Raw genomic sequence first — 138,740 nt, forward strand, 5'->3', positions numbered from 1 at the left:
CACGGGAGGGTAGGACAAAAGATGTCATGCAAGTTCTTTTCCATAAGCACGTATGACTATATTCGGAATACATGCCTACATTACATTGATGAACTGGAGCTAGTTCTGTGTCACCCTATGTTGTGACTGTTACATGATCGGTCGCATCCGGCATAATTCTCCATCACCGATCCAATGCCTACGAGCTTTTCCTATATTATTCTTTGCTTATTTACTTTTCCGCTGCTACTGTTATAATCACTACAAAACCCAAAAATATTACTTTTGCTACCGTTACTTTTGCTATCGTTACTACTACTATCATATTACTTTGCTACTAAATACCTTGCTGCAGATATTAAGTTTCCAGGTGTGGTTGAATTGACAACTCAGCTGCTAATACTTGAGAATATTCTTTGGCTCCCCTTGTGGCGAATCAATAAATTTGGGTTGAATACTCTACCCTCGAAAATTGTTGCGATCCCCTATACTTGTGGGTTATCAAGAAGATTTTCTGGCGCCTTTGCCGGGGAGCATAGCTCTATTATTTGAGTCACTTGGGATTTATATCTGGTTATCATTATGAAGAACTTGAAAGATCAAGGAACCAAGATTTTTCCCTCAACTACGAGGGGAGGTAAGGAACTGCCATCTAGCTCTGCACTTGATTCACTTTCTGTTTTGAGTAAGATTGCGACACCTAAACCTGCTTCTCCTATTAATTCTGATACGTCGCATGTTATTGATGATGCCACTTCTTCTATGCATGATAATTATGATGAAACTACTTTGATGCTTGATACTACTATGCCACTTGGTGACTTTCTTGATGAACAACTTGCTAGGGCTAGAGAGAATGAAATTATTGAAACTGATAATATTGATGAAAGTGATGATGAAGATTCTCCCCCTAGATATGAATTGCCTCTTGTTCCTGAGGGTTATGTTATGGATGAAGAAACTGCTAGAGACTTTCTTCCCTGCAATGATAGAAAAGATCTTAAGAAATTATTAGCCAAGCAGAAAGAATTTTTATTGAATGCTAGAATGAAATATGATCCTGCTTATGCTACTTCACCTATCTTTATTACTGATAAGGATTATGATTTCTCTATTGATCCTGAGTTAATTACTTTGGTTGAATCTGATCCTTTCTATGGCTATGAATCTGAAACTGTTGTGGCATGTCTTACTAAATTAAATGATATAGCTACTCTGTTCACTAATGATGAGAAAACTCGCTACTATTATATCCTTAAATTATTTTCGTTCTCATTAAAGGGTGAGTCCTGGTTGTGTGCGTAGTCCCCATGATATGATTTATTACTTCTCTGCTAAATATTTCCCCGCTTATAAGAAACAAGCTGCTTTAAAGGAAATATATAATTTTGTGCAAATTGAAGAAGAGAGTCTCCCACAAGCTTGGGGAAGGCTTCTCCAATTACTTAATGCTTTGCATGATCATCCTCTCAAGAAAAATGAAATACTTGATATCTTTTATAATGGACTAACCGATACTTCCAGAGATTACCTGGATAGTTGTGCTGGTTGTGTTTTCAGGGAAAGAACTGTTGATCAAGTTGAATTTCTATTGAATAATATGTTGACCAATGAAAATAATTGGACACTTCCTGAACCAACTCCTAAGCCAACTCTGAAGAAAAGGGGTATTCTATTTCTCAGTCCTGAAGATATGCAAGAGGCAAAGAAATCTATGAAAGAAAAAGGTATAAAAGCTGAAGATGTTAAGAATTTACCTCCTGTTGAAGAAATACATGGTCTTAATTCATCACCTATTGAAGAAACACACGGTCTCGATAACCCAACACAGGTAGTAAAGGTAAATTCTCTCTATAGATATGATAAAGCTGAAATCCCTCCTGCTAAGTTTGCTAGCCAATGTTTGGATGAATTTGATAACTTTATGGTTAAGCAAGAAGATTTCAATGCTTATGTTGGTAGATAATTCAAACATAATGCTTATATGATTGAACACTTGAGTGATTATATGGCTAATGTTAAAGGTGAACTTAAACTTATTAGTAAAAATGCTTCTATGGTTACCACTCAAGTAGAAAGTACTTAAAGATGAGAATGATTTGCTCAATGAATTGAATAGTAAAAATAATGACTTTGCTGTTAGAGTTGCAACTAGAGGAGGTAAAATGACTCAGGAACCTTTGTATCATGAGGGCCACCCTAAGAGAATTGAGAAGGATTCTCAGAGAAATAACGTTGATGCACCTTGTCCTTCTAAGAGGAAGAAAAAGAAAAATGATAGGACTTTGCATTCTTCTAGTGAACCTGTTATTGACACACCTGAGAATCCCAATGATATTTCTATTTCTGATGCTGAAACACAAGCTGGTAATGAACATGAACCTAGTTATAATGTTAATGATGATGTTCATGTTGACGCTCAACCTAGCAATGACAATGATGTAGAGATTGAACCTGATGTTGATCTTGATAACTCACAATCAAAGAATCAACGTTATGATAAGAGAGACTTTGTTGCTAGGAAGCACGGTAAAGAAAGAGAACCATGGGTTCAGAAACCCATGCCTTTTCCTCCTAAACCATCCAAGAAAAAGGATGATGAGGATTTTGAGCGCTTTGCTGAAATGATTAGACCTATCTTTTTGCATATGCGTTTAACTGATATGCTTAAAATGAATCCTTATGCTAAGTATATGAAGGATATTGTTACAAATAAGAGAAAGATACCGGAAGCTGAAATTTCCACCATGCTTGCTAATTATACTTTTAAGGGTGGAATACCAAAGAAACTTGGAGATCCAGGAGTAGCAACTATACCATGCTCCATTAAAAGAAGCTATGTTAAAACAGCTTTATGTGATCTTGGAGCCGGTGTTAGTGTTATGCCTCTCTCTTTATATCGTAGACTTGATTTGAATAAGTTGACACCTACTGAAATATCTTTGCAAATGGCTGATAAATCAACTGCTATACCTGTCGGTATTTGTGAGGATGTGCCTGTTGTGGTTGCAAACGTTACTATTTTAACAGACTTTGTTATTCTTGATATTCCCGAGGACGATAGTATGTCTATTATTCTTGGAAGAGCCTTTATGAATACTACAGGGGCTGTTATTGATTGCACCAAAGGCAATGTCACTTTTCATGTTAATGGTAATGAGCATACAGTACACTTTCCGAGGAAACAACCTCAAGTCCACAATATCAATTCTATTGGAAAATTTTCAACAATTACTATTGGAGGTTTTGAATTTCCTCTTCCTACTGTCAAGAAGAAATATGATATTCTTATTGTTGGGGACATGCATATCCCCGTTGAGGTAACCTACTGTTATTCAAAAATTCTCCGGTTTCATGCAATTCAGAATGAGTTTGTTAACAAGACTTGATCAACCTTGTTAGTGGATTCCTTTTGATGAGCATGAGATGGATGAATTTAGAAAACACAACTCTCTGTACCCTCTTTTTACTTTATGTTATTCACATTAAATAAAGCAAAAATAGCATTTTCTGTCTGTTTTCTGAATTATCCATGCAATGAAAAATACCCCGAAAATAAAAGTTCTCTAAATGCCCTGAAATTTAAATATGATTTTTTCTAGAATATTTGAGAATATCTGGCACTGAGAACACAGCAGGGGGAGCAAGCACCTGGCCACGAGGGTCCAGGGCGCGCCCCCTACCTCATGGGCCCATGGTGGCTCCCCTCCACTTATTACAGCTACCACACACTCCTTCTTCTTCCCAAAAAAAACCACCAGCTCAAACCCGAGTTCTAGCTCATCTTACTGGCATTTTCGATCTCCTAGCTCAAAGCTCCATTCACAAAACTGCTTTGTGGGATTGTTCTTGGGTATGTGACTCCTCCAATGGTCCAATTAGTTTTTGTTCTAGTGCTTTATTTATTGCAATTTTTTGCTGCTTAGATGACCCTGTTCTTGAGCTTGCATGTCAGATTTATATGGTCAAAAGTAGTTTTAATGCATGATATTGCCTCTAGGCACTTGTAGGAGTAATTGATATCAATTTTGTTGAGTTTGGTTCACTTTTATTTTAAGTTGCTAAAATTTTTAGAAAAAGATGAAGAGATTTTTGAGGGGCTCATCGAGCCGAAGCTCGAAGGATAAACAAAGTGAAGAGAACAAGAAGCCCAAGTATAATCTCCCTCGCACCGCGAAGGTTCGGCCGTGTGAATGGTCTTGTGATGATTTCTTGAGAGCGGTCGGGATTTATGATGATTTCTATGAATTGGCTGAGAATGCAGGCCTCACCGCCTTCCTCCACGACCAACACGAATAGTATCTTTTACTCACCAATATCTTTGTGCAAAACTTTCATTTCCAGGCTAGGAGCTCACCGCCTACGATGGAATTTTATTTATATGATGAGCATAAGGAGATGTCACTTCATGATTTTTGTCGGGTTTGTTTGATCCCTTTTGAGGGCAGTGTAGAGGAACCACCCCGTGACGATGTGGAAGGGTTTATTGATACAATTGCTGTAGGGGAAACGAGGAAGGTTTCCGATGCAAGAATTACTAGCATACATTTTCCTGTTTTACGTTACTTCGCTATATTTGCTAGTAGATGCTTAATTGGTCGCGGAAACTGTGGCAACCTTAGTGCCCCTGATATTGTTATTTTGTGCCATGCCTTGTTCCATGATGACACATTTAGTATGGGCGCTATTGTTGCAAAGTGGTTAAATCTTAACCGTACTAAGGGCCCCGTCCTTGGAGGCATCTTCGCCCCGCGCCTCCCTGCACACTTTAACATACCTATTATGCATTATGAGAAAGAAGAAAAGTTGTTGCCTCCTGTTTTTCTAGACTATAAGAGTATGGTAGCACATGATTTTATCGTTAAGAATAAGGAAAAGATGCTTAAGTACAAGCTGGTATTTGATAAAAATCACCCTAAGACTATTACTTTGCCTGCTCCTTCCTTGTTTGACTTATCTGCACGCAAGTACCTTGTTCCGCCGGAGGCCATTCACGCCTACCGAAACCCCACACCAGCTACATAGACAGAGCCGGAACCACAATTTGATCCTCACCGGCGGTCTGTTTATCAGTGGAATCCGAAAGAGATCGCCAACCAGTGGCACCAGGGGGATCCTTCTCAGTATGACCCCAACTATTACTTTGGATATTCGCCAGGCCAGCCGTGGCCATAGACTAACTTAGGCCAAAAGCCTAAGCTTGGGGGAGTACGTATCTCTCACCGACATTACATTCCTGTTCACACATTCATGCTATTTGTCGGTGCTCATACTTTTTCATTGTATCATCCATGCTAGTTTACTTCCCTTTTATGCTTTCTCCTTGTGTGTTTGATAAACCTTAAGAAAAAACAAAAAAAATTAGTTGTAGCTTTTAGTTAGTTTACTTTCCATGTCTGTAGTAGTAGTAATTAAAAAGAAAACCCAAAAAGATTTCTCATTCTTCTTTTGCTTGTTGGGAGCTTTCCCGTGTAAATACTTTTATTTCTTTTCTTGTTCTTTGGGGGTCGAGAGGAGAAGACCATAACGAAAATTTTGAGTGGCTCTCATATGCATTATTGATTGATCTAACAAAGAGCCCATATTACCTTGTCTTCTCTCTTGAATTGAATGCTTACAGATTCCAGCTTAGTCCAATGCACATGCACTATTATTATTATCCACACTATTCGGTCGTGCAAGTGAAAGGCAATAATGATGATTATATGATGAACTTATTGAGATGAGAAAAGCTGGTATGAACTCGACCTCTCTTGTTTTTGTAAATATGATTGGTTCATCGTTCCTGATTCATCCTATTATGAAAGAAACATATTTGCAATGACAATTAGAGATTGTAGTTGCTTATGCCATGCTTAGTTATCTAGGAGCTTATAATGGTTTACCTTGCGTGCCAACATGCTATTAAAATGGTTGTGATGTGGTATGATGGGGTGGTATCCTCTTTTGAATGATTCGAGTGGCTTGACTTGGCACATGTTCACGCACGTAGTTGAAACAAAATCAACATAGCCTCTACGACATTTATGTTCATGGTGCATTATATCCTACTCATGCTTGCATTCGGTGTTGATTAATTTTAATGCATGTTCATGATTGTTGTCGCTCTCTAGCTGGTCGCTTCCCAGTCTTTTTCTAGCCTTCACTTGTATAAGTGGGAATACTGCTTGTGCATCCAACTCCATAAACCCCAAAGTTGTTCCATATGAGTCCACCATACCTACCTATATACGGTATCTACCTGCCGTTCTAAGTAAATTTGTATGTGCCAAACTCTAAACCTTCAAATAAACATTCTGTTTTGTATGCTCAAATAGCTCATGTATCAACTAGGGCTGTCTGTATCTTCCATGCTAGGCGGGTTATTCTGAAGAGGAGTGGACTCCGCTCCTCACTCACGAGAAAATGGCCGGTCACCGAGATGCCCAGTCCCATGCTTTATGCAAACCAAATCAAAATAACTGCAAACAAAACTCCCCCGGGACTCTTGTTAGTTGGAGGCACTCGTTGTTTCGAGCAAGCCATGGATTGATGCTTGTTGGTGGAGGGGGGTATAAACTTTACCATTCTGTTTGGGAACCGCCTATAATGTGTGTAGCATGGAAGATATCGAAATCTCTCGGTTGTTATGTTGATAATGAAATTATATCGCTCAAAATATTATTCATATCTATTTCAAAACCGAGCTCTGGCACCTCTACAAATCCCTGCTTCCCTCTGTGAAGGGCCTATATATTTACTTCTATGTTGAGTCATCATCCTCTTATTAAAAAGCACCAGTTGGGGAGCACCGCTGTCATTTGCATCAATTACTGTTAGTTTACATTGAGTATGACTGTGACTGGATCTCTTTTACCATGAATTACAATGTCTAGTCAGTCCTTGATCTTTAAAGGTGCTCTGCATTTATGTTTTGCGGTCTCAGAAATGGCTAGCGAGATACCATCTTGTCATATCATATCATGATTGTTTTGAGAAAGTGCTGTCATCCGAGATTTATTATTATTGCTTGCTAGTTGATTATGCCATTGATATGAGTAAACATGAGACCTAAGTGTTATTGTGAATATGGTTAGTTCATAACCTTTGCTGAAAACTTGAATGCTGGCTTTACATATTTACAACAACAAAAGCAAACAGAGTTTGTAAAAGTTTTTCTTTATCACTTTTAGTTTATCAACTGAATTGCTTGAGGACAAGCAAAGGTTTAAGCTTGGGGGAGTTGATAAGTCTCCGCCGTATCTACTTTTCCAAACACTTTTGCCCTTGTTTAGGACTCTAACTTGCATAATTTGAATGGAACTAACCCGGACTGGCGCTGTTTTCAGCAAAATTGCCATGGTGTTATTTTTGTGCAGAAATAAAAGTTCTCGGAATGACCTGGAAATCAACGGAGAATTATTTTGGAATATATCAAAAATACTGGAAGAAAGATCCACATCAGGGGGCCCACACCCTATCCACGAGGGTGGGGGCGCACCCTACCCCCTAGGCGCGCCCCCTGCCTCGTTGGCCCCCTGATGCTCCACCGACCTCAACCTTGACTCCATATATTCACTTTCGGGGAGAAAAAAAACCAGGAAGAAGGATTCATCATGTTTTACGATACGGAGCCGCCGGCAAGCCCTAAACTCTCTCGGGAGGGCTGATCTGGAGTCCGTTCGGGGCTCCGGAGAGGGGAATCCGTCGCCATCGTCATCATCAACCTTCCTCCATCACCGATTTCATGATGCTCACCGCCGTGCGTGAGTAATTCCATCGTAGGCTTGCTGGACGGTGATGGGTTGGATGAGATTTATCATGTAATCAAGTTAGTTTTGTTAGGGTTTGATCCCTGGTATCCACTATGTTCTGAGATTGATGTTGCTATGACTTTGCTATGCTTAATGCTTGTCACTAGGGCCCAAGTGCGATGATTTCAGATCTGAACCTATTATGTTTTCATCAATATATGAGAGTTCTTGATCCTATCTTGCAAGTCTATAATCACCTATTATGTGTTATGATCCGTTAACCCCGAAGTGACAATAATCGGGATACTTACCGGTGATGACCGTAGTTTGAGGAGTTCATGTATTCACTATGTGTTAATGCTTTGGTCCGGTACTTTATTAAAAGGAGGCCTTAATATCCCTTAGTTTCCAATAGGACCCCGCTGCCACAGGAGAGTAGGACAAAAGATGTCATGCAAGTTCTTTTCCATAAGCACGTATGACTATATTCGGAATGCATGCCTACATTACATTGATGAACTGGAGCTAGTTCTGTGTCATCCTATGTTATGACAGTTACCTGATCGATCGCATCCGGCATAATTCTCCATCACCGATCCAATGCCTACGAGCTTTTCCTATATTGTTCTTCGCTTATTTACTTTTCCGCTGCTACTGTTACAATCACTATAAAACCCAAAAATATTACTTTTGCTACCGTTACTTTTGCTATCGTTACTACTACTATCATATTACTTTGCTACTAAATATCTTGTTGCAGATATTAAGTTTCCAGGTGTGGTTGAATTGACAACTCAGCTGCTAATACTTGACAATATTCTTTGGCTCCCCTTGTGTCGAATCAATAAATCTGGGTTGAATACTCTACCCTCGGAAACTGTTCGATCCCCTATACTTGTGGGTTATCACAGCGGTGTGGAGGCACAATGCTCCTCAAGAAGCCATTAGGGCCACCGTATTCTCCTCACGCCCTCACACAACGCGAGATGTCGTGATTCCACTAGTGGTGCCCTTGAAGACGGCAACCGGACCTTTACAAACAAGGTTGGGGCTCTCTCCACAACTGAATTGGAGGCTCCCAACGAACCACGGAGCTTCGCCACAATGGAATGTGGCTCCGGGGTGACCTCAACCGCTTAGGGTGCTCAAACACCCGAGAGTAACAAGATCCACAAGGGATTAGTGGGTGGAATCAAATTTCTCTTGGTGGAAGTGTAGATCGAGGACTTCTCAACCAATCCCTATAAAATGAACAAGTTTGATTGGCTAGAAAGAGAGATCGGGCGAAAATGAGCTTTGGAGCAACAATGGAGCTTGGGGGAAAAGAGATAGGTCTTCTTGGGGAAGAAGACCCCCTTTTATAGAGGGATAAACAATCCAACCGTTATCTCCACATTAAGCCCGCAGCGAATGGTACTACCGCTGGCCGCAACTGTACTACCGCTGTGACTGCGAGTAGCGGCTGCAGAGGAAGAGGGGACAAGGGAGAGAGGGCGCAGGCGGCACTAGCCGCGGTGGTAGGTGCGTTACTACCGCTTGCGAGCGGTATTACCGCTCCTACTGCCGTTGAACCTGACACGAGACCAGCCCATCTCGAGTCGAGGCGGTACTAGCGCGGAACTGGGGCGGTACTGCCGCCTGATGCGTGGGGCGGTACTACCGCTGGTACAGCGGTACTACCGCCTATAGCAATGAGCAGTACTACCGCTCCAGGCCGCGGTACTACCGCTGGCCCTTCTTCTAAGTCACTTCCACGATAACAAAGGATCCTCCAAGATGAGGAAAGGAGCTGGGGGTGCAAGAGAGATGTGTACGTATTGATTCCACCCTAGCCTTTTCAGATGCGGACCCCCTCTTGATAGTACGGTATCTCCTATGACTCAGGTCCACCAAAAACAAAAGCAAAGGAGAACTACACCATCTTCACTTTAAGCTCCGAGGGGAATAAATAGTCTCGTGACAATGAATGAATATCTGAAGAGCTCAATGCAAACGATTTGTCCGCAAACGCATTATCATCAAACACCAAAACCACTTAAGAGAGAGATATTTCCTAACAAAGGGCCCATGCGGAGACACACAAAAAACATCGTGCGCCTTCTCCGGTCCTCGGCGAGGATGCATTCATGGCGTTGTGTGGCGCTGCTCCGTCGAGCCACCTGATGGTACAAGTCCGGCTATATAAGTCGGACGATGGCAACCCAACCCTAGCTCATCCACATTTGTCCCCTCTTTCCCTCCTCCGCGCCACCACCTTCAATCGGGGCGACGTGAACCAAGAACCATGTTGTGTCATAGGATCACAACCTACAACATGCTCACTGCGGAGCAGTGGTTACAGGCCTGCCTCCAGATTGACCACAACGAGAGAAGGAGGAGGAGCAGGAGGCGCCATGGCGGAGAAGGTAGATAAGAAAGATCCGACACATGCGAGCTTCGGCATGCTCGAGGCACTGGTGGAGTACGAGGTGGCACAAGTGCAGGAAGCGACGAAGCAGCAAGCCATCCTCGACTCCATCCAGTCGGAGGCGGAGGTGGAGGCCAACCGCCGCTTCCTCCGCCAACGAAACAGGGAGATTGATGAGATTTCCGCTGACGTGGAGCCTGGTGAGGAGTCCGAGGTGCGCCCGGCCGCCAATGACCATGAGGCTAGCGGCTGTAGCACGAACTTCATCAACATCTTGAACGAGGTGGACGAGTAGTTTAGTTGTACGTAGATCTTGCTTGTTGCATGGTTTTGTATGAAAATGGCAATCGTGAAATTGCTATTGTGGTTGTTTATGGTGAAATATAGGGTATGATGGGTCACCGTCCACGTACGTTTGACAAATCATATTAGATATGTGTGATCATAGATGCCCTAATTTTGTGGGCAATGCTGTCATATGCCAAGAGTGTAATTCGTTCCAGTCTCGGACGTTTGTGCCAAATTTAATTCCTTCCTAATAATTAATGGAAAACGAAAAGTTTCTGCCCACTTAACAGAAAATAATGAGTTTCTAAATTCACTCTTCCGTTCACCCTTCCAACTCTCTTCATTCACAGGTAAACCAACCCAAACCCTGACAAGAATAACGTGTGTGGTACAACTAGCAAATGCTACCGGAGAAGAGAGAGATAGAAAGGCGCGTGACAGCCATGAGGCACGGTGGTGGCGCCATTCCCCAGACGAAACGTAAAGGAGGCGAGCAGTAGTAGGCGAGTGAGCACTCGTGGTGTAAAGTTGATGCCTTCGGAAGGCAGGCAAACATCCTTGGTAGTACGTACACTAAAAAACACATTTGTCAGCTTAATTGGCGCTGTTGATCCTATCAGCAGCCGTCTGCATTAGGTGATGCATGGCTTCACACGACTTTTCTTCTAAGCCGAGCATCTTTCTGATGACCATATCATTGCTAATGATGCGCCTTTTTCTCATGCTTTTTTCCTCGGGCTATATGGCCTATGGGAAATAGAAGCGTGGCGAGACATTTGACATGGACGCTGCGTAAAAGCTGGCAGGAGCACACAATGTGGGCAGAGAAGATAGGGGCCATTTTGGTTTGGTTTCTGGTCCTTGGACTGTTGAAACCATTGACTATGGAGCGGTACGGGCAATGTAAGTAATGTCTGAAAGCTCACCGCAGCAGTTAAGTTTCGCAGCCCCCCTTTGCCATCTTGCACTGCTGCACCGTTGAAACGGCATGATCGGGTCCACTCACACGGGCCAGGGAAATGAAACATCACGATGAAAAATAACTGAGGGAGTTTAGCCAGCATTCGATTTCTCTTTGAGAATTGTACCTGAGTGAGTGTAATCGTTTCTTGACACAGTCCATTTTCTTTATCAAAGGGGCCATGTCCCTGATTCCTCCTTTGTTCCTTACTCAAAGGGAGAAATGCCCACTTTTATGGACCAATCATCCATGGATTGGAGCAGAATCTTCCTTTTTCCCAACTGACGAGTTCATTTTAGGGCAGCATGCATGCATGCGTAACGACGGGGTCAACCGAGCAATTAGTAGTGGCCCAGGGAATCAAAGAACATTGCATGGATGAAGCAGCAAAAGCGAGGCCAAGAATGCAGAGAGGGACCGGTTTTGCAACTCTGGTTTTATTTCTTTATGTAAATGTTTCTTTATGTAAGGAGATCAATGTCGAATTAAATCCCCCCTACGCACCAGTCCATCGAGTAGCCCCCTCGCGTAACTCACGCGGCCCTCGCGTCGCCCCTGGCGACTCGGGGGCGATCCCATCTATCGCCGCCCGCCTCCCCTCATCTCCCTTCCGTCCCTCGCCGCCGCCGGCAAAGCCCGCGCGGACGCCGGGGAAGGTGGCGGCGGGGATCTCGGCGCCCGGATCGATCTCGTCGGCTTGCAGGCTAGAGTATCGCGTCGGTGGCCTACGGATCCTTGGGCGGCGGCCCTATCGGCGAGGCGGCGTCATCCGGCAGCTGGACGTCTGCAGGCGACGCTGGCCAGCGTGCTCGGCCACGCGGGTGGCGGGTCGCTGGTGGAGTCCGGCCATGGCGTGGTTCTCCATTGCGTCAGATCTGGAGGTTCCCCTTTCTCTTGCTGCCTCTGTCGTCGTCCTGATGGTTTGCTGCTGCAGGCTCCGGTGGTGGTGAGCCCTGGTGGTGTACTTTGGGTCCGGGGAAAACCTTGGCCAGTCTAGCCGGCCCGGCGGCGGCGACGCTCATGGGCGCCGCTTTCCTTCATGAAGGCGCAGCTGAGGGCCCAATCTACCCACCCCGATCCCCGGCCGGGTGAAAACCTTCAATCCTTTTCGGATCTGGCGGCAGCGGCGCTTTTTGCATCGTGACCTTCCTGGAGGTGTCGTCAGGGGCACTGGGGCTCGGTTGGGAGTGCAGTGGATCTACAGGTGGAGGGGATATGACCAGTGGTAGAAGGTGGTATTCGCGAAGGAGGAGCGGCGTTGCATCTGATACGTCGACAATGGCGGGTCTCAGCGGCATGGAGCAGCGGGGTCTCGCTGCTGGGCGTGTATTGATGGACGAGCGCAGGATGGTGGCGTTGTCTAGCGTCGTGGTGGCGTCAACGGCAGCTAGACCGGGCAAGGTAGATGCAACAGTACATCTCTGAAGATGGATTGGTGGCAGGTGGCTGCGGCGGCCTCATACCCGGCAGGCGTCCTGGTTGAGGAGTGCGCCGGACCGGTGGGTGACCCATACCCGGCAGGCGTCCTGGATGGAAACGCAGGTCTTAGATGTTAGGTTTGGCTGCAAGGTCTGTTTGGTATTAGGCCCAGACTATCAGCATCCCTTCATCAAATGAATAGGAGTAGCAACAGATGTTGTCTAGACGGTGGCTTCAGACTTACTGTTATATTTCTTTGTAAGGTCTTTTGAAAATAATTAATAAAATGACTGTATGCATCGCCTAGATGCAGGGACCGGGGGTCTTCTTTCTTTTCTAAAAATAAACTCATGGATGAATATGTACTTCATCCGTAAATTAATATAAGAGCGTTTATAGAATACTAAAGTAGTGATCTAAACGCACTTATGTTAGTTCACGGAGGGAGTATAATGTTGTTGAACTGAGCTCACATGGTCTCAAGCCTGAAGGTGTAGAACTGAACTCACATCAAGCCTTACCACTGAGCACCACACGCATCGTCGGATGCACGCAAAGCCGCCGCAGCAGCAGTCGGTGCGTGCCCCGCATATACACATGCACACCAGGCTTAGTCCTAGAGTAGTGTATTTTAATCAGCTAGCACTGCTGCTGCTGCTGCTAGTCCCAGTATACCAGCTAGCAGCAGCTCCCATGGTGGATGGTGCAGTGCCAGGCCAATGGTGGCCGCCTCTGCCTCTATTTTCAAACTTTCAAAGTGGCTTTATTCACAGGCCACAGACGGCAGTGCCCACCGTGGAAACATAAAGAAAACACACGCAAGTTCAAAGACAGGAGCAGCACAACACAACACAATACTCGTCGGAGCATCATCAGCAACCCAAAATTGACCCGGATATCCCATCCCCATGCCGTCCACAGTAGACGCACGCACGATGGGCCGACCGACGACGCATCGTTCTCATCAGCGGCCGCGACGAAATGCGACCCGGTTTCTCGCGGATTTCCACTCCTTTTCTTCTCCGCCATCGGAGGCCGTGATGCGTCGCTGGTGCGCCCACATGGACATGGTCGCGGTTTACGGCTGGCTGGCCTCTCTCTCGTCTCGCGTCACAAATCACGACGTGTTCGCGCTGCCGGCACAGCGGGAAGGCGAACTGCTCGAGCAGCCTGCCTGTCTGCCTGCCCCGGCGTGGTGGGCTAAACGGGTACTTCTCCGTTTTAAATTACTCGTCGCAGAAATAAATGTATCTAGTCTAAATACATCTATTTCTGCGACGAGTAATTTGAAACGGAGGGAGTAGATTAATGGAGGACGGGACGTGCCAGTGGCCAGTGGGGCGGTCAGTGCTGGAGCCGGACTTATATTACCGGGAACAGGCGAGCGCTCACAGTCACAGTGCCTGCCCGGTTACGCTCCCAAAGCTGCGGCCCTGTGTTTTCCCGTGTTCCCTTCCCGCGAGCACAGTAGCTAGCTATAGCCAGCACCCAGCAGGCAATAGGAGTGCGTGCTTTCAGTCGGCAAATTTGACTATTTTGACCTGTGGACGAAATCAATTCACAAAATGAACTGCCCGTGAAACTATTTCACAGCACTGATCCTTTTGTGTAGCGCCCGCCACGCAGGCGTCACACCCTACGGTGCAGCGCCCAGCTCGGGGGCGTTGCACGCTAGTCCACCGTGGCAGTCCTTGGGCCCGCACCCAGCAGTGCAGCGCCTCAGAGCTAGGCGCCACACATGTAATGTGCAGCGCCTAGCGTTCGGGCGCTGCACTGTGACTTATCCAGCGGCTGGGCCCCCTCCCCCACTCCCCCCACCCCACACACCCCAACCCGAGCTTTGCCCCCTCTCCCACTCTCTCCCCCTCTCAAATCCTCTCCCAAAACTTGCAAATTTGAAGAATTTGTCCGTGGATTTCGAAGTCATACCCTCCCTCAAGGTAATCTTCTCCGATCCCTTGTTTTGATCCAAGTAATGCTAGTTTGGGAAACCCTAGTTTTGTTTGGATCTAGAGATTTGCATGGAGATGTGAGATCTTTGTTTGCCAATTTCCTATGATTAGGCTTTGTTAGTATGTTAGGGTTATTCTTATGGGTGTTCTTATGTTGGTGCTAGGGTTATGGTTAGGGTTATTGTTAGGGTTATGGTTAGGGTTAGGGTTATGGTTAGGGTTAGGGTTGTTGTTTGATATATATGTATTAGGGTTCGTATTCCGTGTTAATCCTTAAATTAGTACTCATGGAAGCAATGTTACGATGTGTTGTTTGAATGCTTATAGGGATGGGAAGAACATGTGTGTTTGTTCATCATGGGGACAAAGACGCCTTCTTGAAAGGCAATATTGAACCGGATCCGGATGAGGTAGATATGTTGTTTGATAGTAGTCCTAGCTATGCGGAGCTCTTGCAACAAGTGAGGAAAGATTTGAGTTGGATGGACCCTAGTGATATCGTTGAGTTGGAGGGAAGGCATAATGTAGGTTTTGGAATGCACATCCGTTGGAAGACAATGCGTATCAACTCAGAGCAACGTTGGGTTGCATACAAGGAAACGGTGGCCGATTCACTTGACAAGGCTCTTGAGTTATTTGCAACGAAGAAGGTTGATTCAAATTTGCATTTGGACTTGAACCGGAAACCCTCCCCTTTGGTTGCTAGTAGCCCCCCACCCTTGAAGCGAGATGAAATTGTTCTTTTGACCCAAGAAGTGAGGCCAATATTGAGCCCGTTTACAAACAACCAAGATGAAGCTTTGTAAGAGGACAATGATGAGTATGCAGACGATGACAATGAAGTTGATCTCCATGACAACAATGTGGGTGATCTTGAAAAATATCATTTGCAAGAGACAATGGACCATTCCATCCCTTTTTCCCGTGCATATGCATCGGATTCGGATGACGAAGGTCCCGATGAACAAGTTGATGAGGAGGGGTTCACGGTGAAGGAGGCCGAAGCTTTCGAGAAGGTATTCGGTCGGGATCACAAGACACCATTGTTCAAGGATGTTAGTCTCGCGGATGAAGCCGTTGTGGATGGTGGCAAATCTATATCTCTTGGGGTTAGGCCAAGCTCTCACCGTGATTTGGGAGACGACAAGAACCGGATTGGTAAAGGGTGTAAGTTCGAAACCTTCTTGGAATTGAAGATGTGGCTCGACAACTACTCGGTTACGCATTATCGTCCACACAAGGTGGTGCATTCGGACGTCAATATGCGCTACACGGTTGCATGTGCATGTGAAGATGAAATATGTCCGTGGATTGTGCGTGCAAGACCATGGAAAGGAGGTCCCGCTTGGCACGTAGTGAGTTGTGTGCCAACTCACATGTGCCGAGGCAAAAGGGTGGATGGCAAGATTGTGTCCCAAGACCACAGACAACTCACGTCTGAGTTCATCGCTTACAGGCTCTCCAACTCAATATCCACACTTCCAACAATGAGCGTCCAACATGTCATTGACCTTGTGAAAGCCATCTTTCATTACAAGGTGAAGTACGGCAAGGCATGGAAGGCGAAGCAAGCCGCATTTAAGATGTTGTATGGTACTTGGGAGGAAGCATACAACCGAATCCCTAGGTTGTTGTTAGCCATGGCCGCCACAAACCCGGGCATGGTTCATGTTGTCGAGCCTCATGGGCACCAAACAACGGTTTATGAAGGAAAGAAAGTCCGAGTATTTGGCCGTGCATTTTGGGCGTTCGAGCAATGCGTGAGGGCTTTCGAACACTGTAGGCCGGTCATCTCCATTGATGGCACGTTCTTGACCGGACAATACAAGGGCACCTTGTTGGTTGCGATAGCAAGTGATGCCAATAACCGGGTGTTGCCATTGGCATTTGCTTTGGTTGAGGCGGAGAACAATGACAACTGGGAGTGGTTTATGCGTCTTTTGAGGACGAAGGTGTTACCCGCTCAAAGGAAAATTTGTGTCATATCGGATCGGCATGCAGGAATTCTTAACGCAGTGGAGATTGACATTCCCGGGCATGCTCCATATCACCATCGATGGTGCATGAGGCACTTTTGTTCGAACTTCTATAGGGCATGTGGCCTTAAGGAGTTGGCCGATGATCTTCAAGATTGTTGTCTTGCTTTCTCCGAGAAGCGGTTCGCCACTTTGTTGAACAAATTGCTCGCACACAAAAAACTTGATCACGGGGGTCAAGACTTTATGAATAGGCACATTCCCCACCGGAATAAGTGGGCACGTGCTTTTGATGAAGATGGCCGAAGATACGGTCAAATGACAAGCAATATGGCCGAATGCTTCAATAGGGTGCTCAAAGGTGCACGTGGATTACCTGTGACGGCAATAGTTCAATACACATTTGACAAGATGAATGCGTACTTTCTAAAGTACTCAATGGAAACTGATGCACAGATAGCGGGTGAGAACCCGCGCAAGTACAAGTACAAGTTCCCACCCAACGTTGATGAATGGTTAGAATTTCAATCACGAAAGGCGAACTCAGAAGAAGCTATATTATATGACAACGAAGAGTGGAAGTATGAAGTGAAAGAGCCAGGAGGAACCACAAACGATGGCCGGCAACATGGAGGTCGGGCTTTCAAGGTGTCGTTAACACAATGTGATTGCTCTTGCGGGAGGCCATTGTTGCTTCATCTCCCATGCTCACATTTGTATACCGCCGGTCGCGTTAGAAATGTGGACATCAATCACCCACGCACCATGAGGGAGTTGGAGTTCTCAATCATGACGGTCAAGAAAACATGGGCTCCCCGCTTTCACCCATACTTTGACCAATCACAATGGTCGAAGTACCATGGAGTTCAACTATGGCCGGATCCGGAGTTGAAGGTTGTTAAACGTGGTAGACGTAAAACAAAGCGTTTTAGAGGCGACATGGACGGATGGGGCCATGGTGGCCGCCGCGAAGCGGGAAACGATCAATTCCAAGAGCCTCGTGAGAGCTCCCGTTGTGGGGAATGCAAAGGTCATGGCCACAACAAAAGAAAATATACGAAACCAAGGAAAAGGTCTAAGAAAAATGATGCAAGCACTAGCCAACAAGGAGCTACACAAGGGAGCCAACCAAGTGGTAGCCAACAAGTGCCAAGCCAACCAAGAGGTAGCCAACAAGTGCGAAGGCAACAACGTGGTAGCCAACAAGTGCCAAGGCAACCAAGTGGGAGCCAACCTAGTGGTAGCCAACAAGTTCCAAGGCAACCAAGTGAGAGCCAACCTAGTGGTAGCCAACAAGTGCCAAGGCAACCAAGTGGGAGCCAACCTAGTGGTAGCCAACAAGTGCCAAGGCAACCAAGTGGGAGCCAACCTAGTGGTAGCCAACAAGTGCCTAGCCAACCAAGTGGTAGCCAACAAGTGCCAAGCCAACCAAGTGTTAGTCAAAGAGGATCTAGGCAACAAAGAGGTCGGCAACTAGGACTTACAAGAGGCCGTGGTGGTGGTAGTCTAGGCCATGGTGGTGGTAGAGCTCGTGGTGGTGGTGTTGGCCGTGGTGATGGTATTGGCCTTGGTGATGGACTTGGCCATGGTGATGGACAAGGGCAAGGTCGTTATAGAGGAATGTTTGGATACCTCGATGGACCATTTCCGTATGTTGCTCACTAACTATAATGTTTCAAATGTTCTTGTTTTCCATATGTTATTTTTTTTCATATGTTCCATTTGTTTGTATTGTCTTTACTAACCATTATGTTTCACTCATTGTAGGTATGGCGGCTTCCCAACCCAACAAACCAACAATGAAGGAGGATGGCGAAGATGAGATGGCGGGATGGTGGGAGAAGGCTGCGAAGAAGCTTAGAGAGGAGGATGCAGCCAAGCTAAAGAAGAAAAAGGATGAGGAGCTTGAGGAGAAGAGGAAGGAAGAAGAGAGAGCGTCAAATGCGATGCGCGCTAGGGAGCAAGCATTGGTGAGGAAATGTGAGGAGGCACAGAAGAAGCGTCAAAAGGATTTTGAAGAAGGAACCATGAAGCTTTGGGCAATTGCAGCTGAAAAAAAAGAGAGGGAGGAAAAGATATTCATGGAGAGGGTGGTTAAGGAGGCCCACCTCATAAGGAAAAGGGAGGAGGAAGAGGAAGAAGAGAAGAAGAAGAAGGAAAAGGGGCCTTGCTCTACGCAATAGAGCTATGTCATGAACTACTATCTCTCCTCTTCGATTTGGTGGTGAACTACTATGTGTCATGAGCTACTATCTCTCCTCTTCGATTTGATTGTGAACTACTATCTCTCCTCTTCGATTTGGTTGTGATCTACTATGTGTCATGAAGTACTATGTATTATGAATTAGTATGTGTCGTGAAGTACTATGTGTCGTGAACTACTATGTGTCACAGTTCTTTGCTTGCTATGTGTCGTGAGCTACTATCTCTCCTCATCAGAATATGTGTGCGTGTGCCAAAAATTTGCTAAGTACAGGTGCAACGCCTAGCTATTGGGCGTTGCACTGCACAGTGTGGCGCCTCAGCACCAGGCGTCACACTGTATAGTGCAGCGCCTAGAGCTGAGGCGTTGCACACATGGACTGAGCTAAACAGAGAGCAAACTTTCTGTTTGTAAGCTACAGCCACTGCAGCGCCTAACACCGAGGCGCCACACTGTACAGTGCAACGCCCAGTAGCTAGGCGTTGCACTGTAGAGTGTGGCGCCTCGGTGCTAGGCGCTGCAGTGGCTGTAGCTTGCAACCAGAATCATTATCAGGTAGAGATGAGGAAGGGAGAGGGGGACTTGGTGCACCCAGAGGGTGCTTGTCATGGTTCAGAGTTCAATGTGGTTGAGCAGGGAGTTGAGGTCACCCTCGAGGATCCAGACCAGTTCAAACATGTCGAGACTGCCAATGTGAATGATCAAGATGAGGGCTTTAATGGTGAAGCTAATGAAGATCAAGTTCAACATTATTAAGACAACAAGTGCAACATAGAGGACCAAGTTCAACATTGCTAAGACGTCAACTCCAAGTTCAACATAACTAAGACATACAAAGAGGATCAAGTTCAACATAGAGCTACCACAAATAAAGGACTATGGCTGGTTCCTAAGAAGAGCTAGTTCCTTGAGCGCTTTTTGGCTGCTCCCCCCCTCTTGCTAGCTAACTTCTTGACCTTCCTAGGAAGAGGAACACGCTCCCGCTCCGGCTCCGGTTCCTCCACGTCATCGACATCGTCATCCAAATAGTCATCCAAAGCCGCCATCCGCGAGGTGCCGACCGTCCTTTTGCCTCTTTCGGTGAAGTCTTCAGGTGTGTACTTGTTGATTCCCTTTCTAGGCTTTAGTATGTATGCAGACCTAACCTGGTACGCCCCCAAGGTCATATCATCATCAGCAACCTATGCATCAACAAAAGATATGGAAAGACCGTGTGTGAGGATATAGTTAGCAATGCATCAACAATTGGATATATATGCTCATGCCATACCTCTTGGGTGACCACACCCACATCCTCATCCTCCAAATGATCACCATGGCTCTGGCCCGAAGCGGGATCTGATGGTGTCACCGACCTAGACCGTTCTGATGATACATACTCGGGGTCACGACAACCAAAAAGGTTTGATAGCCGCCTTAACTTTTGGCCCTGGCGCTGCAACATGTACAAGTGAATGAGACATCGAACGTAGCAACACATGTTAAGTGCTAGTTTGAAGGAGATGTGAACCTTGATGAATGCTCGAAGTGCACCTTCTCCATCGCTTTTGCCAGCCGGGGTTGTTTCAAGAATAGTCTCGGTCTCATCAGCTGCTTTCTTGATCTGGGCACGCTATGAACAGAAATGGCATTAACGTGTTAGGCAAGCGAAGATGTGAATAGTGTGAATGAAAAGCAAAGAGGGCAAATACCACAAAGTTCATCATTGGAGCTGAAGGGATCACTGAGTTGCCTTTCCTGACTAATGCGTTGTACTGGTGTTGGGCTACCTCATCAAAAACAGTGGGTTCTTCCAAAATCTCCTCAGCATACGCCGGCTTGCATACCTCCACACGGGTACTTGCAAGAAACCATGTGAGATAGTTGTTGAACGCTACAGGGCAGTGCTCACGAAGCTGGACTCCTTTTCCAGCCCTAGCTTGCTCCACACTAAGCGCAAACTGTACGACATACTTTCTGTGATGCTTGGCCCAATCCTTAATCTTCCGCTGCCTTTTCCTATCCAACCTGCAAGTTAGAAACATAATATTAGTAGCATCGAAACCGCCGAGAAGCTGCTAAGTACTCAAGGTTAATTATATCTTACGCGTGTAGCAACTTGTCCGTGTCCTCCCACTCCGGCGGATGTGCCTGGAACAAATCAAACTGACGGCGCACTCGATGTGGGAGGTGAAGCTCAACCGCCCAGTTGCATATGAGTGGGCACCGCATACGCCAGAGATCCCTATCCCTAGTGCACATCGGATTCAGCCTGAACTCTAAAGGGTCACCAAAACTATCTCCTGTTCCATACGGCTCCCATATCACCTGCAAAATGGGATAGAATGCAAAATTGATATCGAGTTGCAATAGAAGCATCATAATCACTTATGCCATGTCAATTCACCTGCTCAGGCGTGATCGCGTCAAGCTCACTCTGGTACAACTTGTACATGACCGAGGGATCATCTGTCGTCTCATTTATCACATCCCACTTGTAAGCCCAAGTGGGTAGCCGTAGTAGGTCGCCTTTGTCGTCCCAATCATCGTACTTCACCTTCTTTGAACGTCCAACCGGCAAACGCTCCCAGCTCCATATGGAAAGTGCGAGCAAACAACCACCAATACCTCCAGATGACCTACAACAGGCTTCGTCCAACTGCACATAAAAGAGAACATGGTTCAATTAAGAGCAAGATCGCATTCATAATGTAGCAATGAAGTGAAAAAGAAACAACTTCATACCTGTCTATACAAGTAAGCCAGTGTCGCCGAACCCCAACTCCATTTGCTATCGAAGACGGTCAACGCCTTCAGCCACATCCATGGAGCATTCTTGCCTGTGCCATCAGCAAACATAGTCCTGGATATCACATACCACATGTAGACACGAGCATATATCTTGACCGTGTCCTCATCAGCTTCCGGTGGGCAAGTACCAAAGTGCTCAGTAATCCACGTGAAAGTAGCACCGGCTGCGACTCTTTCCTTCTTCTTGTTTTCTGCTGCTGGTTCCGGAGGCTCCGGAGGAACCATACCGATAAGGGCATGCATCTGCGCGCGCCACCCATCGGAGTCGGTGCTCATACATAGAGGATTCCCATCGATAGGAAGACCGGTGATCATAGCAATATCCTGGAGCGTCACTGTCATCTCCCCAGTCCGTAGATGGAAACTATGTGTCTCCGGCCGCCAATGATCAATAAGTGCGGTGAGTGCTGGAGCATTATTGGGTGGCGTCGACCGTCTGACCATATGAATGAAAGGGAGAAGTCCTGTCTCCCTTACATACGGTGTGTATCGCTCATCATAGCGCATCCACCCAAGGGTGACCCCGTGAGAACGAAGCTTCAAAGGTGCAAGCGCCTACAAACAAACAATTCATAACATTACATATGGGGCATTTGTGTTTGAAATAAATACGAAATTCATAAAATAGGCCACTTTCATTATTACCTGCTGCTCCACCGCCATAGCGTACGACCGGTGTTGTTTGTCCCAGTGATCATCGAGAAGCCAAACCATCCTAACAATTTTGAAAGAAAGCTTTCTTGTCAACACGATTATCTTTTCAATACAAATAAACTAAAGTACGCCTACTAGATGCAAAATACAAAGCATATGTATCCAAACCATTCTTGCCAATACAAATGTAATTTCAATAAACTAAACTAAGCCTACCTCATGCAAGATTCAATACAAATATCTTTTCCATATAAATAAAATGTCAACCTATGTATCCAAACTATATAAATAACATGTCAACCTATGTATCCAAACCACATTCTAGTCTAACAAGGGTTCCCCAAATCTAATACATGCAAGATTCAAACAAAAATTCCCTAAATCTAATACACACAAGATTCAAACAAGGGTTCCTCAAATCTCCGAAATAGTATACATTCTATGGATAGAAAGAAGGGGATCGGAGAAAAGTACCTTCTAGGATGGATTGGTGAAGGAATCCACGGGCCAAATCGTCAGATTTGAAGATTTTTTAAGAGGGGATTGAGAGTGGGAGAGGAGGAAGCCGCCGGCCGCCTGTTCTGTAACTCCTCTGGAACGAATGGGTGGGGTGGGGGGGGGCAGCGGGCGGCTGGCATCTAAGTCACAGTGCAGCGCCTGCGGGCCGGGCGCTGCACATTACGGTGCAGCGCCTGCGGGCCGGGCGCTGCACATTACGGTGCAGCGCCTAGCTCCGAGGCGCTGCACTACTGGGTGCGGGCCCAGGGGCTGCCAAGGTGGACTGAGGTGCAACGCCCCCGAGCTAGGCGCTGCACCGTAGGGTGTGGCGCCTGCGTGGCGGGCGCTACACAAAAGGGTCAGTGCTGTGAAATAGTTTCACGGGCAGTTCATTTTGTGAATTGATTTCGTCCACAGGTCAAAATAGTCAAAATTGCCCTTTCAGTCAGCGGTAGTACGTACTAAAACCTTTTACGTGCAACAGCAAGACCTCCACAGAGACCGTCATTTACCTCCCCCCAGCACGCGTCGGCAGAGACGGAACACGGAATGGAGTACCCCCAAACCACGCATTGATGGTTGATGCCGTCCGGTGGTACTCAGCGGCGTTAACAAGTGCATCGATTCTGGTACGTACTTGCTATACTTTGGGTACGATAATTTGCATCACGAGTGTTGGTCCGTGCGGCGTAGCGATCGCGATCGCAATCACGATCACGCCAACTTACGGCGAGCCTCGTGATCGTGTCGCGTCGGCACGGCGGCACGCGGTGCGCCTCACAGCGCCGCGCGCGCGCGATCGGGGGGACAAAGCCAAGGCCAAGGCCACGCCCAGCACCAACCTCCGCCGGCACGCGGCGCCCTTTTCTTTTGCCCCACGCACACACGCCTCCCTTTGCTTTGAGTTTCGCCTCGCCTCGCCGTGCCGTGTAACCGAGTCCCTGTAAAAATGAAGCACGGTTGATTTACTATCCATTTTACAAAACGACAAAGCTAATTTCCTGCCGGCAGGAAATCTGCAACAGATCCGAATCGTCGGATCCTGATCGTGTGGAAGAAAGGGGCAGGACGGGATTCGAACCCGCGACCTCCTGCAACTGGCCCATCACAGTAACCAACTCACCCGGACTTCGTTGCTGTCAAAAGCGCCCAGGCTATGAATATATTGTGTGGTGGCTCTTTGTTCAAGATTTAAAATGTGAACGACTCTAACTTTGATTGCGAATTTAGTGGGAAGAATCTGAAGACTATGCCATTGACTGTCGTGATTTTCTCTAAATTGGATCTGTCATTTTTTGGGGGGGTGCTAGATCTATTGGCACGTCCTCATTACATTTTTAGTCAAAAAAATCATGCTGAATATGGGATTTGAACTCGCACCTAGCAACTAATGTGAAACACACACTAACCAGCTCAGCTAGACCATTTGTTGCAAAAAAGAATGCACGCCATATTGTTTGACCATTCCATGTTGCTTTTTTTTCTTCTTTTCTGTGAGGAGTTTTTTCAATATACCCCGGTAACTGTTATGTGAATAACATGGTCACTCACACATCGCAAACCCGGTAACTTATATATTCCTGTCCTGATAACTTTGGCGACCGAAGGGGGAGGGGGGAGTTGACGAACTTTTGTGTGAATAGCATGTTAACTCACACATTGCACACCTGATAATTTATGCACCATATCCTGATAACTTTGGCCGGGGCGGGGGGGGGTGTTGATGAAATATCCTCTCGATTGCTTTTGTGTCAATAGCATGGTAACTCACACATTGTAGTCCTGATAGCTGATGTACAAATAACGTAGTAGCTTTTTTGACCCCAAAAAACTAGTGTAAACATACCTTCGATAACTTTTTGTATGAATAGCATGGTAACTCACACATCACATACCTGATAACTAATGCCAGTCATCCCGGTAACTTTGACAACAAGGGGGGGGGGAGTTGATGAAATATCGCCTCGGTAGCTTTTGTGTGAATAGCATGGTAACTCACACATCGTACACCTGATAACTTATGTACCCATGTCCTGATAACTTTGGCGACGAGGGTGGTGGGAGTTGATGAAATATCCCCTCGGTAGCTTTTGTGTGAATAGCATGGTAACTCACACATCGTAGACATGATAACTTATGTACCCAGGTCCTGATAACTTTGGCGATGAGGGTGGGGGGTGGGGCAGTTGATAAAACATCCTCTCGATAACTTTTGTGTGAATAGCATGGTAACTCACACATCGCAGACCTGATAACTTATGTACCTGACCCTGATAAAAAAGTCATAGAGGAGTCCCTCTACACATTCACACGTATAGTACATCATCATTTATGCAGTGATTTTTTTTCAAGAAAATACCTTTCTTTTTGTCATCAGACAATGGTGAAAATGTTGGGGAACGTAGCAGAAATTCAAAATTTTCCTACGTGTCACCAAGATCTATCTATGGAGAGACCAGCAACGAGGGGAAGGAGAGTGCATCTACATACCCTTGTAGATCGCTAAGCGGAAGCGTTCAAGTGAACGGGGTTGATGGAGTCGTACTTGTCGTGATCCAAATCACCGATGATCAAGTGCCGAACGGACGGCACCTCCGCGTTCAACACACGTACAGCCCGGTGACGTCTCCCAAGCCTTGATCCAGGAAGGAGAGAGGGAGAGGTTGAGGAAGACTCCATCCAGCAGCAGCACAACGGCGTGGTGGTGATGGAGGAGCGTGGCAATCCTGCAGGGCTTCACCAAGCACTACGGGATATGAGGAGAAAGAGAGGGAGGGCTGCACCATCAGGCAGAGATCAAAATCACGTGTGTTATGGGCAGCCCCTAGGCCTCATATATATAGGGGAAGGGGAGGAGGCTGCGCCCCCTCTAGGGTTCCCACCCCTAGGGGGGGCGGCAGCCCTAGATGGGGAGCAAGGGGGCGGCCAAGAGGGGGGAGAGGGAGGCGCCCCCTAGGGTGGGCCTTAGGCCCATCTAAGCCTAGGGTTTCCCTTTTTTTCCTCCTAGCTGCCCCTTGGGCCTTGTGGGAGGCGCACCAGCCCACTTAGGGGCTGGTCCCTCACCACCCTTGGCCCATGCAAACCTCCGGGGCAGGTGGCCCCACTTGGTGGACCCCCGGGACCCTCCCGGTGGTCCCGGTACATTACCGATAAACCCCGAAACTCTTCCGGTGACCAAAACAGGACTTCCCATATATAAATCTTTACCTCCGGACCATTCCGGAACTCCTCGTGACGTCCGGGATCTCATCCGGGACTCCGAACAACATTCGGTAACCACATACAAACTTCCTTTATAACCCTAGCGTCATCGAACCTTAAGTGTGTAGACCCTACGGGTTCGGGAGACATGCAGACATGACCGAGACGTTCTCCGGTCAATAACCAACAGCGGGATCTGGATACCCATGTTGGCTCCCACATGTTCCACGATGATCTCATCGGATGAACCACGATGTCAAGGACTTAATCAATCCCGTATTCAATTCCCTTTGTCTAGTGGTACGATACTTGCCCGAGATTCGATCGTCGGTATCCTGATACCTTGTTCAATCTCATTACCGGCAAGTCTCTTTACTCGTTCCGTAACACATCATCCCGTGATCAACTCCGTGATCACATTGTGCACATTATGATGATGTCCTACCGAGTGGGCCCAGAGATACCTCTCCGTTTACACGGAGTGACAAATCCCAGTCTCGATCGGTATGTTACTTGCCCGAGACTCGATCGTCGGTATCCCAATACCTTGTTCAGTCTCGTTACCGGCAAGTCACTTTACTCGTACCGTAATGCATGATCCCGTGATCAACCACTTGGTCACCTTGAGCTCATAATGATGACACATTACCGAGTGGGCCCAGTGATACCTCTCCGTTATATGGAGTGACAAATCCCAGTCTCGATCCGTGTCAACCCAACAGACACTTTCGGAGATACCTGTAGTGCACCTTTATAGTCACCCAGTTACGTTGTGACGTTTGATACACCCAAAGCACTCCTACGGTATCCGGGAGTTGCACAATCTCATGGTCTAAGGAAATGATACTTGACATTAGAAAAGCTTTAGCATACGAACTACATGATCTTGTGCTAGGCTTAGGATTGGGTCTTGTCCATCACATCATTCTCCTAATGATGTGATCCCGTTATCAACGACATCCAATATCCATGGTCAGGAAACCGTAACCATCTATTGATCAACGAGCTAGTTAACTAGAGGCTTACTAGGGACATGGTGTTGTCTATGTATCCACACATGTATCTGAGTTTCCTATCAATACAATTCTAGCATGGATAATAAACGATTATCATGAACAAGGAAATATAATAATAACTAATTTATTATTGCCTCTAGGGCATATTTCCAACAGTCTCCCACTTGCACTAGAGTCAATAATCTAGTTCACATCGCCATGTGATTAACACTCACAGGTCACATCGCCATGCGACTAACACCCAAAGAGTTCTGGGTTTGATCATGTTGCTTGTGAGAGAGGTTTTAGTCAACGGGTCTGAACCTTTCAGATCCGTGTGTGCTTCACAAATCTCTATGTCATCTCCTAGATGCAGCTACCACGGTCTATTTGGAGCTATTCCAAATAACTGTTCTACTATACAAATCCAGTTTACTACTCAGAATAATCTGGATTAGTGTGAAAGTTTGCATCGGCGTAACCCTTTACGACGAACTCTTTTACCACCTCCATAATCAAGAAAATTCTTTAGTCCACTAGTTACTAAGGATAACTTTGACCACTGTCCTGTGATCCGTTCTTGGATCACTCTTGTACCCCTTGACTGACTCATGGCAAGGCACACTTCAGGTGCGGCACACAGCATAGCATACTGTAGAGCCTATGTCTTAAGCATAGGGGACGACCTTCGTCCTTTCTCTCTATTCTGCCGTGGTCGAGCTTTAAGTCTTAACTTCATACCTTACAACTCAGGCAAGAACTCCTTCTTTGACTGATCCATCTTGAACACCTTCAAGATCATGTCAAGGCATGTGCTCATTTGAAAGTACCATTAAGCGTTTTGATCTATCCTTATAGATCTTGATGCTCAATGTTCAAGTAGCTTAATCCAGGCTTTCCATTGAAAAACACTTTCCAAATAACCCTATATGCTTTCCAGAAATTCTACATCATTTCTGATCCATAACATATACTCATCAGAAATTCTATAGTGCTCCCACTCACTTCTTTGGAATTACAAGTTTCTCATAAACTTTGTATAAACCCAAAATCTTTGATCATCTCATCAAAGCATACATTCCAACTCCGAGATGCTTACTCCAGTCCTTAGAAGGATTGCTGGAGCTTTGCATACTTATTAGCATCTTTCAGGATTGACAAAACCTTCCGGTTGTATCACATACAACCTTTCCTCAAGAAAATCGTCGAGGAAACAATGTTTTGACATCCTATCTACAAGATTTCATAAATAATGCAGTAATCGCTAATATAATTCCAACAGACTCTTAGCATCGCTACGAGTAAGGAAGTCTCACCGTAGTCAACTCCTTGAACTTGTCGGAAACTTCTTAACGACAAGTCGAGCTTTCTTAATGGTGACATTTACCATCATTGTCCGTCTTCCTTTTAAAATCCATCTGCACTCAATAGCCTTACGACCATCGAGCCGTTCTGCCAAAGTCTACACTTTGTTTTCATACATGGATCCTCTCTCGGATTTTGTGGCCTCGAGCCATTTATCGGAATCTGGGCCCACCATCGCTTCTCCATAGCTCGTAGGTTCATTGTTGTCTAGCAACATGACTTCCAAGACATGATTACGTACCACTCTGAAGTAGTACGCATCCTTGTCATCCCACGGGGTTTGGTAGTGACTTGATCTGAAGTTTCATGATCACTATCATAAGCTTCCACTTCAATTGGTGTAGGTGCCACAGGAACAACTTCCTGTGCCCTGCCATACACTAGTTGAAGAGATGGTTCAATAACCTCATCAAGTCTTCACCATCCTCCCACTCAATTCTTTCGAGAGAAACTTTTCCTCGAGAAAGGACCCGATTCTAGAAACAATCCCTTATTGCTTTCGAATCTGAGACAGGAGGTATACCCAACTGTTTTGGGTGTCCTATGAAGATGCATTTATCCGCTTTGGGTTCGAGCTTATCAGCCTGAAACTTTTTCACATAAGCGTCGCAGCCCCAAACTTTTAAGAAATGACAGCTTAGGTTTCTCTAAACCATAGTTCATACGGTGTCATCTTATCGGAATTACGTAGTGCCCTATTTAAAGTGAATGTGGTTGTGTCTAATGCCTAACCCATAAACTATCGTGGTAATTCGATAAGAGACATCATGGTATGCATCATATCCTATAGGGTGCAGTTATGATGTTCGGACACACCATCACACTATGGTGTTCCAGGCCGTATTAGTTGTGAAACAATATCTTAATTCTGTGCCAAACTCGTAATTCAGATATTCATCTCTATGATCATATCATAGATATTTTATCCTCTTGTCACGACGATCTTTCAACTTCAACCTGAAATTACTTGAACCTTTCAATAATTCAGACTCGTGATTTATCAAGTAAATATACTCAACATCTACTCAAATCATCTGTGAAGTAAGAACATAACGATATCCACTACACGCCTCAGCACTCATTGGACTGCACACATCAAAATGTATTACTTCCAACAAGTTGCTTTCTAGTTCCATTTTACTGGAAAACGAGGCTTTCAGTCATCTTGCCCGTGTGGTATGATTTGCATGTCTCAAGTGATTCAAAATCAAGTGAGTCCAAACGGTCCATTTGCATGGAGTTTCTTCATGCATATACACCAATAGACATGGTTCGCATGTCTCAAACCTTTCAAAAACGAGTGAGCCCAAAGATCCATCAACATGGAGCTTCTTCATGCGTTTTATACCAATATGACTTACGTGGCAGTGCCACAAGTAGGTGGTACCATCATTACTATCTTATATCTTTTGGCATGAACAAGTGTATCACTACGATCGAGATTCAATAAACCATTCATTTTAGGTGCAAGACCATTGAAGGTATTATTCAAATAAACAGAGTAACCATTATTCTCCTTAAATGAATAACCGTATTGCGATAGACATAATCCAATCATGTCTATGCTCAACGCAAACACCAATCTCTGATGGTAGAGGGATCATGCGATATTTGATCAACCTTGGAAATACTTCCAACACATATCGTCATCTCACCTTTAGCTAGTCTCCGTTTATTCCGTAGCTTTTATTTCGAGTTACTAACACTTAGCAACCGAACCGGTATCTAATACCCTGGTGCTACTAGGAGTACTAGTAAAGTACACATTAACATAATGTATATCCAATATACTTCTATCGACAGCCTTCTCATCTACCAAGTATCTAGGGTAATTCTGCTCCAGTGGCTGTTCCCCTTATTACAGAAGCACTTAGTCTCGGGTTTGGGTTCAACCTTGGGTTTCTTCACTAGAGCAGCAGCTGAATTGCCGTTTCATGAAGTATCCCTTCTTGCCCTTGCCCTTCTTGAAACTAGTGGTTTCACCAACCATCAACAATTGATGCTCCTTCTTGATTTCTACTTTTGTGGTGTCAAACATCACGAATATCTCAAGGATCATCATATATGTCCCTGATATATTATAGTTCATCACGAAGCTCTAGCAGCTTGGTGGTAATGACTTCGGAGAAACATCACTATCTCATCTGGAAGATCAACTCCCATTCGATTCAAATGATTGTTGTACTCAGACAATCTGAGCATAAGCTCAACAATTGAGCTTTTCTCCCTTAGTTTGTAGGCTAAGATAATCGTCGGAGGTCTTATACCTCTTGACGTGGGCACGAGCCTGAAATCCCAATTTCAGCCCTCGAAACATCTCATATGTTTCGCGACGTTTCAAAACCGTCTTCGATGCCTCAACTCTAAACCATTTAACTGAACTATCACGTAGTTATCAAAACGTGTATGTCAGATGTTCGCAACATCCACAGACGACGTTCGAGGTTCAGCACACTGAGCGGTGCATTAAGGACATAAGCCTTCTATGAAGCAATGAGGACAATCCTCAGTTTACGGACCTAGTCCGCATAATAGCTACTATCAACTTTCAACTAATTTTTCTCTAGGAACATATCTAAACAGTAGAACTAAAGCGCGAGCTACGACATAATTTGCGAAGACCTTTTGACTATGTTCAGGATAATTAAGTTTATCTTATGAACTCCCACTCAGATAGACATCCCTCTAGTCATCTAAGTGATTACATGATCCGAGTCAACTAGGCCGTGTCCGATCATCACGTGAGACGGACTAGCCAACGTCGGTGAACATCTTCATGTTGATCGTATCTACCATACGACTCATGCTCGACCTTTCGGTCTTCTGTGTTCCGAGGCCATGTCTGTACATGCTAGGCTCGTCAAGTCAACCTAAGTGTTTGCATGTGTTTCGAGGCCATGTCTGTACATGCTAGGCTCGTCAACACCCGTTGTATTCGAACGTAAGAATCTATACACCCGATCATCACGTGGTGCTTCGAAACTACGAACTGTCGCAACGGTGCACAGTTAGGGGGAACACTTTCTTGAAATTTTAATGAGAGATCATCTTATTTACTACCGTCGTTCTAAGCAAATAAGATGTATAAACATGATAAACATCACATGCAATCAAATAATAGTGACATGATATGGCCAATATCATATAGCTCCTTTGATCTCCATATTGGGGCTCCATGATCATCATCGTCACAGGCATGACACCATGATCTCCATCATCATGATCTCCATCATCGTGTCTCCATGAAGTTGTCACGTCATATATTACTTCTACTACTACAGCTAACGGTTAGCAATAAAGTAAAGTAATTACATGACGTTTATGTTGACACGCAGGTCATAAATAAATTAAGACAACTCCTATGGCTCCTGCCGGTTGTCATACTCATCGACATGCAAGTCGTGATTCCTATTACAAGAACATGATCAATCTCATACATCACATATATCATTCATCACATCCTTTTGGCCATATCACATCACATAGCATACCCTGCAAAAACAAGTTAGACGTCCTCTAATTGTTGTTTGCATGTTTTACGTGGCTGCTATGGGTTTCTAGCAAGAACGTTTCTTACCTACGCAAAACCACAACGTGATATGCCAATTGCTATTTACCCTTCATAAGGACCCTTTTCATCGAATCCGATCCGACTAAAGTGGGAGAGACAGACACCCGCCAGCCACCTAATGCAACTAGTGCATGTCAGTCGGTGGAACCGGTCTCACGTAAGAGTACGTGTAAGGTTGGTCCGGGCCGCTTCATCCCACGATGCCGCCGAATCAAGATAAGACTAGTAACGGCAAGCATATTGAACAAAATCAACGCCCACAACTACTTTGTGTTCTACTCGTGCATAGAAACTACGCATAGACCTAGCTCATGATGCCACTATTGGGGAACGTAGCAGAAATTCAAAATTTTCCTACGTGTCACCAAGATCTATCTATGGAGAGACCAGCAACGAGGGGAAGGAGAGTGCATCTACATACCCTTGTAGATCGCTAAGCGGAAGCGTTCAAGTGAACGGGGTTGATGGAGTCGTACTTGTCGTGATCCAAATCACCGATGATCAAGTGCCGAACGGACGGCACCTCCGCGTTCAACACACGTACAGCCCGGTGACGTCTCCCAAGCCTTGATCCAGGAAGGAGAGAGGGAGAGGTTGAGGAAGACTCCATCCAGCAGCAGCACAACGGCGTGGTGGTGATGGAGGAGCGTGGCAATCCTGCAGGGCTTCACCAAGCACTACGGGATATGAGGAGAAAGAGAGGGAGGGCTGCACCATCAGGCAGAGATCAAAATCACGTGTGTTATGGGCAGCCCCTAGGCCTCATATATATAGGGGAAGGGGAGGAGGCTGCGCCCCCTCTAGGGTTCCCACCCCTAGGGGGGGCGGCAGCCCTAGATGGGGAGCAAGGGGGCGGCCAAGAGGGGGGAGAGGGAGGCGCCCCCTAGGGTGGGCCTTAGGCCCATCTAAGCCTAGGGTTTCCCTTTTTTTCCTCCTAGCTGCCCCTTGGGCCTTGTGGGAGGCGCACCAGCCCACTTAGGGGCTGGTCCCTCACCACCCTTGGCCCATGCAAACCTCCGGGGCAGGTGGCCCCACTTGGTGGACCCCCGGGACCCTCCCGGTGGTCCCGGTACATTACCGATAAACCCCGAAACTCTTCCGGTGACCAAAACAGGACTTCCCATATATAAATCTTTACCTCCGGACCATTCCGGAACTCCTCGTGACGTCCGGGATCTCATCCGGGACTCCGAACAACATTCGGTAACCACATACAAACTTCCTTTATAACCCTAGCGTCATCGAACCTTAAGTGTGTAGACCCTACGGGTTCGGGAGACATGCAGACATGACCGAGACGTTCTCCGGTCAATAACCAACAGCGGGATCTGGATACCCATGTTGGCTCCCACATGTTCCACGATGATCTCATCGGATGAACCATGATGTCAAGGACTTAATCAATCCCGTATTCAATTCCCTTTGTCTAGTGGTACGATACTTGCCCGAGATTCGATCGTCGGTATCCTGATACCTTGTTCAATCTCGTTACCGGCAAGTCTCTTTACTCATTCCGTAACACATCATCCCGTGATCAACTCCTTGATCACATTGTGCACATTATGATGATGTCCTACCGAGTGGGCCCAGAGATACCTCTCCGTTTACACGGAGTGACAAATCCCAGTCTCGATTCGTGCCAACCCAACAGACACTTTCGGAGATACCTGTAGTGCACCTTTATAGTCACCCAGTTACGTTATGACGTTTGATACACCCAAAGCACTCCTACGGTATCCGGGAGTTGCACAATCTCATGGTCTAAGGAAATGATACTTGACATTAGAAAAGCTTTAGCATACGAACTACATGATCTTGTGCTAGGCTTAGGATTGGGTCTTGTCCATCACATCATTCTCCTAATGATGTGATCCCGTTATCAACGACATCCAATGTCCATGGTCAGGAAACCGTAACCATCTATTGATCAACGAGCTAGTTAACTAGAGGCTTACTAGGGACATGGTGTTGTCTATGTATCCACACATGTATCTGAGTTTCCTATCAATACAATTCTAGCATGGATAATAAACGATTATCATGAACAAGGAAATATAATAATAACTAATTTATTATTGCCTCTAGGGCATATTTCCAACAGAAAAGAGTTTTAAAAGACTTTTGTTTTCAAGTATTGAACAACAGCCCGGGTTGGTGTAATGGTTGTTGGTCATGGTATTAGGCGTGCCCTAGGTATTTGATGCAGGTTTGAATCCCATGTAGCGTACTTTTTTCTCAATTCGCCTTTTTTTATTAGTGCCAATTGGGGGGTGAACGGGAGAAGCGGGAGCCATCGAGGGGAGTTGTGCGGAACGGGAGAAGTGGGAGCCATCGAGGGGAGTCGTGCAGATCTGTCGCTAACGACCAGTCGACTGGTCATTAGCACAATCCTTTACAAAATGCAAAGTTTTATTAACATCCAGTGACTTGGTGAAATTAACAAGTGGCAATCTGACAGAACATTGTCTTGGTATTTTAGTGCCTCAAAACATAGTGATGCACATATTTCGTGGCTATGAAAACAACATAGGCTTAAAGTACACATAAATTTTTCCAACTTACATAATTAGATCATGTTCATATAATGTGAGGATTAGTTACGATGGATCTTACAAAATGCAACTTTCTGCAACCAAAGTTCATTACATTAATGTTGGTCACTAAGATGCAGGAAATGAACATGTTAACGATGATTAACATAACAAGCATAGGCATGGCATGAAAGTACACATTATGTAGTGCAAAACTCATGTAGGGTGAAAATGCATAAGAGTTATAGGTCAATGCCTATCATCATGCCAAGTTTATGAGTTTCCATCGAGCAAATTCATCCTAAAGGCATCTCCAACGGTAACCCGCAAAAAACCTTCCGCATCCGTCCGCGGGCAGGAGGATCAGTCCGCGGACACGGATGCGGGAGACAACCATCCAACGTTAGCCGCGCACTATCCGCCTGTAAATTCAAATTAAAATCTACGTTGATCTACAAAACGCACTGGATCACACCCGCACCGGATCGCATTCCACATCACAACCAAAATGAGGCAAATATGCTTAGATTTTTACATGTCTGAATCCAAAAGAACATCAGTCCGACAGTCCATGCTTTCCTGCCGTGCCGTACCGACCATCCCAACAAGATGCTTCCCGGTCAAGAGGTGTCGTCGCTTCTGCGTAGGCAGCCTCCGCGTCCGCGTCCACCTCCGCCTATGTCGCGTCCTCATCTTGCATCGCCGCCAAATGATCTTTCTGCCGCTCCAGCATCTGATAGCGGACGATTACACGATAATTTTAGTGTCGGCATCCAAAGAGTCGATATTCAAGGTCAATATCTTGGCGTCCTCCGCATTTGCAGCGATCTTCACCCTCTTTTCCTCGAGCGCCACATTCCTCTCCTCAATCATGGTCCTCCTCTCTTTGAGCTTTATCTTCTTCTCCGTCGCATCCATCAACTGCTTGAACCTCTCCACCTTCTGCTCCTCCTTGATGTCCGAGTGCCTCACGCATGCCTCTTGCTTCTTTGCCAAGATCTCCTCGAACCTCTCCGTCAGCTTGGCTGGCGCACCTTCTTGCTATGCCCTCTCCTCCTCCCACTTCTTGCCCCACATATTTCTCCTAACCTTCTTCGGCGGTTCTTGGGCTGGGTCTGTAGGGTCACTGGTTTCATCCTCGTTGGCTTGGGCGACGGTCTTGGCAATGAAAAGGTTTCACTTCGGCTGCTCATTTAACTTCAACCAACAATGCATGACGGTGAAGGACTTCTTCTCTAACTTCTTGTACACCACACAAGCACAAGTAGTCTGTAAAAGTGAAACAATGTCATTTCGTCTAGTGAGCAACAAAACGATACATATCCAGCTAATGATCAACAAAAGCATAGCATATCCGGCTAGCGATCAACAAAACTAGAGTATATCTGGCTAGTGATCAGCAAACTAGAGCATATCCAGTACTGATCAACAAAACTAGAGCATATCTGGCTATTGATTAACAAAACTAGAGCATATACGGCTACTGATCAATTTACTTGCTCGGTGATTTGTGCAACGCTAGACCACCGTGCGATGAGATGCTTCAAGTGCCCACAATACTTGGAGACGGCCTCTTGGATGGGGTACCATCGATAGTTGAGGGACTTCCACTCACGGTTGCAGATTAACTCGTCGGAGTAGGGCGTGAAATGCTTGTGCCCATGGAACCATATGTGAATGTTTCTCCAAAAGGTTGTGCCCTTTTGCTCCATGCCATGGACGGGGTCGAGGCTAGTGGCCAACCATGTGTCGTACAGCAGCTCGTCCTCCCCCATGTTGAAGCTTTGTCCTCTACCCTTTTTCTCCGGATTGTCGACTATATCATCCAGATCATCGTCGTCGCCATCCTCCTTCTCCTCCCCCCTCCACCCCCTCTTCGGGTGCTGCTATCCGGCGGCCCAATGTTGTTGTTGTTGTTGTTGTTGTTGTGTGCCATCGCCCGTCTGGATGTAGGACAGTTTCGTGGCCGTTTGGGTGTAGGACTGCTGCTGCTGGTAGTTGCCAGACTCGGTTGGATCCGAGTCTTCCACTTGCCTGTCCTCGTAGCCTCCTCCTCCTTTCTCGCACCCGTCGTGGATGATCTCGAGCATCTCCCTGTCTGCATCGTACGCCGGCTCCCCCGCTCTCAGCATTGCAGCAAACACCGTGCGAGTACCCATCTGCTCTCCGCCCGTCGTCCTCGCCCGGACGAGTGACGACAAGGAATACTCTAAGAAGAGCGGCGGCGCGTTAACATCGACGATGTAAGGAACCATACCGGTGGGGATTGCGAGCTGCTTGGCGGCGTAGTAGTACGAAAATTTGTAAGGCTCCGGCCACGACGCCGTCAGTACCGTGGGTGCGCTCGTTTGGTGGCGTCCGTCACGGCCTCGTCTATTGGGCACTACACAAAAGAGTTAGCTGGATGAATTTGTTTGGCCTATGATTTAGTTTGTGAAATTTTTGCGACTCGAGGTCAGTTTTGTCCATTTTCGCCCTGGCTACGCTCCCAAAGCTGCGGCCCCGTGTTTTCGCTGGTTTCCCTTCCCGCGAGCACAGTAGCTAGCTAGCCAATAGGAGTGTGCTCTTTCAGTTCAACGGCAATCTTTTGCGTGCAACACCTCCATAGAGACTAGTACTCCGGTAGTAGTAGTAGGATTATTTACCCCGAGCATGCGTCGGCAGAGACCGAATGGAGTCCGTATGTACTCCCTTCGGTCTTTTTTATTTCGCATATAAGATTTGATTAAAGTCAAGACTCGTAAAGTTTGACCAACTTTATAGAAAAGAGTATCAACATTCACAATCTAAAATCAATATCAATAGATGCGTTATGACTTAAAGTTTCATATTGTATAAATTTAACATGGCAGATGTTGATATTTTTTCATATAAATACGGTCAAACTTTGTGAAATTTGACTTTAGAAAATTCTAATATGTAGAGTAAGAAGGAGCGGAGGGAGTACCCCAAACCGTGCATTGATGCACTCCGGTAGTGCAATATAGCAGGAGTACGTACTTAGCGTACTCGGGTACGATAAATTGCATCACGATAAAGTCAATAAAGTTTTCTTGTGTTCAAAAAAAAAATTGCATCACGAGTGTTGGTCCGTGTGGCGCAGCGATCGCAATCACAATCACAATCACGCCAACTTACGGCGAGACGCGATGGCGAGCCTCGTGATCGTGTCGCGTCGGCACGGCGGCACGCTGTACGCCTCACAGCGCCGCGCGCGAGCGCGATCGATCGGCTCCCTTTCCCTCGCCGGCCGCGTCGGCAGCTCCGCCCCCGTTCGGCTCCCGCTGCCGCCGGCGACCACAACAGCATCATCGCCGACGTAACCAAACCACCAAAGTACGTGCTTGATACACTACCAATAATTTGAGTACTGACCGGCCGTGGGCTCCTTGTCATCCTGCTAAATCTTTGGCTGCATTCATGCGCATCCCTTGATACAGTACTAGTCCGGCGATCATGCTAACCCAGGCACTCCGCCCGGCTCTGGCACGAAATGGCCACCAAGTTCAAACATGACATGACATGGCACCGGAAGACACGCAAGCATTTACTAGTATACGGGTCAAAACGGGCAGTAGCAGTCTAATCTCCAGCCTGGTGCTTCTTGACCGGTAATCAATACGGTGATCGTCCGTCGTGCAAGCATCCAAGGCATGCATGGCGGCATGGCCTCAAACCTCTTCACCCTCCTTTTCCTCTGACAAATCCCGCAGCGATGCTGATGGAAGTGATGAGACGAGAGCCTCCTGCCTGGCCGCAAGCAACGAACGGCACATGGACAGAGTGAAAGCCAAACGCTACGAGCCGGGCCGCTTTTAACTTACATGTCGCGAAATCTTGACCACGTAGTACGTAAAACTGAAACTCCGTATGTGTACGTACGCACGGCACGGCCGGCCTTATTAAAGCACGGCGTGTGAAGGTAGTACTCGAGAGAGAGTACCAATAGTGCCGTGGGAGGAGAGTGGCTAGTGACTAGCTAGTGAGTAGAGAGAATACCAGAGTGATGCGGCTACAGAAGCATGTGATGTGAAGGCCTTTGCTCTCAGTTTCGGATGACTTATCGTGTCATTACAACAGGATCGATCGATCGATCAGAGATGAGATGGCTACGGCCAAACTGCACCTGTAAATTAAGAATCGTAGCCAATCAGCAACGTCGTTGTACCTGAGATCGCACGCCGTACCCACGTGAATGTGATCCGTTCTCCCTTCTAGCTAAAATAAGTGTCGTGGTTTTGAGCTAGTAAAACCGATGAGGTGACATTGAATGTTTTATCGGAGGGAGTATTGGTTTTACTGCGTGGTCCTTTTTTTGGTTTTGAGACAATGCTTTTCTTCTTCTTCTTTCATGTTGCGGCATAGCCAATGAGGTGACACTGAATGTTTTGTCCAGACCGATGGAAAGCAAAAGCAGACCTACTCATAATACTCTACAATGCTTAGCATATGTCCAGACAACAATACAAAACTGTGCAACTAGTTAATCAAGAAACCCTACGCACGTAGCCTGCTGCCAACAAAATACCAACACGCGATCAAGAACCTAAAATAAAGAGCACTACTCCTATAGGTGGAGCTATCTTACAATATCACAAGTTCACAACACAAGCTTAAAGCTACACGCACCTGGATAATGTAGTAAAACTTGTGCGCCTGTGAAGTGCATCATGGCGTTATCCTGGCAGCCAAAGAAATGAACGGGTGTTGGTTTCGTTGGTGCTGGGGACCGCTGGCATGGCATCGATCCCTGTCCACGACAAAGGATGATTTTGTTGCCAAATCGAGATGCTTGGACGGAAACCCGCCATCGTGCATATGAAGCGCAAATCCGTCAGCTTCAATAACGCCATCAATATCTTCTCTAACAAACAATGGAAAAGACACCATAATGTACGATATCTTATAATGCAATAACATGTTGATGGATTCCCGGGCAATCGTGCGCCAATAATCTGCGCGCCCCGTCGCAGCTTTCGGCCTTTGGAGCGCGTTGAAACTGAACCGCGTGCAGAGACGTCCGGATGGATGAGAGGCCTGGTGGAATGCACGCGTCGGCTTCAAATGCAAGGCACCGGCGGCGGCATGTGTGCGTCATCAACACGATTATTTCTCCATCGCCGGGCATCATGACGTGCAAGATCATGCATGTTTTTCTTTTCTTCTCCGCAGTGGCGGTGCATGATCTGTTTGCATCCAGTTCCATCCTATCTCCGCCGTGCTTTAATTAGGCGTTTCCTGCTGAACAATTTCCCGCTCTTTCGGTCGATCAACTTGTGCTCTATGCATCATCAGAATCGCGCCTCCTTTTCGGGAAAACTCGGACCGAAGAGGATAACCGGACATCTCTGAATTTGGTCGGAGAAAAACAAAAACACTGGCCCTTCAGGCAAAGTTTAACACAAATGAACCCATTGTCAGATTTTTTTTTCCCACAAAATGGCCCTTCCCGCATGACGCCCGCATCCGGGGCGCCATGCTAGATTATATAACGCCCTAGTCAAGGGCGTCATGCAACGGCGCTGACCTGCCACGTTGGCTATGGCTTGGCCCATCTGTGGGCGCATGATGCCCCAGACGGGGGCGCTATGCCGGGCACCATGACGCCCTAGGCCGGGGTGCCATGCCCCTTCTATGGAAAAATCCCCCAGGCCGACGCGAGTCACTACGAACCCGAGCTAGAGGACTCTTTCTTTGTTCGTGCTCTGTCTCCCCCAGCTCGTCGCCCCTCCCTTCTCCCCTCCAAATCCGTGGTGAAAAACAACATATTGAAGGGGAAAGCTGGTGGATCTTCTCCCCCTCCCAATCCTCAAGGCACCCCCCCCCCCCCCCAAGTTTCTCCTCTTTTTATTGGTTTTTTTTTTTGCATTGACACCATGCGTAGAAAACCCGTTCGTCCTCTTTTTCAAAATTTCTTGATATTTGTACTTGTCTTAGAAATGTATGGGTAGGGATTTGTATGGTATGATTAGGATTTGGTACTTATAGTAGTTTTTTTTAGTTTTTATGTATGGGTTATTCTTTGTAGCAAATTTGACATAGGGAATACTAAGGTTGTTTGCAAATGTGTGTATGCATGTTCACATGTATGGATGATTTGGCTTAGGTATATATTTGCATTTTAATGTATCCATTTGTTGTATGGGTATAGATATTTGCACATGTGTGTATATTTGTATTTTCACTACATCGGATATTTACAAATGACAAGGAGGCTTAAAATATGCATTGTTATTTTGTAGGATGGCTTCTCTTATCCATCCATCTTACGATCTATTTCATCATGGATGGTACATGGCAGAAGAAAGAAGGGTTTTCTATCAGCTTCACTTATCCGATGTGGTTCATGACAAGATGCAATATGACGAACGATATGACAAGATGCAATATGACGAACGATATGACAAGATGCAATATGCTGAACGATACACAGAGTATATCCGGAAGACTAGGTCTCTCCCACTTATATCACTCGTGACTCGTTCGATGCCGAAGATGAACCCCGGTGCGATCACGACCCTCGTTGATCGATGGCGCCCTGAGACACATACTTTCCACTTCTTTGCTGGAGAGATGATGGTGACTTTGCAGGATGTTACAATGATCACTGGACATCCCATCAAAGGAGAGTCTATTTGTTTGAGCACAGATTCCGAGGAATGGCGTGAGACTATGGTGGGACTCATCAGGAGGGAGCCGGGGGTGCAAGGGAAGTTCATCGGTGCAAGTTATCATTGGATTGTGATGTCTACTACACAACCTTCTTCTTGCAGACGTTGTTGGGCCTCCAAGTGTAGAGGTTTGTAGGACAGTAACAAATTCCCCTCAAGTGGATGACCTAATGTTTATCAATCCGTAGGAGGCATAGGATGAAGATGGTCTTTCTCAAGCAACCCTGCAACCAAATAACAAAGAGTCTCTTGTGTCCCCAGCACACCCAATACAATGGTAAATTGTATGGGTGCACTAGTTCGGCGAAGAGATGGTGATGCAAGTGGTATATGGATGTTAGATAATGGTTTTTGTAATCTGAAAATATAAAAATAGCAAGGTAACAAGTGGTAAAAGTGAGCTTAAACGGTATTGCAATGCGTTGAAACAAGGCCTGGGGTTCATACTTTCACTAGTGCAAGTTCTCTCAACAATAATAACATAATTGGATCGCATAACTATCCCTCAACATGCAACAAAGAGTCACTCCAAAGTCACTAATAGCGGAGAACAAACAAAGAGATTATGGTAGGGTACGAAACCACCTCAAAGTTATTTTTTCCAATCAATCCGTTGGGCTATTTCTATAAGTGTCACAAACAGCCCTAGAGTTCGTACTAGTATAACACCTTAAGACACAAATCAACCAAAACCCTAATGTCACCTAGATACTCCAATGCCATCTCAAGTATCCGTGGGTATGATTATACGATATGCATCACACAATCTTAGATTCATCTATTCAATCAACACATAGAACCTCAAAGAGCGCCCCAAAGTTTCTACCGGAGAGTCAAGACGAAAACGTGTGCCAACCCCTATGCATAGGTTCATGGGCGAAACCCCGCAAGTTGATCACCAAAACATACATCAAGTGAATCATGTGATATCCCATTGTCACCACAGATATGCACGGCAAGACATACATCAAGTGTTCTCAAATCTTTAAAGACTCAATCCGATAAGATAACTTCAAAGGGGAAACTCAATCCATTACAAGAGAGTAGAGGGGGAGAAGAAACATAAGATCCAACTATAATAGCAAAGCTCGCGATACATTAAGATCGTGCCAAATTAAGAACACAAGAGAGAGAGAGATCAAACACATAGCTACTGGTACATACCTTCAGCCCCGAGGGAGAACTACTCTCTCCTCGTCATGCAGAGCACCGGGATGATGAAGATGGCCACCGGAGAGGGATTGCCCCCTCCGGCAGGGTGCCGGAACTGGTCTAGATTTGTTTTCGGTGGCTACGGAGGCTTCTGGCGGCGGAACCCCCGATCTATTGTGTTCCCCGATCGTTTTAGGGTATATGGAGATATATAGGAGGAAGATGTACGTCAGGGGAGCCACGAGGGGCCCATGAGGGTGGAGGGCGCGCCCGGGGGGTGGGCGCGCCCCCCTACCTCGTGGCTTCCTCGAAGCTTCCTTGATGTGGACTCCAAGTCTTCCGGTTGCTTTCTTTCCAAAAATAAGTTCCGTGAAGTTTCAGGTCAATTGGACTCCGTTTGATTTTCCTTTTCTGCGATACTCCAAAACAAGGAAAAAACAGAAACTGGCACTGGGCTCTAGGTTAATAGGTTAGTCCCAAAAATAATATAAAAGTGTATAATAAAGCCCATGAACATCCAAAGTTGATAATATAATAGCATGTAACAATTAAAAATTATAGATACGTTGGAGACGTTTCAGATTGCTCCGAACTTTAGGGACTATCTGGATGATGATGATGATGAAAGGGTGCAACAGTATTGCAGGGCATACTTGTGGTATGTAGTCAGCTGGAGTCTTTTCTCTAATGGCACGGGCGTGAACGCTTCCTTTATGTGGTTAAAGTTATTTGTTGGGTGGGAACATGGACCGAGTTGGGGTACCACGGTACTGGTTTATTTGTATTGGCAGTTAACTAGTTTTGCATAGTATTTAGAGTGTAGATATTTTATCTAGTTTGTACTAACATATGTTATATTTGTGTAGTTGGACGAGGCTTGCTGTAGGGGCATGGATCCAAAGAACACCGCCAAGGCAAACGAAGCCGATATGGGGCTTTTTTTTTAATCAGGAGTTGGGATCGCTTGCCAATTGGCGGACAAGGTTGAAGGTTTTGTTGGCAATTCAAATATCATGTATTTGCACTATTGCAACGAGCTCGACATCATGACCCCGGAGCAGGTTTCACTGGGTTGGAGATTACTGGATTGCTGGTACTTGTTTCTGCAACTGGTTACCTTTCCTCAGCGGTTTTTGGAACTAATGACTGCAACACATTGTTCATAGCTGATAATTGTTTTTCTAGCTGTAACGCTGCCTGTTCTACAACTTCAATCTGGTTACACATAACAATCTGTTTGGAACTTATAGATGATACCTCCTGTTGCAAGTTAGATACGTCACAATGGAGAGCTGCTGAGTCCTGTTGCAGTGTACCAAATACGTCCTTCATGGACAAAACCTCTTGCCCGTCCGCGTCATCTATTGTCTTCCTGCGCGCCTCATCGCCTTGATCTGAGGAGGAGGGAGGAAATTTTACCACCAGAGTACCAGCAACCACTCGTGCCTCTCAGATCCAGCCGCCGCCACGATGCACGCCGCCCGAGCCGCACAAACCAGCGATGAACGTGAAAAATTACCATCAGAGAAATGCTCTCCGGTAAACACTTCGCCCCACTGGTCCGCAGGCGAATGAATCGCCACCGCCAGCGCCACCACGGACTCGAACGCCGCCACCAACGCCGCCCCAAAGCAGATCGCCGCCGTCGGCGCTTCCGATCACGCAGCTACACACACAGGGTGAGAATTGGGTGGGATTGATCTATCAGGGTGAGCCCAATGCTAGCAGCACGGGTCGCTCAATCTCCAGCCTAGTGGTTCTTGGCCGGTAATCAATACGGTGATCGTCCACCGCGCAAGCATCCAAGGCATGCCGCATGCATGCTAGTGGCATGGGCTGGAGCAACTTTCACCCTGTTTTTCCTACAAATCCCACACTGATACTGATACTGATGAGACGAGAGTCTCCTACCGCAAGCAAAGCCACATGCAAAAGTTAAAGCCTAGCGCAAAATCTTGGCAACGTAGTACGTAACTGCAACTCCGTATGCGTACGTACGCACGCACGGCCGGCGTTAAGCACGGCGTGTGAAGGTACCAACAGTGCCGTGGCGGTGACTAGTGATAAAAATGAGAGAAATCAGAGTGATGCGGCTACAGAAGCATGTGATGTGAAGGTGGCCATGTCCCTGCTTTCAGATGACTTACCGTGTCATTGCAAACAGGATCGATCGGATCGATTGATCAGGGATGAGATGGCTACGGCCAAAGTGCACCTGTAAATTATAAGAGTGGTCACCAATCAGCGCCGTGTGTCTACCCGAGATCACATGCCGTACCCACGTGAATGTGTTCAGTTCTTGTTTTGAGCCAACGCTTTTCTTCTTCTTGCATGTCGCGGCATGACCAATGACGTGACACTGAATGTTGAGATTTTTTATCTAATCTGATGGAAAGAAAAAGCAGACCTACTCATAATACTCTAGAATGCTTAGCATATGTGCCTAAAAAAAGAATGCTAGTTTTTTCAAAAAGAAACCTAGTAGCCTGCACCTAGTAGCCTGCCGCCAACAGAAACCCAACACGCGATCAAGATCTATAGGTGGAGCAATCATCATATAACAACAATATCACAGGCTTAGAGCTGCACGCAGGTGGATAATGTAGTAAACTTGTGCAGCAGTGAGCTGCATGATGGCGTTATCATGGCAGCCAAAGAACGGGTGTGTGTTGGTTTCGTTGGTGCTGGGGACCACCGGCACCGATCCCTGTCCACGACAAAGCATGATTTTTGTTGCCAAATCAAGATACGTGCTTGGATAGAAACCCGCCATCGTGCAGATGAAGCACAAACCCGTCAGTTTCAGTAACGGCATGGACATCTTCCCGCACAAACAAAGGAAAAGATACCATCTTGTAGTAGTACGATACCTTGCGCTGATCATAATGGATTCCCGGGCAATCGCGCGCCAATAATCTGCCCGCGCCATCGCAGCTTTCGGCCTTTAGAGCGTAGTAATCGTTGGGATGAGAGGCCTAGTGGAACGCACATGTCGACTTCAAATACAAGGCTCCGGGAACGGCGTATCGGTGACGTCCATGCGTGCCTTATCAACACGATTATTTCCCGATCGCCGGGCAAACGATGGAGGCGAATCGGCCTAGCGTGGGCATCGTGACGTGTAAGATCATGGACGGTTTTTCTTCCCTTCTTGTCGACAGCGGCGGTGCATGATCGGTTTGCATCGAGTTCCATCCTATCTCCGCCGTGCTTTGGGCGTTTCATTCATGCTAAAGAAGAAGAAGAAGAAGAAGAAGAAGAAGAAGAAGAAGAGAAGCGCTCCCTTTTCGGTCGTCAACTTGTGCTCTGTGCATGCATCATCAGAATCGCGGCTCCTTTACGGAAAAACTCTGACCGAAGAGGATAGCCGCACATCTCTGAATCTGGTCGAGTGTAAGCGAGCGCGCGCACGCGAGTGTTGGGTGGAGGAGCGAGGAGCACCAGCTGCCGGATGCCTCTGCCCGCCGCTGCCGGCGGCGTTGCGTGCACGCGGGCCTGTCTCCGGTCCGGTGCCATCCGCCCCCACCCCACCCCACCGGCACCGCAGGAATCAGCGGCAGCGGCGCGTGGAGGTCAATTTGCTGATGCTGCAACAGCACGCGCTCCCCTCCCCGTGCATGCATTCACCATCGACCAGCCCACCCATCTACTCCATGGCCTATCTCACCCTGGCACCGCAGCGTCTCCTGATCAATGCGATGCGCAACACGACGGTGATGCCCTGCTGCTGCGGTGCTACTTCTCTTCCTGCACCAACGATGGTTGCAGTGCAGGGATCATTTAACACGAACAAATGGGATGTTGTCACAGCAGGCCTCTCCTCTGCCCTCTCAGAAGAGACGCAAGCACGCAGCGCGCACGTACGATGTGATCTTATAACGATACCCTTTGAATTGAAACGACGCCGTCGGTGGAGTATCAGGGAAGCATCTTCGGACGAGCCAACGCAAGTTACTGCGAGCGTAGCTACGGCCTACGGGCCAGTACTCTACCAAGAGCGGTTGCCTCTCTCAGTGGGTTTATTTACGTGACTAGTCGCAAGTCGTAAGTAGATACATTCATTTTCACGACAAGTAATTCCGGACAGAGGGAGTGGAGCTCGAGTCCTTGCTTCTATTGCACTGTCGACGCGCACAAATGCAGGGACAGTGCAATAGAAGAGTGATTGGTGCGAGTTCTTCCTTACTGTACCCCGCGATCGTCTTCGCCTCGTTGAACACGGCGCACGCAGCTTGTCGTGCAGATGCCCGGCCGTCCCTCGGAGCAGGATTCATGGCGTTCCTTACTGTACCCCGTCCTCTTGTCTCGCAGCATACGGTACAAACAGCTAGCCATACAGAAGTTTCTCTCTATGATAAGTTTGTTTTTCTACACAGCCATGTGAAGATTTTTTATTTTTTTTGAGAATCATGTGAAGATTTGGTTTTCTGAGGAAAACAGCCAAGCGAAGCCCAGTTACCCGGCCCGTCAAAGGATGGCCCGCGCTCCTGCGAAGCTGGGCTGCAAGCTGCCGGGGAAAAGGAAGGCCCATAGTCTCACGCATCTCCGGCCCACGGCGCTTTCTTTCCATCATTGCCCCGGCCGGCTTCGCCCCAAGGGGCGCCGTCTTTCTCCGAAACCCTTCCCAAAACCCGAGGCACGCCGGCGGCCGCCGTCCGTCCACCTCCGGCACCATGGCCCGGCGGCTGCTCCACCTCCGGCCCCGCCTCCAGGCGGTCGCCCCCCGCCTCGTCCCTTCGCGGCCGTACATGTCCGACATGCGCCGCTCGGTCTTCCTCGACCGCCTCCTCCGCTCCATCCGCTCCGAGATCTCCTCCTGCAGCCCCGAGCCCGCGCCGCCGCTGCCGCCCTCCGCCGCGCCGTTCGCCGTCGACGACCGTCCCGGCGAGCAGTGGGTGCGCCTGCGCCGCGCGTTCGGGGAGCAGGGGGAGGAGGAGGAGGTCAGGGTGGATGCCTCGATGGTCGACGGCGCCGTGGCGCCCACCCGCTCCGGCGTGGTCGCCGAGGACGGCGGGCCACAGGACAGGATGCACATCAGCGTCCACGTCGAGGTCACCAAGCCCGCGCGGCCTGACTTTGCGCTCAAGTTCGAGTGCTCTGCCTGGCCCGAGGAGATGGACGTGGAGAGGGTCTTCCCCGTCCGCCTCAGCGGGCCAGCGCCGGAGCAGCAATACATGGGCCGACAGTTCAGGTGACCCTGACTCAACCTCGTGCTAGATTTTTAACGAAAATATATTGCATTGCGTAGTCATATTGACACTACTATTTACAGTCGTATTTAGAGTGCTTGAGTTGTTAAAATCAAAAAATTATTCATGTTCTTGCAATGCTACTTTTGTATGGTTAGCAGTGCACCAATGATTTATAAAGAAACTCGACCAGGATTTCTGGCTCCCGGACCTCTTGTGCATAATTGTAGTTTGTTGTCCTGCCAAACAATGAACAATCACAATTGTGAAGGGGTAATATAACAACTTTTTGTTTACCAGGCTTAATTCTTTTTGCACAGGCCAGCGAAATGAACAATTTTGCACACACACAATCCAATGCACATAGCATCAAACATTTACATATGTTATTTTGTCAAAGAATTTTTAAGTGCAAAAACATATACAAGCATGCTCCCTGTTTACCCACACTAGTGGTGACTATCGGACTGGAAAAGTAATCATGTGATAGATGAAATGCTCGGGCTTGGCGGGTATGGATGGAACTTTCCTCCAATTTCAGTTCTGTGTTAAGGGAAATCAGATCAAATTTGTTTCTGGATGAATAATGCATGTCGCTTGCACGAGTTGAATTGCTCCAAAACCCCTGAAGAAAGACAATGCTGGCTCCTTACATTCAACCAAGAGAGCAGTATGCATTTCTGGTTCAAGAAAGTGGTGTAATCTAGCACTAGTTGTAATGTAGCAGTTGCAAATTTCTGATACATTAGCAGCTGAATGACAATGCTGGCTCCTCATCATTCATTTTGATACAAATTATTATTGCAAAAGGATCTTATATTCCTCGTTTGCTACTGGTGCTATTTTGGTTAAAACCCAGGACTGTTTCTTTGAATTTCCACATACAGTATAGCATTTAACATTACGATCTCTTTTGAGTTGCGCTTCCTTCTTGGCATTATGGGATGTTAATATGCTTTTTGCCTTGCTGGTCATTCCAATTAGCAGGGAGTTAGATGAGGAGATGCAAACTGCAGTGCGTGATTACCTGGAGCAGAGAGGGGTGAATGATGAGCTAGCAGCATACCTGCACACTTACATGGAAAACAAGGAGCAGACAGAGCTTGTAGGGTGGCTGAAAAACATCGAGTGTTATCTCAAGAAGTAGACGCCATTTTCTAGGCACTTTTCAGTTAGATGGGTAGTTGGTGTTTTACGAAGGTTACACAAACGGATTGGGATGTTGTGACAGCAAGTCCTTACTCTTTCAGATGCAACGTGCACAATGTGATCCAGGGAAGATCATCTTTGAAACACTGGATGTCAACAGAATTTCCAGGTATTGAATGTGTTGTGTTATCACGGGTGCATATATTCGGACGAACCAAGTTACTGCGAGCCTAGCCACCAGTACTTATTTGCGTGAGCAAGTAAGTACATTGCACGGCTGCGGCTAATAAGGGGTACTTATATTGCACTGTCGACACGCACAATATGTAGGGACTGTCAAGCAGGATTGATGGAGTTCCTTACACAGTATGTACTGCACAATCCTGTTGTCTCGTAGAATACGGTATACACAGCTTTGCCATATAGATGCAGGAACCGTCCCTGGAAGCAGGATTGATGGAGTTCCTTACAGTACCAATCCTGTTGTCTCCCAGGATAGGGTACAAACAGCTAGCCATACAGAGATCTAGCATTAAAATCCATGCCTTCAGCCCTTTCAGCGTATGATTTTTCCGTTTTCAGAGGTTTAGGTAACACAAGCAACTGATGGGTTCATAGCAAAAGCAGTGCACACAACTTGAATTTCATCTTGGTACAGTATAGTTATAGTTGTATACACCACACACTAAGTTAGCAAGTTCAAAAGGATCGTTCTGCATAAACCGATCATCAGGATTTCTCAGCTTCATCTACTTCCATTGACCCATTTTGTGCCAAAAATTGGCTATCCAGCATAATGGCATGCCAAGATTTGACGACTCCAAAGACTGCCAAGTTTCGAGAGACTGGCAAAGTAAGTTGGGTGCCAACCAGTTGATAGCCAGTCTTTTGCCTTGCCTGCATATTGGACAAGGCAAGCACTTAAACTGACCTTTTCAGGTAAGTCGAGGACGCCATCTTGGACTTTCTTGTATATTCTTTCAGCCGTCGGAATGAATGCCTACATGACATAATGATGTAAAATTAATCTAAAGGAGGTGTGATTTATAGGGGATCAAAATTACCTCATCAACATTTTGTGTGGTTTTTGCAGAGGCCTCTCTATAAACACGAGATCGTGCCTCTCGGCGAACTCTCGCCCTTCCTCATAGCTGACCGCGCGCATGTGAGACAGATCGCATTTGTTTCCGATCAGCGCCAACGTTACGCCGGCTCTCGATAGCTCTCTTGCTCGTTCAAGCAATACAGCAATATGATCAAAAGTCTCCCTCCTGAAGTAGAGAAGGTAAGTGATGAAGTGTAAGAACGATCGATGGACGAAGTTAGCACCATAGGCAGATATATTGAAAACCAATTCAGGTACCTTGTGATGTCATAAACCAGAATGATACAAGCAGCGGTGCCATAGAATTGTTTAGTAATAGGTACGAATGCTTCGTGGCCAGCCTGCAAAGTCAAGATATATACAACAATATGAGATGGATATTATGCTGCTTAAGAACGTCATAAGCATTATGTTTGAATTAAATAGTGTCACAACTAGTCTTTACAATTCGAATAAACAATATATTTACTGTGTTGTAGTGTAAATTTCTAAGTAATACTACCTCTGTCTCAAAATATAAGATGTTTTTTTAGTAATTGAACTGCAAAAACGTCATATATTTTGATACGGAGGGAGTACAAATTAAGAGGAGGGATCAACTGTGACACTAGGACAGCAGCAATCTTCTTCCTCGCAGATTTTTTTTTCTTCCTCCCAGATCATGACACCTAGTGGCAAGCAACAGAAGCCAGACAACATAGGAAGTTAGGGTAAATAGCCTGCACGCACCGTGTCCCATATGTCAAGCTGTATGCGCTTGTCGTCCACGTTGATGGCGCGGCTGCCGAACTCAACGCCGATGGTGAGATCGTGCACCTCTACGAACTTCCTGGACGTGAACTGCCGCTCCAGGCACGTCTTCCCTGTTGGAAATATGAGCAAATTACTACGAGATTTAATCCGAATAAATAAAAAATAGATCATGACAGCAATAGTAGAGATTAAACTAATCATGCGAACTAGTATAGTAGATGAACAAATCATATCTAGGGCACATACTAGAAACGTGAATTCTACCACGATCTCGAACAGGAAGGATAAAATCACATACGGTGCAGCGGGAGCAGCAACGCCGGCGTTGACGTTGTCGCCCATGTCGTCAAGGATGAGCTTGCCAAGGTCGGGGAAGAAGTCGTCGTTCGCGAAGTCGTCGCTGCCAGCAGTCGCGCGAGTGCGCTCCCCAAAAACCTGATCGCCCCTCTCCCGTACAGGATCACGAGAGGCGGGGTTCTGGAGGCCTGCTGTCCCTTCTTCCGGTGCACGCCGAAAGAAGGGATGGAGAAGACTTGCTTGGCGGCGCAATCCCGCAACCCGTGGCGCGTCGTGACGAGGCGTGGCGAGGCGAGTGAGGAGGAGGAGCGCGCGTGTAGGTCTCCTCCTCTCATGCTAATACAAGTGGTAGAAGAGCTCACCTTATAAAGAGGTGCAACTCTCTCTCAACTTCCGGGGTGGGACTAAACTTTAGTCTCACTCACTGAACTCACATGTGTGCATGAATGGACCAAGAGAATTTCAGAATTTTAGTTGGGCTTTGGGCCAAAGGCCTACTAGCAAAATTCCAACAATTCCCCCACAAAGTCTCATTGGCACATCTCATCATTTAGTTCTAAAACATTGTTTATATACCGGTGCTTAATGGAGACTGTGAAGTTGAACTTCCATTTAGAGATTTATACTACACTAAATCATAACTTAAATAGTGGACTATACCTTGAACTACAAGTTTTCTGCGAGACTAGTTTCACACAAATTCTTGACCGATACTGGGCTGTCGCAAGGCTTCCCCGCGGGTGGAGCGTATACGTCATACTACAGGGCCTTTTCATGAATTTATTAGAGAACACCCAATTCTCACGGACTGCGACGTTAACAGTCAAATTCATATAAGTGTGTTCCTCAGAAGATGTTCTGCAGGACAACATCTCTGCTTACCCGAATAAGCCACTTGGAACACATTAAGATAAGTATCAACCTGCCATGCAGATCAGGAGAGTATTGCATCTTCATGGAGTGAGATAGGTAATATAGGGATACTCTCCTCCCAGCTGACCAACAACTTGTCTCCCACTTCTACTTCATGGGATCTCCGATCACATAGTGGGTTACCACTATGGACAACTCACGCGGTGGGTCTCAGACCCATCTCCATCGATGCATTATCTATCACATTACGTGATAGACCCTTTGTGAAGGGAACTGCCAAATTTTTCGACGTTTGGATATAATCCAACGTAATAACTCCGGAGTTCCTCAATTTTCTGACAGATTTCAGTCTTCTCTTCATATGCCTTGAGGACTTCATATTGTCCTTCGAACTGATTATTTTGACGATCACAGTTTGATTATCACAGTTCATCAGGATAGGGGGTATTGATTTGTAACACCCTTGATGCAACTATAGCTCCCACATGTCGAGGCACGACTTAGAGACATAATCGCATTGAAGGCATATGTCGCAAGTTAGGCAATCTTCACAACATCCCATGTAACATGAATAATAAGGGGAGAACATAGTTGGCTTACACTCGCCACGTCACGTCAGAGTACATAAATAACATACATCATCCAAACACTCATGGCCCGACTACGGCGCCAAAATAGAAGATAACCCAACATGCGACACGGTCCCAATCACCCCAACTGGGCACCACTACTGATCGTCGGCAAAAGAAACATAGTATCGCTGAGAGTCTTCGTCGAACTCCGACTTGAGCTCGTACTCGTCACCTGGAGCGGAATCACCTGGACCTGCATCTGGATTTATAGTAATCTGTGAGCCACAGGGACTCAGCAATCTCGCACCCTCGCGATCAAGACTATTTAAGCTTATAGGAAGGATAGGCAAATATATATGTGGAGCTGCAGCAAGCGACTAGCATATGTGGTGGCTAACTTATACGCAGAAGAGAGCGAGAAGAGGAGGCAAAGCACGAGCGAGAAGCTAGAGAACAACCTGCGCAAGCATTACTCCAACACCGTGTCCACTTCCCGGACTCCGCCGAGAAGAGGCCATCACGGTAACACACTCGGTTGATTCATTTTAATTAATTAAGGTTCAAGTTATCTACAACCGGACATTAACAAATTCCCATCTGTCCATAACCGCGGGCACGGCTTTCGAAAGTTCAATCCTTGCAGGGGAGTCCCAACTTAGCCCATGACAAGCTCTCACGGTCAACGAAGGAATAGACCTCCTCCCAAGACGTTCCGATCAGACTCGGTATCTCGGTAACTCAAGACACTTCGACAGGTTAAAACAAGACCAGCAACACCGCCCGAATGTGCTGACAAATCCCGATAGGATCTGCACATATCTCTTTCTCAGGGCACACTCAGATTGTCTTAGGTACGGGTAGGCCAGCCCAGAGTTGCCCCTGGTGGCCACCGGCAGCTGACAGGTGGACCAACAGTTAGAGGAGCACTGGCCCCGGGGGGGGGGGGGAATAAGATGACCCTTGAGTCTGCAGAACCCAAGGGAAAGAAAAGGCTAGGTGGCAAATGGTAAAACCAAGGTTGGGCATTGCTGGAAAAGCTTTAATCAAGGCGAAATATCAAGGGGTTCCCATTATAACCCAACCGCGTAAGGAACGCAAAATCCGGGAACATGACACCGATATGACGGAAACTAGGGCGGCAAGAATGGAACAAAACACTAGGCGAGAGGCGGAGCCTTCCACCCTTTACCAAGTATATAGAGGCATTAAGATAACATAGCAATATAATGATATCCCAACAAGTAAATAAATGTTTCAACAAGGAACGACCTCCAATCTTCACCTGCAACTAGCAACGCTATAAGAGGGGCTGAGCAAAGCGGTAACATAGCCAATCAACGGTTTGCTAGGACAAGGTGGGTTAGAGGTTTGACATGGCAATTGGGAGGCTGACAAGCAAAATGTAGGCATCGTAGCATTGGCATAGCAAAGAGCGAGCAAACTAGCATAGCAAAGATAGTAGTGATTTCAAGGGTATGATCATCTTGCCTGCACAGTTGTCAGAGTTGACTGGATCCTCACAAGCAAACTCAACGGGTTCCTCGGTAGCGAACTCGTCTCCTGGCTCTACCCAAACAAGACAAACAAGAAACAAGGATACAATCAACCACGTGCAAGGATCAAACGACATGATGCAATGATGATATGCTATGCGGGAGGCGATGCGGGATGCAAAAAAGCAAGATATGACAGGAAATACATGAAGCTGGCCTCAACTTGGAATTCCAAGGGTTCCACTGGAAAGATGAGATGAAATCGCTTGAAAACGATATAAAGATCATCGGAATCGGAGTTACGGTTTGGAAATGGCAAGCGATTCAAAATTGACACCGGTCTGCGATTTACAGCAAGTAGGCATCTAAATGCAATGAGATGAACATGCTACAGCCACCAAACACGACACAAGATGCTTAACAAAAGACTAGCACTGAGCCACAGCAAATTCATCCATTATGAGGTTCAAACAAGCATGGCAAAAACGCAAATACAAAACAGATTCCAGACTTAGTGAAATTAACACTTGTCTGAAATTTCAGATCACGAAGCTCTCTTCGGAGCAGCAAAACAACATGATATATGACCTGATTAAGACAAAGAAGAACATGGCATGGAGCTACTCAACAAGCTTAACAAAAGACCCAAAGTGACCTGGGGCGAAAAGGGTTCACAAAATATACTAACAAGCACACGAACATTGCTAAAACACAATCAGTTTTTAGACTGTGAAAACTGAGACATGCTGAAATATAACTCACGAAGGCATGTAAACGAGCTCGATGCACTCACCACGGTGCAAGGCATGGCAAGACACGCATACATACATTAAGAAGGCACAAAATATAAGGTAGACATGGCAAGAACAATGGCATAGCATGCACGGATCAACTACAATAACATCGGCAAAATCGCAAACTAGTTGACGATCTGCTGAGATTCACCATGAAGCAAAAGTAGAGATCAATTGACTCAAGATAGGGTGCTCCAAAATTGCAAGTAAAGACATGGATGGATAGAGCATAATATGGTTAACAAAACTCCTTTACTGATCATCCTCGAAAGAGGCACGGATCACTAGGAAACAAGCTGAACATATGGCATCATGAACTAAATAATCCCAGACTTAGTGAAAACAACTAAGTCTCTGAAAACAGATTTCCCGGGTGCCTCACTTTGCAAGCTTGCACAAGTCACCACACACATCCTAAAAATGCATGGGTTGCACCTCTGGAAAGAAGACAAAATCCTTAACAAAACATATGAATGACTCACAGGCATATCATGCACACAATAATCATGGCAAAAATGACAAAAGTCTAAGATGAACTAGCAGATCTGACAATTAACTCACGAAGTCCTCTTCTAACAGAATTTTGGGCATCAAGATAAACTCAAATGAAAATGATGCAATGGAATGAAATTATGTACTCGTCTAGACGAACATTTTGATATACTATATGTCCAAAACGGAGCTACGGGTGCAAAGTTATAGCAGGTCAAAGATCGCATAAAAATTAGGGGGAGAGGGGAAAAGTCAACCCTTAGGGTTTCTCATATCCAGATCTGAATCGTGCACGCTTTATGAGGAACGCCGGAACACTGTTCACCACCGGAGCATGGAAGTCGAGGTTCGCCGGCCGGAGATGGGGGAAGTCGCCGGCGAGGGAGAGGATGGCCGGGGCGGCGCGGTGCCCGGGCGGCAGCGGCGAGGCGGCGGAGAGGCGGGGCGGCGGCGGCCGGAGTTGTCGGCGGCGAGGTCGCCCGCGGTGGCGCGGTAGTGACCCGTGGCGGCGCCGGCCACCGGCGCTGGAGAGGGCGGCGACGGACGAGGTAGGAGGCGGCGGGCGGATCGGGCCGCGCGGGGGCCCGACTTGGGCTCCGCGGGCCGGCGGCTGTTGGCGGCGGAGGGCGACACGTGGTGGCGCTGGATTGGTCGGTGGCGGCGGCGCGAGTTGTCCGGCCGGGTCGGACACGTCCGGCCGGCGCGAGGGAATTTTTAGGGTTTCGTGGGGGAGGAGAGATCCGAAAAACGGGGGGCTATTTATAGGCATAAGTGGAGTTAGGAGAGTCCAAATGAGGTGCGGTTTTCGGCCACGCGATCGTGATCGAACGCTCTAGGACATGGAGCAGAGTTTGCTGGGTTTTGGGCCAAATTGGAGGGGTGTTGGGCTGCAACACACACGAGGCCTTTTTGGTCCCTCGGTTAACCGTTGGAGTATCAAACGAAGTCCAAATGACACGAAACTTGACAGGCGGTCTACCGGTAGTAAACCAAGGCCGGTTGGCAAGTCTCGGTCTAATCCGGAAAAGTTTAATCCCCACACACGAAAGAAAGCTAGAAGTGGCCACCGGAGGAGAACGAAGCGCCGGAATGCAAAACGGACAACGGGGAAAATGCTCGAATGCATGAGATGAACACGTATGCAAATGCAATGCACATGATGACATGATATGAGATGCATGACAAAGAAAACAACACACGGAGACAAAGACCCGAACCCAAGGAAATAAATATAACTTGACGCCGGAAACGGCAAGAGTTGGAGTACAAATTGGGAAAGTTACATCCGGAGTGTTACAACACTCCACCACTACGAAAAGATCTCGTCCTGAGATCTAGGACTGAAAGAACTCCGGGTACTCAGAACGGAGGTGATCCTCGCGTTCCCAGGTAGCTTCACGGTCGGAATGGTGTGACCACTTGACTTTGAGAAATTTGATTGACTTGTTGCGAGTCTTGCGTTCAGTCTCTTCAAGAATAGCAACTGGGTGCTCACGATAAGAGAGATCTTCTTGGAGCTCAATGTCCTCGAAGTTGACTGTGCAGTCAGGAGTCTTGAAGCACTTTCGAAGCTGAGAGACATGGAACACGTCATGAACATTTGCAAAGTTTGAAGGAAGCTCGAGTTGATAGGCAAGGTCGCCTCTCTTGCTGACAATCTTGAAAGGTCCCACGTATCTAGGGGCAAGCTTCCCTTTGATACCGAAGCGGCGAGTACCTTTCATAGGAGAGACGCGGAGGTAAACATGATCTCCGATCTCGAAAGCCAAATCACGGTGCTTACTATCATAGTAGCTCTTCTGGCGGGATTGGGCTGCTTTGAGGTTATCGCGAATGACTTTGCACATTTCTTCTGCTTCTGTGATTAAGTCATTACCCAAAAGCTGATGTTCACCGGTTTCAGACCAGTTGAGAGGGGTACGGCACTTCCTGCCATACAGAATTTCAAAAGGGGCCTTGCCCGAACTTGCTTGAAAACTATTGTTGTAGGAGAATTCAGCATAAGGAAGACAATCCTCCCACTTCATGCCGAAGGAGATCACACAAGCCCTGAGCATATGTTCAAGAATTTGGTTGACACGCTCGACTTGACCGCTTGTTTGAGGATGGAAAGCAGTGCTGAAGCGGATGTTAGTGCACATGGCCTTCTGAAAAGAATCCCAAAACTTCGAGGTAAAGATGCTGCCATGGTCTGAAGATATCACTTGAGGAATACCGTGCAGAGAGACAATGCGAGAGGTATAGAGTTCCGCCAATAAGCTGCAGTGATCGACTCTTTGATAGGCAGAAAGTGAGCCACTTTGGTGAGTTTGTCGATGACAACGAATATAGCATCATTGCCACGCTTGGACTTTGGAAACCCAGTCACAAAGTCCATTTCAATGTGGTCAAACTTCCATTCTGAAATGGCAAGAGGTTGGAGGAGACCTGCTGGCCTTTGGTGTTCTGCCTTCACTCTTCTGCAGACATCACATTTATTCACGAATTGAGCGATCTCGCGCTTCATTCGAGTCCACCAATAAGCTTGCTTAAGGTCCTGATACATCTTCGTGCTCCCAGGGTGGATGGAGAGGAGAGAATTGTGAGCCTCGTTCATGATCACTTTACGAAGTTCACCTTTGGGTACAACAATTCAATCCTCGAAGAAGAGAGTGTCCTTGTCATCAAGGCGGTAGCACTTGTACTTGAACTGACTCTTGGCAATCCCAATCTTCACCTTTTTCACCATAGCATCAAGAAGCTGGGCTTGGCGAATCTGGTCCTCTAAGGTAGGAGAGACTTGAAGGTTGGCAAGGAAACCTTGAGGAACAACTTGCAGATTAAGTTTGCGGAAAGCTTCACAAAGCTCGGGTTGATAAGGCTTGAGAATCAGACTGTTGCAGTAGGCCTTTCTGCTCAAAGCGTCAGCAATCACATTGGCCTTGCCTAGAGTATACTCGATACTCGGATTATACTCTTGAATCATTTCGACCCATCGAGTTTGCCCGAGGTTGAGATTAGGCTGAGTGAAGATGTACTTGAGACTCTTGTGATCAGTGAAAATGTCCACTTTTCTTCCCAATAGAAGATGTCTCCAAGTCAAAAGAGCATGCACAACTGCCGCCAACTCGAGATCATGAGTGGGGTAGTTCTTCTCATTAGGCTTCAACTGGCGAGATGTATAAGCAACAACTTTCTTCTCTTGCATCAATACTGCGCCAAGACCTTGGAGAGAGGCATCACAAAAGACCTCGTACGGTTTGGATTCATCAGGTGGAGTCAGAACTGGAGCAGTGATCAATTTCTCTTTCAAAGTGTTGAAAGCAATATCACACTCCGGAGACCAAACGTACTTGACGTGCTTCTGAAGAAGATTAGAGAGAGGCTTCGCGATCTTAGAAAAGTTTTTAACGAATCTTCGGCAATAGCTTGCGAGACCGAGAAAACTGCGGAGTTGCTTCACATTCTGAGGAGGTTCCCAATTCACAATTGCAGACACCTTCTCAGGATTCACGGCAATGCCCTTGGCAGAGATGATATGACCAAGATAAAGAACCTCATCGAGCCAAAATTCACACTTGGAGAACTTGGCGTAGAACTGATGTTCTCTGAACTTATCAAGAACCAAACGCAAGTGCTTGGCATGATCTTCCTTGTTCTTCGAGAAAACCAGAATGTCGTCGAGATAGACCAAAACGAAGTCATTGGTGTAGGCATTAAAGGTGAAGTTCATCATGCGAGAGAACGTCGGAGGAGCGTTGGCAAGGCCAAAAGACATGACAGTGTATTCATATGAACCAAAGCTTGTTCTGAATGCTGTCTTGGGAATATCTTCTTCACAAATGCGAATCTGGTGATAACCCATACGGAGATCAAGCTTGGAGAATACTTGAGCACCTTTGAGTTGTTCGAACAGCTCATTGATGTTGGGAAGTGGGTATTTGTTCTTGATGGTCTTCTTGTTCACTGGACGGTAATCAACACAAAGTCGGTCCGTTCCATCCTTCTTCTTCACAAAAAGAACACCAGAACCCCACGGAGAGGAACTAGGCCGGATAAGACCCATTCTTTCTTGCTCATCGAGTTGCTTCTTCAGCTCCTTCAACTCTTCAGGTTCGAGCTTGTAAGGACGCTTGCACACAGGTTCCGTGCCAGGCTCAAGTTCAATAACGAATTCCACTGGCCGGTGTGGAGGCATTCCTGGGAGCTCTTCTGGAAAGACGTCTTGATATTCGCAAACGACTGGAATTTGAGAGATGGCATCCAATTCACCCTTCTCATTGAGAGAAAACAGGCGAATGGTATTATCCCAAGCGGCAAAGACAATTACATCCTCAGACGAATGAGTCAATTGAATCTGCCTGGCTGCACAATCAAGCTGAGCCTTGTGCTTAGAAAGCCAATCCATCCTGAGAATAAGATCAATATCCGAGTCACCGAGAACCGTTGGAGAAGATAGAAACTTGTAGTCACCCAAAATGATAGAAACATCCGGAACTATGGAGTTAGCATGCATGCGCTTACCGGGAGAGACAACTGCTAAAGGACTAGGCAAAATTTGCAAAGGCAAACCATGCTTAGATGAAAACGGTCTCGAGATGAAACAATGCGATGCACCCGTGTCAAAAAAAACTTTTGCAGGAATATCATTAACAGGAAGGTTACCCATGATCACATCTGACGAGTCCTCTGCCTGAGCTGCATTCATCAAATTGACCTTGGCATGCTTGGGGTTATGCTTGACCACAGCTGTACTTGCCGATCTGACAGGAGGAGGAGGAGGAGGAAGACGCCTCTGGTTGAGACACTTGTTGGCATAGTGACCCTTCTGTTGGCACTTGTTGCACGTGACCTCTGAAAGCGGACGGTGATACGGAGCACTCGATCTTGGAGCTTGAGACGAATTCTTGTTCTGAAAGCCAGGGTTGGGTGGGTGGGAAGAACCACTGCCACCTTTGCTCTTCTGCTGATACGGCTGACGGAACGGAGGAGGAAGCCAAAACTTCTGCTGCTTGGCCACTTGAGTAGAGGAAGGAGTAACATCTCTGACTCGGTTCCTGGAAGCATCACACCTCAACTGAGCAGCCTCTTGCTTCAGTGCCATGTTGTAGAACTCATCGTATCTCAAGGGCTCGAAGAGGACAAGAGCGAGCTGAATATCTTCTCTGAGACCACCCATGAACTGATATATCATGCTCTTCTCATCAGGCACGTCCTGCTTGGCAAAGCGGGCAAGCTTCTGAAACAATTTGTTGTAGTCATAGACAGACAAAGAGCCTTGCTTCAGATTGTGGAATTCCTCACGCTTGCTTTCAACCACGCTCTGCGGAATATGATGAGCTCAGAAATCTCGACGGAAATCATCCCAAGTGATAACACGTCCACCTCTGGAATCTTTGTACTGCTGGAACCATTCTGCAGCTTGATCTTTGAGTTGGAAGGAAGCAAACTTGACAAAGTCCTCAAGCCTGACGTTACTGCACTCGAAATGCTTACACAGATCCACAAGCCAATCGTCAGCATCGGTTGCCTCAACACAATTGCTGAAAGTCTTTGGCCCGTTAGCAAGGAACTGGTTGAGTGTAGCAAAGTGACTCTGATTGCTGCCTTGATTCCCTTGACTGCCTTGATTGCGCTCTTTGAGAATTTGCATGATCAGCTGTGTGTTTGCATTGATTGCGGCCATCACAGCTTGCCATGCCTCTAGAGGAGGTGGAGGTGGTGGCGGATCTTGATTCTGGTTCTGACTGGTGCTCTTAGCGGGAGCCATCCTGAAGAGGTTGACCACCGTTAGCACATAGACAGATAAAAGAAGCTGAAACCAATGGAATGAGATTTGCAACATAAAGTCTTCACATCCGAACAAAATGAACGAATGCATTCCTCTTGAAGTGGTCACATATCTATAAATTGAGAAGCCACGTAGAATTAAGGTAGAGAAATAAATCAACAAGGTACGGATCAAGAACGAATAATCGATAAGAAATCCCAATCTCAAACCAATATCCGTGGAAGAAGAACTAGAGCTACTAGAATTCCCACCTATGAAACTCCCGAAATTTTCCGGTTATGCAATCAGGTGTTGGGGATACAGGGGAAGCATAATATCTCACCCAAACTAGCAATTCCTACATCCAGCTGTATCCATCCTTCAACACATAACCAAGAAACCTTCGGAAACCATCTACCTCAACCTTCGAAAAGCATCCGTTATACAAGTTATGGCGATACTCCCGAACTCCCGCCCCAGTACTGGGTGGCGTCGAGGTTATCTCACCAACGAACTGCATAAAAGAGATTTTCGATGTCGGCGAACGTATCTCAAGTATTCCAGAATTGCAACGATAAAATTATGATGACAACACCTCAGAGCTCAACTCCCCGGGACACTTCCACTAAACCCCTGACAGGAGGCACCAAGACAATGTTCTCATCATAAGCCATCAGAACGATTCCAAGATACTCGCGTGAACCTAAATTTTTTTTAGTGAAATTTGAGAAGAGAAGAGTCAAAACTCTACGTCAGGATGCCTTACCAGAGCGATGAGGAGACTGGGAAGTAAAAAGAATTCCTAAGCTCTCCGATATATAATTCCTAAAAGACTCAAAACATTTTTCTAGACACAACTCGGCTGCTAAAAACGATCAAGCAATGGGGCTCCTAAGGTCGGGGAAGGCTCTGATTACCAACTTGTAACACCCTCCATGCGACTATGGCTCCCACGTGTCGAGGCACGACTTAGAGACATAATCGCATTGAAGGCATATGTCGCAAGTTAGGCAATCTTCACAACATCCCATGTAACATGAATAATAAGGGGAGAACATAGTTGGCTTACACTCGCCACGTCACATCAGAGTACATAAATAACATACATCATCCAAACACTCATGGCCCGACTACGGCGCCAAAATAGAAGATAACCCAACATGCGACACGGTCCCAATCACCCCAACTGGGCACCACTACTGATCATCGGGAAAAGAAACATAGTATCGCTGAGAGTCTTCGTCGAACTCCCACTTGAGCTCGTACTCGTCACCTGGAGCGGAATCACCTGGACCTGCATCTGGATTTATAGTAATCTGTGAGCCACAGGGACTCAGCAATCTCGCACCCTCGCGATCAAGACTATTTAAGCTTATAGGAAGGATAGGCAAATATATATGTGGAGCTGCAGCAAGCGACTAGCATATGTGGTGGCTAACTTATACGCAGAAGAGAGCGAGAAGAGGAGGCAAAGCACGAGCGAGAACCTAGAGAACAACCTGCGCAAACATTACTCCAACACCGTGTCCACTTCCCGGACTCCGCCGAGAAGAGGCCATCACGGTAACACACTCGGTTGATTCATTTTAATTAATTAAGGTTCAAGTTATCTACAACCGGACATTAACAAATTCCCATCTGCCCATAACCGCGGGCACGGCTTTCGAAAGTTCAATCCCTGCAGGGGAGTCCCAACTTAGCCCATAACAAGCTCTCACGGTCAACGAAGGAATAGACCTCCTCCCAAGACGTTCCGATCAGACTCGGTATCTCGGTAACTCAAGACACTTCGACAGGTTAAAACAAGACCAGCAACACCGCCCGAATGTGCCGACAAATCCCGATAGGATCTGCACATATCTCTTTCTCAGGGCACACTCAGATTGTCTTAGGTACGGGTAGGCCAGCCTAGAGTTTCCCCTGGTGGCCACCGGCAGCTGACAGGTGGACCAACACTCAGAGGAGCACTGGCCCGGGGGGGGAATAAGATGACCCTTGAGTCTGCAGAACCCAAGGGAAAGAAAAGGCTAGGTGGCAAATGGTAAAACCAAGGTTGGGCATCGCTGGAAAAGCTTTAATCAAGGCGAAATATCAAGGGGTTCCCATTATAACCCAACCGCGTAAGGAACGCAAAATCCGGGAACATAACACCGATATGACGGAAACTAGGGCGGCAAGAGTGGAACAAAACACTAGGCGAGAGGCCGAGCCTTCCACCCTTTACCAAGTATATAGAGGCATTAAGATAACATAGCAATATAATGATATCCCAACAAGTAAATAAATGTTTCAACAAGGAACGGCCTCCAATCTTCACCTGCAACTAGCAACGCTATAAGAGGGGCTGAGCAAAGCGGTAACATAGCCAATCAACGGTTTGCTAGGACAAGGTGGGTTAGAGGTTTGACATGGCAATTGGGAGGCTGACAAGCAAAATGTAGGCATCGTAGCATTGGCATAGCAAAGAGCGAGCAAACTAGCATAGCAAAGATAGTAGTGATTTCAAGGGTATGATCATCTTGCCTGCACAGTTGTCAGAGTTGACTGGATCCTCACAAGCAAACTCAACGGGTTCCTCGGTAGCGAACTCGTCTCCCGGCTCTACCCAAACAAGACAAACAAGAAACAAGGATACAATCAACCACGTGCAAGGATCAAACGACATGATGCAATGATGATATGCTATGCGGGAGGCGATGCGGGATGCAAAAAGCAAGATATGACAGGAAATACATGAAGCTGGCCTCAACTTGGAATTCCAAGGGTTCCACTGGAAAGATGAGATGAAATCGCTTGAAAACGATATAAAGATCATCGGAATCGGAGTTACGGTTTGGAAATGGCAAGCGATTCAAAATTGACACCGGTCTGCGATTTACAGCAAGTAGGCATCTAAATGCAATGAGATGAACATGCTACAGCCACCAAACACGACAACAAAATACATGGCAGGGATGCACACAAGATGCTTAACAAAATACTAGCACTGAGCCACGGCAAATTCATCCATTATGAGGTTCAAACAAGTATGGCAAAAACGCAAATGCAAAACAGATTCCAGACTTAGTGAAATTAACACTTGTCTGAAATTTCAGATCACGAAGCTCTCTTCGGAGCAGCAAAACAACATGATACATGACCTGATTAAGACAAAGAAGAACATGGCATGGAGATACTCAGCAAGCTTAACAAAAGACCCAAAGTGACCTGGGGCCAAAACGGTTCACAAAATATACTAACAAGCACACGAACATTGCTAAAACACAATCAGTTTTCAGACTTTGTGAAAACTGAGACATGCTGAAATATAACTCACGAAGGCATGTAAACGAGCTCGATGCACTCACCATGGTGCAAGGCATGGCAAGACAAGCATACATACATTAATAAGGCACAAAATATAAGGTAGACATGGCAAGAACAATGGCATAGCATGCACGGATCAACTACAATAACATCGGCAAAATCGCAAACTAGTTGACGATCTGCCCAGATTCACCACGAAGCAAAAGTAGAGCTCAATTGACTCAAGCTAGGGTGCTCCAAAATTGCAAGTAAAGACATGGATGGATAGAGCATAACATGATTAACAAAACTCCTTTACTGATCATCCTCGAAAGAGGCACGGATCACTAGGAAACAAGCTGAACATATGGCATCATGAACTAAATAATCCCAGACTTAGTGAAAACAACTAAGTCTCTGAAAACAGATTTCCCGGGTGCCTCACTTTGCAAGCTTGTACAAGTCACCACACACATCCTAAAAATGCATGGGTTGCACCTCTGGAAAGAAGACAAAATCCTTAACAAAACATATGAAGGACTCACAGGCATATCATGCACATAATAATCATGGCAAAAATGACAAAAGTCTAAGATGAACTAGCAGATCTGACAATTAACTCACGAAGCCCTCTTCTAACAGAATTTCGGGCATCAAGATGAACTCAAATGAAAATGATGCAATGGAATTAAATTATGTACTCGTCGAGGCGAACATTTTGATATACTATATGTCCAAAACGGAGCTACGGATGCAAAGTTACAGCAGGTAAAAGATCGCATAAAAATTAGGGGGGAGGAGAAAAGTCAACCCTTAGGGTTTCTCATATCCAGATCTGGATCGTGCACGCTTTACGAGGAACGCCGGAACACTATTCACCACCGGAGCACAGAAGTCGAGGTTCGCCGGCCGGAGACGGTGGAAGTCGCCAGCGAGGGAGAGGATGGCCGGGGCGGCGCGGCGCCCGGGCGGCAGCGGCGAGGCGGCGGAGAGGCGGGGCGGCGGCGGCCGGAGTTGGCGGCGGCGAGGTCGCCCGCGGTGGCGCGGTAGTGACCCGTGGCGGCGCCGGCCACCGGCGCTGGAGAGGGCGGCGACGGACGAGGTAGGAGGCGGCGGGCGGATCGGGTCGCGCGGGGGCCCGACTTGGGCTCCGCGGGCCGGCGGCTGTTGGCGGCGGAGGGCGACACGTGGCGGCGCTGGATTGGTCGGCGGCGGCGGCGCGAGTTGTCCGGCCGGGTCGGACACGTCCGGCCGACACGAGGGAATTTTTAGGGTTTCGTGGGGGAGGAGAGATCCGAAAAACGGGGGGCTATTTATAGGCATAAGTGGAGTTAGGAGAGTCCAAATGAGGTGCGGTTTTCGGCCACGCGATCGTGATCGAACGCTCTAGGACATGGAGCAGAGTTTGCTGGGTTTTGGGCCAAATTGGAGGGGTGTTGGGCTGCAACACACACGAGGCCTTTTTGGTCCCTCGGTTAACCGTTGGAGTATCAAACGAAGTCCAAATGACACGAAACTTGACAGGCGGTCTACCGGTAGTAAACCAAGGCCGCTTGGCAAGTCTCGGTCTAATCCGGAAAAGTTTAATCCCCACACACGAAAGAAAGTTAGAAATGGCCATCGGAGGAGAACGAAGCGCCGGAATGCAAAACGGACAACGGGGAAAATGCTCGAATGCATGAGATGAACACGTATGCAAATGCAATGCACACGATGACATGATATGAGATGCATGACAAAGAAACAACACACGGAGACAAATACCCGAACCTGAGGAAATAAATATAACTTGACGCCGGAAACGGCAAGAGTTGGAGTACAAATTGGGAAAGTTACATCCGGGGTGTTACATGGTTTTTCAACCATAGGTAAGTCCATCAAGAGTTCACGAAGCCACTCTGCTTCAACAGTGGCAGTGTCTAATGCTGTGAGTTCTGCTTCCATAGTTGACCTCGTTAAGATTGTCTGCTTGCAAGACTTCCAGGAAACAGCGCCACCATCAAGTGTGAAAACACGCCTTAATCTCATCAGCATCAGATATCCAGTTTGAGTCACTATAACCCTCCAGTACCCTTGGATACCCGGTGTAGTGAATCCCATAGCTCGCGGTGCCTTTCAAATAGCGCATAACTCTCTCAAGCGCATGCCAATGATCATCTCTCGGTTTTGACAGAAACCGACTCAGCTTGCTCACAGCAAAAGAGATGTTAGGCCTCGTGGCACTCGCCAAATACATAAGCGAGCCAATAATCTGAGAATACCTCAGTTGATCTCTAGCAATCCGTCGGTTCTTTCGAAGCAACACACTAGCATCATATGGAGTTGGAGAAGGCGTGCAGTCGCTATACCCAAAATGACTCAAGACCTTTTCCATATAGTGAGACTGAAGCAGTGTGATTCCACCATTCACATCTCTCAACAGCTTGATGTTTAAGATAACATCAGCTACTCCTAGATCCTTCATCTCAAAACAGCGAGATAAGAAATCCTTAACCTCCTTGATTAAATCAAGTTTGGTTCCAAAGATCAGTATGTCATCGACATACAGACAAAGAATAACTACTTCGCCCCCACCATAGCGATAGTACACGCACTTGTCACCATCGTTTACTACAAAGCCGACAGCAGTTAATGTTCTTTCGAACTTCTCATGCCACTCTTTAGGAGCTTGTTTAAGGCCATATAAAGACTTTAATAGCTTGCACACCTTTCCTTCCTGACCGGGTACTACAAAACCATCTGACTGATCCATGTAAATTTCCTCCTTCAACTCTTCATTGAGGAAAGTTGTCTTAACGTCCATTTGATGAACGAGAAGACCATGTGAGGCAGCCAGTGATAGTAGCACCCGAATTGTGGTCAGTCTAGCCACGGATGAGTAAGTGTCAAAGAAGTCTTCACCTTCTTTCTGGGTATAACCCTTGGCCAGAAGCCGTGCCTTGTACTTTTCAATCGTAGCATCAGGTCTAAGCTTCTTTTTGAACACCCACTTACATCCTACAGGTTTGCACCCATAAGGACGGTTAGTGATTTCCCAGGTACCGTTAGCTAAGATGGAATCCATCTCGCTACGTACAGCTTCCTTCCAGTAGTCAGCATCAGGAGATGCATAGGCTTCTGAAATAGTCTTGGGTGTGTCATCCACGAGGTACACAATGAAATCATCACCAAAGGACTTTGCAGTCCTATGTCTCTTACTCCTCACAGGAGTTCCATTGTCACCCTCAACAGGATTCTCAACGTGTTCCATCGCAATGGTGGGTTCAGGAATTACAGTGAATTCCTCACTAGATGGAGTAGGTATCTCCTGATTTGATGAACTCGACATATCCTTCATAGGAAATATGTCCTCAAAGAAAGTTGCATCATTCGACTCCATAATCGTACCAACATGCATGTCAGATACCTCAGATTTTATTATCAAAAATCTATAGCCGATGCTATGAAAAGCATAGCCCAGAAGAACACAATCCACGGTTTTTGGTCCAAGCTTGCGCTTCTTAGGAATTGATATATTGACTTTCGCCAAACAACCCCAAGTACGTAGGTAAGAGAGTTTCGATCTTTTCCTTTCCCATTCCTCAAACGGAGTCATGGTCTTATGCTTTGTGGGAACTCGGTTTAGGACATGACACGCAGTCATTAGCGCCTCCCCCCACCATTCCTTGGAAAGACCCGATGTGTCTAACATGGTGTTAACCATATCAGTTAGAGTTCGGTTCTTTCTTTCAGCTACCCCATTTGACTGAGGTGAGTAGGGAGGCGTCCTCTCATAGATTATACCATGTTCCGCACAAAATAGATCAAATTCATTGGAAAAATACTCTCCACCACGATCGTATCTAAGGCGTTTAATTTTTCGATCAAGTTGGTTCTCTGCCTCAGCTTTCTAGTTTTTGAAGAAAGTTAAAGCCTCATCTTTTGATTTCAGGAGATACACACAACAATATCTAGTGGAGTCATCAATCAACGTCATGAAGTATCTCTTTCCATCTTTTGTCAACACGCCATTCATCTCACAAAGATCAGAATGTATAAGCTCTAGTGGCTCCAAGTCTCTTGCCTCTGCAGTCTTATGAGACTTGCAAGGTTGCTTAGCTTGCACAAATACTTGGCACTTAGAGCCTTTGACACTAGAGATTTTTGGAATTAAATTCATATTGGCTAGCCGCGTCATGCAACCAAAATTAATGTGACAAAGTCGTGAATGCCAAATATCAGACTCATTGTTGTGGCAAACATTATTAATAACTTTAGTGTAAATATCTGACAAAGACAGGCGAAACAAGCCTCCGCTCTCATAGCCTTTTCTAACAAATTGTCCATACTTAGAAATTACAAATTTATTGGATTCGAAAACCAACTTAAAACCATCTCGACATAAACGGGAATCGCTAACGAGATTTTTATTTATGGACGGCACATGATGAACGTTCTTCAGACGCACAGTCTTCCCCGAAGTAAACTTCAGATCGACCGTACCAACACCTCGAACGATGGCATGTGACCCGTTCCCCATCAGCACGGGTGAAGTCCCTGTTGCCTGGTAAGAAGAAAACATAGAGGCATCAACACAAACATGTACATTGACACCGGTGTCAATTAACCAATCAGGGGATTGAAATACTGAAAGGATGGTAGGTAAAATACCGTACCCTGATTCCTTCATATCAATATCACCGATGACAACATTAGCGGACTTGCCGCTCTTCTCATGTTCGCGCTCCTCAAAGCGGTTAGGACACTTCGGAGCCCAGTGATTAGGATCACAACAGACATGACAAAGTCCTTTCCCCTTCTTATGAGAATTCTTCTTGAAGTTGGTAGAATGTGATGGCTTGTTCTTTGTATCAAACTTGCCTTTGCCCTGAGTTTTGTTCTTATTGTTTTTGAACTTGTTGGGCTGGGAGTTCTTCTTCTGTACCATGTGGGCACTAGAACTTCCCTCAGCAACTCGAGCACGTGTGTCCTTTGCTCTCGCCTTCTCTTCAACATAAAGAGTACCAATGAGATCCGCAACGGAAAACTCCTGTCTCTTGTGTTTCAGGGAAGTAGTAAAATTGTTCCACGAAGGTGAAAGCTTGGCAATGATGCCTCCGGTAACAAATTTGTCCGGCAACACACACTTGAAGTACTCAAATTCTTTTGCGAGCGACTGTATCTCATGAGCCTGCTGTACAACAGGGTGCTCATTAGTCATCTTGTAGTCATAGAATTGCTCCATGACATACAACTCGCTGCAGGCATCTGAGGCACCAAACTTGGCCTCGAGCGCAGCCCACATGTCCTTGCCGTTGTCAAACGACATATACGAATCCACAATGAAGTCATCAAGAACACTCAGAAGAGCGCCTTTAAAGAGGGTATCGATCTTCTCAAAAGCTTCCAGCTGTGCTGGATTAAGAACGCCCTCAGGCTTGCCCTTGGTGGCGTCATATCAACCCATGGTCTGAAACCAGTAGACTGCTCTCGTGTGCCACCTCTTATATTGCGCCCCCCTTAAAGGCAGGCGGCTTCAGATGCGCAGCAAAACCACTCGGGGTAAATTACCTATAATCAGGTTTTTGGATTGTTAGAAATATGAGCAAATTACTACGAGATTTAATCTGAATAAATAAGAAATAGATCATGACAGCAATAGCAGAGATTAAACTAATCATGCAAACTAGCATAGTAGATGAACAGATCACATCTAGGGCACATACTAGAAACATGAATTTTACCACGATCTCGAACAGGAAGGATATAATCACATACGGTGCAGCGGGAGCAGCACCGCCGGCGTTGACGTTGTTGCCCATGTCGTCGAGGATGAGGTTGCCGAGGTCGGGGAAGAAGTCGTCGTTCGCGAAGTCGTCGCTGCCAGCAGTCGCGCGAGTGCGCTCCCCAAAAACCCGATCGCCCCTCTCCCGTACAGGATCACGAGAGGCGGGGTTCCGGAGGCCTGTTGTCCCTTCTCCCGGTGCACGCCGAAAGGAGGGATGGAGAAGACTTGCTTGGCGGCGCAATGATCTGGAACGGTGGTGAGAAACCATACGAAGCGGCGGCGGCTAGGGTAGACGTCTGTCTGACTATATAGTGCGGGCCGGATAGGTCGTGGGAGTAAACCCCTCGTCCGAGTCGTCACGATCTAAAAGAATCGGAAACGGTTCAGTAATTAACGCGTCCGTTAATTATTAATTAATGACTCATTAATTTTTTTCCAAGCAGCAAAAATATAGACAACGTGCATAGCTCTATCCTCGGCTCGGCTCAATCCCGCAACCCGCGGTGCGGCGCGTCGTGACGAGGCGTGGCGTGACGAGGCGAGCGAGTAGGTCTCCTTTTCTCATGCTCATACAAGTAGTAGAAGAGCTCATCTTATAAAGAGATACAACTCTCTCTCAACTTTCGAGGTGCGGATAAACTTTAATCTCACTCACTCTACTCACATGTGTGCATGAACGGGCCAAGAGAATTTAAGAATTTTAATTGGCCTTTGGGCCAAAGGCCAACTAGAAAAAATTTCAACATTCCCGACGCCTGCAACAGTCGACAAAGATCAGCATCAGCATCCCACGATTCCGACGTGGAACGAGCCAGCCCAGGGTGGGATCGGAGCTGCGGGTTCCGGGTTAGGGAAGGAGGGTGACGGCCGACCTGCGTCGCCGACGATGGTGTATGTGAAGCGGTGAGCGGATTGCATCTTCAGTCGCGGACTCTATCGCGGCGAGCGACGCGACGGCTGTTTGCTGGGTGGATTTGAGAAGCGTGGATTCGACTTGAAACATACTAGTACTAGGATACAGGGGAGACGAGACAAAGTCTCCTCTTCTTACGATTTGTAAGTTGATCGGATACACAACAATCAACGATTGGTTTTGTCTCTAACCCTGTCCACGTATATGCATTTCAAATGGAATTTAGACAAATCGGATGATTTTCATTTAAAACCGACCACATTCATTACATCTTCGACATACATTGTTAAACAAAAGCATCCGGACCCTAATGTAGGCTAAATCTTCGATGCCGCCTGTCCTTCCAAGTCCTTATTGTTCCTTTCGGTGTTCATGTCTTGGGGTCATGAACCCCGTAAAATGAAGGTGCAGTCCCGAAGAGAAAGAGTAGGACATTGGACACGAGGCGCAGCTGTTTCCCATGCTCGACTCCTCCTCGTTAGAGCACGACCTGGACATCATCGGTGGAGGTGAGGTCGGCAATGGACGTGGACAAACCGGCCTCATCATCATACTGACACCAATGGCGCGTAGCTGCCGGCTTCCTGTCCACAACCACCTGCATCGTGAGCACCGCCGCGCGAGCACTGCGCGCGGCCTCGTAGAGCGCCCGCTGCTTCTCAATGAAGTTCGGGTTCTTCGAGGCCATGGCCACAATGGCCTCCGCGCTCGCGAACTCGCAGCAGATTTGGCCCTCGTAAGCCGGTGATGCGCGAGGAGGACGAGGTTGTACCGCTGCTCGGCCTCCACCTTCCGAAACATCGACACTGGTTGCAGCTCCAGCTGCTCCTTCGCCATGATGGCATCAAAGTGCCCCTATGCTCGCTCCATGATCAAGTCGGCATGTAATAAGCTCTTTGCAAAAGTTAATACAAACAAATTGGGATATTGTCATAGCATCATAAAATCGTTAGTCTTTCAGATGCAATGTGGACAGTGTGAGCGTATAGATTGATTGATATTTTCCCTCTCGCAAGGCGACTAGGAAAAGCCTTCCTCCCTTCGATCTTCACCGGCGAGCTTGTGGATTCGCCTCCCCTCCGATGGTTGGTGACGGGGAGGAAATTTCTGGTGCTCGGATCCGGCTAGTAGAGAGGTAGGGTTTTAGTCCTCGCAGGGGCAGCGTTTGGACGGATGGCGGCGCTTCTTCTTCGAGTCGGTCTTCCGGGCTCCGATCCTCCTCAAGTCTCGTTGGGATGGATTAGACGGAGCTCCGGCGTAGATTCCTGCCAGCTCCTCAGGGCGGCGAGGTTAGGGTTTCTCGTCCTGCGTACACAACAGATATTTGGTGTCATCTTCTTCCCATCGATTCAAGGATTCAACGACGACGACTGTGGCTCGGGGATGCTGGTCCTTAGGGGTATGTGCACGAAGACTTTCCGGCTGTCATCGACAAGTTCGGCCTGGCTCCGGTGTGGGAGCGACGACGGCGACGCGTCGGCAGCTTGTTCCGGTAACGGCAATGGTCATTCGGTGGTCCATGAACCTCGATGTAATTTTTATTATGTTTGAGGTGTTTTGTACTTTCACTGAGACCTGATCCTTTTCGGCCAAAAAAAAACCTGGACAGTGTGATCCAAGGTGGATCATCTTTGAAACAGTGGCCGTCGACGGAGTTTCCAGTTATTGAAAGTGTTGTATCATCACGGGTGCATATATATTCTGACGAACCAAGTTACTGCGAGCCTAGCCACCATCGCTCTTTTCAGTGGATTTATTTGTGTGAGCAAGTAGTACATTGCACGGCTGCACCTAAGGGGAACTTATATTGCACTGTCGACGCGCACAAAATGCAGGGACCCTCCCTGGAAGCAGGATTGATGGAGTTCCTTACGGTACCAATCCTGTCGTCTCACAGGATAAGGTACCATAGCTAGCCATACAGAGATCTAGCATTAACATTCCTGCCTTCAGCCCTTCAGCATACGATTGTTCCGGTTTCGGAGGTTCAGCAGAACATGAGTAACTAATGGATTCATAACAAAAGCACTGCTTGAACTTGGGATCTCATATTGGTACCGCAACCTAATATATACATACACACTAAGTTACCACATACACTGCTCATTCGGTTTCTCAGCTTCATCGGTCACTGTCGCCCCAAATTTGCGCCATGAGTTCAGACCATGCTTGGCTGACAGCCAAAGTTTGGCTAGCCAGCATATTGGCATGCCAACATTCGGCAACTCCAAAGCTTGCCAAAAATTGCCAGGTTTCGAGAGGTTGGCAAAGTAAGTTCGTTGCCAACCAATTGATAGCCAATTTTTTGCCTTGCCTGCGTATTGGCAAGCCAATTTCCGACACCAAACCAAGCAGCAGTTACTCCTTCCATAGGATGATCCAGCTACACCTCCAGATTGGCTGGGTGTGCTCTCAGGCATATGTAAGAACCAACAAACTGCAACAAGTAGGATAACAAAATTATGTATTGTCAAACATAAACTGCATCATCTTAAGAAAGAGTATATTTCATGAAACTGTGCGTTCTGTTGAAACTGACGATATAATACTGTGTATGCTTCGAGTGACACACTACACACCCTTTTTGCCGAAATGACTGTGAAACTACAGTTCATATCCACCTTAATTCTAACCATTCAAACGCCATGAAGGAGAAGGCTGCGAGGAGAGATGTGAAATCCGACAGGCTGTGGCAGTGGCTTCAGTTCCTTGGCTATGGCACATTGGCACACTGCATATAACTAGGCTCCTTCTGCTCCGATTTTCACGGCCCACTTGCCATGTGTACTAACAAGAGCTACCTGTGTTCTTTGACTCTGTGCTGGTGTAACAAATCTTAAAGGAAATTACCATGCTATTTGGTCCCACCATGGGTGAAAGCTATGTCAGGAATGCTGTGATGAGCTCAGTCAATGCTGCTCTCCTATCCGGGCTGTGGAAGAAGCACTGTAAAGATCTTATATAGTTCATAAGCACGTTTGAAGATTGGTAAGGATTACTAGGCTACTCAGGATGTGGCAGCAATTATTCAAGGATACTATCATGTTTCCTAAGGATCAGTCCTCAAGCACTTGGCTATATGGAGTTACCAGAGATTGCAATTTTGCAAGGCAACTGAAGATACTGGACATGGCAGAAAGTCCGAAGTCCTGTCCCAGACGACAAGACTGAAACAAATGTGGCATGTCTATGTTGCTGTTCTCAGATTTGGGGAAACATATTATTTTGGTTTCACATTATTTAAGTACTGCTAGCAAACGATATTTGCCATGCTTAAGGTTAAGTATGTGATCAACTGAAGCTAAAAGATTTGCTACGGTTGTGAGCAAACTCTTAAGCCTTGATTAGAAAATTTTGGGGTCGGGGCATTGTCCTGAATTCCCAGGCGGCCTATTTGGCCCCAAAAAATACAATCCGAGTATCTTTGATTAACACCAACAGAACCTAAAACTTGAAAACGACAAGGCAAGCACTTGACTGACCTTTTCAGATAAATCAATGACACCATCTTGGACTTTCTTGTATACTGTTTCTGCGGTAATAACGAATGCCTACATTACATAACAACGTTAAGATAATCTCCAACAGAAAATAAAGTGCAATTGTACACCCAATGTACAAGGGATAAACCATTACCTCTTCAACATTTTGTGTGATTTTTGCAGAGGCCTCCATGAACACCAGATTGTGCCTCCTGGAGAACTTTCGCCCTTCCTCATAGCTGACCGCACGCATGTGAGACAGGTCGCATTTGTTCCCGATCAGCACAAATGTTACGCCGGCTTTCGACAGCTTTCTTGCTCTTGATAGCCATATAGCAATATGATCAAAGGTCTCCCTCCTGAAGCAAGGTCGGTGAAGCGTTAAGGACCATCGGATGCACGAAGCAAACGCCGCAGCAGATATGTTTGACAACCCATTGAGAGGTACCTTGTGATATCATAAACCAAAATGATACAAGCAGCTCTGTAGTAGCATTGGTCAACAGCAGATACGAATGATTCGTGGCCAGCCTGCAAAGCCAAGACATGATAATACGAGATGAATATGCTTCAGAAGAGCAAATTCAACAAGCATGGTACGTAGAAAGACGCCATGAAAAGGCATGAAAAAGCATAATTTAATTGTGTTTTAACCAAACAGTTTGGCAACTATAAAACCTTTACAATTTGAATAAGCAAGAAGTGAGTACATTACAGATACAAAGGGAGGGATCAAGTGTGGCATTAGGGCAGAAATCTTGTTCCTCTCACCGTATCCCAGATGTGAAGCTTGATGCGCTTGTCGTGGACGGTGAGGGTGCGCGTGCTGAACTCGACGCCGATGGTGGGCTCGTGCGCCTCCGGGAACGCCCTGGCCGTGAACTGCCGCTCCAGGCACGACTTCCCGACGCCTGCAACAGTGGATAGATCGCCGTCAGCCAGCACCCCGCGATTCGTACGTGGAACGAGCTAGCCCTGCTCGCCGGCCATGCGGAACGGCGGGTGCCGGATTAGGGACGGGGGGGAAGACGATCGACCTGGGTCGCCGATGACGGTGTACGAGAAGAGGTGATCGTACTGCATCTTCGGTCGCGGATTCGATCGCGACGAGCGACGGCGATCCTCTGTTTGGTGGGATTCGAGAGTTGATCTGATTGGTTGGGGCTCGGCTAGGTTGTGTCAAGGCATCTCCAACGGATGGATGCGGCAGGGTGGGGTGGGGTGCGGTGCGCCAAAACCGCCGTCATGTGCGGTGAGGTTGTTCGGCATCCCACAGCTGCTCCGCCCCAGATGCCAACTCCGGTCAGGAGCATCCAACCACGAGAGGTTGGGCGGCGCAAGGGAGGCCCGGCCACGGCCAGCAACGCCGACGGGCACCATCCGGCGAACCCGGGCCAGCGCTAGAGACAGGGGCCAAAACTTTTGGATCAGGGCCAGCTTCCAACAAACACCTGATGCAGTCGGCCATGGCATCAGTTGCTGCTTCCAACTAATGGAGTGGAAGGCCCTACCAGCATTCATACCCAAATAAATCCATGAAGGCATTCTCTGCCCGTCCACGGAAGAAAAACCCATGGGCAAAAAGTTGTGCCCATGTCCATGCCTGATCCATCGGGTCCTCTCAACACGTATACATAATACCTCAATAAACAGAAGAAAAGAAAAGAAAAAAGCATATCAATTCTAATATTTAGCACTTCAGGTAATAGCAAAGAAGCACAAGTGGCAAACACATAAATTCTCAGTCTCGGCTTCTCACAAAATGACATCGCACGCCATCAAATAAGCACAAGTACAGCCGCGAGACAAACATAAGTGCATCGCAATTCTCATTTATAAATAAAAGGACGACAGTAGCTTCTAGGCATCATCTTCGGTTCTTCGCCTCTTGGCAGACTAGTCTTCGGTTACCATAGATTCAGAGTCATCCTTGAAGTGAACAGATCAAAAGCACAACAATTAAAATCATGGAAATAAAAATAACAAACATTGCAGCATATAAAAATCCAGTGTAAGGAGTGTAATATGTTACCATCATTTCTTCTTCATCATCAAGAACACTCTGAAACACTGCACAGAGGGTCGAATTGCCGTCCCCTAATGCAAAGATACAAGTGATTCAGGAACAAATAGCTATTCTGAAATGTGAAGTAAACAAACGATCGAAATTCAAGAGGATCAATTACCAATCATGTCAGCACGGGACCAAGCCTTCATACACATAATAGCTTCTACCATGCTTGGCGCGAGTTGGCCACGATGTGGACTAAGCAGTCTGCCCTTCGTATTAAAGGCTGATTCTGATATCACAGCTGACGCAGGGATAGGCAATATATCACGAGCAATTCTTTGCAAAGTAGGATACTTTGCACCCCCATACTTCCACCAAGTCATGATGTCTTCGTCTGGCATTCTACGGATAATTTGCTCTTCCAAGTACAAGTCCAATTCTGTCTGCACTGGAGAAGCACCGATAGTAGGCCGTGAGGACATATATCGATCAAATATGTCCATAATGTCATCTTCTCCACCAGCTCCTGAAGCAGCACTGCTAACAGCCTCTGATGTAGCCACAAACCCATCAGCTTCTTGATATTGTTTCAGCAAATCAGTCATTAACTTCCTTATTTTGGCAACTTCCACAGCTGCATGTTCCGTTCCATAGAGAGAACCAAAAATAGCTTGCAACATATGAAGCTTGTACCTTGGATCAAGAACAGTTGCGACAGACATAAGATCAAGTACATCTTTCCAATATTTGTCAAATTTCCGCTTCATTTCCTCAGACATAGTTTGCACAAGCTCACTGTCACTAGCAGCCCATCTCCGTATTGCCAACTGAATGCAACATATTTTACGAAAGAACATATTTGCAGTAACATATTTAGTGCCTGAAAATGACTCGCTGACATCATAGTAAATTTTAAGCCTAACACAAAGTTCCTTGGCAAACTTCCAATCATCTTTGGTTGGACAACAACTAAATGATTTCTCGCGTTCCTTTAGTGTTTCAAAAATCTCAATGTATTCTAATGCAATAGTTAGCATTCTGTATGTTGAATTCCATCTGGTTTTACAATCAAGAAACAACCTTTCCTTGTATTCAATGTTCAGAGTCTGTGCCATTTTTTCAAATTTATCATGTCTCCCAGGAGTAGCTGACCAATATGCAACACTATCACAAACCCGTTCTATACTCTTCTCCATGAGATCCATGCCATCTTTCACAAACAGATTAAGCATATGTGCACCACAGCGCATATGCAGATATATACCCTCCAATAGAAGAGATTTCAGATCCAACTTATCTGGCAAATGTTCCATAGCTTCATCACTTGGTATACAATTGTCCAGAGTCACCGTCGATATCTTTCTCTCGAGATGCCACTCAACAAGGGACTCATGCAGTGCTTGACATATGACTGCAGCATTATGTGGGCAAGGCACATAAACAAACCTGAGACAAATGCAAAGTAAACACTTCAGATTGATACGGTAGTTTTACACTGATTAAGGCAACATCTCAGATTGCGATGATTAAACAAGCATTTCAGATTTATAAGGATTAGAAAAGAACGTTTTTTTACCTCAACATAAAACTCTTGAGTTGCCAAGATTCATCAAGGAAATGTGCAGTGACTACCATGTAACCTCTCTTCTGATGTTCTGCAGTCCACATGTCTGTACTGATGGCGACTCGACCTTTAAAGTCTGCAAAATACTTCACCATCTTATCCTTCTCGGCCGCATGCGTACCCAAAATATCTTTTCTAATGTCATTTCTTGATACCATCTGAAACATTGGTTGTAATGCGTAACACAGTTTCCGAAAACCCGCATGATTGACGATAGACAGAGGGTAATCATGAGCACAGATCATCATCGCAAGATGTTTCCTGGCAACCTCTTGATCAAACAGAATATCCTCCCAATCGGCTTCCCCGCCGTCAAAAGCCTTTGACAACCTTGATTCCTGTGGGGCTGCCAGTGCATGCCAATCAGCACACGACATCAGGTGGTCCTCCAGGTGTGACGTGCCACCTGCAGCTTCTGCAGGAAGAATTTCGGCACAATAGATGCACTCGGCTTTCCATTCCCCATCGACAAACAGTTTCTCGAAATCGCTCCATATGAATGATGGAGAGGTAATATCACTAGCAGTCATAGAACTTACGCTGGATGTTCAGTTTAGTGTTTAAACTTTAAAAATACGGATTTATGGTCATTCAACTTGTTGTATGGTGCAAATACGGTGCTTTCTAATGTGTCCGGCGTAAAAAATAAAGAGTACATTTTTTCGGACAACTCCCTGGATTTTTTTAATAACGCAAAAAAGCCTAGATGAGTATAAAAGATAAATACAAGCCGGGAGGATTCGAACCAACGGCCAACAAAAGACGCGCACACGCTGTAACCACCAGAAACAATGTCATCTATGGAAGGGATAACTAAATCTTGTATTCCTTCTCTTGTAACACGTGGGTCTGTCAACTCTAATGAAATATGATCAGTGCAGCCCATTATGCACCTTCGACTTTTTTTTTGAATGTTGTATGTAAATTATGATCTCAGTAGTAAATAATGTTTAAAATTCACGTGTTATAAATATTGTAAATAGAAATGAAATAAATTTCTTTCAGAACTGTTAATATATTATTTAAAAAATATTTATTAATTACAAAAATGTTTGTATAATTTAGAATAATACAAATACTTGTAAAATTGCAATTCAAAAATACTATTCGAATTGTATGAACAATTCAATAATTGTATGCACATTTGTATAGTTTCATGTTCGTATAGATATTCATAATTAAAAATTTAAACTTTTGATATGAATATACAGTCATGCCTAATATAATACACAGGTTTATATTCAAATGTTTTATTCACAAAGGATTGTTTGTATGCATAATACTCTAACACACCAATATTTGAACATAATTTTATTACTTACATATCTCTCCGCCTCCTACTTTTACTATATATATATATATATATATATATATATATACTGTTCATTAACACATAAAAAATCCATGGAGTTATCAGAAAAAATATATTGCAGCCACTGACATGTGGGCCACTCCCATACTGGCATGCCATGTAGGAAGTTGTACGCCGGATACAATACAAAAGCACCGTATTTGCACCACACAGCAAGTTAGATGACTACAAATCCGTATTTTTAAAGTTTTAGCACCAAACTGAACATCCAGCGCAAGTTACATGACTGCCAGTGATATTACCTCAATGATGGAAGCTTTCTTCTCTTATTGCCAACTCTGACAGACCCATCAGTGGCACCTTGTGATGCTTCTTCAGCACTAGTGTCCGGTGTGGCATCTGGAGTTGAATGTCCAGCCACATCTGAGCTCCGTGCTGCCGGTGCGGCGCTGGTTTCAGAAGATGCCATGCAAACTTGCTCTCAGATATCAACCCTACAAGAACACATGAAGTAGTAAGGTTGGTGCTAACACGAATAGGAATCAGACCTAAAAATCGGAAAACAGGAAGCGTAAATAAATGGCGTACATTGGCTTCATGGCAGAGGAATTAGATCGATACAAACATGAAGCATATACTGATATTATTACCACAAATGTACTTATTCTATCAATCGCGTCAGATCAGGCTAAAATGTCCTCGGTTAGTGTAGCACTAATATCGGATCGATGAAGGTGTGAAGGGAGGGGGAACTCACTGTGGACTCCTCCAGTCCGGTACTCGCGGCTTGCCGACCGTCGGCGGCGTCTTGCTCCGCCGCGCGCCGTCCGTGGTCCTCCTGTGCGCCTGCGCCCCCCGGCCGTGTGCGCTGCTCCACGGCCGGTGGAAAATACGTGGGCGTGGCCGGTGGGCTTCGGCCCTTGCGGCGGCGCTCGTCGGATGGGGAAGGGGGAAAGAAAGAAGAGAATGGGGAGAGACAGAGATGGGTGGCGGCGCGGCGAAACTCGGGGGACTGCCGCCCTTGCTGGAGCACTAGTACGACGATACATCTCTCGGGGTCCACATGTCATACAAAAAACAATTATTATTGACTGGGAGGGTCCGTGAGATTTCCTTGTTCATAGATATCAATATTCATGGATACAACATCTAAAAAAAAATCATGGATACAATTGTTGCTGACCATATTGGTCAGATCATCAGAATGAACACCCAAACAACAAAAGCAACAAAATCAAGATAAGCAAAGGCCATACAAGTGTTAGCCATTATTGTTTAGGGCCTCTTTGATTTGCATATTGGTCAAACTGAACACACTAACAACAAAGCAACAAATTCAACAAAATTAAAGCCATACAAGTGTTAGCCATTATTGTTTAGGGCCTCTTTGATTTGCATAACTCTTAGTACAACAAAGGAATGGAAAAATATGTGAGAATGCAAACTAGTTCAGATTTTTTAAAGTTTTATAGTTTAACGGACAAAATATCATCCGATTTATGTAAATTATATTGAATTGTCAGTTTGCATGAATTTCATCTTGTTTGTATGATATTTGTCAGTCTGGTTTAAATTTTGTTTGCATCGCAAGCAGAGGTATAGGGCAAGCATTGGATGGCCGGCTTGATATCGATGTCCCATACTCGCCGACGGTCAAATACTATGTCCGTTTTGAGGACCAGGGTTGGAGATGACCTGAGTGTTTTAATCCCACAAACTAAACGACCACAGGAAAAATCCTTTGAACCAATATTCACAAAAAAATAATCCTTTGAACCAATGAAGCTCTCTTATCCTCAATGCTGTGCCAACAGACATACAAAGGGACTAATATCAATCCAGATGTCTCACAGAATACCGTACACGCAGCTTGTCATATACTCCCTCTGTCCCAAAATTAACTTTATACTAACTTTAGTACAAAGTTGTTCTAAGCTTACGACACTTATTTTGGAGCGGAGAGAGTAGATGCTTGACCATTTGTGAAGTTCAGTACCGTACAGCTCTAGTCTCAGAGACTAGCATTAACATACGATTGTTCCGTTTTCAGAGGTTTCACGGAACATGAGCAGCTGAGCTAATGGCTTCGTTACAAAAGCACAGCATGAAACTTGGAATCTCATCTGGGCAGCGCAACACCTAATACATACACGCTAAGTTAACAAGTCCAAAAGACCAAAGGATCCTACTGCATAAACTTAGGATTTCACAGCTTCTTCTGCTTCCATTGCCCCATTTTCCGCCATGAGCATTCTGTACACCCTCCTAGAGTATACTGGTCCCACCTTTTTGCTTTCCTCGCCGAGGCTATCTTCATACTTCAGGTCTTTAAGCAAAAGCTCCTTCTCGCGATTCTGATACATAAACCGAGTTATGAGCACCTGAAGGCATTACAGTCAAGCTATTGCAGAACATGGTAAGAGGTTGGCACTCACACTTTTATTGGGATCCATATATACATTCAGAAGAGACCTCATGGTACCATACTTCTTCCAGATTGCCAGGGCTAGCCTTGGCTTGACTTTTGGGATAGCTAGTAAAGACATAAACCTGTCGCAGACGAGAGGAATTAGCACAGGATACCCTGCAAACATGTTACTCTCATCTAAAAAGTTCAAAGTCAAAACTGGTGAGTTAAAAACTACTATGGAACTGCAGTTGGATGGATAGTTGGAGGCTAAGTCAAGTTTTGTTCATGCTTAATATGGCCACAACTAACCTTAAGCAAATTACGCCGACCACAAAACCCTTGTGCACTACCATTTATTTTACAAAAGTTCCACCATATGACTGAAGGTTTATTTATTTATTTTATACCCTAGTCCATTACCATTTGTTGTACAGAAGTATAATTCATTTGTCATATTAGTTTAGACCATCAACCAAAATTCCATTTCGCAAAAGGAAAACAAAGGTAAGGACCAAACTGCAGGTGAACTAATGCAGAAAGTGATAATAGTGGAAATGTGCTCCTTAACATAGATCAAAAAACAGGAACAGAACAGTTTTAAACTTAATAGGGGCAGCCCGGTGCATGTAGCTCCCGCTTGCGCAGGGTCCGGGGAAGGGTCCGACCACTTTGGGTCTATAGTACGCAGCCTTTCCCTACATTTCTGTAAGAGGCTGTTTCCAGGAGTTTTAAACTTAATAGAAAAGGAAAAAAATAACACAGAACATTAAATGGAAATGCCATTTAGTATATACTTCCAAGCACAACTTACCAAGTATCCTTCTTAAGCTGATCTTTATTCACAAAATCATTTGGGACTATCACACCATTAGTTTGCACAGATAACCATGACAATTGCTTCCTGTGGAACAGTTAAAGGGAACATTAATAAAAACATGCAACTGCTACAAACAAACCTGCAACTAGTGGGGATGAAAGTTATATTTGAATTGAACTATCTGACAGTAGCTTATATTGCGTAACACATTTGTAGGCATTAGGAGGTACGTGTTACATTTTTTTTAGAGGGAGAACAGTCGATACAAACTGGCTGCTATATGGAACATCAAGGTCACAATAGAGGAGCTATAACAGAGGTCAGAGATGGAGGCACTGTGTTTTGCTATCTTTCTCGGCAGAAAGTTTACAGTGTTAGAGGTGTGACTTAAGTGTCTAAAGGAACCTTGACATATTTATCCCCTTATTTTGTCAAATGAAGGACCAGCGACTAGCAAAGAAGCATGTGAACTGAAATTCAAATTAGTGAGGCTGAAGTGAAAAAAAAAGGTACCAAACCAGTTCTAATATGAGGTACATCCATCTATAATAAAAAAAGCATGTACATGACAGCTGTAGAAATAAAATGACTGCCTTATACGCAGTTAATAATGTATAATACCAGAATCTAGTACTCCCTCCGTCTAGAATTACTTGTCACAGAAATGGATAAAAATGGATGTATCTAGAACTAAAATACATCTAGATATATCCATTTCTCCGACAAGTATTTCCGGACGGAGGGAGTACATGGCATATGTATACAGGTATACCCTTACTATGATTGAATTGATCTGATATAGAAATGTCTGAACAGGAGCAACCACAGAAAGCAATTAAAGAACAGGGAAGTAAAAAAAACAGATAAAATTGCAAGAAAGAGCAAAGACCATCTGAAGTTAAACATCCTTATCTAAAAATGCAACTTGCCTGAATTTGCATTTTGCAAGACTAGTTGTCAAGCGAACAACGTGCTCTGCTAGTTGATCCTCATCTGCGCAATCCTTGGAATGAACTCTATCGTAGTGTGTTACTAATTTGCACAAAACCTACAAAATAAATCAATTACAAATTTTAGTTAGGAAAGTTCAGGAAAAATCTAATACAGTTGAAAACTGACCTGTTCCACAGGTGAACGTTTCCATCTATTAGAACTGTCGGAATTCTTATACTGGCTTTGCTCTCTGAAATGCCAAAATAAAAGACAAGGCATTTTAGCAAGATTAAACTATGGGAAACTGATATATTTTCTGTACATAAAAGCTACATTAGAGGAAATATTGAATAACATGATGCAGAACAACCATGCAAGTCAGTTCTTTCCTTCCTAGTCATTTTTATGCATCCATGATGTTAGTTATGGTTTATAGAATAAATAGGATAAAAGGACATTACAACCAAGCTATCAGTGGCACGGAAATAGCAGTGGGGAACCCCCCTAGTGTATAGCTCAGGTAAACACACACCAATGAGGAGGTAAAATTAGCATGCCAAAGTTACCAATAATGTTGTCAGCTACTTTCTGCTGTGCACTAAGAACTATCAGTCATTGGCAAAGAAAAGGACCACATAGATAAAACAAAAACAGTTGGCATGGTAATTCAGACTTAGATGAACCAACCTATCATATATATATTTCATCAATTTATGAGTGACATGGCAAATGGTGAAAGTTGGATAGAGACTTTGAGCTTCGAGAACATGATCCAAGAACTTTCCACTGCTTATAAGATCACAGAATTCCTCAGCTTGGAGCACAAATAGGATATATGGCTCCAAAGCTGGCTCCTGCATAAAAGACATGTCACTCTTAGGATATACTCCCTCCGTTCGGAGATAAGTGACATGGTTTTAGTTTAAATTTGTACTAGAACCATGTCACTTATTTCTGAACGGAGGTAGTATATAAACACGATGAGGTCATGGTACTGACATTTGCACAAAGATATACCCTCTCCTTCCGAAAATATAAGGTGTGGTTGACTTTTCAAGGTCTTTGATGCACGACTTTGACCATTAATATATACCAAAGTGCATTGATTGAACATGTATAGATTATATCTGTCATATTTGTCTTGCAAAATAATTCTAGTACATGTCTTTTAACTCTTTATAATAATTTTGTAGACATGCAATAAGTAAAAAATCATAGTCACAGTTGTGTGATGAAGACCGGAAAAAGTCAAACGCGCCTTATATTTTGGGAAGGAGGGAGTACCATTTTAGGGCATTCATGACGTGGTTACAATGATAATGAATTTTCCATTCCGTGTTGCCTTGGCTCTATGTCTTGTTGCAATTTTGCGCCACAAGACCATGTACAATGCAACGTGCTGAGAGAGGTGCTTGTAAAAATAAACCCTTTTTTGCTTAAGCACCGGTGCTTGTTTTTATAACAGAGGTGCATAAGTAAGCATTTGTGCTATACAAATAAATACTCATGCAAGTTTTGGAAAACACTCCCACAAGGACACAAATATAAAGTTGAACATGATCAATTTCATATTTTGTGCATTGAAATATTGAAGGAACTGAAGTATGAATTAGGCATGGGCAGAATTGACTGACTACTTAGCTACATGACTAGCACTATCTAAATCATAAGCATGTTTATGTCAGGTCTGTAAGGATACATCTAATCACCTACCAAGCATAGATAAAATTTAACCCCAAAAAAAAGCAAACTGTATTTTTCCCAAGAATAAGTTTTACCATTTTAGAAAGGCATGTTGTTGAGCATCAACTAAGTTATAGCACAGAAGTAAACAATTAGGTCACTGAGCCAGCACTAATAAGAAAATCTGAGTTCTGGCCTTCTGGCGCTGGGTCACAAATCCTTACAAACTAAACTTGACCAAAGAAAGTAACGTCACAATATGACAGCTACCATATGACTGATAAGCACCTGATCATTTGGAGAAACCATCTTCCACAAAATTGATCCCCTCATTGGATTACGCTCAACATGATAGGAAAGTTTCTTTTCTGAAAACATTGTCAGGAGAGCACCTGGTTGCAAAGGTCCAGTTATGTCAGCAGTAAAGAAAGTTAAAGACGATGCATGATAGTAGATACTAACATGGCATTTCGATATGACTAGCTTGATTTGTCATTGTTTAGTATACCTCCGATTGAGCCAGTTTCTATGACCTTTGAGTCGATCTTGGCGACAATGGATTCTAAAGCACGTTTGCCTGAAGCCCATTCTGCTTTTTCTTTGGCCGACTTCTTTTTCTCTGCTTGTTGAATTTTATTAGCTTCTTTCTCCAACCTTTTTTCCTGCAAATATATAGCACCCTCTCAGTATTCTCTATTCACTGTCAAACGCCACAACAAACATGTTCCTCTGTAAAATACTTTACAAGCCAAACCTCTCGCTGTCGTTTCTTCTCTTCAATCATTTTATCTTTCTCTTCTTTATTTAATCTCTTCTGTCCCTATATATAATACACAAAAGCCTCTTATTTAAGTTGCATCTTTTGTGAAACTGAACTAATAAGTTGCATGCTCAATCAGCCAGACATGTTTTACCTTTCTTTCTTTGATCGGTGGAGCATTCTCTTCCATGTTGTCGTCATCCTGTTCTTGCGGAGAAGAATTTCCACAGGGTAAAATCAACTTGACCAATGGCTCTGTGGTCCCAAAGTCATCCAACTCATCATCACTGTCCAGAGATATTGGACAAGAAGCTCCTGTAAGGCACAAATAAGAGTTACTTGGTCACTCCTACAGAACTGTACACAAATTATGATGAGTCCAGACACCAAAACATGCCTTCATCAAGTAATTCATGAGTGGGGATAGAGTGTCTCCCACATAAGAAATGAAAAAAAGAACTCTCTAAGAGCTAGGAGTTGAGACTCTTGGTTTTGGTATAAATGGGATATGGGTATCTAACAATAAATAGTACTATAAGTGGGCAGCTGGGTAAGTGGATATACAGTGTAAGTGTTATCACTTATCAATGAACCAACGTGTTATCCAGAAGCCAAATATGATAGAGATGAACTTGAGTGGTCAAAAAGCCCATTTATTCTCCATGAACTCAATACAGGATTAGTGATTTCATGTTTCCTTGGTCAGTTAAGTCATCGAAGGAAATTGCTGCTGTTTGTCCTGCATGTGACAGATGTTGAAACAAATGTGGACCAATAAATCAGCTCAAACTGCGCAGCACAGCGAACAACGGATATCTTGCCTATCTGGTGTAGAAATTACCGGTCACAGTACAAGCATTAACTTTCACAAAATCGCCAGCGTAGTCCGATAGACACAACACTTTAAGCAGTGTATCATTAAAATTCTTAGAAAAACTGCCTCGCTTGATGAGGAGGAGCTACATGACTTGCATCCTAACGCATGACTAGAACTAATTTCATATATTTTGCCACACAGCAACTTCAATAAATAAATCAGGTATTACTACTTCATAGTGCTCAGCAAGACGGTCACCACTCAGTTCTCAGATCTAGAAAAGGAAAAGGGCTAAAAGCTAAGTCGAGAAACTTCACCAGAGGATTCATGCACGCGGCCAGTCGAAGAGGAGCCTGGGACGCTGGAGGACCCAGTCGAGCGCGGGGTGGCGTACGCTGGCGGTGTCGCCGCAACAGCAATGTCCGGGATCTCCGGAGCGAACGGCGAGGGAGGCGTGTCGTCGAGGAGCAGGATCGGCGTCGGGGACGGGCGCCGCCTCGGCGGGGGAGGGGGCGTGTCGTCGTCGAGGACGATCGGGGTCGCGGACGCGGATGCGGAGGCGCGCCGCTTCGGGACGGTCGGGGAGGGGGTGAAGGCATCGAGGAAGTCGAGAGAGTCGAGGGCCGCCACGGGCGAGGGAGTGGCGCGCCTCTTCGGGGCGGGAGGGGAGGGGGAGAAGGCCCCGAGCCAGTCCGGAGAGTCGAGGACCGCCGCGGTCGATGGAGTGGCGCGCCGCTTCGGGGCCGGCGGGGAGGGGGAGAAGGCCCCGAGGAAGTCCGGGGAGTCGGCGGCTGCCGCGGGCGGGGGAGTGGCGCGGCACCGCCTGCCTGAGAGGAGCGCGGGACGGGAGGCGGCCACGCCGACGCCGTCGTCGTCGTCGTCGTCGATGATCTCGACGACCGGGGCCTGGGGCGCCATCGTCGCTGCCGAGGTTCCGCGCACGCAGTTGGATTTGGGGATTCTGGGGCGGTTTCTGCCGAGATGGCGGGCTTTTCGATTTTTGGGGGTTTCGCGGTTCGGTGGATTGGCTTCTCTGAGACGGCGGCGGGCACTTTGGATGGAAAAAATAATAATACTCCCACGTTTCTTGATATAAGGTGTATAGATTTTATAGAAAAAGTTCAAAATATAAGATGTCTTGCGTTGCACCACTCGTTTGAATAATTTTTTTAGGAATTTGATTACATTTACTTATATTAGGCAAACTCCTCTATTTTTCTCATGTCAATTAGTCAGGTGTAATCTCACCCAAAACTTGTGAAATTTTTACTCCACGTACGTTCTTTAATTTTCATGCCAAAAACTATACACCCTATATTTACAAACGAAGGGAGTAATAAACAAGGATCTCTGAGACAGAGCAAATCACTGTTGCTCGCGAGACTATACCTGGCCATCTACCGGGCCAGACCGGGCCTACTGAAGCCCGTGATAGAAAACCTAGGCCCGAGCCCGGACCGGCCCGGTCACCGGGCTTGATTTTTGGGCCCAATTCCGGCCCGAAAGTGTTAAAGCCCGTCGGGCCACGGGTCGGGCCCCTTCAGTAAATCACAAAAAACAGCGGGCCTAGACCCGAGCCCGGCCCGGATGCAGCGTCGGGCCAAGCTGGTTCGGGCTTTTTCATGTCGGACCGGGTCGGGCCAACCGGGCTGGGCTGCCCATGGCCAGGTCTATTGGTGACTGATGTATGAACCTATCCCGATGTCATGGCCGAAATTGACTTTTGGTTCAGCAGGTCCCATCTCTTCCGTTTCAACATTGTCAGTGGATCGTATAAAATCTATAGTTGATCTCGCTAATGTAATTAACATGCAACTATGCCATCTCAAGTGTAACTATGCATCAGAAAAGGCTCATCTTAAAATGCAATCATGCATGCAAAAAAAACTTAAGGCCTCCTTTTTTGCGGGTGAAAAGAGTGTACATTAATTAAGTAATGTGTCTACACTCAGTTTCACAAATCATACATAAATCCTCTGGCCCAGAACTAAACCAAATGGTTGTACGCTGAGAACATCGTCCCATATGCGCCATATAGTGAGCAGCAGCATTACATGGCCTGCCTACATGCACGATTTTGTGACATCGAATGCCATGCAGCAGGCTCTTCACCTCCTCTACCATATTAGCCACAGCTGATCGATTCATGCATATGTCATTCAGCATGTCCACTGCTTCTTTACAGTCAAGTTCAATGATCAGGTTGTTATCAGTGTGAGCGAGTGCTAGACCGATTCCTTCGAGGCAAGCAGCTAGCTCCGCCTCAAGCGGCGAGTAGCATGAGCGGAGATAACGACAGGACGAGAAAATCACAGCTCCCTTGTCGTCCCGCAACACCATTCCAGCTCCTCCCGTACTCTCTCCATGCACATAGGAGCCATCCACATTGAGTTTTGCGCATCCAACAGGAGGCTTCATCCACCTATGCACCTCTGTTTCAGCATGTGGCGACCTGGTCTGAATGTTGGTTGGTTGGCCTGCACACTGTAACACCATCTTACCCTTCGTAATATCCCCCTTGGGATACTGTTTTATGCACATAAGGGACTCGATGTATCCATTGAGAAAGCGTCTCGACGTCTCGACGAGTGGCGCTGGCTTGTGATGTGTGACCTCATTCCGGCAGTGCCAAGCATGCCAGAAAGTCATCAAAATGATCATGCGCTGGGTCTTATTGCAGCCGGCTAGGAGGTGTAGTAGCCAGTCCTTCCCGGTGTACTGAATATCAGCTCGAACTGGTAAAGGCCAAGACTCCCTCATGGCGTCCCATAACGCACCCGCCATCGGACATCTGCATACGGCATGGAAAGTATCCTCCCGTTCAACGCCACAAACAGCACACATGTCAGTTTTTTCGACGGTTCTACTTTTTTTATTTTCCATAGTCGCAAGGGTATTCGTAGCCAATCTCCAACCAAAGATCCGTAGTGGAGGAACAGAAATTTTCATATAGTAGCACACTTAGAACCTTTGGTTCAGAGGAGTATACCAAGAGAAAAATGGAATAAACTTTCCTTTGGTCCCTGTTATAGAAAAAAAACTCATAAATTTACAATCCGCTTGGACCTCTCTTTTAAATTCATATGCGAGAAGAACACATGCTAATTATCTTTCCATGTGGTTCTTGATGTTTATTTGACTCTAATTATTAGGATTCTTGTGTTTTCCTTATTCCTATGAACCAAACATCCAAATCCGTAAAATCCATACGTTTTTTCAGTCCCGTGTTTTACACATGCATTTCTATCTAATTCATATGTGTACTTTCATTTCCAAAGAAGGCATAAATGTTTTTCATTACATTATTTATTTACATTTAATAAATATTTATTTGCATTCACGTGTATTTATAGTTTTTGTTCTTTTGTTATTAATTTAAAATATTCATGTACATATAACCAAATCTCGTTGAAATAGATGACAAGCAATTTCCATGGCAACACATAGGATATCGTCTAGTCTACTTTAGGTACCAGAGTATTACATAATGCATGTCTTGATTCATGCAATGGATATGTATTTCGAAAAGAAGGTTCCTAGCATGAACGCCAATTATAGTGAAAAGGGGGGACACATGATAGTCAAACTTAAACACTCATAGAAGAGTTTGAAAATGCAAGAAAGTCATTTCGATAGATTTCTCCACTTATCTTATAGAAGCAAACAATGTAACGTGAACATTTAGTGGCAAACCTACATCTACAGCGGTGGTTCATGAGGCATATGCGGTGCAAATAATGTATGACTATGTGAACATATATAATGTGAAATGTAAACGATGTACCATGTTGTCTGTCATGGTGTGGGGTGGGGCCAATGCCCCCCCCCCTTCCCCTCACACATATATGGGTAGTTCGTCTTCCTAATTCCTAATATTTGAGGGCGGGATACAAGAAATATCACCACTTTAAGGTCTGAATCAACTCCCGCATCAGCCACACTGTCCCGCCTAGCTTTGTAGCGGACACCCGGATCCAGCACCGCTTGCAACCTTATGTGTTTCCGACAAAGGCGGCTTTCCAGACTTGAACCTTTCATTTAGCTGGCACTAGAGTTGATCTTCACACGAGCACAGTGGAAGTGACCTTGAACTTTGCTCCTTGGTATGAAAACTTCATCCAGTAGGTGCAAAAAAACACTCGCCTACAATCATTTGAACTCTTCCCGTTTGGTGTGTTTTGGTCGTACACCTGTATCTTGGATCTCATGAGCGCCCTAGAAAGCGACCGACAAGACTTCCATGAATTGTGACCAAACAATCACACTCACATAGCTGGACTCAAAGGGAAAAAAAGAGAGGAAATTGCACAAATACACAACATTTGGCACTGAGGTAACAAAAAACTACAACTCTAGGGGATTTTAGCAAAAAAACAAAACTCTCGGATTAATCAATAACAAAAAAAACCAAATTACTCCGAATAACCACTTCATGCTCAATGTAAAGCATGGGCCCCATGTGTTAAGTGACTAGTGGGACGGCTCAGCACTCTAAAAAATTGCAATATTCAAAGTAAATAAAGTAAATATTTTTAAAATGATAATAAATAAAAAATAAAAAATGTAGTAATTCAGTCCATCTTAGCTGATCAACCCGTGAAATATTTACCCTATTTTACCTAGTCATTTTAAAGTTTGGACAATTTTTGTATGAGAACTGTCCAAACTTTAAAATGGCTAAGCAAAATAGGCTAAAAATATTCGACATTGATCAGTGAAGATGGATTATTCAATTGAATTGTTTCAAAAAAATTAGTTTTATTTATTTTACCTTTCTTAGAAAATTTGATTTTTTATATTTGAACATTATAAAAGAAAATCAAAGCGCGCTGAGCTCGGTTTGGTTTGGCTCGACTCAAGCCAAGTCGTCCTTCTAGTCAGTTAATACATGGGACCCACATGTCATATTTCTCATTAAATGACTAACCGAAGCAATTTATATTTTTTGTTATTGATTAGTCCTAGAGTTGTGTTTTTTTCTCTTAAAATCCCCTATAGTTGTGATTTTATTTGTTACCTCAACCCCAAATGTTGTGTATTTGTGCAATTTCCACGCGAAAAAAATATGCAGAATCACGAAGAAGCAATTAGCGACATGTACACTTTTTACACACTAATTGTTGGTCAAAATTTCGATCGAAACCCAAATGAAAAATAGTCGACTGTTGATTAGACACACCCATCTGCCTGTCTGTCATGAAGTTGCCCCGGAAGTTGTCACAACTCGCAACCAATGCCACTGGTAAGTGGAAAAAACGGTTATTTTTTTCCTTGGGCATTGACTTTGGTTCATGTACAACTATCCCCTCACAAAACAAATGCAAACAAAGCGACTGAGTGGCTAGATCTTCACTCCTCCATCAGGGAGACTTGAGTTCCAATCCTAGCTTCTCCCATTTTCTGTCATTTCTCTTCGAATTTCTTTTGGTGTAGGATAGAGTTGCCTCGCCCAAGCGTCGTTTAGCAGATGGGCTGCACAATGTTGCAATTTTATCCTAGCTACTTCTCAAAATATTCATATCTTTTGAACCCTAACTCTGAATTAAACATGTTGTATATGGAAAACGCCCAGAAAAATGTGTAGTTTCCAAATATGCTATTATTCTGCAAGTTAATTATTTCTAAATTATGTTTAGGATGCATCCTTAATTAATACTTTTATATGATGCATTTTAAAAACGTCTATTATATATGTTTCTACCCATTTAAATTGACTAGATATGATAGTTTCATGCTCTCACAAAAGCTTTTATTGGCGCCATAGGAGATGTACTCCCTCCGTTTAGAATTATAAGACATTTAAACTTTTTCTGAATCAAATGTATATAGACGCGGTTTACCGTGTTTGTTCACTCATTTCAGTAGGTATGTAGTCCATATTGAAATATCCAAAACATCTTATAATTTGAATCGGAGGGAGTATATGCTAAAGGTTGCAACAGGTACATAATCATCCTCTCTAATTCTTTATTTTGCCCAGTGCACAATAACCAACACATATACGATGACGTACACTAAACTACTAATACGAGCTTTATGTAAACCGATGGTTTAATACTGATTTCCATATTATTTGAAATTGTGCCCATAACATTTTGTTTTAAAGATATCAATGTTGATATGCAACCTTAAACACTTGTTATGCATGTTCTTACGGTTTGATTGTATTTGATGCAAATGTCTAGTATGCTTATGCACATGCTGTCATTGTCTCATTGAGAACTAAAATGTACTTTGCTACTTTTAGCCTAACGCACTATTTTTTGGGCATCACTGAGGAGGAAATCCAGCAAATGCGTCTATTGATACGGGAACCTAGGTTGATATTTCTGTTATCTAATAAATTGGACACACCTTCAGTACACTGAAAAAATCGTCTCGCCTTTATGTTTTCTCGCAACACCACTTATCATGTTGTTTCTCGTACGACATCTCGAAATATTTTGAGATTTGATGATGCCGTCAAGTGTGTGTAATCGCACGGCACGTTTGCTAGTGTATTGTAACTCTTGCATTTTAGGAATCATGTGAATCACCCCCTTTGGCTACCTCTTTTGTGCAACTACTTGAAAGAAAGTTGTGATGTGCCTCTTCTCCCACCCTCACACACACCATCTTCCCTTCCCTCGCGTCCTTTTTTATAAACTCCCACTGCCTTCCATACGTCTCTGCCATCCGGCCCTGTCCACTCCACCAAACCACCAGATCACCCGAGCCCATGGCCGGCCCCTCACCGTCGCCCTCCGGCAGCAGCCGCCGCCTGTCGGAGCTCCTGGACGAGCAGCAAGAGCCCTTCTCCCTTCACCTCTACCTCCTCGAGAAGGGCTGCTCCCCCACCACCCTGGACGCGGCCGGAGGCTGCGGCGTTGCGTTACCTTGCTGGCCAAGGAGCAGGGGCACCTCCCCGGCGCCGAGGCGGGTGACGGCCAGCAAGAAAACGCCCGCGAGCGGCCTCCTCTCCAAGCTCCTCCACGGCACGGCGGCGCCTGCATCCACGAAAAGAAAGAAGAAACTGCGGTCGGCCGCCATTGGTCCGTGCTCCGTCGAAGGCGAGAAGGCGGCGAGCAAAAGAAAGAACGCCGTCGAGGCACACACGGCTGAAGCAGCGGACGACGAGGGAGAAAGCTACGAGGACGACGACTCGTCGAAGCAGCTGAGCCCTGTGTCCGTCTTGGAGCGCCGGGCATTCGAGAAGCCGCCGCGGGCGTACGCCGTCGCCGAGAGTAAGCAAGCACGCAGCCCCCATATCCCTTCCTCCGCGCCATTGGTCGTCGATCATGCACTATCGCACTGAGCTCACGCAGCGATACTTGTGACCATCGCAGAGGCCATTGTCGTCTTCAGGGAGCTCCTGGACGCGGCACGCAGGCCCGCGTTGCTCCAGCGGAAAGTTGCCACAGAAAGCAGCAAGTCCGGCGATGTCCCCACGGAGACTTCAACAACGACGACGACGCCGGCGCCGCCCCCCGCACCGGCGCCCACGAGGACCGACCGTGCCACCAGCATTGCACATTTGGACGAGATGTTTGAGGCCAATGGGCACGACCTCGTACCGTTGGACATGCCCGGCGAGAGGGGGGATGCCCTGCTGGGGCGGTGGGACGTCGGTGCCGAGCTAGCGGTTGCAGTGCTGGAAGCGCTGACGGAGGAGGTCGTGACGGAGCTGATGGGGATGGTCCACCATGAAGACGCCAATGCCATCGACGTGAAGCAGTGTTGGTTGCTACCGAACTGCTGATGTTGTGGATATATTTGTCCTCGTATGGGTTTATGCTGGTCTTCTCATTATGATGTTTAAGACTAGTACTTGCTAATCTTACTGTAAATAAAGATTTCCTTTTTTTTGCGGGTGAAATAAAGATCTCCTAACCAGTCTTCAAGAGAGGTACCTGTAAATAAAGACTAGTAGTTTGCTATATTTTTTAAAATCGCCATATGTTGATTAAGGAACACATATGATCGTTCGTTACAAAATTCGTCCAATTTAGTTGCATGTCAATCGTCTCAAAACGAAATTTGGGTGTGTCAATTCTTTTTTTGCGGGTGAGTCAATTATTTTTTTGCGGGTGAGTCAATTCATGGAGTGAAGAAAATAGAAGGCGCAAGGCGCATCAACCTCCCCGTCTATCTTAGGGGCGTTGGGGAAAACATCAACCTCCTTGTCTATCTTAGGGGTGTTGGGGGAAACATGAACCTCCTTGTCTATCTTAGGAGTGCAGGGGAGTGGCAGTATCCTTGTCTATCTTAGGGTGCCAGGGGTGCAGGTTTGTCGGAAAATTTCTGGTGGTTCGCCGGTTTAGAGGGATGGCTGGGTCGGCAGCAAGCATGGCGGTGGGGAAAGGTTGAGGCGAGGGTGGGGCGGCGAGGCTGGCACGGGTGCTTCGGCGGCCGCAGGCGCGATCTATTTTTTCAGAAAAACGTTTGAAGGAAGAAGACATATTCTGGTTCATTATATTTTTCATGCAACGCTTCAAACTGATCCAAGCCAAATCCATTGACCCAAAAACGAAATTTTAGTCTATTGGCTCCTAGCCATTCCCAAATTCATCACACAGAACAAAACATTACCGACAAGGAAACCATCCTCTCTAGAAACTAACCCTTATTTAGCAATCTCATGGGCCACTCTATTGCCGGCTCAAGGCTCTTCAAATCAACAAAAGTTGGCTTGTCTTGAAAAATGTTAGACATGTAATTTTTCACATGGTTGGTGTGTGCATGTCAATGGCGACATAAAAACCCCGCTAAAGATGGCCCAAGCACCGCTTCCTACACACCAAAGAAACGGAGTGGAATTTCCATAATAAAGATAACAAAAGTGGTCCCTCGCCACAAAACTGGTGCTTGCAAAAACTTCTTTCATCACATAGCTAGCATCCGTATTAATCTTGATGGTTTTGTCGTGTGCCGTCATCTAACCCGCACAAGGTAAAACAAGCGGAGGGCACAAACATAATGTGCAACACTTTTACCGTTGTCGGCTCCCGGAGAGACCGGATCCTCCCTAGGAGCTCCAGTGAATGTCATCCACAAAATTGCACTCCCTCTGTCCCATGCCGTTCTTGTATTATGGGATGGAGGGGGTAGAAAGAAAATTTAGCAGAAGCCACAATTTATTTTATCCTTTTGCGAAAGCGTCACCATCACCAAAATTCCATTGTCGCCAAAAAAATACTAATATACTTACATTGTTTTCTTAAACCATGTCAGATTCTTTGAGGCCCAATCTCTTTCAACTTGGATCGATGTGCAACGTGCATGGTGGCGCCAACTTGCCGTGTACGGCCGTGAGCACACGTTCCAAACCTTTGGCTTGAAGGAAGCCACGTACGGGCGCACTGCTCCGCTCCACGCTCCGTCCACGAGAAGTCGCGTACGGGCGTACGACGAGCTGGGCGCACCCGAGTAGTACTGCTCACCACTTACTGCCCGGCCGCGATGTATCAACAGCAAGCAAGGAAACCAAACCCTCCGTGCCGTCGTCCTGTCTTCCACCAGTGACGCGTCCTCCGTCGCTGTCGCTCTCCGCGATCAGGCCGGCCGTCGTGAGGGACGTCGGAGCTGCTAAACTAGCTCCCGTACGTGGCTTAGACCACTAGGCACTAGATGTTCATTATTGGACATGTTCCCTTTCGCGCCACTTTGATGCTTTCCATCTCTTTCATGTGCCCGTGGATGGAAGGCTCCCATCAAACAATAATCCCCTGCTCCTTCTCAGTTCTCACCTCCCTACTACTACTCCCATCTCCTAGATCATAGTCCCAAACGTCCTAGTTCTAGGTAGAAGGATTGCAAGAGCTCCTGACTGTAGTCAACAATGTCCTTCTATCACAGAATACCAACACACAACTTCACAACACACGACTCATCTTACAAACATACATACAGTATATATTAGCATAGCATTCCACACGTCAATCCCCTAAGCATAAGATCCTTCTAGTTCTGCTTTCGTACAAGTCTCGCTGAACATGATAAGCGCCACCGTGCAGCACAGCAAGTAATGGCTTCATTACAATACTAGCTGCGTGGAGTTCTAAGTTTTAGCTTGGTGGTGCAACACCCAATACATATGCACTAGCTTGGCAGGTCCGAGGGGACCACACGATCTACCGTTAGGGTTACTCGGCAGCAGCATCCGCTTCCACTGCTCCATCTTCTGCCATGAGAGTCCTGTAAACCCTTCTAGAGCATACTGGTCCCAGCCTTCGGCTTTCCTCGCCTACGCGGTCCTCGCACATCAGGTCCTGCAGCAGAAGCTCCTTCTCGCGAACCTGTCGCATGCACAGGTTAAGGCTTGCGGGCGCACGAGGACGAACCCGTTTGTCAGCCTACTTTCAAGAGTGGTAAAAAGGGAAGCACTCACAGTTTTGGTGGAATCCATATATACTTTCAGAAGGGATCTCATGGTACTGTACTTCTTCCAGATTGCCAGGGCAAACCTTGGCTGGACTTTAGGGATAGCTATTAGAGCCTTCATCCTGCCACAAATAATTTACGTCAAGAGTTAGATAAGATAAAGGGCATATAACTCTGATCTGAACGCTGGAATTTTGAAAACATTGTTCTATGCATGGATGCCTAGTTGGATGCTAACAATGAGTGACTTGACTAGAAACAATATAATATAGAATTACTATCACCGTCGCCAACAGCTTCATCTAAATAGCAGCTGCGATATTACAATCCTGTTGCTCAGATTTGGTTAAACAGCATGACCCATTTATAAGGCGGTTTCTTTAGTATAACAGTTAGCACGAATATCAAAATCAAGCCAGTCCAACCTAGAGGTCCAAGACTGGCTTACATGTACGAGTTGAAGGCAACTCACCCACATATAGAATTTTGGTTTTTTCCATTTCATGCTAATTTTGATGGGGAGAACTATGCCGTAATACTAACAGACTAGGCTAGACAGCAGAAAAGGAGACTCGTTGGTGTAGGAACAAGCAACTCTGTGTTTTACTTGTTACTCTACGACTCTACTGAAAATTCTGCAGAAGTTAAAATAAGGCAACAACCAAACTAAGTGCAAGTAGCCTTCCACAAAAAGAAGAATACTGGAAATGCACAGTTTATGGTATATGCAAAAACAGGAACAATTTACAGTTTGATAAAATAGAATAATCAAGACGAAGAAAACCAAATGGAGATCTGATTCAGTATATGTTCCAACTTACCAGGTATCTTTCTTAGCCAGATCTTTATCAATGAAATTTTTAGGGATCACTGCACCATTAGCATGGACAGATAACCATGACAGTGGTTTCCTGCACAAGTCCATGGGGAAAACATTAATGAAACATGGAGCTGCTTCTAGATTCAGTAAGTCACTAAGACTATATATGTCCAACTAATGGGAACCAAAATAAAAATCAAATCGCTGAATATGTGCAATATTAATAATGATGGCCATCGAGGACCAAACCTAGCTCAGGTGGCAAATTGGTTGAGACCAACAAGCACACCTCTGGTCAAGGCTTTGCCTCCACGGTGCGCGCTCATATTCAGTTGTGAAACATCCCCAGTGACACCAAACATATAAATATCATTGGATAAAACTACAAGACAACTATTTTATAACATATTAGGCATTAGGAGGTAGATACACCATAATTATACCTAGGGGTAAACCAGCATTGAATACAAACTGGCTGCTAAATAAAACATCAGCGCCATAATGGAAGAGTAACAGAGGTTCAAGGTAATGTGATTTTTAGAGTTTCGACGGAAAGTTTACAGTATTAGAGGTGTGATTTCAGTGGGTATAGGAACCTTGGCACATTTTCCCCTGGTTTGGTTAGTGCGAAAGACGACTGCAAGACCAATACAGTACCCACTGGAAACTTAACATGTGAACTGAACTCGATGCGCTGAAGTCAAATCAAGTACATCCGTCTAGCATAATCAGGCACATCAGCTGTATAAAAGGGTGCTTATATGTAATTCATACTCCGTCCACATATAGAAGGCCACGTTGAAATTAGGCTAACTTTGACTATTAAAATATAAGTCATATGACATATATCATTGGATTCGTATTTGAAAGAACAATGGTATTATTTTTGTAGAATATATATATATATATATATATATATATCATATTTTGTAAGTTAAATTCATGGTCAAAATTGAGCTCAGAATTCTAGGACAGCTTTTGTTGTGGACTGGGGGAGTATTTTTGCTTCATATACCAATGATCAATGTTATAGGCTACTGTTCAATTTCAGTCCAAATTCAGTATGAATGACTGCACAAATCAATTAGCATACAGTGTAATAGAACCAGAAAAACAGAAAAGGCAACAAAAAGAAAGCACAGACGACCATTGGTGATATCATTCTGATCTAACAAATCTAGCTCACCTGAATTTGCAATTTGCAAGACTAGATGTCAAGCCAACAACATGCTCGGCTACTTCAGCTTCATCTGCGCATTGCCTTGAGTGAACTTTAACATGGTGTGTTGCTAATTTGCATAAAACCTGAAAAACCAAACCCATTACACATTCTAAAAACGGATAGTTCAGGAAATTTCTGATAAGGTTGAAAATAGACCTCTTCCACCGGTGGGCGTTTCCAGCTATTAGAATTGGGTGCATTCCTATACTGAGCCCGCTCGCTAGCACGTCAGAAAAAAAGAGAGGACATTTTAGCAAACTTCAAATACAAAAGATGAATACATTTCTTGTTGCTTGCAAATTGTAACATTACAGGAAAATTAAAAATATTATGCAGAACTATCATGGAAGTCAGATTTTTCTCGCATAATGTTCCAGGCTTGAGTGTGTTTGTGTGTTGGTTATATGGGCTTACACAATAAACATGACAAGAGGATATTACAATGTAGCAGTGAGTGGCATGTAACAGCAGTCAGAAACTCTGCAGTGGGCATAGTTTAGGTGAAAGACAATAAAGAGTAGGAAAAAATAGCATGCCAAAGCTATAAATAATGTTGTCGGCTACTTAGCACTAGTGCACGAAGAACAAAAGGGCATCCGGAGACAGTGAACGTAAGACGATCAACAGAAAATAGCAGAACAAGGTAATTCAGACTTTAAAGAACCAACCATTTATTTATGTAGTTCATCAATTTATTAGTGACGTAGCAAACAGTGAATGTTGGATAGCGATCTTGAACAAGGCGAACATGATCCCAGAAGAACCCACTGCTGATAAGATCGCAGAATTCCTCAGCTTGAAGCACAAATAGAATATACTGCACTTCTGCCACTGAAGCTGGGTCCTGCACACAATAATGTCACTTAGGAGTTAGTATATATACAAAGTCATGGGTGTTGGTTATGCAGAAAGATATGCCACTTAACTACTTAAGGATATATATAGCGTGGTACTAGACTAAATGTGCCGCCTTTTGTATGTCATAATGGATCTATATCTTACAGTAACTTTGTGTCATAAAGATACTTTTCCACTCCTGGAAGCTTAACAGAAATGACACTTCAGGAAAGTTTAACTCACACCCTACTTCTCCATGACTTGGAATGTACTCCCTCCGTTCCAAAATAGATGACCCAACTTTATACTAACTTTGTACTAAAGTGAGTACAAAGTTGAGTCATCTATTTTGAGTACAAAGTTGAGTCATCTATTTTGGAACGGAGGGAGTATATAGATATTGCCTTTATATTATGCATATGTATAACATTGGTAAATCCTAACAGTGTAGCACCTCTGTTTGATAAGCTAAAGGCCAGAATTTTCACTCATGTGTGTGTTTATTTGTAGATTTTCAAGGAATAGGTGACAAAACACTAGCACTTGGGCTGTTCCAAAGAAGCTGTTCAATCAATTGTTCCCTTTTATTTATCATCATTTTTTTCCAGGAATTCAAGTTGTCTCACATAAAAAATTATAGTTGAATGCTAAGGGCCCCTTGGAACAGAAGAATTACGGAGAGAAAATGGAGGATTGCAATTTCTAAAGGCTAAACCAAGAGAGAGGAAGCATTCATCGCTAATATGACAGCTATTGTTATGACCAACAAGCACCTGGCCAATTTGAGGAACCTCCATCTTCCACAAAATCGATCCCCTGATTGGATTAGCCTGAACTCGATACTTAAGTCCCTTCTCCGCAAACCTTGTTAGAAGGGTACCTGTTTGCAAAGGTTCAAATACCTCAGCAACAGAGAAAGATGGAGACAAAATCACGATAACTGAGACTAAATTGATAATTTGATGCAACTAATTAATTGGCTGGGGTTTAAATTTTAAAATACCTCCAACTGAACCAGTTTCAATGATTGTTGAGTCGATCTCAGCCACAATAGATTTTAAAGCATGTTTTCCTGATTCCCACTCGTCTTTTTCTTTTGCGTATTTCTTCTGCTCTGCCTTTTGAGCTTTAATAGCTTCTTTCATGAGCTTATTTTCCTGCAAAGTAAATAGCACCCTCTTACATTCTGTATTCTCTATTCTCTATCATGCACCACAGTAAACATTTATTTTATAAAAAATGCTTAACGAGACAGACCTCCCGCTGTCGTTTCTTTTCTTCAACCATTTTCGCTTTCCCTTCTTTTATTAGTCTCCTCTTTTCCTATATAATGAAAGAGGGGTTTATTGCTTAAGTTGCATCTATTGTGAAACTTGAACTGAGAAGTTTGTTTATTGTCAGGCTTTGCTACTCAGTCAGACCTGCGTTGTCTTTCCTTCTTCTGTGTTGTTGTTTCTCTCCTCTTCCTGCATGGACTCTTCACAGGGTAAAATCAAATTTCCCGATGGCTCTTTGTACCCAAAGTCATCCAGCTCATCATCACTATCCAAAGATATCGGGGAAGAAGGTCCTGAAAAGGCACAAATTAGAGTTACTCAGTTACTCCTACCTAGGTGAATCCAAGTTATAATAAGTCCAGAACGTGCACCCATCTAGTAAATAGTAATTGATGGGGCGGGATAGGGTGCCTCCACATAAGAAACGGAGAATATAAAACTAAACTGCTCTGAGACGCAAGAGCTGAAGTTCTTGATTTTCGTGTTAACAGAAGCTCGTCTCTGAAGAAATCTAACATAAACACTATATTAGTTAGGGCTCGATATAGAGTGAAAGTATTATCTACGAACTGACATGTTATCCAAAATATTAGTTGACATGAACTTGAGCGGTAGAGAAGTCATTTGTTCTACACGAGCTGAAGGATCGAGATTATACCGTTCTCGATAAATAAAGGTTGCATTTTTGTTTTGCAGTTCGGAATTTCAAATGTTCTTGGCCATTTAAGTCAGCAAAGGAATTTGCACCTTCTTGGCCTGTATCTAGAACAGACGCTAATCTCAAATTGCACAAAACAACACCTATCTTGTCAGTCTTTTCTAGAAAAGACACCTACTTTGCCTCTCGTGACACAAAGCTAAATGCCTTGCAGCCTAAGCATGAGCACAACCAATTCCCATCTATCTTCTTGCCATGGAGCAAGATACATAAATGAAGCCAGTGTACACAGTGCTCACTTCTTGGCAAGATGAGCCTAAAACAAAAGGCAGCTATAGGCCTATAGTTAAGAATTTCACCAAAGAATGTATTTGCAGGGGCAGCAGAAGAGAAACCTCGAAAAGTGGAGGGGCCTGCCACATCCAAGCGCGAGTTGGTGAAGAGACGTGTCTCGGCATTGGGGGCGACAGATCCGGGGAAAGCCGGCCCAGGGATCCCCAAATCAGCAGCATCAAAGTCGAACGAGCGCGGAAGAACAGGCGCATTAGGAACAGCAGCGCCACGGGATTGGGGGGCGAGTGAGCACGGAACGAACGACGGGGGAGTCCCGACTGGGACGCTGGAAGGCCCGGCCGGGCGCGAGGTGGTGAAGCCCGGGGTCTCCAGGACAACAATGTCGGGGTCGGCAGAGCCGGGGGAAGCCGACCCGGGGATCTCCAGATCAGCGGCATCTTCGAAGTCGATATTGCGCCGGAGAACAGAATCAGGCGTGCGGGGACCATCGCCGCCGGAGCGGGGGCTGAGCGAGCACGGGACGAACCCCGGGGAGGCCCCGACCCGGCGCAACGGGGTGTAGCCCGGCGTCTCCAGGACAACAATGTCCAGGTCGACAGATCCGGGGGCAGACGGCCCAGGGACCTGCAAAGCAGCGGCGCGGAACGGGCTCGGGAAGAAAGAACCGGGGGGAGCGACGGCGCGGGGGCGGGGGGCGAGCGAGCACGGGACGAACGACGGGGGAGTGCCGGTCCCGGGCGCGGCGGATCTGGGCTCCCGCCGCTTCGGCGGCGGGGGAGGGGTGTCGTCGTCGATGAAGATGGGGGACATCGGCAGCCGCCGCTTGGGGAAGGCCGGGGAGGAGGAGGAGGCGTCGAGGAGGCCCCGGGAGGCGCGGGAGCGTGGGGCGGGTGCGGGGGTGGAGGCGGCGGTGTCGTCGTCGTCGTCCTCGAGCTCGACGACGGCGATGCGGGCGGCGGAGACCCGCGAGGCCATGGTCGGCGCCACGGCGCTGTCCCCCAGGGCGTCCTCCAGCGAACTCATTTCGGGGTGGGGAGTGGGGTGGGGAATCGAGCGAGGGTTTCCGCCGGAGGCGGGCGAGGGTTTCGGTTTTGAGGTCTGCCGCAACGGGAAGCTGCTCCCCATGGGCTGCAATTAGCGCGGCCCATCAACTGGCGCACTTTTTACTTCTTTTCAAAACAATCGGAATTTCTAATATATCAGGTTTCATAATAGAAAAATTACGTGTCCCGAAATATATATACACGCAAAAAAAATGTTCACGTGTAACCAAAAAATATGTTCATATATTTTAAAAAAACTGTGGCATGCTAAAATATAATCGTTTACCAAAATGGAAAATATTAATGTAAATACAAACTATGTAAAAATATTAATAATAATAAATATAGTTTTCATGTACACTAGAATTAATATTCATGCAAATGAAAAAATATATTCGTACATTTAAATTTTTATGTATTTTAAAAAAGTGTATATTTAAAAAATGAATAAAAGGGAAGATAAATAATTAGAATGAAATGATAAAATTTTAAAAAATAAATTAAAGGAGAAACTAATAAATGTAAAACAAAAAACGAAAATGAACATAAATGTGAAACATATTTTGCTAGCCCACCAAATAAATGTTTCAAGCGTTACTCTCCCATTTGCCGCACATGGTAAATGGATGCATTGCACAAGGTTTTTTTTAAGGGAAAGGCTTTCATGGCTAGCTTTATTAAATTCAAACAATGGTTAAAAGTTCAGAAATAAAGATGAGAGGTGCATCCAACCACAAATTTGGTGGATCAACACGACCATTATAAGCTTTTTTTACGGGAATTGATACGACCATTATGAGCTAGCACATGAGCTACCATCTTCGATTCACGATTACAATGCTCTATCAAGCCCTTTCCAAAATCGTGTAACAAGTTGTCACATTCATCAAGTATTGGAGCTGCTAGTGCTAGAGTTTTGTTGGAGAGCTTTCACTATGGTTAAGTTGTCTATTTGCACAAAGATTGAATTGCATCCAATAGTGTTAGCTAGCTTCAAACCTTCTACAAGAGCAGCCGCTTCAACTCACACCATGTCCGCAACATGTTCCAGCTTGGCTGTGGATGCAGCAATGAACAGACCGCCACTATCACGATTAATTGCACCACGGGCTCTAGTGTTACCATCTTCATAAAAAACAACATCAACATTTAGGGCAAGCTGACTCGACAAGGGTCTTTTCCAACGGTTCAGTCTTGGGGCTCATGATGATGGTTTGCTCGCAGCGCGTACAAAATTCAGTGAAAGAGCCCAGGTTGATTGACAAGACCGGACCGGTGTTTGAACCTCTTCCTGTCTTATTAAAATAGGACGTTGATAACCACCGCACGTGTGGTCTGGAGGCAAACCGCCCGGACGGAGACGTGCGGTGGGAAGCAGCATCGACCGAACGATTTCCTCGAACCGAGACGTACGGTGGGAGGCAGCATCGACCGAACGATTCCATTCGGTCGACTCCAGTTGTACCCCTCCTGCTGGGCCACAAGCGGTCAAAAGCCCAACAACAAATATATAAAAACCACGAAAAAACTATATAAAAGCAAAAAACCGTTGGTTAAAAGACACGCAATTTACCTATGTGAACTATAGGAAAAACAACAACGAAATAACAACATGTTGCCATTGTTTAAAAACAGAAATTTCGCCAAAATGACAAAGAACACATGGCAATTTTTTTCCGAGTACTTCATATTTACAAATATGTTTGCAATAGTCCAAAAAAATGTTCGTGATACATAGAGATTAGATATTACTAAAAAACCAAATGGTTCAAAAAAGATCCTTTTTGATGCAAAAAAGGCACAAAAAGAAAAAAGTTCAACCAAAATTGTCATGAGCAATGGAGGTAAAAATCGCCATGTATGTGAAAATAAAAAATGTGGCAATAAATGTAAAATTGTATGGCAAATAGAAAGGTAACTTTTCCATGGCCAATTTTTTTAAAAAGTAAGAAATTGACATGGCAATAAAAGTAAAAATAAACATTATAATTTTTTTGCAAAAAGTTATAAATAACCAAATGGCAAAATTTTATGTTACACCAAATGGCAAAATCTATTGCATCCACTATCGCATTTGGTACTGAACACACAATATTCATGAAAAAAAACATATTTGCCATGATCCATTTAAAGTAAATTTCCCATGATTTGTAAAAAATAGAATTGTCATGTAGTTTGGCATATCTATTCCATTTGAAAGAAATTTGCCATGCTTCATGAAATAGAATTGCCATGGTCCATGGGAACAAATGCCATATAGTATGGCATATCTATTCCCTTTGAAACAAAATTTCCATGCTTCGTAAAATAGAATTGCCATGGTCCATGGGAACAAATGCCATATAATATGGCAAATCTACCCCATTTAACTAAAAATGTCATAGTTCGTGTAAAATAGAATTGCCATGGTCCGTGGGATCAATTGCCATGTAGTACAACAAAATATATCCCATTTAACTAAAGTTGTCGTGTTTTGTCAAAAAAAAATCCATGATGGAGGGTGGAAATTGCCATGTAGTATGGCAATTTTGTATTAAAAAATCCATTTCAATAAATTTGCCATGCTTCATTAAATATAATTGACATGGTCCGTGGGAAAAAATTGCCATGTAGTATGGCAAATCTAATCCATTTAACTAAATTTGCCATGGTTCATAAAAAACTTGCCAAAATGTGGAGGGGGGAAAATTGCCATGTAGTATGGCAAATCTATTGCATGTGATGTGGCCAAAAAAATATTGTACTCGGCACAAAAAAATCCATTCAATTTTTTCCATGCTTTGTAAAACTGTAAAACTACCATTGCCATGAAACATGCACTAAGATTGCCATGGCCCATTTGAAAAAAGAAAATCTGCCATGTTACAAAAAGAAACAAAATTGCCATGGTCCATATAATTAAAAAATTGACATGCCCCATAAACTACATTTGCCATGATACATAGACTAAGTTTGCCATGGTCCCATTCTAAAAAAGAAAAATTGCCATGTTGGAAAGAAGGACAAAATTTTGAATGTTGTCGTTCAAAACAGAAAATTTGTACGATGCATAGACTAAAAATGCCAAGATCCATAAACTATAATTCCCATGATGCATGCACTAAAATTGCCATGATCCCGTTCGAAAAGATATTGCCATGTTGTAAAAAAGAGAAGAATTGTTGTCACCCCATTTACAAAGTTCAAAATTAAGTATGAACACGAAAATTTGCCATGGCAGATTCGTATCAAGAATTGCCGTGTTTTGTATGATGAATTTACCCCGTGTGAAAAAACACAAAAGGTTGGAATCGAGTATGAACGAGAAACTTGCCATGGCAGATTCGTATCAAATATTGCCGTGTTCTTTTATCAAATTTTACATGAAATTTGCCAAGAATGTGAAGTAATAAAAAATTGATCAAATGTTGCCATGGCAAATGCATGTTTCCTTTTGCCATGGTATTTTCAATGAAAATGTCATCTTTTACGTAATAAAATTGTCGTTTATGTGAAAATAACACAAACAAAATGATCAAAAACAAATTTCCGTGGCAAATGCAAAGTCAAAATGCCATGGCACATGGAGTAATAATGCTATGGTACATGAAAAAAAAGATAGATTTGCCATGTTATATGAATTAAATTTGCCTCGATAGTAACAGTGAAATTGGCATGTAGTTATTGAGTAGCATGCCAAATTATTAAGTAGGAAAATGTACATACATATGGGTGAGTTGCCATCTACCATGAAACCAACAGGGCAAAATTAGGCTGATTGAACATGGGGGAGTTGCCATGTCTATATTTAGTACCATTACAGAATGATGGCATGAAGATGGCAAACATGGCAAAAAAATCATTTCAGCCATGGCAACTGATGGGTTATGGATCTGATGAACTTGCCAAGCATTTGGTATAGTAGCATACGAATTGCTTGGTACCTGTTAACAGACATAACACATATGAAACATGGCAAATTTCAGACTTTTATAGAGAGGGATTTGCTATGTATTTATTCAGAAATATGAAAAACAAAGGATGTGTTGTGGTTAGAAAAACATGGCAAACAACGCAAGTTTTTACAGTTCCACACATAGGGCAGGTTGCCATCTATTTATTCAGTAGAATGGCAAAATGATGAGAGGACAAATGTAAATGCATTAACTGCCATATGGCATATCAGAACACATGGCAACTTTCAGCGCCAAACAGTAGGATAGTTGCCTTGTATTTATTTAGAAGCATGGCAATTGATAAGAAGTGGAATTGTAGACACATTAACATCAGTATGAAATGGCAGATAACACAAAAACACATATTTCAGCTACAATTTTTGTGAACATGCATACATATGAAAGATAATGAGTAGAATTAGCCATTTTCATAATAAAATTTGCCATGGAAACAACCATTTTCACACCGGGGCAGGAAACTAAAACATTCAGTAGGAAAATGGTGAACAAAACCGGGAAATCAAAAACGCAGGGGGGAGGACCTGTGTTGGGAAGTGACAAGCTAACGAGCAGATTGCAGGCAGGTAGATAGCCGGGGCCGGCCATGCCGACAACGCTGCAGCGGTGACACCCACGAGAAGAGGGTGGCTGATGTCTATTACACAACCTTCTTCTTGTAGACGTTGTTGGGCCTCCAAGTGCAGAGGTTTGTAGGACAGTAGCAAATTTCCCTCAAGTGGATGACCTAAGGTTTATCAATCCGTATGAGGCGTAGGATGAAGATGGTCTCTCTCAAGCAACCCTGCAACCAAATAACAAAGAGTCTCTTGTGTCCCCAACACACCCAATACAATGGTAAATTGTATAGGTGCACTAGTTCGGCGAAGAGATGGTGATACAAGTGGTATATGGATAGTAGATAAAGGTATTTGTAATCTGAAATTATAAAAACAGCAAGGTAACTAATGATAAAAGTGAGCGTAAACGGTATTGCAATGCTAGGAAACAAGGCCTAGGGTTCATACTTTCGCTAGTGTAAGTTCCCTCGACAATAATAACATAATTGGAACATATAACTATCCCTCGACATGCAACAAAGAGTCACTCCAAAGTCACTAATAGCGGAGAACAAACGAAGAGATTATGGTAGGGTACGAAACCACCTCAAAGTTATTCTTTCCAATCAATCCGTTGGGCTATTCCTATAAGTGTCACAAACAGCCCTAGAGTTTGTACTAGAATAACACCTTAAGACACAAACTATTCAAAACCCTAATGTCACCTAGATACTCCAATGTCACCTCAAGTATCCGTGGGTATGATTATACGATATGCATCACACAATCTCAGATTCATCTATTCAACCAACACAAAGGACCTCAAAGAGTGCCCCAAAGTTCTACCGGAGAATCACGACGAAAACGTGTGCCAACCCCTATGCATAGGTTCATGGGCGGAACCCGCAAGTTGATCACCAAAATATACATCAAGTGAATCACGTGGTATCCCATTGTCACCATAGATACGCACGGCAAGACATACATCAAGTGTTCTCAAATCTTTAAAGACTCAATCTGATAAGATAACTTCAAAGGGGAAACTTAATTCATTACAAGAGAGTAGAGGGGGGAAGAAACATCATAGGATCCAAATATAATAGCAAAGCTCGCGATACATCAAGATCGTATCACCTCAAGAACACGAGAGAGAGAGAGAGAGATCAAACACATAGCTACTGGTACATACCCTCAGCCCCGAGGGAGAACTACTCCCTCCTCGTCATGGAGAGCACCGGGATGATGAAGATGGCCACCGGAGAAGGATTCCCCCTCCGGCAGGGTGCCGGAACGAGTCTAGATTGGCTTTCGGTGGCTACGGAGGCTTCTGGCGGCGTAACTCTTGATCTATTGTGCTCCTTGGAAGTTTTACGATACGTAGGTATATATGGGTACAAGGGGTACGTCGGTGGACCGAAGGGGGGGCCACGAGGCAGGGGGGCGCCCCAGGGGGTGGGTGCACCCCCTACCCTCGTGAGCACCTCCTTCATCTTCTGACGTAGGGTCCAAGTCTATCCGGTAGGTTTCCTTCCAAAAATAACTTCTCCAGTTGATTTCGTTCCGTTTTGACTCCGTTTGATATTCCTTTTCCTCAAAACACTGAAATAGGCATAAAACAACAAATCTGGGCTGGGCCTCCGGTTAATAGGTTAGTCCCAAAAATAATATAAAAGTGTATAATAAAGCCCATAAACATCCAAAACAATAGATAATATAGCATGGAGCAATCAAAAATTATAGATACGTTGGAGACGTATCAGCATCCCCAAGCTTAATTCCTGCTCGTCCTCGAGTAGGTAATGTTGGGGAACGTAGTAATTTCAAAAAAATCCTATGCACACGCAAGATCATGGTGATGCATAGCAAAGAGAGGGGAGAGTGTTGTCTACGTACCCTCGTAGACCGGAAGCGGAAGCGTTAGCACAACACGGTTGATGTAGTCGTACATCTTCACGGCCCGACCGATCAAGCACCGAAACTACGGCACCTCCGAGTTCTAGCACACGTTCAGCTCGATGACAATCCCCGGACTCCGATCCAGCAAAGTGTCAGGGATGAGTTCCGTCAGCACGACGGCGTGGTGACGATCTTGATGTTTTACCGTCGCAGGGCTTCGCCTAAGCACCGCTACAATATTATCAAGGACTATGGTGGAGGGGGGCACCGCACACGGTAAGAGATCAATGATCAACTGTTGTGTCTATGGGGTGCCCCCCTGCCCCCGTATATAAATGAGTGGAGGAGGGGGCCGGCCAAGGAGGGTGGCGCGCCCTAGGGGGGAGTCCAACTCCCACCGGGAGTAGGACTCCCCTTTTTCCTATTAGGAGTAGGAGAGGGAAGGAAGAGGAAGGAGGGAGGAAGGAAAGGGGGGGCCGACCCCCTTCCCAATTCGGATTGGGCTTGGGGGGGGCGCCCCTTCCCTTGCTCCTTTCCCCTCCTTTCCACTAAGGCCCAATAAGGCCCATATACCTCCCGGGGGGTTCCGATAACCTCCCGGTGATCCGGTATTGTCCCAATCTCATCCGGAACCTTTCCGGTGTCCAAATATAGTCGTCCAATATATTGATCTTTATGTCTCGACCATTTCAAGACTCCTCGTCAAGTCCGTGATCACATCCGGGACTCCGAACAACCTTCGGTACATCAAAATATATAAACTCATAATGAAACCATCATCGTAACGTTAAGCGTGCGGACCCTACGGGTTCGAGAACAATGTAGACATGACCGAGACACATCTCCGGTTAATAACCAATAGCGGAACCTGAATGCCCATATTGGCTCCTACATATTCTACGAAGATCTTTATCGGTCAGACCGCATAACAACATACGTTGTTCCCTTTGTCATCGGTATGTTACTTGCCCGAGATTCGATCGTCGGTATCCAATACCTAGTTCAATCTCATTACCGGCAAGTCTCTTTACTCATTCCGTAATACATCATCTCGCAACTAACTCATTAGTTGTAATGCTTGCAAGGCTTATGTGATGTGCATTACCGAGAGGGCCCAGAGATACCTCTCCGACAATCGGAGTGACAAATCCTAATCTCGAAATACGCCAACCCAACATCTACCTTTGGAGACACCTGTAGAGCACCTTTATAATCACCCATTTACGTTGTGACGTTTGGTAGCACACAAAGTGTTCCTCCGGCAAACGGGAGTTGCATAATCTCATAGTCATAGGAACATGTATAAGTCATGAAGAAAGCAATAGCAACATACTAAACGATCGGGTGCTAAGCTAATGGAATGGGTCATGTCAATCAGATCATTCACCTAATGATGTGATCCCGTTAATCAAATAACAACTCTTTGTTTATGGTTAGGAAACATAACCATCTTTGATTATCGAGCTAGTCAAGTAGAGGCATACTAGTGACACTCTGTTTGTCTATGTATCCACACATGTATTATGTTTCCGGTTAATACAATTCTAGCATGAATAATAAACATTTGTCATGATATAAGGAAATAAATAATAACTTTATTATTGCCTCTAGGGCATATTTCCTTCACTCTCCCACTTGCACTAGAGTCAATAATCTAGATTACACAGTAATGATTCTAACACCCATGGAGCCTTGGTGCTGATCATGTTTTGCTCGTGGAAGAGGCTTAGTCAACGGGTCTGCAACATTCAGATCCGTATGTATCTTGCAAATCTCTATGTCTCCCACCTGTACTAGATCCCGGATGGAATTGAAGCGTCTCTTGATGTGCTTGGTTCTCTTGTGAAATCTGGATTCCTTTGCCAAGGCAATTGCACCAGTGTTGTCACAAAAGATTTTCATTGGACCCGATGCACTAGGTATGACACCTAGATCGGATATGAACTCCTTCATCCAGACTCCTTCATTTGCTGCTTCCGAAGCAGCTATGTATTCTGCTTCACATGTAGATCCCGCTACGACGCTTTGTTTAGAACTGCACCAACTGACAGCTCCACCGTTTAATGTAAACACGTATCCGGTTTGCGATTTAGAATCGTCCGGAGCAGTGTCAAAGCTTGCATCGACGTAACCTTTTACGACGAGCTCTTTGTCACCTCCATATATGAGAAACATATCCTTAGTCCTTTTCAGGTATTTCAGGATGTTCTTGACCGCTGTCCAGTGATCCACTCCTGGATTACTTTGGTACCTCCCTGCTAGACTTATGGCAAGGCACACATCATGTCTGGTACACAGCATTGCATACATGATAGAGCCTATGGCTGAAGCATAGGGAACATCTTTCATTTTCTCTCTATCTTCTGCAGTGGTCGGGCATTGAGTCTTACTCAACTTCACACCTTGTAACACAGGCAAGAATCCTTTCTTTGCTTGATCCATTTTGAACTTCTTCAAAACTTTGTCAAGGTATGTGCTTTGTGAAAGTCCAATTAAGCATCTTGATCTATCTCTATAGATCTTAATGCCCAATATGTAAGCAGCTTCACCGAGGTCTTTCATTGAAAAACTCTTATTCAAGTATCCCTTTATGCTATCCAGAAATTCTATATCATTTCCGATTAGCAATATGTCATCCACATATAATATCAGAAATGCTACAGAGCTCCCACTCACTTTCTTGTAAATATAGGCTTCTCCAAAAGTCTGTATAAAACCAAATGCTTTGATTACACTATCAAAGCATTTATTCCAACCCCGAGATGCTTGCACCAGTCCATAAATGGATCGCTGGAGCTTGCACACTTTGTTAGCTCCCTTTGGATCGACAAAACCTTCCGGTTGCATCATATACAACTCTTCTTCCAGAAATCCATTCAGGAATGCAGTTTTGACATCCATCTGCCAAATTTCATAATCATAAAATGCGGTAATTGCTAACATGATTTGGACAGACTTAAGCATCGCTACGGGTGAGAAGGTCTCATCGTAGTCAATCCCTTGAACTTGTCGAAAACCTTTTGCGACAAGTCGCGCTTTGTAGACAGTAACATTACCGTCAGCGTCAGTCTTCTTCTTGAAGATCCATTTATTCTCAATTGCTTGCCGATCATTGGGCAAGTCAACCAAAGTCCACACTTTGTTCTCATACATGGATCCCATCTCAGATTTCATGGCTTCAAGCCATTTTGCGGAATCTGGGCTCACCATCGCTTCCTCATAGTTCGTAGGTTCATCATGATCTAGTAGCATGACTTCTAGAACAGGATTACCGTACCACTCTGGTGCAGATCTTACTCTGGTTGATCTACGAGGTTCAGTAGTAACTTGTTCTGAAGTTTCATGATCATCATCATTAGTTTCCTCACTAATTGGTGTAGGTGTCACAGAAACCAGTTTTTGTGATGTACTACTTTCCAATAAGGGAGCAGGTAGAGTTACCTCATCAAGTTCTACTTTCCACCCACTCACTTCTCCGAGAGAAACTCCTTCTCTAGAAAGGATCCATTCTTAGCAACAAATGTCTTGCCTTCGGATCTGTGATAGAAGGTGTACCCAACAGTCTCCTTCGGGTATCCTATGAAGACACATTTCTCCGATTTGGGTTCGAGCTTATCAGGTTGAAGTTTTTTCACATAAGCATCGCAGCCCCAAACTTTCAGAAACGACAACTTTGGTTTCTTGCCAAACCATAGTTCATAAGGCGTCGTCTCAACGGATTTTGATGGTGCCCTATTTAACGTGAATGTGGACGTCTCTAAAGCATAACCCCAAAATGATAGCGGTAAATCTGTAAGAGACATCATAGATCGCACCATATCAAGTAAACTATGATTACGACGTTCGGACACACCATTACGCTGTGGTGTTCCGGGTGGCGTGAGTTGCGAAACTATTCCGCATTGTTTCAAATGTAAACCAAACTCGTAACTCAAATATTCTCCTCCACGATCAGATCATAGAAACTTTATTTTCTTGTTACGATGATTTTCAACTTCACTCTGAAATTCTTTGAACTTTTCAAATGTTTCAGACTTATGTTTCATTAAGTAGATATACCCATATCTGCTTAAATCATCTGTGAAGGTGAGAAAATAACGATATCCGCCACGAGCTTCAACATTCATTGGACCACATACATCTGTATGTATGATTTCCAACAAATCTGTTGCTCTCTCCATAGTACCGGAGAACGGCGTTTTAGTCACATTGCCCATGAGGCACGGTTTGCAAGTACCAAGTGATTCATAATCAAGTGGTTCCAAAAGTCCATCAGTATGGAGTTTCTTCATGCGCTTTACACCGATATGACCTAAACGGCAGTGCCACAAATAAGTTGCACTATCATTATCAACTCTGCATCTTTTGGCTTCAACATTATGAATATGTGTATCACTACTATCGAGATTCATCAAAAATAGACCACTCTTCAAGGTGCATGACCATAAAAGATATTACTCATATAAATAGAACAACCATTATTCGCTGATTTAAATGAATAACCCTCTCGCATCAAACAAGATCCAGATATAATGTTCATGCTCAACGCTGGCACCAAATAACAATTATTTAGGTCTAATACTAATCCCGATGGTAGATGTAGAGGTAGTGTGCCGACCGCGATCACATCGACTTTGGAACCATTTCCCACGCGCATCGTCACCTCGTCCTTCGCCAGTGTTCACTTAATCCGTAGTCCCTGTTTCGAGTTGCAAATATTAGCAACAGAACCAGTATCAAATACCCAGGTGCTACTGCGAGCTCTAGTAAGGTATACATCAATAACATGTATATCACATATACCTTTGTTCACCTTGCCATCCTTCTTATCCGCCAAATACTTGGGGCAGTTCCGCTTCCAGTGACCAGTCTGCTTGAAGTAGAAGCACTCAGTTTCAGGCTTAGGTCCAGACTTGGGTTTCTTCTCCTGAGCAGCAACTTGCTTGCTGTTCTTCTTGAAATTTCCCTTCTTCTTCCCCTTGCCCTTTTTCTTGAAACTAGTGGTCTTGTTGACCATCAACACTTGATGCTCCTTCTTGATTTCTACCTCCGCAGCTTTTAGCATTGCGAAGAGCTCGGGAATTGTCTTATCCATCCCCTGCATATTATAGTTCATCACGAAGCTCTTGTAGCTAGGTGGAAGTGATTGGAGAATTCTGTCAATGACGCAATCATCCGGAAGATTAACTCCCAGTTGAATTAAGTGATTATTATACCCAGACATTTTGAGTATATGCTCACTGACAGAACTGTTCTCCTCCATCTTGTAGCTATAGAACTTATTGGAGACTTCATATCTCTCAATCCGGGCATTTGCTTGAAATATTAGCTTCAACTCCTGGAACATCTCATATGCTCCATGACGTTCAAAACGTCGTTGAAGTCCCGATTCTAAGCCGTAAAGCATGGCACACTGAACTATCGAGTAGTCATCAGCTTTGCTCTGCCAGACGTTCATAACATTTGGTGTTGCTCCAGCAGCAGGCCTGGCACCCAGCGGTGCTTCCAGGACGTAATTCTTCTGTGCAGCAATGAGGATAATCCTCAAGTTACGGACCTAGTCCGTATAATTGCTACCATCATCTTTCAACTTTGCTTTCTCAAGGAACGCATTAAAATTCAATGGAACAACAGCACGGGCCATCTATCTACAATCAAACATAAACAAGCAAGATACTATCAGGTACTAAGTTCATGATAAATTTAAGTTCAATTAATCATATTACTTAAGAACTCCCACTTAGAAAGACATCCCTCTAATCTTCTAAGTGATCACATGATCCAAATCAACTAAACCATAACCGATCATCACGTGAAATGGAGTAGTTTTCAATGGTGAACATCACTATGTTGATCATATCTACTATATGATTCACGCTCGACCTTTCGGTCTCAGTGTTCCGAGGCCATATCTACATATGCTAGGCTCGTCAAGTTTAACCTGAGTATTCTGCGTGTGCAAAACTGGCTTGCACCCGTTGTAGATGGACGTAGAGCTTATCACACCCGATCATCACGTGGTGTCTGGGCACGACGAACTTTGGCAACGGTGCATACTCAGGGAGAACACTTTTATCTTGAAATTTAGTGAGAGATCATCTTATAATGCTACCGTCAATCAAAGCAAGATAAGATGCATAAAAGATAAACATCACATGCAATCAATATAAGTGATATGATATGGCCATCATCATCTTGTGCTTGTGATCCCCATCTCCGAAGCATCGTCATGATCACCATCGTCACCGGCGCGACACCTTGATCTCCATCGTAGCATCGTTGTCGTCTCGCCAATCTTATGCTTCCATGACTATAGCTACCGCTTAGTGATAAAGTAAAGCATTACGGCGCGATTGCATTGCATACAATAAAGCGACAACCATATGGCTCCTGCCAGTTGCCGATAACTCGGTTACAAAACATGATCATCTCATACAATAAAATTTAGCATCATGTCTTGACCATGTCACATCACAACATGCCCTGCAAAAACAAGTTAGACGTCCTCTACTTTGTTGTTGCAAGTTTTACGTGGCTGCTACGGGCTTAGCAAGAACCGTTCTTACCTACGCATCAAAACCACAACAATAGTTTGTCAAGTTGGTGCTGTTTTAACCTTCGCAAGGACCGGGCGTAGCCACACTCGGTTCAACTAAGTTGGAGAAACTGACACCCGCCAGCCACCTGTGTGCAAAGCACGTCGGTAGAACCAGTCTCGCGTAAGTGTACGCGTAATGACGGTCCGGGCCGCTTCATCCAACAATACCATCGAACCAAAGTATGACATGCTGGTAAGTAGTATGACTTATATCGCCCACAACTCACTTGTGTTCTACTCATGCATATAACATCAACGCATAAAACCTAGGCTCTGATGCCACTGTTGGGGAACGTAGTAATTTCAAAAAATTTCCTACGCACATGCAAGATCATGGTGATGCATAGCAACGAGAGGGGAGAGTGTTGTCTATGTACCCTCATAGACTGGAAGCGAAAGCGTTAGCACAACGCGATTGATGTAGTCGTACGTCTTCACGGCCCGACCGATCAAGCACCGAAACTACGGCACCTCCGAGTTCTAGCACACGTTCATCTCGATGACGATCCCCGAACTCCGATCCAGCAAAGTGTCGAGGATGAGTTCCGTCAGCACGACGGCGTGGTGACGATCTTGATGTTTTACCGTCGCAGGGCTTCGCCTAAGCACCGCTACAATATTATTGAGGACTATGGTGGAGGGGGGCACTGCACACGGCTAAGAGATCAATGATCAACTGTTGTGTCTATGGGGTGCCCCCCTGCCCCCGTATATAAAGGAGTGGAGGAGGGGGCCGGCCAAGGAGGGTGGCGCGCCCTAGGGGGGGAGTCCAACTCCCACTGGGAGTAGGACTCCCCTTTTTCCTATTAGGAGTAGGAGAGGGTCGGAAGAGGAAGCAGGGAGGAAGGAAAGGGGGGCCGGCCCCCTTCCCAATTTGGATTGGGCTTGGGGGGCCCTTCCCTTGCTCCTTTCCCCTCCTTTCCACTAAGGCCCAATAAGGCCCATATACCTCCCGGGGGGTTCCAATAACCTTCCGGTGATCCGGTATTGTCCCAATCTCACCCGGAACCTTTCCGGTGTCCAAATATAGTCGTCCAATATATCGATCTTTATGTCTCGACCATTTCGAGACTCCTCGTCAAGTCCGTGATCACATTCGGGACTCCGAACAACCTTCGGTACATCAAAATATATAAACTCATAATGAAACTGTCATCGTAACATTAAGCGTGCGGACCATACGGGTTCGAGAACAATGTAGACATGACCGAGACACGTCTTCGGTCAATAACCAATAGCGGAACCTGGATGCTCATATTGGCTCCTACATATTCTACGAAGATCTTTATCGGTCAGACCGCATAACAACATACGTTTGTTCCCTTTGTCATCGGTATGTTACTTGCCCGAGATTCGATCATCGGTATCTCAATACCTAGTTCAATCTCGTTACCGGCAAGTCTCTTTACTCGTTCTGTAATACATCATCTTGCAACTAACTTATTAGTTGCATTGCTTGCAAGGCTTAAATGATGTGCATTACCGAGAGGGCCCAGAGATACCTCTCCGACAATCGGACTGACAAATCCTAATCTCGAAATACGCCAACCCAACATGTACCTTTGGAGACACCTGTAGAGCACCTTTATAATCACCCAGTTACATTGTGACGTTTGGTAGCACACAAAGTGTTCCTTCGGTAAACGGGAGTTGCATAATCTCATAGTCATAGGAACATGTATAAGTTATGAAGAAAGCAATAGCAACATACTAAACGATCGGGTGCTAAGCTAATGGAATGGGTCATGTCAATCACATCATTCTCCTAATGATGTGATCCCGTTAATCAAATGACAACTCATGTCTATGGTTAGGAAACATAACCATCTTTGATTAACGAGCTAGTCAAGTAGAGGCATACTAGTGACACTTTGTTTGTCTATGTGTTCACACAAGTATTATGTTTCCGGTTAATACAATTCTAGCATGAATAATAAACATTTATCATGATATAAGGAAATAAATAATAACTTTATTATTGCCTCTAGGGCATATTTCCTTCAGGTAAATGATAAACAGAATTTTTGATGCGGAGGTCTACTTGGCATAATTTCAATGTAATTCTTCTTAATTGTGGTATGAATATTCAGATCCGAAAGATTCAAGACAAAAGTTCATATTGACATAGAAATAATAATACTTCAAGCATACTAACTAGGCAATCATGTCTTCTCAAAATAATACGGCCAAAGAAAGTTATCCCTACAAAATCATATAGTCTGGCTATGCTCCATCTTCACCACACAAAATATTTAAATCATGCACAACCCCGATGACAAGCCAAGCAATTGTTTCATACTTTTGATGTTCTCAAACCTTTTCAATCTTCACGCAATACATGAGCGTGAGCCATGGATATAGCACTATAGGTGGAATAGAGTGGTGGTTGTGGAGAAGACAAAAAGGGAGAAGATAGTCTCACATCAACTAGGCGTATCAACGGGCTATGGAGATGCCCATCAATAGATATCAATGTGAGTGAGTAGGGATTGCCAGCAACAGATGCACTAGAGCTATAAGTGTATGAAAGCTCAACAAAAGAAACTAGTGGGTGTGCATCCAACTTGCTTGCTCACGAAGACCTAGGGCATTTTGAGGAACCCCATCATTGGAATATACAAGCCAAGTTCTATAATGAAAGATTCCCACTAGTATATGAAAGTGACAAAACTAGAGACTCTCTACTATGAAGATCATGGTGCTACTTTGAAGCACAAGTGTGGTAAAAGGATAGTAGCATTGTCCCTTATCTCTTTTTCTCTCATTTTTTATTTTTTTTATTTGGGCCTTTTTTCTTTTTTATGGCCTCTTTTCTCTCTTTTTTTATCTGGGCTTCTTTGGCCTCTTTTATTTATTTTCGTCCGGAGTCTCATCCCGACTTATGGGGGAATCATAGTCTCCATCATCCTTTCCTCACTGGGACAATGCTCTAATAATGATGATCATCACACTTTTATTTACTTACAACTCAATACTTAGAACAAGATATGACTCTATATGAATGCCTCCGGCGGTGTACCGGGATGTGCAATGATGCATGAGTGACATGTATGAAAGAATTATGAATGGTGGCTTTGCCACAAATACAATGTCAACTACATGATCATGCTAAGCAATATGACAATGATGAAGCATGTCATAATAAACGGAATGGTGGAAAATTGCATGGCAATATATCTCGGAATGGCTATGGAAATGCCGTAATAGGTAGGTATGGTGGCTGTTTTGAGGAAGATAAATGGTGGGTTTATGGTACCGGCGAAAGCTGCGCGGTACTAGAGAGGCTAACAAAGGTGGAAGGGTGAGAGTGCGTATAATCCATGGACTCAACATTAGTCATAAAGAACTCATATACTTGTTGCAAAAATCTACAAGTTATCAAAGCAAAGTATTACGCGCATGCTCCTAGGGGGATAGATTGGTAGGAAAAGACCATCGCTCGTCCCCGACCGCCACTCATAAGGAAGACAATCAATAAATAAATCATGCTCCGACTTCATCACATAACGGTTCACCACACGTGCATGCTACGGGAATCACAAACTTCAACACAAGTATTTCTCAAATTCACAACAACTCAACTAGCATGACTTTGATTTTATTACCTCCATATCTCAAAACAATCATCAAGCATCAAACTTCTCTTAGTATTCAACACACTCATAAGAAAGTTTTATTATTCTTGAATACCTAGCATATTAGTATTTTAAGCAAATTACCATGCTATTAAGACTCTCAAAATAATATAAGTGAAGCATGATAGTTCATCTATTTCTTCAAAATAAAACTACCACCATGCTCTAAAAGATATAAGTGAAGCACTAGAGCAAATGACAAACTACTCCGAAAGATATAAGTGAAGATCAATGAGTAGTTTAATAATTATGCAACTATGTGAAGACTCTCTAACATTTAATAATTTCAGATCTTGGTATTTTATTCAAACAGTAAGCAAAGAAAAATAAAATGACATCTAAGAATAGCAAACATCATGTGAAGAAGCAAAAACTTAGGATCAACCGATACTAACCGATAGTTGTTGAAGAAGAAAGGTGGGATGCCAACCGGGGCATCCCCAAGCTTAGACGCTTGAGACTTATTGAAATATTATCTTGGGGTGCCTTGGGCATCCCCAAGCTTGAGCTTTTGTTTCTCCTTAATTCCTCTCATATCACGGTCTCCCTAAATCTCAAAAGCTTTATCCACACAAAACTCAACAAGGACTCATGAGATAAGTTAGTATAAACCATTGCAAAAACCTTATCATACTCTACTGTAGAAAATCACTAAAATTATTATTCAACATTGCATACTAAATGCCTCTGCATATTTAATAGTCCTATCCTCAAATAGAATCATTAAAGAAGCAAACATATGCAAACAATGCAAACATAACAGCAATCTTCCTAAACAGGACAGTCAGTAAAGAATGCAGCAACATCCATACTTCCCTAGCTCCAAAAATTATGAAATAAAATTCCCACTGTAGTAAATTTATCAGAGCTTAATATGCAAAAGGTTTCAACATTTTATCACATTCTGAATTTTCTAGGGAATTATTGCAACTGCGGTAAACTTTCTGTTTTCAAACAACAACATGTATACTTGTAACATAGGCATAGTAAAGGCTATCAATGCCACTTTTATTGAAATAAAATATGCAAAACATTTTTCTAAATAACATCAAGCAAATCTTAACAAAATAAAAATTGATGCTCCAAGCAAAACACATATCATGTGGTAAATAAAAATATAGCTCCAAGTAAAGTTACCGATGAACGAAGACGAAAGAGGGGATGCCTTCCGGGGCATCCCCAAGCTTAGGCTCTTGGTTGTCCTTGAATATTACCTTGGGGTGCCTTGGTCATCCCCAAGCTTAGTCTCTTACCACTCCTTGTTCCATAGTCCATCGAATCTTTACCCAAAACTTGAAAACTTCACAACACAAAACTTAACAGAAAACTCGTAAGCTCCGTTAGTATAAGAAAATAAATCACCACTTCAAGGTACTGTAATGAACTCATTCTTTATTTATATTGGTGTTAAACCTACTTTATTCCAACTTCTCTATGGTTTATAAACTATTTTACTAGCCATAGATTCATCAAAATAAGTAAACAACACATGAAAAACAGAATCTGTCAAAAACAGAACAGTCTGTAGTAATCTGGATCAAACGTATACTTCTGGAACTCATAAAATTCTCAAATAAATTGCTGGACCTGAGGAATTTATCTATTAATCATCTTAAAAAATAATTAACTAAATATCACTCTCCAAATAAAAATGGCAGCAATTCTCGTGAGCGCTAAAGTTTCTGTTTTTTACAGCATGATCAACAAGACTTTCCCCAAGTCTTCCCAACGGTTCTACTTGGCACAAACACTAATTAAAAGCATAAAAGCACATCTAAACAGAGTCTATATGAATTATTTATTACTAAACAGGAACAAAAATCAAGGAACAAAAATAAAGTTGGGTTGCCTGCCAACAAGCGCTATCGTTTAACGCCCCTAGCTAGGCATGATGATTTCAATGATGCTCACATAAAAGATAAGAATTGAAACATAAAGAGAGCATCTTGAAAAATATGACTAGAACATTTAAGCCTAACCCACTTCCTATGCATAGGGATTTTGTGAGCAAACAACTTATGGGAACAAGAATCAACTTGCATAGGAAGGTAAAACAAGCACAACTTCAAAACTTTAAGCACATAGAGAGGAAACTTGATATTATTGCAATTCCTACAAGCATATGTTCCTCCCTCATAATAATTTTCAGTAGCATCATGAATGAATTCAACAATATAACCAGCACCTAAAGCATTCTTTTCATGATCTACAAGCATAGAAAATTTACTACTCTCCACACAAGCAGAATTCTTCTCATTCGAAATAGTGGGAGTATCATAAGAGACTTGAATACTATAAATTGTTCCAACGTTAAAGGAGTAATGTTCAGAGAAAGGGTACTCATAATCATGACAAGTTTTATAAATATAATCATCACTACTCTTTATAGCATAAGTTTTATCACAATAATCATCATAAGTAGCAACTTTGTTCTCATCATAATCGATTGAAACCTCTTCCGGAATAGTGGGTTCATCACAAAATAAAGTCATGACCTCTCCAAATCCACTTTCACCAATATAATCATCATAAATAGGAGGCATTCTTTCATCATAATAAATTTTCTCATCAAAACTTGGGGGATAAAAAATATCATCTTCATCAAACATAGCTTCCCCAAGCTTGTGGCCTTGCATATCATTAGCATCATGGATATTCAAGGAATTCATACTAACAACATTGCAATCATGCTCATCATTCAAATATTTAGTGCCAAACATTTTATAGATTTCTTCTTCTAGCACTTGAGCACAATTTTCCTTTCCATCATACTTACGAAAGATATTAAAAAGGTGAAGCGTATGAGACAAACTCAATTCCATTTTTTATAGTTTTCTTTTATAAACTAAACTAGTGATAAAACAAGAAACTAAAAGACTCGATTGCAAGATCTAAAGATATACCTTCAAGCACTCACCTCCCCGGCAATGGCGCCAGAAAAGAGCTTGATGTCTACTACACAACCTTCTTCTTATAGACGTTGTTGGGCCTCCAAGTGCAGAGGTTTGTAGGACAATAGCAAATTTCCCTCAAGTGGATGACCTAAGGTTTATCAAACCATAGGAGGCGTAGGATGAAGATGGTCTCTCTCAAGCAACCCTGCAACCAAATAACAAAGAGTCTCTTGTGTCCCCAACACACCCAATACAATGGTAAATTGTATAGGTGCACTAGTTCGGCGAAGAGATGGTGATACAAGTGGTATATGGATAGTAGATAAAGGTATTTGTAATCTGAAATTATAAAAATAGCAAGGTAACTAATGATAAAAGTGAGCGTAAACGGTATTGCAATGCTAGGAAACAAGGCCTAGGGTTCATACTTTCGCTAGTGTAAGTTCCCTCGACAATAATAACATAATTGGAACATATAACTATCCCTCAACATGCAACAAAGAGTCACTCCAAAGTCACTAATAGCGGAGAACAAACGAAGAGATTATGGTAGGGTACGAAACCACCTCAAAGTTATTCTTTCCAATCAACCCGTTGGGCTATTCCTATAAGTGTCACAAACAGCCCTAGAGTTTGTACTAGAACAACACCTTAAGACACAAACCAATCAAAACCCTAATGTCACCTAGATACTCCAATGTCACCTCAAGTATCCGTGGGTATGATTATACGATATGCATCACACAATCTCAGATTCATCTATTCAACCAACATAAAGGACCTCAAAGAGTGCCCCAAAGTTCTACCGGAGAATCACGACGAAAACGTGTGCCAACCCCTATGCATAGGTTCATGGGCGGAACCCGCAAGTTGATCACCAAAACATACATCAAGTGAATCACGTGGTATCCCTGTTGGGGATCGTAGCAGAAATTCAAAAAAATTCCTACGTGTCACCAAGATCAATCTATGGAGAGACTAGCAACGAGAAAGAGGTGTGCATCTACATACCCTTGTAGATCGCTAAGCGGAAGCGTTCAAGTGAACGGGGTTGATGGTGTCATACACACAGCGATTCAGATCGTGGTCGATTCCGATCTAAGCGCCGAACAACGGCGCCTCCGCGTTCGACACACGTACAGCCCGGTGACGTCTCCCGCGCCTTGATCCAGCAAGGAGAGAGGGAGAGGTTGGGGAAGACTCCGTCCAGTAGCAGCATGATGGCGTGGTGATGGTGGAGGAGCGCGGGACTCCAGCAGGGCTTCGCTAAGCACTACGAGAGACGAGGAGGGAGAGAGGTAGGGCTGCGCCAAGAGGGAGATCAAATCATGTGTTGGACAGCCCCCAATACCTCAAGTATATATAGGGGAAGGGAAGGGGCTGCGCCACCATCTGCGGTTCCCTCCCTAGGGTGGCGGCAGCCCCAAAACCCATCTAGGGTTGCGGCCAAGGGGGGGAAGAGAGGGGGCGCCCTAGGGTGGGCCTTAAGGCCCATCAGGACCTAGGGTTTGCCCCCTTCCCACTCTCCACGCGCCTTGGGCCTTGGTGGGGGGGGGGGCGCACCAGCCCACCTGGGGCTGGTCCCCTCCCACACTTGGCCCACGCAGCCTTCTGGGGCTGGTGGCCCCACTTGGTGGACCCCCGGGACCCTCCCGGTGGTCCTGGTACGTTTTCGGTGACCAAAACGGGACTTCCCATATATAAATCTTTACCTCCAGACCATTCCGGAACTCCTCGTGACGTCCGGGATCTCATTCGGGACTCCGAACAACATTCGGTAACCGTGTACATACTTTCCCTATAACCCTAGCGTCATCGAACCTTAAGTGTGTAGACCCTACGGGCTCGGGAATCATGCAGACATGACCGAGACATCTCTCTGGTCAATAACCAACAGCGAGATCTGGATACCCATGTTGGCTCCCACATGTTCCACGATGATCTCATCGGATGAACCACGATGTCAAGGATTCAACCAATCTCGTATACAATTCCCTTTGTCTATCGGTACGATACTTGCCCGAGATTCGATCGTCGGTATCCCGATACCTTGTTCAATCTCGTTACCGGCAAGTCTCTTTACTCGTTCCGTAACACATCATCCCGTGATCAACTCCTTGGTCACATTGTGCATATTATGATGATGTCCTACCGAGTGGGCCCAGAGATACCTCTCCGTTTACACGAAGTAACAAATCCCAGTCTCGATTCGTGCCAACCCAACAGACACTTTCGGAGATACCCACAGTGCACCTTTATAGCCACCCAGTTACGTTGTGACGTTTGGTACACCCAAAGCATTCCTATGGTGTCCGGGAGCTGCACAATCTCATGGTATAAGGAAATGATACTTGACATTAGAAAAGCTTTAGCATACGAACTACACGATCTTGTGCTATGCTTAGGATTGGGTCTTGTCCATCACATCATTCTCCTAATGATGTGATCCCATTATCAACGACATCCAATGTCCATGGTCAGGAAACCGTAACCATCTATTGATCAACGAGCTAGTCAACTAGAGGCTTACTAGGGACATGGTGTTGTCTATGTATCCACACATGTATCTGAGTTTCCTATCAATACAATTCTAGCATGGATAATAAACGATTATCATGAACAAGGAAATATAATAATAACTAATTTATTATTGCCTCTAGGGCATATTTCCAAGAGTCTCCCACTTGCACTAGAGTCAATAATCTAGTTCACATCACTATGTGATTGTCATGAATCCAACACCCATGGGGTTTGTTCATATCTTGCTTGTGAGAGAGGTTTATTAGTCAATGAGTCTGAACCTTTCAGATCCATGTGTGCTTTAAAAATCTCTATGTCATCTTTGTAGATGCAGCTACCACGCGCTACTTGGAGCTATTCCAAATAACTGTTCTACTATACGAATTCGGTTTACTACTCCGAGTCATCTGGATTAGTGTCAAAGTTTGCATCGACGTAACCCTTTACGACGAACTCTTTTACCACCTCCATAAACGAGAAAATTCCTTAGTCTACTAGTTACTAAGGATAACCTTGACCGTTGTCCTGTGATCCAATCCTAGATCACACTTTTACCCCTTGACTGACTCATGGCTTGGCACACTTTAGGTGCGGTACACAACATAGCATACTTTAGAGCCTACGTCTAAAGCATAGGGGACGACCTTCGTCCTTTCTCTCTATTCTGCTGTGGTCAGGTCTTCAGTTTTACTCAATACTCATACCTTATAACACAGCCAAGAACTCCTTCTTTGCCAATCTATTATTGAACTCCTTCAAAATTTTGTCATGGTATGTGTTCGTTTGAAAGTACTATTAAGCGATTTTGATCTATCCTTATAGATCTTGATGCTCAATGTTCAAGTAGCTTAATCCAGGTTTTCCATTGAAAAACACTTTTCAAATAACCCTATATGCTATCCAGAAATTCTACATCATTTCTGATCAACAATATGTTAACAACATATACTCATCAAAAATTCTATAGTGCTCCCACTCACTTCTTTGGAAATACAAGTTTCTCATAAACTTTGTATAAACCCAAAATCTTTGATCATCTCATCAAAGCGTACATTCCAACTCCGAGATGCTTACTCCAGTCCTTAGAAGGGTTGCTGGAGCTTTGCATACTTGTTAGCATCTTTCAGGATTGACAAAACCTTCTGGATGTATCACATACAACCTTTCCTCAAGAAAAACGTCGAGGAAACAATGTTTTGACACCCTATCTGCAAGATTTCATAAATAATGCAGTAACTGCTAACATAATTCCAACAGACTCTTAGCATCGCTACGAGTGAGAAAGTCTCATTGTAGTCAACTCCTTGAACTTGTCGGGAAACATTTTAACGACAAGTCGGGCTTTCTTAATGGTGACACTTACCATCATTGTTTGTCTTCCTTTTAAAATCCATCTACACCTAACAGCCTTACGACCATCGAGTAGTTCTTTCAAAGTCTATACTTTGTTTTATACATGGATCCTCTCTCAGATTTTATGGCCTCGAGCCATTCGTCGGAATCCAGGCCCACCATCGCTTCTCCATAGCTCGTAGGTTCATTGTTGTCTAGCAACATGATTTCCAAGACAGGATTACATACCACTCTGAAGTAGTACACATCCTTGTCGACCTATGAGGTTTGGTAGTGACTTGATCCAAAGTTTCATGATCATTATCATAAGCTTCCACTTCAATTGGTGTAGGTGCCACAGGAACAACTTCCTGTGCCCTGCTACACACTAATTGAAGTGACGGTTCAATAACCTCATCAAGTCTCCACCATCCTCCCACTCAATTCTTTCGAGAGAAACTTTTCCTTGAGAAAGGACCTGTTTCTAGAAACAATCACTTTTGCTTCCGGATCTGGAATAGGAGGTATACCCAACTATTTTTGGGTATTCTATGAAGATGCATTTATCCGCTTTGGGTTCGAGCTTATCAACCTGAAACTTTTTCACATAAGCATCGCAGCCCCAAACTTTTAAGAAACGACAGCTTAGGTTTTTCTAAACCATAGTTCATATGGTGTCGTCTCAACGGAATTGTGTGGTGCCCTATTTAAAGTGAATGCAGTTGTCTCTAATGCCTAACCCATAAACGATAGTGGTAATTTGATAAGAGACATCATGGTATGCACCATATCCAATAGGGTGCAGTTATGATGTCCGGACACACCATCACACTATGGTGGTCCAGGCGGTATTAGTTGTGAAACAATTTCCACAATGTCTTAATTGTGTGCCAAACTCGTAACTCAGATATTCATCTCTATGATCATATCATAGACATTTTATCATCTTGTTACGACGATCTTCAACTTCACTCTGAAATTACTTAAACCTTTCAATAATTCAGACTTGTGTTTCATCAAGTAAATATGCTCAGCATCTACTCAAATCATCTGTGAAGTAAGAACATAACGATATCCACTACGTGCCTCAGCACTCATCGGACTGCACACATCAAAATGTAATACTTCCAACAAGTCGCTTTCTTGTTCCATCTTACTGAAAACGAGGCCTTTCAGTCATCTTGCCCATGTGGTATGATTTGCATGTCTCAAGTGATTCAAAATCAAGTGAGTCCAAACGATCCATCTGCATGGAGTTTCTTCATGCATATCTACCAATAGACATGGTTCACATGTCTCAATCTTCAAAAAACGAGTGAGTCCAAAGATCCATCAACATGGAGCATCTTCATGCGTTTTATACCAACATGACTCAAATGGTAGTGCTACAAGTATGTGGTACTATCATTACTATCTTATATCTTTTGGCATGAACATGTGTATCACTACGATCGAGATTCAACAAACCATTCATTTTAGGTGCAAGACCATTGAAGGTATTATTCAAATAAACAGAGTAACCATTATTCTCCTTAAATGAATAATCATATTGCGATAAACATAATCCAATCATGTCTATGCTCAACGCAAACACCAAATAACAATTATTTAGGTTTAACACCAATCTGGATGGTAGAGGGAGCATGCGATGCTTGATCATATCAACCTTGGAAACACTTCCAACACATATCGTCATCTCACCTTCAGCTAGTCTCCGTTTATTCTGTAGCCTTTTATTTTGAGTTACTAACACTTAGCAACCGAACCAGTATCTAATACCCTGCTGCTACTAGGAGTACTAGTAAAGTACACATTTAATATATGTCCAATACATACTTCTGTCAACCTTGCCAGCCTTCTCATCTACCAAGTATCTAGGGTGGTTCTGCTTTAGTGACCGTTCCCCTCATTACAGAAGCACTTAGTCTCGGGTTTGGTTCAACCTTGGGTTTCTTCATTAGAGCAACAACTGATTTGCCGTCTCATGAAGTATCCCTTCCTTGCCCTTGCCCTTCTTGAAACTAGTGGTTTTACTAACCATCAACAATTGATGCTCCTATTTGATTTCTACTTTCGCGTTGTCGCGAATAGCTCAAGGATCACATATCTATCCCTGCTATGTTATAGTTCATTACGAAGCTCTAGTAGCTTAGTGGCAGTGACTTTGGAGAACCATCACTATCTCATCTGGAAGCTCAACTCCCACTCGATTCAAGCGATTGTAGTACTCATACAATCTGAGCACATGCTCAACGATTGAGCTTTTCTCCTTAGTTTGCGGGCTTAGGAAACTTGTCAGAGGTCTCATACCTCTTGACATGGGCATTAGTCTGAAATCCCAATTTCAGTCTTTGGAACATCTCATATGTTCTGCGACGTTTCAAAACATCTTTGGTGCCACAATTCTAAACCGTTAGTATTACGCACTGAACTATCACGTAGTCATCAAAACGTGTATGTCAGATGTTTCCCAACATCTATAGACGATGCTCGAGGTTCAACGCACTGAGCGGTGCATTAAGGACATAGCCCTTCTGTGCAGCAATGAGGACAATCCTCAGTTCACGGACCCAGTCCGCATAATTGCTACTGTCAACTCTCAACTAAATTTTCTCTAGGAACATATCTAAAATAGTAGAACCAAAGCGTGAGCTATGACATAATTTGCAAAGACCTTTTGACAATGTTCATGATAATTAAGTTCATCTAATCAAATTATTCAATGAACTCCCACTTAGATAGACATCCCTCTAGTCATCTAAGTGATACATGATCCGAGTCAACTAGGCCGTGTCCAATCATCACGTGAGACGGACTAGTCATCACCGGTGAACATCTTCATGTTGATCGTATCCACTATACGACTCATGTTCGACCTTTCGGTCTTCCGTGTTCCGAGGCCATGTCTGTACATGCTAGGCTCGTCAAGTTAACCTAAGTGTATTGCGTGTGTAAATCTGGCTTACACCCGTTGTATGCGAACGTTAGAACCTATCACACCCGATCATCACGTGGTGCTTCGGAACAACGGACCTTAGCAATGGTGCACAGTTAGGGGGAACACAATCCTTGATATTTTAATGAGGGATCATCTTATTTATGCTACCGTCGTTCTAAGCAAATAAGATGTAAAAACATGACAAACATCACATGCAAATCATAAAGTGACATGATATGGCCAATATCATCTTGCGCCTTTGATCTCCATCTTCGACGCGCGGCATGATCACCTTCGTCACCGGCATGACACCATGATCTCCATCATCATGATCTCCATCAGTGTGTCTTCATGAAGTTGCCTCGTCAACTATTACTTCTACTACTATGGCTAACGGTTAGCAATAAAGTAAAGTAATTACATGACGTTTATGTTGACACACAGGTCATAAATAAATTAAGACAACTCCTATGGCTCCTGCCGGTTGTCATACTCATCGACATGCAAGTCGTGATTCCTATTACAAGAACATGATCAATCTCATACATCACATATATCATTCATCACATCCTTTTGGCCATATCACATCACAAAGCAAACCCTGCAAAAACAAGTTAGACGTCCTCTAATTGTTGTTGCATGTTTTACGTGGCTGCTATGGGTTTCTAGCAAGAACGTTTCTTACCTACGCAAACCACAACGTGATATGCCAATTTCTATTTACCCTTCATAAGGACCCTTTTCATCGAATCCGATCCGACTAAAGTGGGAGAGACAGACACCCGCTAGCCACCTTATGCAACTAGTGCATGTCAGTCAGTGGAACCAGTCTCACGTAAGCGTACGTGTAAGGTCGGTCCGGGCCGCTTCATCCCACGATGCCGCCGAATCAAGATAAGACTAGTAACGGCAAGTAAATTGACAAAATCGACGCCCACAACAACTTGTATTCTACTCGTGCATAGAAACTACGCATAGACCTAGCTCATGATGCCACTGTTGGGGATCGTAGCAGAAATTCAAAAAAATTCCTACGTGTCACCAAGATCAATCTATGGAGAGACTAGCAACGAGAGAGAGGCGTGCATCTACATACCCTTGTAGATCGCTAAGCGGAAGTGTTCAAGAGAACGGGGTTGATGGTGTCGTACACGCAGCGATTCAGATCGCGGTCGATTCCGATCTAAGCGCCAAACAACGGCGCCTCCGCGTTCAACACACGTACAGCCCGGTGACGTCTCCCGCGCCTTGATCCAGCAAGGAGAGAGGGAGAGGTTGGGGAAGACTCCGTCCAGCAGCAGCACGACGGCGTGGTGATGGTGGAGGAGCGCGGGACTCCAGCAGGGCTTCGCTAAGCACTACGAGAGACGAGGAGGGAGAGAGGTAGGGCTGCGCCAAGAGGTAGATCAAATCATGTGTTGGGCAGCCCCCAATACCTCAAGTATATATAGGGGAAGGGGAGGGGCTGCGCCCCCATCTAGGGTTCCCTCCCTAGGGGTGGCGGCAGCCCCAAAACCCATCTAGGGTTGCGGCCAAGGGGGGGAAGAGAGGGGGCGCCCTAGGGTGGGCCTTAAGGCCCATCTGGACCTAGGGCTTGCCCCCTTCCCACTCTCCACGTGCCTTGGGCCTTGGTGGGGGGGGGGGCGCACCAGCCCACCTGGGGCTGGTCCCCTCCCACACTTGGCCCACGCAACCTTCTGGGGCTGGTGGCCCCACTTGGTGGACCCCCAGGACCCTCCCGGTGGTCCCGGTACATTACCGATAGCACCCGAAACTTTTCCGGTGACCAAAACGGGACTTCCCATATATAAATCTTTACCTCCGGACCATTCTGGAACTCCTCGTGACGTTCGGGATCTCATCCGAGACTCCGAACAACATTCGGTAACAGCGTACATGAAGGATATATGCCCTAGAGGCAATGATAAAGTTATTATTTATTTCCTTATATCATGATAAATGTTTATTATTCATGCTAGAATTGTACTAACTGGAAACATAATACATGTGTGAATATATAGACAAACAGAGTGTCACTAGTATGCCTCTACTTGACTAGCTCGTTAATCAAAGATGGTTATGTTTCCTAACCATAGACATGGGTTGTCATTTGATTAACGGGGTCACATCATTAGGAGAATGATGTGATTGACATGACCCATTCCGTTAGCTTAGCACTTGATCGTTCAATTTGTTGTTGTTGCTTTCTTCATGACTTATACATGTTCCTATGACTATGAGATTATGCAACTCCCGTTTACCGGAGGAACACTTTGTGTGCCACCAAACGTCACAACGTAACTGGGTGATTATAAAGGTGCTCTACAGGTGTCTCCGAAGGTACTTGTTGGGTTGGCGTATTTCGAGATTAGGATTTGTCACTCCAATTGTCGGAGAGGTATCTCTGGGCCCACTCGGTAATGCACATCACTATAAGCCTTGCAAGCATTGCAACTAATGAGTTAGTTGCGGGATGATGTATTACGGAACAAGTAAAGAGACTTGCCGGTAACGAGATTGAACTAGGTATTGAGATACCGACGATCAAATCTCGGGCAAGTAACATGCCGATGACAAAGGGAACAACGCATGTTGTTATGCGGTCTGACCGATAAAGATCTTCGTAGAATATGCGGGAGCTAATATGAGCATCCAGGTTCCGCTATTGGTTATTGACAGGAGACGTGTCTCCGTCATGTCTACATTGTTCTCGAACCCGTAGGGTCCGCACGCTTAAGGTTTCGATGACAGTTATATTATGAGTTTATGAGTTTTGATGTACCGAAGGAGTTCGGAGTCCCGGATGAGATCGGGGACATGACGAGGAGTCTTGAAATGGTCGAGACGTAAAGATCGATATATTGTACGACTATATTTGGACATCGGAAAGGTTCCGAGTGATTCGGGTATTTTTCGGAGTACCGGAGAGTTACGGGAATTCACCGGGGAGTATATGGGCCTTATTGGGCCATACGGGAATAGAGGAGAGAGGCCAAAAGGAAGGAGGCGCGCGCCCCCCCTCTGGTCCGAATTGGACAAGGGGTGCAGCCCACTTTTCCTTGTTCCTCTACCCCTCTTTCCTTCTCTCCTACTCCAACAAGGGAAGGAGGAGTCCTACTCCCGGTGGGACTAGGACTCCCCCCTTGGCGCGCCCTCCTCCTAGGCCGGCCACCTCTCCCCTTGCTCCTTTATATACAGGGGCAGGGGGGCACCACTAGACACAACAGTTGATCATTGATCTCTTAGCCGTGTGCGGTGCACCCCTCCACCATAGTCCTCGATAATATTATAGTGGTGCTTAGGCGAAGCTCTGCGACAGTAGAACATCAAGATCGTCACCACGCCGTCGTGCTGACGGAACTCTTCCCCGACATTCTGCTGGATCGGAGTCCGGGGATCGTCATCGAGCTGAACGTGTGCTAGAACTCGGAGGTGCCGTAGTTTCGGTGCTTGATTGGTCGGGCCGTGAAGACGACGACTACATCAATCGCGTTGTGCTAACGCTTCCGCTTTCGGTCTACGAGGGTACGTGCACAACACTCTCCCCTCTCGTTGCTATGCATCACCATGATGTTGCGTGTGCGTAGGAATTTTTTTGAAATTACTACGTTCCCCAACAGTGGTATCCGAGCCTGGTTTTATGTGTTGATGTAATATGCACGAGTAGAACACAAGTGAGTTGTGGGCGATATAAGTCATACTTCTTACCAGCATGTCACACTTTGGTTCGGCGGTATTGTTGGATGAAGCGGCCCGGACCGACATTACGCGTACGCTTACGCGAGATTGGTTTTACTGCCGTGCTATGCACACAGGTGACTAGCGGGTGTCAGTTTCTCCAACTTAAGTTGAACCGAGTGTGGCTACGCCCGGTCCTTAAGAAGGTTAAAACAACACCAACTTGACAAACTATCGTTGTGGTTTTGATGCGTAGGTAAGAACGGTTCTTGCTAAGCCCGTAGCAGCCACGTAAAACTTGCAACAACAAAGTAGAGGACGTCTAACTTGTTTTTGCAGGGCATGTTGTGATGTGATATGGTCAAGACGTGATGAGATATAAGTTGTTGTATAAGATGATCATGTTTTGTTGAAGTTATCGGCAACTGGCAGAAGCCTTATGGTTGTATCTTTATTGCATAAGATGCAAGCACCAAGTAATTGCTTTACTTTATCGCTATGCGATAGCAATAGTTGTAAGAGCAATAGTTGGCGAGACGACCATGTGACAACACATTGATATAGATCAAGATGATAGAGATCATGGTGTGATGCCGGTGACGATGCAAATCATGACGATGCTTTGGAGATGGAGATCAAAGGCACAAGATGATGATGGCCATATCATGTCACATATTTTGATTGCATGTGATATTTATCTTTTATGCATCTTATCTTGCTTTGATTGAAAGTAGCATTATAAGATGATCTCTCACTAAATTTCAAGATAAAAAGTGTTCTCCCTGAGTATGCACCATTGCCAAAGTTCGTCGTGCCCAGACACCACGTGATGATCGGGTGTGATAAGCTCTACGTCCATCTACAATGGGTGCAAGCCAGTTTTGCACACGCATAATACTCAGGTTAAACTTGACGAGCCTAGCATATGCAGATATGGCCTCGGAACACTGAGACCGAAAGGTCGAGCGTGAGTCATATATTATATATGATCAACATAGTGATGTTCACCATTGAAAACTACTCCATTTCACGTGATGATCGGTTATGGTTTAGTTGATTTGGATCACGTGATCACTTAGAAGATTATAGGGATGTCTTTCTAAGTGGGAGTTCTTAAGTAATATGATTAATTGAACTTAAATTTATCATGAACTTAGTCCTGGTAGTATTAGCATATCTATGTTGTAGATCAATAGCTCGCGTTTAGCTCCCCTGTTTTATTTTTGATATGTTCCTAAAGAAAATTAAGTTGAAAGATGTTAGTAGCAATGATGCGGATTGGATCCGTGATCTGAGGTTTATCCTCATTGCTGCACAGAAGAATTATGTCCTTGATGCACCGCTAGGTGACAAACCTATTGCAGGAGCAGATGCAGATGTTATGAACGTTTGGCTAGCTCAATATGATGACTACTTGATAGTTTAGTGCACCATGCTTAAACGGCTTAGAATCGGGACTTCAAAGACGTTTTGAACGTCATGGACCATATGAGATGTTCCAGGAGTTGAAGTTAATATTTCAAGCAAATACCTGATTTGAGAGATATGAAGTCTCCAACAAGTTCTATAGCTAAAAGATGGAGGAGAATAGCTCAATCAGTGAGCATGTGCTCATATTGTCTGGGTACTACAATCGCTTGAATCAAGTGGGAGTTAATCTTCCAGATAAAATAGTGATTGACAGAATTCTCTAGTTACCATCACCAAGTTAGTAGAACTTCGTGATGAACTATAATATGCAAGGGATAACGGAAACGATTCCCAAGCTCTTTGTGATGCTGAAATCGACGAAGGTAGAAATCAAGAAAAGCATCAAGTGTTGATGGTAAAAAAAACCACTAGTTTCAAGTAAAGGGGCAAAGGGAAGAAAGGGGAACTTCAAGAAGAACGGCAAACAAGTTGCTGCTCAAGTGAAAAAAAATCCAAGTCTGGACCTAAGCCTGAAACTGAGTGCTTCTACTGCAAAGGGACTGGTCATTGAAAGCGGAACTACCCCAAGTAATTGGCGGATAAGAAGAATGGCAAAGTGAATATAAGTATATTTGATATACATGTTATTGATGTGTACTTTACTAGTGTTTATAGCAACCCCTCAGTATTTGATACTAGTTCAGTTGCTAAGAATAGTAACTTGAAACGGGAGTTGCAGAATGAACATAGACTAGTTAAGGGTGAAGTGACGATGTGTATTGGAAATGGTTCCAAGATTGATATGATCATCATCGCACACTCCCTATACTTTCGGGATTAGTGTTAAACCTAAAAATAAATGTTATTTAGTGTTTGCGTTGAGCATGGATATGATTGGATCATGTTTATTGCAATACGGTTATTCATGTAAGTTAGAGAATAATTGTTGTTCTGTTTACATGAATAAAACCTTCTATGGTCATACATCCAATAAAAATGGTTTGTTGGATCTCGATCGTGGTAATATACATTTTCATAATATTGAAGCCAAAAGATGCAAAGTTAATAATGATAGTGCAACTTATTTGTGGCACTGCCGTTTAGGTCATATCGGTGAAAGTGCATGAAGAAAATCCATGCTGATGGGCTTTTGGAATCACTTGATTATGAATCAGTTGATGCTTGCGAACCATGCCTCATTGGCAAGATGACTAAGACTCCGTTCTCCGGAACATTGGAGCGAGCAACAGATTTGTTGGAAATTATACATACTGATGTATGTGGTCCGATGAATATTGAGGCTCACGGCAGGTATCATTATTTTCTGATCTTCACAGATGATTTGAGTAGATATGAGTATATCTACTTGATGAAATACAAGTCTAAAACATTTGAAAAGTTCAAAGAATTTCAGAGTGAAGTGGAGAATCATTGTAACAAAAATAAAGTTTCTACGATATGATCGCAGAAGTAAAATATTTGAGTTACGAGTTTGGCCTTCAGTTAAAACAATGTGAAATAGTTTCACTACTCACGCCACCTGGAACACCACAGTGTAATGGTGTGTCCGAATGTCATAACCGTACTTTATTAGATATAGTGCGATCTATGATGTCTCTTACCGATCTACCATTATCGTTTTGGGGTTATGCATTAGAGACAGCTACATTCACATTAAATAGGGCACCATCTAAATCCTTGGAGATGACACCATATGAACTGTGGTTTGGCGAGAAACCTCAGCTGTCGTTTCTTAAAGTTTGGGACTGCGATGCTTATGTGAAAAAGTTTTCAACATGATAAGCTCGAACCCAAATCGGAGAATTAAATCTTCATAGGATACCCAAAAGAAACTGTTGGGTACACCTTCTATCACAGATCCGAAGGCAAGATATTCGTTGCTGAGAATGGATCCTTTCTAGAGAAGGAGTTTCTCTCGAAAGAAGTGAGTGGGAGGAAAATGGAACTTGATAAGGTAATTGTACCTTCTCCTGAATTGGAAAATAGTTCATCACAGAAATCAGTTCCAGTGATGTCTACATCAACAAGAGAGGAAGTTAATGATGATGATCATGAAACTTCAGATCAAGTTACTACAGAACTTTGTAGATCAACCAGAGTGAGATCCGCACAAGAGTGGTACGGTAATCCTGTTCTGGAGGTCATGTTACTTGACCATGACGAACTTGCGAACTATGAGGAAGCGATGATGAGCCCAGATTCCGCGAAATGGTTTGAGGCCATGAAATCTGAGATGAGATCCATGTATGAGAACAAAGTATGGACTTTGATTGACTTGCCCAATGATCGGCGAGTCATTGAGATTAAATGGATCTTCAAGAGGAAGACGAACGTTGTTAGTAGTGTTACTATCTACAAATCTAGAATTGTCGCAAAAGGTTTTCGACAAGTTCAAGGTGTTGACTACGATGAGAGTTTCTCACTCGTATCTATGCTTAAGTCTGTCCGAATCATGTTAGCAATTGCCGCATTTTATAAAATCTGGCAAATGGATAAACAAAACTGCATTCCTTAATGGATTTATTAAAGAAGAGTTGTATATGATGCAATCAGAAGGTTTTGTCAATCCTAAAGGTACTAACAAAATATGCAAGCTCCAGCGATCCATCTATGGACTGGTGCAAGCATCTCGGAGTTGGAATATACGCTTTGATAAGTTAATCAAAGCATATAGTTTTATACATACTTGCGGTGAAGCCTGTATTTACAAGAAAGTGAGTGGGAGCACTACAACATTTCTGATAAGTATATGTGTATGACATATTGTTGATCGTAAATAATGTAGAATTATTCTGCAAAGCATAAAGGAGTGTTTGAAAGGAGTTTTTCAAAGAAAGACCTCGGTGAAGCTGCTTACATATTGAGCATCAAGATCTATAGAGATAGATCAAGACGCTTGATAAGTTTTCAGTGAGTACATACCTTGACAAGTTTTTGAAGTAGTTCAAAATGGAACAGTCAAAGAAAGAGTTCTTGCCTGTGTTACAAGGTGTGAAATTGAGTAAGACTCAAAGCCCGACCACGGCAGAAGATAGAGAGAGAATGAAAGTCATTCCCTATGGCTCAGCCATAGGTTCTATAAAGTATGCCATGTTGTGTGCCAGACCTATTGTATACCCTGCCCTGAGTTTGGCAAGGGAGTACAATAGTGATCTAGGAGTAGATCACTGGACATTGGTCAAAATTATCCTTAGTGGAATAAGGATATGTTTATCGATTATGGAGGTGACAAAAGGTTCGTCGTAAAGGGTTACGTCGATGCAAGTTTTGACACTAATCCAGATGACTCTAAGTCTCAATCTGGATACATATTGAAAGTGGGAGCAATTAGCTAGAGTAACTCCGTGCAGAACATTGTTGACTTAGAAATTTGCAAAATACGTACGGATCTGAATATGGCAGACCCGTTGACTAAACTTCTCTCACAAGTAAAACATGATCACACCTTAGTACTCTTTGGGTGTTAATCACATAGCGATGTGAACTAGATTATTGACTCTAGTAAACCCTTTGGGTGTTGTTCACATGTCGATGTGAACTATGGGTGTTAATCGCATGGTGATGTGAACTATTAGTATTAAATCACATGGTGATGTGAACTAGATTATTGACTCTAGTGCAAGTGGGAGACTGAAGGAAATATGCCCAAGAGGCAATGATAAAGTTATTATTTATTTCCTTATATCACGATAAATGTTTATTATTCATGCTAGAATTGTACTAACTGGAAACATAATACATGTGTGAATACATAGACAAACAGAGTGTCACTAGTATGCCTCTACTTGATTAGCTCATTAATCAAATATGGTTATGTTTCCTAACCATAGACATGTATTGTCATTTGATTAACGGGGTCACATCATTAGGAGAATGATGTGATTGACATGACCCATTCCGTTAGCTTAGCACTTGATCGTTCAGTTTGTTGTTGTTGCTTTCTTCATGACTTATACATGTTCCTATGACTATGAGATTATGCAACTCCCGTTTACCGGAGGAACACTTTGTGTGCCACCAAACGTCACAACGTAACTGGGTGATTATAAAGGTGCTCTACAGGTGTCTCCGAAGGTACTTGTTGGGTTGGCGTATTTCGAGATTAGGATTTGTCACTCCAATTGTCGGAGAGGTATCTCTGGGCCCACTCGGTAATGCACATCACTATAAGCCTTGCAAGCATTGCAACT

At 44.7% G+C, this 138,740-nt stretch overlaps 8 protein-coding genes and 1 pseudogene across 8 annotated transcripts; 2 read left to right on the forward strand and 7 right to left on the reverse strand.

Moving 5' to 3' along the window:
* Positions 1–19,817: 19,817 nt before the first annotated feature.
* Positions 19,818–22,749, reverse strand: LOC125510603 (serine/threonine-protein phosphatase 7 long form homolog). Its single transcript, XM_087542288.1, has 8 exons — positions 22,354–22,749; positions 21,643–22,263; positions 21,305–21,556; positions 21,005–21,225; positions 20,610–20,925; positions 20,429–20,530; positions 20,189–20,353; positions 19,818–20,099 (listed from the first exon to the last, which is right to left on the reverse strand). The coding sequence occupies exons 1-8, from the start codon at positions 22,420–22,422 to the stop codon at positions 19,818–19,820; spliced, it is 2,028 nt and encodes a 675-aa protein (XP_087398414.1). The 5' UTR covers positions 22,423–22,749.
* A 12,950-nt stretch (positions 22,750–35,699) lies between these two features.
* LOC147987134 (glutathione S-transferase T3-like) lies at positions 35,700–36,298 on the reverse strand. Its single transcript, XM_087542289.1, has 2 exons — positions 36,020–36,298; positions 35,700–35,792 (listed from the first exon to the last, which is right to left on the reverse strand). Exons 1-2 carry the CDS (start codon positions 36,296–36,298, stop codon positions 35,700–35,702), a joined length of 372 nt encoding a protein of 123 aa, XP_087398415.1.
* A 10,613-nt stretch (positions 36,299–46,911) lies between these two features.
* LOC125540085 (uncharacterized protein At2g39795, mitochondrial) lies at positions 46,912–48,812 on the forward strand. Its single transcript, XM_048703663.2, has 2 exons — positions 46,912–47,537; positions 48,523–48,812. Exons 1-2 carry the CDS (start codon positions 47,020–47,022, stop codon positions 48,680–48,682), a joined length of 678 nt encoding a protein of 225 aa, XP_048559620.2. The 5' UTR covers positions 46,912–47,019; the 3' UTR covers positions 48,683–48,812.
* A 103-nt stretch (positions 48,813–48,915) lies between these two features.
* On the reverse strand, positions 48,916–71,465 carry LOC125538145 (ras-related protein Rab-2-A-like; annotated as a pseudogene).
* Positions 71,466–73,160: 1,695 nt separating this feature from the next.
* LOC125538143 (ras-related protein Rab-2-A-like) lies at positions 73,161–75,797 on the reverse strand. Its single transcript, XM_048701440.2, has 6 exons — positions 75,297–75,797; positions 75,031–75,170; positions 74,708–74,790; positions 74,414–74,618; positions 74,260–74,328; positions 73,161–73,214 (listed from the first exon to the last, which is right to left on the reverse strand). The coding sequence occupies exons 1-6, from the start codon at positions 75,340–75,342 to the stop codon at positions 73,161–73,163; spliced, it is 597 nt and encodes a 198-aa protein (XP_048557397.1). The 5' UTR covers positions 75,343–75,797.
* A 126-nt stretch (positions 75,798–75,923) lies between these two features.
* Positions 75,924–80,324, reverse strand: LOC125534322 (zinc finger BED domain-containing protein RICESLEEPER 2-like). The gene is made up of 5 exons (XM_048697575.2): positions 79,964–80,324; positions 77,847–79,700; positions 76,446–77,716; positions 76,292–76,356; positions 75,924–76,188 (listed from the first exon to the last, which is right to left on the reverse strand). The coding sequence occupies exons 2-5, from the start codon at positions 78,422–78,424 to the stop codon at positions 76,156–76,158; spliced, it is 1,947 nt and encodes a 648-aa protein (XP_048553532.1). The 5' UTR covers positions 78,425–79,700; positions 79,964–80,324; the 3' UTR covers positions 75,924–76,155.
* Positions 80,325–81,204: 880 nt separating this feature from the next.
* On the reverse strand, positions 81,205–87,661 carry LOC125540083 (crossover junction endonuclease EME1). The gene is made up of 11 exons (XM_048703661.2): positions 86,944–87,661; positions 85,964–86,124; positions 85,804–85,869; positions 85,558–85,711; positions 85,338–85,441; positions 84,054–84,220; positions 83,553–83,616; positions 83,363–83,481; positions 82,428–82,517; positions 81,642–81,756; positions 81,205–81,560 (listed from the first exon to the last, which is right to left on the reverse strand). Exons 1-11 carry the CDS (start codon positions 87,542–87,544, stop codon positions 81,405–81,407), a joined length of 1,797 nt encoding a protein of 598 aa, XP_048559618.2. The 5' UTR covers positions 87,545–87,661; the 3' UTR covers positions 81,205–81,404.
* Positions 87,662–93,283: 5,622 nt separating this feature from the next.
* On the forward strand, positions 93,284–94,504 carry LOC125534323 (uncharacterized). Its single transcript, XM_048697577.2, has 2 exons — positions 93,284–93,849; positions 93,952–94,504. Exons 1-2 carry the CDS (start codon positions 93,345–93,347, stop codon positions 94,362–94,364), a joined length of 918 nt encoding a protein of 305 aa, XP_048553534.1. The 5' UTR covers positions 93,284–93,344; the 3' UTR covers positions 94,365–94,504.
* Positions 94,505–96,496: 1,992 nt separating this feature from the next.
* Positions 96,497–103,160, reverse strand: LOC125540084 (crossover junction endonuclease EME1). Its single transcript, XM_048703662.2, has 11 exons — positions 102,195–103,160; positions 101,286–101,434; positions 101,122–101,187; positions 100,868–101,021; positions 100,638–100,744; positions 99,696–99,871; positions 99,184–99,247; positions 98,992–99,110; positions 97,807–97,896; positions 96,993–97,107; positions 96,497–96,900 (listed from the first exon to the last, which is right to left on the reverse strand). Exons 1-11 carry the CDS (start codon positions 103,114–103,116, stop codon positions 96,748–96,750), a joined length of 2,115 nt encoding a protein of 704 aa, XP_048559619.2. The 5' UTR covers positions 103,117–103,160; the 3' UTR covers positions 96,497–96,747.
* Positions 103,161–138,740: the final 35,580 nt, after the last annotated feature.

This window comes from Triticum urartu, chromosome 2A (assembly GCF_056163025.1).
Source record: "Triticum urartu cultivar PI428250 chromosome 2A, HENAU_Tu73, whole genome shotgun sequence".
Classification (NCBI taxonomy): domain Eukaryota; kingdom Viridiplantae; phylum Streptophyta; class Magnoliopsida; order Poales; family Poaceae; genus Triticum; species Triticum urartu.

Excerpts from the sequence above, each read along its gene's own strand:
- LOC125510603 (XM_087542288.1), bottom strand. The coding sequence starts at position 22,422 with ATGGTTTGGCTTCTCGATGATCACTGGGACAAACAACACCGGTCGTAC. Across the intron at positions 21,557-21,642 it reads TGGCTTACTTGTATAGACAG|TTGGACGAAGCCTGTTGTAG; the intron begins GTATGAAGTTGT and ends TTTTATGTGCAG. Across the intron at positions 20,531-20,609 it reads CTCCAATGATGAACTTTGTG|CGTGCCCAGATCAAGAAAGC; the intron begins GTATTTGCCCTC and ends TTCTGTTCATAG.
- LOC147987134 (XM_087542289.1), bottom strand. The coding sequence starts at position 36,298 with ATGGGGGAGGACGAGCTGCTGTACGACACATGGTTGGCCACTAGCCTC. Across the intron at positions 35,793-36,019 it reads TTGCACAAATCACCGAGCAA|ACTACTTGTGCTTGTGTGGT; the intron begins GTAAATTGATCA and ends TCACTTTTACAG.
- LOC125540085 (XM_048703663.2), top strand. The coding sequence starts at position 47,020 with ATGGCCCGGCGGCTGCTCCACCTCCGGCCCCGCCTCCAGGCGGTCGCC. Across the intron at positions 47,538-48,522 it reads TACATGGGCCGACAGTTCAG|GGAGTTAGATGAGGAGATGC; the intron begins GTGACCCTGACT and ends TCCAATTAGCAG.
- LOC125538143 (XM_048701440.2), bottom strand. The coding sequence starts at position 75,342 with ATGCAGTACGATCACCTCTTCTCGTACACCGTCATCGGCGACCCAG. Across the intron at positions 74,619-74,707 it reads TTGGTTTATGATATCACAAG|GAGGGAGACCTTTGATCATA; the intron begins GTACCTCTCAAT and ends ACCTTGCTTCAG. Across the intron at positions 74,329-74,413 it reads TCACACAAAATGTTGAAGAG|GCATTCGTTATTACCGCAGA; the intron begins GTAATGGTTTAT and ends TATGTAATGTAG.
- LOC125534322 (XM_048697575.2), bottom strand. The coding sequence starts at position 78,424 with ATGACTGCTAGTGATATTACCTCTCCATCATTCATATGGAGCGATTTC. Across the intron at positions 76,357-76,445 it reads GTCCCGTGCTGACATGATTG|GGGACGGCAATTCGACCCTC; the intron begins GTAATTGATCCT and ends TCTTTGCATTAG. Across the intron at positions 76,189-76,291 it reads ATGATGAAGAAGAAATGATG|GATGACTCTGAATCTATGGT; the intron begins GTAACATATTAC and ends GTTCACTTCAAG.
- LOC125540083 (XM_048703661.2), bottom strand. The coding sequence starts at position 87,544 with ATGGCGCCCCAGGCCCCGGTCGTCGAGATCATCGACGACGACGACGAC. Across the intron at positions 85,870-85,963 it reads CACCGATCAAAGAAAGAAAG|GGACAGAAGAGATTAAATAA; the intron begins GTAAAACATGTC and ends TATTATATATAG. Across the intron at positions 84,221-85,337 it reads TGGTTTCTCCAAATGATCAG|GAGCCAGCTTTGGAGCCATA; the intron begins GTGCTTATCAGT and ends TCTTTTATGCAG.
- LOC125534323 (XM_048697577.2), top strand. The coding sequence starts at position 93,345 with ATGGCCGGCCCCTCACCGTCGCCCTCCGGCAGCAGCCGCCGCCTGTCG. Across the intron at positions 93,850-93,951 it reads GGCGTACGCCGTCGCCGAGA|AGGCCATTGTCGTCTTCAGG; the intron begins GTAAGCAAGCAC and ends TGACCATCGCAG.
- LOC125540084 (XM_048703662.2), bottom strand. The coding sequence starts at position 103,116 with ATGAGTTCGCTGGAGGACGCCCTGGGGGACAGCGCCGTGGCGCCGACC. Across the intron at positions 101,022-101,121 it reads AAAAGAAACGACAGCGGGAG|GAAAATAAGCTCATGAAAGA; the intron begins GTCTGTCTCGTT and ends TTTACTTTGCAG. Across the intron at positions 100,745-100,867 it reads TGAAACTGGTTCAGTTGGAG|GTACCCTTCTAACAAGGTTT; the intron begins GTATTTTAAAAT and ends CTTTGCAAACAG.